This window comes from Nycticebus coucang, chromosome 22 (assembly GCF_027406575.1).
Source record: "Nycticebus coucang isolate mNycCou1 chromosome 22, mNycCou1.pri, whole genome shotgun sequence".
NCBI lineage: Eukaryota > Metazoa > Chordata > Mammalia > Primates > Lorisidae > Nycticebus > Nycticebus coucang.
This window is the reverse complement of record NC_069801.1, coordinates 60,216,565-60,360,743: the sequence shown is the minus strand read 5'-3', so window position 1 is coordinate 60,360,743 and position 144,179 is coordinate 60,216,565. Positions and strand designations below refer to the sequence as shown.

The following is a 144,179-nucleotide window of genomic DNA, read 5'->3' as shown; positions in this document are numbered from 1 at the left end:
CATGGTCAGTCAGACATTTTTCTATGTATCTTTGACAATACTCATGGCAGTTTTTGAGAAATCAACGTTCTTATGATATAATTTATACATAATGTACTGGACCCATTTGAAGTGTACAATTCAGGACTTTTAACAAGTGTTTACACCCTGCGATCCAGACGCGGATGGGTGCTATCTCCACAGAGGTTCGTAGCATCCTCTGCAGTCTGTTCTCCCTTTTCCACGGGCCTGTGGCCAATTCCGGCGTCGTTTTCTGTGACTGATGGTTAGTTTGCTTTTTCCTGAATGTCAGATATGTGGAATCATACTATTCGCGTTCTGTTATACCTGGCATAATACTCAGCAGAATGCCTTTGAGATTTATCAATGTCAGTGATATGTATATTTACCAGACTGTACTCAAATGCTAATAGCAGTTCTATTCATAACACTAAAAACTGAAATGATGCAAATTTCTACCAGACAGTAAATGGATAAACAAACTGTGGTATATCCATACAATGGAGTATTATTATTCTTATTTATAACATGGGATGAAAGATTAAACACAACGACTACTTTCTGGCAGAAATTTGCATCGTTTCAGTTTTTAGTGTTATGAATAGAATGGCTGTTAGCATTTGAGTACAGTCTTTGGTAAATATACATATTCATTTTTGGGGGGTCAATACCTAGCAGTGGAATTATAGGATCATGTGGTAACTGCCAGACTTCTCCAAAGTGGTCATACCATTTCATATTCTCACCAGCAGACTATGAGACTCCCAGTTTTTCCCCATGTCCACCAACACTAGGGATTGTCCGTCATTTTATTTTATTTTTTTAAAACATTTTTATTTATTTTTTTAATTTTATTTTTGGTTGTTGTTGCACTTTGGCTGGGGCCGGGTTTTGAACCCACCACCCACAGTATATGGGACTGGTGCCCTACTCACTGAGCCGTAGGTGCCGCCCTAGGATTGTCAGTCATTTTAATTTTAGATACTGTACCGGATGTACGGTGCTCAGTCGTGATGTTAGTTTACATTTTTCTGATGACCAATGATGTTGAGCTTATTGGCCATTAGTATATTTTTCTTTTGTAAAATATCTGTTCAAATATTTTGTCTAAATAAAAATTTGGACTTTGATAGTTTTAATAATTTTTTAAATATCTGTTTTACATACAAGACTGTGAATTCCGTAAGTGGCTGTATCCCCAGCCCCTGCCACAATTCCTGGTAAATAACAGAGATTCGCTTCCTGTGTGAGGAACAGTTACAAGTCCCACTTTGCCTTACAAATGCAAGCAAGGTGGCCTATATGCCCTCAAATTAATCAGAAATTCAAAAAATAAATTGTTAATCTCATCTCAAAAGTCTTCACAGGAAAGTCTAGGCTAATTCTGACCCCTTATGTGTGCTGTGAGGCGTTAGCCATGTCCGCACATAAAACTAATCCTCACGTTGACAAAGTAAACTGCCCAAGTTATGTAAGCTTGCAATCATCTACATCAACTTCATATCAGAATCCTAGAATATCTTAAAAATTTATCCTAAATCAATGACTTAAAATAGTCTTTGAATAAAAAAAATAGAGATTTGGTAAGTATTTGTTGACTGACTCAATTGACTGATGTGTGATTTTATCAGGAGTGGGGTAGTTCTGCTGAAATTAATTTCTCACTTATGAAAAGTGCACCAAGTTATGGTGGAGGAGGGAAGTCTCCGACATGGTGGCTGACACGGTGCTAACGTTCTGGCTCCCTTTACCGCACACGCACTGTGTACTGTCCCCCGGCGAGGTGCCTCACAGATGCTAGTTCATGTGTTTTCCTTTTTTCTTCTTAAATTATTTTTAAACAACTCTATCAAAGCATAATTTATAAATCAAAAAATTAACCCACTGTCGTGTACAATTCAATGAGTTTTACTAAGTGCATGGTTGTGCAAGCATCATGGGGACGCTGTTTTAGAAAATTTTCATCATCCTGAAGACATCCTTCCTGTCCGCTTGTGGTTAATTCCCATTCTCACTCTCAGCCCCCGGCAACCAGGAGTCTACTTTGTCTGTATAGATTTGTCTTTTTTGGACCTATGATCCAATGATATGGTCTGTTTGGCATCTTCCAGTGAGAATAATGTTTCTGAGGTCCACCTGTGCTGTGGCACGTGTTGGTAACTCTTTCCTTTTCATTGCCGTGTAAGGTCCCACTGTGTGGACATGTCACAGTCTGTTTATCCAACCACCAACCGACGGACGTTTGGATCCAGTGAAATATCTGTGAATTTCTACAACTGTTATAATAGTAAGCCACTCAACTGATTGGAATGTTTAATTGAATTTCTTGTTTTAAGTTTTGGATTTTATTCCAGAATTGTATTTTTGTAGTTTCTTTCTGTGATACTCAGAGGTATCATTGATAATGGCACATGCTCTATGCTGAACATGGTATTATGATCCTTCCCATATAAGATGATAGAACTGATGTCAAGAGAAACTGAATTATTTTCCTGTAGTTCACTGTAAGTGGCAGAGCTGGGATGTGAATTTAGATCTGGCAGTGAGAGTATGCCTTCTCCTGAGATTTCTGAAATTTCAAATTTCAAATTTCAACAGTCTTGGAAGTTAGATAGTATTCTAAGTTAGGGAGCATCTCCTGGGGTGCTAGTGCTGACTGGCTACATTGTCCAACCTAACCTCCTTGTTTGCGAATTCTGCATGACCTTTGAAATTCAAGAAGAAAAAAATTCAGTGGAAATTAATTAGGATTTCTCTTTTTGTGTTAATTGAAGGGAAAATTGATTTGGGAAGTAGTGTTGGGTATACCCCCTGCAGTCAATCTTTAGATGAAAGAGTTTAAATACTCAAGTAACTTCCACTCCACATTTTCAGCTGGCTTGGGGAGAAATTTTTCCATCTTTTCTAGGTATTTTGCAGATAATATCTGTGTGCCTCTGTGCACACATGTACTGGCATGTTTCCTTAAAGCAAATAGTTTTGGTAGCGTAGAAATATACTCAAAGGAAGCTGCTGCATTTGTCACACATCCTATAAGCCTTTCAGCAAAATTCCTGAAATTCACTTAGTGGGCATTCAGTTAGAATTTTCTGAAGAACAACTTCTCTGTAAATTATTAACTTTTTATTGCCACATTTCCCAGATTCAATTAGATTAACATTTAGTGTCATTTCTCAAACAGAGATAATCACCCAGATTGCGCTTTGAAGAAAGAGTTTATGTTGTTATATACCTGTTAGGCTTTTAATTCATCTTATTTATTTGGCAGGTATGTGTGTGTGCTGGGGCAGTGAGATGCTGGAAAGGATGACACTTGATGGTAATTGATAAGTTGAGAATCTTTCAATATTGAGTTTATGGCATTTGGTTTTCTCTGCCAAGGGCATATCAGGGAGCTGATAAAATATGCAGGCTCCGGAGGATGGATTCCCCGAGTGGCTTCTGAATACACCACTTATTTCTAGCCAGTAAAGTTTAGCAAACCACAGCCAGTGCTGTTGACAAGTAGCGCAAACCGAGGCCGACAGCAAGCTTTTGATGTGTTGGCTAAGGCAGGGTTTGGAACTTACAGCTTTACCGGCTGGCCACAGTAGGTGGTGAAGTCTGGTGGAGGACTGAGGGCTACACCAAACCCCTAGCTATGGAAGCAGCCACTTCAAACATAGTCTCATGAATAGGGGGCTCATTTGACCCTTGACCAGAACCAGGCTCTAAATTGGCAGACAGAGAATCAGAGTAATTTGTATCATTTCAATTAGTTACTCACTGCATAACGGGGAGGTCATGACTTTCTGCTATGATTACTGCCCATGGCAACCAAGGCTGAATGTACCATCAGTGTCCAAATACTTTCACTTAATAAATGTAAGTTCATAAACAAGGCTCGATTGTTGGGGGCACACAACAAAGTGAATTATCTTACTCTGCAACCGAACGAGCGGAAGATGACATAACTTTGTCGGCAAGATCCTTTCAATTTTTTTTTTTAGAGAGAGAAGCTGATAAATGGGGTTAATCGCATTGGCTGAATGAGCTGTATTGATCTGTGGCGATGTAAAACAGCCAGGGGGAAAGCGAGTTTGTGTAAGGGCACAGTTGTCGTAGTTCTGAAAGCCGGCAGTTTTCTCTCACTGTTTGCTCTGTAGAACCAAAATTCAAAAATCTTAAAATCAATGTTACTATTGTCGGGTCCACACAGCACACCCTTCCACAGACAATGCAAAGAATTTCAAAATACAGATAGCTCCCTGATACATACAGATCTGATTGTAAGAAACATTGGGTTGTTTTCTTTCTTGAAAGAAAGGCCAGCTTGTTCCCGGGTGCAGACAATGGTGTGTCTAGATGCCTGTGAAACTTCATGAACCCAGTGCAATAATTCAAGCCTTTGATTTGAAAAATGTTTTGAATGTCTTCCTCCACATCTGCAAATGCCTCCGTTTTCCCTTGATGACAGCCAAGAGTTGTTAGCAAGTCAATGTTTTCCACTTGAGGAAGAAAAAAAAGTTCAGCACGTACATAAGTTTTGCTATTTGGCTTTTGTTTTTTGAATTAAAATAAAGGTTTCCTTCTTTCATGTCACAATCCATTAGCGGCCGGGAGGCTGGTATCACCACTGTTCTCTCCCATTCACCCCTGCCTTTGTAGCAGACTTGACGGTGTGTGGAAACCCACACGGGCACTGCGCTGTGACTGTGTCACCTACAATCAGCGTGTGCTGTAGCCCAGATTAATCGTGACAGTAGGCAATATTTCCAACATTATTAGAAGAGAAACCTAATATTTTGGGACATCAGGGATCTCTGAGCTGTTGTCCATCAAACCGAAAACCTTCATTTTCTATTCCTTGGATGGATAACCTAAAGTTTTAACCGCTTCATGGACAAAACTCTTCTTTAACAAAAAATAAATAAATAAAAATGAATAGAAAGGAGGAAGGTGCAGTTATTCTCGTGTTTAAAGTTATATCTTGGGGTCATCCCCCAAAGGCTTGGTGGCCATGCTGCCATGAACGGGTGAACTCCCATTCTTTCTCAGTATGCCCAGCTTTTCCTACATTGTTATCCTTAGGACGCTTTGTTATTATATCTGTGCATGATGATAAGATAAAGGTCTCTGTACTACCATTGAAGTTTATCTCATACAGTGTCTATCATGTACACACAATGAAGATTTTCCAAGAATGTCTCGGGAGCAATTTGCAGGAAGAAGATTCAGGGAATATTTGAAGGATACTTGCTAAAAAGCCGCATTGTATTGATTGAGTAAAGGTATGTAGGCCAACGAACATAAATTTGACAGTGGATGGTTCTTAGGTCTGTAATTTACCTGCTCGAAGGTACTTTCCCCCTTTTGTCTGAATCATTTGAGTTTGTATGGACATGACTGAAGACTGGGTCCTCTGATCGGTCCTTTGCAGACGCTGTAAAGACTATGCCCTTGTTTATAGTTTTGAATATGCAACATATTCTAGGCACCAGGAATTTCTTTTTTCTTTTCTTTTTTTGTTTTTTGAGACAGAGTCTCACTATGTCACCCTCGGTAGAGTGCTGTGGCATCACAGCTCACAGCAACCTCCAACTCTTGGGCTTACGCGATTCTCTTGCCTCAGCCTCCCAAGTAGCTGGGACTACAGGTGCTGGCCACAATGCCCAGTTATTTTATTTTATTTATTTTTTTGTAGAGACAGAGTCTCACTTTATCGCTCTTGGTAGAGTGTCGTGTCGTCACGCAGCTCACAGCAACCTCCAACTCCTGGGCTTAGGTGATTCTCTTGCCTCAGCCTCCCGAGTAGCTGGGATTGCAGGAGCCCCCAAAAAGCCTGGCTATTTTTTGTGGCAGTTGTCGCTGCTGTTTTAGCTGGCCTGGGCTGGGTTTGAACTCACCACCCTTGGTATATGGGGCCAGCGCCCTACCCACTGAGCCACAGGCGCCACCCAATGTCCGGCTATTCTTTGGTTGTCATTGTTGTTTGGCAGGCCCAGGCCGGGTTCAAACCCGCCAGCCCTGGTGTATGTGACCAGTGCCCTACCCACTGAGCTCCAGGTGCTCAGCCAGCGCCAGGAATTTCAAAATTCCTTCAGTCGTCCACGTGGTCAGTGCACTGTGCCTTGATAATCTGGCTCCTGTGGCACGATGTACATTTCATCTCTTCAGCTCACAGGCACAGGAGCCAGAGATTGTTTCTGGACCTTTGGGCTCTGATTTTAGTCCTTTCTCTCTTAGCCCTTAGAACATTCAAAAATATGTGTGAGATGAATAATTCCCTGAGCTAATGCAGAGGCAGTGTTATCAGAAAGGGACCAAAATGGTGATACATTTCTGTGCATTTAGCAGGTTTGGGTGTTTGAACAGCTCACCGTTTTACAAATACTACCCAATTAACCGACCATTCTGTGCTTTCTCTTTCAACTTCAGGAAAGGAACCTGATAAAATTTGGAACTTTTTCCAGGACCTTCCTTTCCTTTTAGGCTTCAGCTGCTCCTGGGCCTATCCATCATCATTTTATCTTTGAAGGCTGCTTCATTTGTCTTGTTTCCTTAGCTCTGTCACTGCAAGCTCCGAGGACTGAGGCCTGACTTTTGCCTCTGGTCTTTCATCGGCCTTCTCCCTGCTGGTGCCCACTCCATCATTCCTGTGGTTATTTGATCTCAGGTTTCTGAGTCAGGCTCTGCCCGGCCACCTGATGGTTTTGGTCCCAGACTCGTCCCCATTCTCTTTTCTGACTTGTCATCCCATTCCTGAGCTGAGCTTCCCTCCTTTACTCTTTTAATTAGAAACAATTTATTACATTTTTTTTTATTACAAAGTACAACTTTGGGGCGGCGCCTGTGGCTCAAAGGAGTAGGGCTCTGGCCCCACATGCTGGAGGTGGCGGGTTCAAACCCAGCCCAGGCCAAAAGCTGCAAAACAACAAAACAAAACAAAAAACAACAACAAAAAGTACAACTGTGTTATAGAAAGTTTGGGAAATGAAGAAAAGCACGATTTAAACATCCAGGCACCTTCTATTATTTTCTACCATTTGGAGAGCGTCACTGTTGCCGTTTTGAGATACGAGGTTCCGGTTATCCTTCGTTTTGCTGTCCATCTTCCATCCTTTCTTTTTTCTTTCCTTTTTTGCTTGTTCTTCCTTTTCTCTTTTACTCATATAGTTTTGGGTAATTTCACATAGGCTAGAAAATTATTTGCTCCCTGGGCACTGTCTTCTTTTCATCAAAAGCTTTACTTGCAGCATTTTTCTTCAAAGATGATCTCCACATGCTATAAAATCCCGTTTTCTTCTATTGCCTCTGTAATTTTCCTTCTCATTTCCTCCTCACAGTCTTAGGCCTGCGTAAAATAACTCATGGTTTCATACGATGCATGTTCTCCATCTCTTTTTGGTTTGGCTTTCTTGGACGTGCTGTATTATGAAGTTTTAATCTTGTGATAAGATTGTAATCTTCTGGCTTCTGGCTCGGTACCTGTGGCTCAAGCAGCTAAGGCGCTAGCCACATACACCCGAGCTGGCGGGTTCGAATCCAGCCAGGGCCCGCCAAACAACAATGACGGCTGCAGCCAAAAAAAAAAAAAAAATAGCCGGGTGTTGTGGGAGGGGCCTGTAGTCCCAGCTACTTGGGAGGCAGAGGCAGGAGAATTGCTTGAGCCCAGGAGTTGGAGGTTGCTGTGAGCTGTGATGCTACAGCACTCTACCCAGGGGGACAGCTTGAGGCTCTGTCTCAAAAGAAAAATAAAAGATTGTAATCTTCTTTGCTTTTCCCCACTTGGCTGTCTTCCCCCACCCAGACGTTTTTGCTTTTGTTTGTTTGTTTTAGAGACAGAGTCTCACTTTGTCGACCTTGGTAGAGTGCTGTGGCGTCACAGCTCACAGCAACCTCCAGATCTTGGGCTTAGGCGATTCTCTTGCCTCAGCCTCCCAAGTAGCTGGCACTACAGGCATGCACCAATTCTTATTTTAATGCGTCTGTATTGCCTTGCTGTGTTAGAAATAACCTGAGCCTAGAGCCGTGGTTCTCAACCTTCCTAATGCTGCAAACCCTTGATACAGTCCAAAGGGGTCATGACCCACAGGTTGAGAACTGCTGGCCTAGGGACTCTGTCTTATTCACCTATTTCTGTCTTTTTAGCACCCTCGGCGTAAGACTTCCCTCCATAGTTTGGAAAAAATAAATGAACTGAAGAAGTGAATAAAGAATGATTAAAGTTTTCCACTTCGATCTCTTGTTAGAATTACAATTCATTTGGCATTTCCTGTTATCCTATATAATAAACTTCCTCTGGGATCCCTTTCCCGGTTTCCCTCCTGTCTTCTTTTCCATTGTTTCATAACAATTTAGTTAAGGCCTGTTTCTTATGTCCCAGGAATTGTCCAAAGCACTGTATAGGCAGAGATTAAAAAAAAAAAGACATAGTTCCTGTCCTCAAGGAGCTGAGACCCTTTTTAATGTTTTGCTGCAAATAAAAACAGCTGACACTTAGGAAGGGAGTAAACAGCTTTCTTTGCGCCAGGCCCCCTTGTACACTTTTATTATTTATCTTCCAGGGTCTTTGGTGTAGTATAGAGTACGCTGGGCATTATTTTATTCTTATGTTACAGATGAGGAAATTGGAAGCTTACAGAAGTTAAAGAATTTGCCCCAAATCCCACCATTAGTAGGTGTTGGCATTGGGATTCAAACCCATGCAGGAGCCTATTTTAAACTGCTGTGCTAAGAGACCTCCTCCTGGGGTGGTGCCTGTGGCTCAGTGAGTAGGGTGCCAGCCCCATATACCGAGGATGGCAGGTTCAAACCTGGCCCTGGCCAAATTGCAAAAAAATAGCTGGGCACTGTGGCAGCCCCTGTAGTCCCAGCTACTGGGAGGCTGAGGCAAGAGAATCACTTATGCCCAAGAGCTGGAGGTTGCTGTGAGCTGTGACACCATGGCACTCTGCCAAGGGCAATAAAGTAAGACTCTGTCTCTAAAAAAAAAAAGACCTCTTCCTGAATGTTTAGAGTCCCTGGGATAACCTATCTGCACATTACAGAAAATTAGATAAAGTATCATCCTTAAAATTAATAACTGGTTAGATATTAATATTTTAAAAATAATAAAAGGAAGTGAAATCTATCTCCTTACTGTATTCCCTAAAGAACTATTTCTTAGGCCACTTACTTTATGCCCGTTCCATCATGTACATAGACATGATATTTATATTTATACATAGGAAATCTAAAAAATATATAGATGCAGGTTTATATTAGATACTAAGTCCCACGACTATTTTAATGAGGCCGATAGATGGTCGACCATTTCTCATTGATCAGTTTCATTCTTTTCAAAGGCACGTTGCCCTTGAAGCTCCACTATTACCAGGAACGTTCCCCTCATTCAGTTATTTTGCTCTATCTTCCTGTCCTGAGGGTGTTTATCTTCCAATCATTCCCTCCCCCAGTCTGAGCGCTCCCTTTTCTTCCCCTGTGCTATTGTGTGTAAGGTTCCCCAGGAACGTGGGAGCGAGACTGCACCAATTTGCCTCGCTGTTTTCTTGAGGTGGTGATTTTGCAGTTTCTCTGCTCCTTAGTCCTCTTCCTCCTTCTCAAGATCTAAGTTTCCTGTCTACAATGCTGGATTCCTCTCCTCAGAGTCCATGTCTCTTTTCCACTCAAGAACATACTTGTCATTTAATTCTGCAGAACAATTTTGCCATAGGGTTTTTCTTTTTCTAAAATGATACAAAATGGACGCTCGGTGCCCATAGCTCAGTGAGAAGGGCGCCAGCCACGTACACCAAGGCTGGTGGGTTCAAGCCCAGCCCAGGCCAGCTAAACAACAATGACGGCTGCAACGGAAAGAACCAGAACAGTGCCATCTTAAGAGTTAAGTTTCTCTCCCCCCCACCATTTCACTCAGTAAGTTTACTTTCCAGACAAGCCCAGGCAATTCCCCGAAATCATGAGACAACCGCCCACCAATCAGGGACCCCCCCACCTAACCAATCCAGAAGTCCCCCCTTTGTTTCAAGCTGTGCACGCCCACCCACTGCGCGGGACCATAAGAACCCCCTGCTCCAGAGCTCCAGGCTCCTGGTTCAGATCCGTTGCAGCGGAGTCCCCGGGGAGCCCAAGTTCCAGCTTGCCATAAAAGGCCCTTTTGCTTTTGCATCAGAGTCGGCTCCCTGGTGGTCTTTGTTGGGGATTTCAAGATCTGGGCACAACACAACCAAAACAAATAGCTGGGCATTGGGGCAGGCCCCTGTAGTCCCAGCTACTCGGGAGGCTGAGGTGGGAGAATCGCTTAAGCCCAAGAATTTGAGGTTGCTGTGAGCTGTAAAGCCATGGCACTCTACCGAGGGTGACACAATGAGACTCTGTCTCAAAAGTAAAAATAAACAAATAAATGATGCAAAATAGAAACACAAAATAATGAAGTTCAAAATAATGGTCTCCTCCTCTAATATAAGTTTTTGAACAATATATTGTCTCAGACTAATTATTTATAAATCTGCAATAACTGGGTGGTGCCTGTGGCTCAGTGGGTAGGGCGCCGGCCCCATATGCCAAGGGTGGTGGGTTCAAACCCAGCCCCGGCCAAACTGCAACAACAAAAAAATAGCCAGGTGTATGGCAGGTACCTGTAGTCCCAGCTCCTCGGGAGGCTGAGGCAAGAGAATCGCCTAAGCCCGGGAGTTGGAGGTTGCTGTGAGCTGTGTGACGCCACGGCACTCTACCGAGGGTGATAAAGTGAGACTCTGTCTCAAAAAATAAATAAACAAATAAAAACTGCAATAACTTCTTTTCCAACCTGACTTGTGCTTCTGTCTTTCCTCTTTTGGTCAGTTGGTATTTTGTAGTGGGGAAGGACACAGGACTTGGTGTCCCGCAGACCCAGGTCCAAATTCAGTCCCTGCTTTTGCCTCTGAATCATTTGCTGCTCGTGTGAACCTTCCTGTGCCTCAGTGGCCTCATCTGTAAAATAAAGATAAATCTTCTACCATATGGCTAAAACTTACTGCTTATTTACTCTAAGTACTTTCATGCTAACATTTCATCTTTATAGAAAGCCTATGAAAAGGCTATTTATTAGTCACATTTTATAGATGAAGAAACTGAGGCACAGTTTTTTTTGTTGTTTTTTTTTTTTTGAGACAAAGTCTCTCTTTGTCGCCCTGGGTGGAGTGCTGTTGCATCAACATAACTCACAGCAACCTCAAACTCATGGGCTCAAGAGATCCTCCGGCCTCAGCCTCCCAAGTAGCTGGGACCACAGGCACCTGCCATAACACCCAGCTGGTTTTTCTATTTTTAGTAGAGGCGGGGTCTTGTTTTTGCTCAGGCTGTTCTCTAACTCCTGACCTCAAGCAATCCACCCAAAATAATCCAGTTTTTTACAACACAAGCATTTTTCATGTTCACATAATTTGTAATGGCTTTGTAAACATATGGTTTAATGGCTACACGATAATTCATTGTGTACTTGAGCCTTAATTTACTTGGCTATCAGTTTATCATTCGAAACTTGGATTGTCTAGGATTTTTCTTCTTTTTTTTATTATTTTTTTTATTTTTGGGGATTCATTGAGGGTACAATAAGCCAGGTGATTTTTCTTCTTTATAAATATGATCTGTGAACATATCTGGACATAGGTTTTTTTCATAATTCCAAAAATATCTTTGTCATAGAAAAATGCAATGTCTTTTTCAAGAGAAAGAATTAGGCCCAAGGTCAAAAACACCTTTTCAGGCTTTTGCTGCCTATTGCTAACAATTGTTTTCCAAATGTGAAATTTACACCTCCATTAGCCTGAGCGGGCCTGTTTTACAAGCAGTCTCCTCAGGTCAAAGTCATCAAGTAAAGAGCACAAAACAAAGGTTAAAACCCCGCAGCTTGCATGGTGTCTTCCCTGGTACCTCAAAGAATGGGCGGCCCGGTCCTGTTATCAGCCCACTCACATTGGTCTAATCATTCCTGCCAGCTTCTTTCGCCAGCTACCAGATAATGATCAGATGCAATTTAACCTCAAAGGAAGAGTTTTGTTTAAAACACTGATGTTAAAGATCATGCCTCTGCTATCGTGTGGACAATTATTTGACAATGGGCCTTTATTTGACAATGTCCAGCTAAATGGAGTAGATTTTTAAAAACCAGGGTGTAATTCATAAAATAGAATGACTGTAAGTGTTTTAATTGCATTCTTAACCTGAGATGTAATGAACATTTGCTGCTTTGGAACAGAGCACGGATTGTGGCAAAGTGTCTCCATGAGCTTCTTTCCTTTTTTTTTTCAGAAAGATGATGTTAATTCATTATGTTTACAAGCATGATTTTTGTAGACAGAGTTTATGTTTTATAGACTAGCTTTGTGGCCTTGGACAAGCTATTAAACCTGCCAAGTCTTATTTTCTCATATGCAAAATGAAACTAATAATACCTATCACTTAGGTCTTTTTGAAAAATGGAGATAATACTTGTGAATTCTTACTGTGCTTGCCTGACTGATGTTTTGTTACATGACTGAAATTCTTTTGTTTCTGTAAAGGAATGGTTAGCATTATTTTTTCAGTTGATCTTTGGCTTTCAAATCACACCTGTTAACTAGTCTATTTGAGTAAATATCAAGGCCAGCGTTTTTTTAGCATTTTATATCTCACAGCACATTTGAACCTGTAGTTGAACTTCTGAGGCACACTTAAATTATGTTGATAAAAAAAAAAAAGTTACCTACAGTGCATCTTACAAGGGTACATGTGAAATTTATTAATTTAGAATATAAATGTCTTAACACAATAACTAAGAAAATGCCGTGAAGGCTATGTTAACCAGTTTGATGAAAATATTTCAAATTATTTATAAAACCAGCACATTGTACTCCATGATTGCATTAATGTACACAGCTATGATTTAATAAAAAAAAATAAATTTGAAAAAAGAGTTAAAAAAAGAATATAATTACAGTGCTTTGAACTTCTTTAGAAAATAATTTAATTACTGATCTTTAAAACTTTTTGTGGCACCGGGGTTGAAAATCGCTGCTTTCAACACCCCTGGGGCTGCCACCCAGGCCTCCAACCAGAAAGCTCAGATTCAGACCAGGAAGACTATTCTCAGACTTGTGCTTACATGGCTTTAATAAAATGATTCTCATAATATAAATGCCTGTCAAAGAAAGAAAATTCATAGCTCCAGAAAGAGAACTTCATAGGACTCTGGTGTCTGAATCACGTGGAGGGGTGTAGCACCCTCATCTGACTTCTTGGCCCTGTATGTAAAGCAAACACAGGCTTTCAACAAAAAACAGCAATGACCGAGGTCCACCCGCAGCCACTTCTAAGTTTATTATTCTTTAGTTTTTGCCTCTTCTGTCAGAAAGGGCTGATCCAGGATGTGTAAGATTTGCTGTGACAACCACCACGGCAGAGCAGCAGCCACTTACGTCATTAAGTGCACACGGGTGCCAGGACCTGTGTTTAAGCCCTTTCCCTGTCTGTCCGTAACAACCAATAACAGTAACTATTCCTGTTTTACACAGGAGAAAACTGAGCCTTGACTTCTTAAGGGACTTGTCCAAAGGCAAGTGTGTATGAGACTTAGAATTTAAGCCCAGATCTTACTGACTCTGATTTCTTGGGTTTCTCCTTGTTCTCTGAATATAAAATTCATAGATCCAGTAACTATCCCAAAAACTGCAAATAAAGGAAGAAAGCATTGCGGAAATTAAGAGCAGGAAGGAACACTCTATTGATTATCTGGACTAACTAATAGACTTTTTGTACAGTTAAGGAAGTTTCCAAAGATCAGGCAACTTACTTTGGGGCCATGTGAGGAAGCCAAGGCCTTTCATTTGCTGTTTACTTAAAAAATTTTTTTTATGATGACAGATTTCAATGATACACAAAAGTAAAGATAATCCCATAACAAATGCCTTGTCACTCAACTTTATAATTACCTACACTTTGCCATTCTTGTTCCTCCTTTTTTCCTTTTGTTCTCTTTTAACTGGTAAAAATTGAATGGCGACTGGAAATACTCAAGAGTCCTCTTCTTAGTTTTAGTTTTAAACAAAGTACCAGCATGAGGACGAATTAGATTTATATTGCTACTGTTTTCTATGCCATATGCAATGATAATTTCCACTCCAAAGCCAACCATGGTAGAGGGAAGAAGTATTTGGAGAAGGAAAAAATAACTCGTCTTCTACTTTAAGTTTAACTTCGATGTTAACCGGCTTGCTTTTTAGGAGAATTTCTTTTTGAACCTGTTCCGCTGTTTGAACTATTATACTCCACTACCCAGTATAGGAGGCACACTTTAATAAATCTTTTCAAACTAGGACATTGGAAAGATCAAAGAAAAGATGCCAGAATATTTCTCTGAGCTGTTTATAGACAATGATTACCAAACATCTTTCTCCTTAAACTCCATTTTTTTGTTGTTAAGAGTGACGTTTTTATTATTTCACATTTTCTGAGCTCCCACAATTAGCCAGGCACTGGTTAAGAACAAAGAAAAATCTGTGTTAGCACTTAGGTTCTCCACGCCCAATTCTCACGCCCCTCTGCCCCTTGGTACCACTTCTGTACCCAGTATTTGTCTTTGAAGTTAAATAGAGCCCAAGTCATGGACCTTAGGGGAAGTGTGTAGAGTTGGTCAGAAGCTGCCAGATCCAGAGGGTCAGCCGTTCAGGACCGTCGGCCTTCCTGAATAGTCAAGGGCTAGAATCTCTGCCCACACTGCAGAGGGAGGAGTTAGACCAAGAAGGAAGAAGGTTTGGAAAACTAGTAAAGTTCTAGACCTAGAAACTCATCTCTGAAGAGTCAGATGGAAGGAAGGAAAGGGTTCGTGCTTAAAAATGCCAAACATAGCCGCAGATTGATTGCATGCAGCCAGTGTCAGTCATGAAGGTAGACTTTGCCACAGAATAGTACAATGTACTTTTTTCCTCCTCTGACTTAAGCGTCCAGATGGTACATGGACCGCGAAGCACGGGTGGGTATTTTAAGACATCTTAACTAAGCTGGGGAAGTCGAAACTAAATATGAATTTCCCAGTTCCTTTTCTCAGAAAAAAAAATTCCAGAATGCCTGTACTGAACTCCCAAGAAGTATCTGTCCCACTGGAACTTTCCCTTGGGTTATAAAATCAAAGTCTGATTATTCCTGCAAGAAAGAAAAGGTTTGAAACTAATTATTTTTCACTTGATAAGGCTGTTTTTTAAATAGGAGCGCATTTTAGGTGATTTTAATGTACTAAGGCTCTACTAAGGTTTTTGGATTGGTTTTTGTGTTTTAAAATTTTTAAATGGGTTTTAATGTTTTAATATCATAAAAGCAACGTGTGATCACTGAGGAAAATTTAGAAAATACATGACCACAGAGAAGAAGGTAACCACCTATATTTCTACCACATCAAAATAACCACTGATAGGATCTTGTTTTATTTCCTTCCAGTCTTTTTTCTGTAGGCAATCAGGCTATCATAATTAATTTATTTTCCTGTCACTGAGACTTTAATTCACCAGCATTTATAGAATTGATTTTATAAGTTTAAAACATTAATGGTGAAATTATAGGGTCTATTGTCCTAAGACACATGATAATTTCCTTTAATCAGCAACAATGACTAAAACATGTGATCTAAAATTGTAGCATTTGCTTACAAAAAGAAAACAGAGCACACAAAGAGAAATTATACGTGCTTGCGGGCAATAAGAAGCCTTGTGTTATTTAGCATTTAAAATTGTCAAAGATAGAAATTAAAAGTACAAAAGTTGAAGCCTGAGTGACCACACTGAGGCCTCCAGACTTGAGTCAGCCGCAAAAAATGCTCAAACTCGTTTAAAAAGCTCTTTGTCACGGTCCAAAAAAACAACATTTTAGTGTTTTCCTTTGACTTCATATCCCGCTTTTGCAAGTACATGGCTAATTATTATCTGAATGATTTCTATTATTCCTGTGTTCTCCGGGCTCTCACCGGATATGATCCAAATATGGCCACAAACACAGAACAGTGTGCAGCAAAATCAAAAGAATACGATAATTCCGTTGTTAAGGGTTGATGGTCTCTTCACTCCTTCTCCGTTTAAATCATGGACAATAGCGCAACTGTTGTCTATTCTAGGCAGCTGTGCAGTATAGTAAAGATTTTGAGATCATCGTAGGCAGGAGAGAAATGAAGCCATTGTATACTTTTTATTCAGTGTATTCTACCCAACACCCATGTGTCAGATTTGGACTTGGGGAGTTGCAACAGGGTAAGGAAAGTTTGCGCAGATAAACAGAGTTATTCTAAATTCCGTGCCTAGTAAGCTCTGAATCATAAAGTGCAATAGCAAACCCTCTAGAAATAAGACGTCAGAAATCCTTTTTCTAACTCTGCCCACTCTACTCTGTGGGTTTCGTTTATTATTCTTCAGTAAAGAACATAAGAAAAAGAAATAGTGGAAAAGTGAGCAATTACCTCATTATTTTCAGTTCTCAAAAAGTTACTGTTCTTGAGCCTCTGAGAAGCTGAGTGATCTTGTCAAAGAAAGTGTCCATATCGGGAGTGAAAAGCAAGAATACCAATATAGTTTTTTTTTTGTTTTTTTTTTTTTGAGACAGAGCCTCAAGCCATCACCCTGGGTAGAGTGCTGTGGCATCACAGCTCACAGCAGCCTCCAACTCCTGGGCTCAGGCAAGTCTCCTGCCTCCGCCTCCCACATAGCTGGGACTACAGGCACCCGCCACAATGCCCGGCTATTTTTTTGGTTGCAGCCATCATTGTTGTTTGGCGGGCCCGGGCTGGATTCAAACCTGCCAGCTCAGGTGTATGTAGCTGGTGCCTTAGCCGCTTGAGCCACAGGTACCGAGCCCCAATATTGTTTTAAGCAACTAAAACATGATTCCAAATAATTAGTTACTAGTGGCCAGAAAATGAAACGATTGCAAGTGTTGAGCTTACGTTTGGGCACCCAGGTGGACCATCAGGTACCTTTACGTCTGTTATGCTTTGTACGATAGCGATGATCCTAACATATTGTGACTGTGAAGAGTGCACCAGAGTGACAGGGAGTTGGAGGGGAAAGGAAATATTTGTATCTAGGATTTCCTTCCATTTGGGAATCATTTTATTTTATTTTATTTTTTTTGTAGAGACAGAGTCTCACTTTATGGCCCTCGGTAGAGTGCCGTGGGCTCACACAGCTCACAGCAACCTCCAACTCCTGGGCTTAAGCGATTCTCTTGCCTCAGCCTCCCAAGTAGCTGGGACTACAGGCACCCGCCACAACGCCCGGCTATTTTTTGGTTGCAGTTTGGCCCGGGCCGGGTTTGAACCCGCCACCCTCGGCATATGGGGCCGGCGCCCTACCGACTGAGCCACAGGCACCGCCCTTGGGAATCATTTTTAATAAAGATTTAAAAATTCTGATGCCCTTTCTCATCTCACACTTGTAGTTGTTGGGAAAGGAACAGTCATACATAATAGCTACCATGTTTTGAGCACTTATTATCACTTTTCTTTCTACATCTCAATCATCATAACTACACAAGATGGTCAACATGATGTTGGCCCCAGTTACCCCTCTGACCTCATCCCTTACTGGTCGTCCTGAGGCACGCTGACGTCTTATTTCTCCCACGTGACACGCACACTTCCACTTCAGGACTTTGAACTCTCCCTGGAAAGTTCTTCCTTCAAGCATCTGAATGGCTTGCTCCCTCACTTCATTTAGACCTCTGCTTGAACCTCAATACATCAGTAAAGCCCCCCTTGGCAATCACAAATCCCTTGTCCCTCTCTGTCCCTCTCTTTCTTCATGATACTTGTCACCACTCACTTCATGGACTCGTCATCGCCTCTGATCCCCCATTAGAATGCAGGCACAGGGCCTCATCTACTTCATCCCCCAACCCTGACTCTGGATTTATCCTCAATGCCCAGAACTGTGCCTAGGGCACATTAGACGTTGGTTAGATTTGTCCATGAAGGCAAAGAGAAAGAAATTGAACCTCAGGATGGCTGAGTAACTTGCCCAAGGATACCTGGTAAAGTCACAGAGCCACGATTAGCACCTGGGTCCTTCTGAGTCTAGCAGGTGGCAGTTCAAAAGCTCACATTTGAACTGAGCTTCCGAAGTTAGAAGCTTTCACATTACCAGTCTTTTTCAATATTTTTATTCCACTTGAGAATAAATCTTAGGGCAGGGCAGACTAATCATGCAGCACCCCAGGCCTGGTGGCCAGCTTACAGGCATCCCAGTGTTCTTCCCATCCATTCATTCAGTGGGCTAGTTCCTTCTAATCTGTGATCCCGGTGTGCTCTCACTTTTCACGTAGTTCTCAGTCACGTGTTCAAAGCAGCTGCTTTCTATGTGAAAACACTCAGCACGACAGACATTTCTGTCCCCTGCAGAAAGGTCATGGTCTTAGAGTTTCACAGCCATTCAGATGCTGTGTGACCTTGAATGAGTTGCTTCACCTCTCTGAGCCAAAGCTTCTTCATCTGCAACACAGGAATAATAATGTGTATCTTACAGAGGAGTACGTAGCACAGTACACATTGAACACTCACTGTGGTGCCCAGCATGTACACGGAGATGATGATGAAGAGGATGCTGCTGTCTTGGGTAATACCAGGAAGCCACAGCCCTGACACACTCCCTCTCTTGTTGGAATTCTGTCCTTTCCACTTTGAAGGGGCACAGTCCACTGCACCCTTGTAAGGTGAATCAGTCGCATGTGTGCTCCTTGAAGTCATGAGACCCTGAGAAGAGACATTTCCAGTACTTGGGCTAGGGGTGAGTTTGGGGGGATATTCTCCCCCAGCTCACTTAAGCGGCTTTGCTGAAAAATGCAGGCAGTCACGCCTTAAAGGAAAGACTATCCGGGAGGGCTCTCGCCAGGTCGTAGCTGGAGACAGAGCACCTGCCTCGGGCAATGGACCGTTGCACTTAATCCCCTCCCTCTATTTACACAAAAACTTTCAGTTAATCATATAGAGAAGTAGGCAAATAGAACAGACAACCCAGCACTTTGTGGTTCATCTCCATTGTTGTTTATCTCTAAACAAGGTATTCTTGGTTTAGAAAGGTGTGTACGTACTTTGCTGGATTAACTCTGATAAGGCATCTTTACCTTTTGTCTTCCTTGTTCTTGGATTATTTCTATCTGATAATTATGGGTATAAAAGAAAGTGAATAAGAACGGCCAATTGGTGCCTGAGTGAGCACCAGCCATCCCTTAATAAATCATTAATTTCATCTGCTGTGTCTGCCTCTGTGTCTCGGACTAGGCCAGAGGACAGCGACACCTCTTCTCTCTTATTCCAAAAGAAGCTGGGCAAGAAGTTCTTGCAGGTAATGCTGGGGGTCCGGGAGGGTTGGCAGTGCAATTCTCAGGCCTGAGATAGCAGCCCCTCTTCATCTGAGATCAGCCAGCTCGCACTCTCAGCTGTGGGGATTTTCTTTTTGCTTCAAGTAGCCCCACAAACAACCCCAGTACCCTTGCTCTCTGTTTCAGCACCATCGTAGTCCATTTGGGTTAGGCCTTAAGCTCAGTACCAGTCCCCATTTTGTTTCCTTCTAGAACATCTTGAGATCTGCAAGCAGGTGGTGAATCCCTACAGCAGGGAGCTGTGGGGCCAGAGGAGATGATTTGTGATGGTGCCCACGTTCTCACAGAAATGTCCCTTGTCCTTTTCTATTTTTATTGCTTGAGATTCATTGAGGGTACAAAGAATTAGGTTACACCAATTGCATTTGTTAGATAAAATCCCTCCTATACTTGTGCCCCACCCCCAAGAGGTGTGCCATACCCTGTGACCCCCGTCCGCCTCCGTCCTCCCCTATCCTTTCTGACCTCTTAGATAGGGAGCACAGTTTCTCTCTCTCTGAGCACTGCATTTTTAAAATCACATTTTAAATTTCTTCCTTAAAAAAAAAATGTGAATTTTTACCTCCTTCATATATTTCTGGCAAATTTCCCAGGCTTTGAGAAATTAATTTTGGCCATTACCATAGCAAGAATGGTAACTATCTTTCACTTTATGTTCATAATATCTGTTTTTTTCTTGTATCTAACTCCTATTAATTCTACTAGCCCACTTCTACTTTTGTTTTAATAATAATAACTAACATTTGTGTAATGCTTTACAGTTTAAAAATTATTTTCACATCTACTATTTCATTTGAGACTAACAACTCTAAGAGAACAGCAGACCAAGTACATCTCTAGTTTCACAAACAAGAAAAAAACCACACCCCAGAGAGTTTAAGTGAATTATCTTGGGTCACATAGCTTTTGGACGGGAACCCAGTTTTCTGATTTTAAATCCTGTTTGTCTTCTATTGTTCCACACTATATACAGTGGACCATCCATAGCTGACCACCTCCCTACGCTGACCACATCCCTATGCTGACCACCTTCCCACACTGACCATCTATCTACGCTGACCACCTCCCTACGCTGATCAACTCCCTACGCCGACCACCTCCCTGCGCTGACCACCTCCCCACGCTGACCACCTCCCTACGCTGACCACCTCCTTGGGTTGACCTCGTTTCTTAGGTCAGACGCAGACCCCATGTACGTATCAGGTCTAGTTCCTCATGGTGACCACCTCTCTATATTGACCAGTTTGTTACAGTCCCTTGGGTGGTCAACTTACAGAGGTCCTCCTGTATATAATATCTGGACAGGCTCTTACAGACAAATCCTAAATGATGGGTTTTTAGGGTCAGCTCACAAATTTTCAATCTTGTTTTCTTTTATTTAGGTCATTGTTGAAAGCCATCAAATCAATTCTGAGTTAGAGTTCTCCGGAAATACAGAAGTAAAAGGAAATAGCTGGATAGATAATAGACAGGTAGAGAGATAGATGATGGATAGGCAGACAGATGGATGACAGATAATTGATCAACAGATGATATATGGATGTAGATGGATGATAGAGACAGATGGATGACAGATAATTGATCGATAATATATAGATGTAGACGGATGATAGAGACAGATGATTGATAGATAAATGATAGATACATAGATAGATGATTGAGAGATGATTGATAGATACATAGAGAGATGAGAGAGAGATAAAAAGAGACTTCTTAGGAGTAGTGAGCTTATGTGATTATGGAGACTGCTGTCTGCAATCTGAAAACCCAGGAAGGCGGTAGTGTAGTCCAGTCCAAACCTGGAGACCTGGGAAGCAGGAGAGAAGGTGTGCGTCCCAGCCTGAGTCTACGGGCCTGAAAACCGGGAGGACTGATGACCAGGGCCAGGAGAAGATGAAAGATCAGAGCTGCCGCAGCCTTTCTGCCCCACTGAGGCCCTCCAGGGGCTGTGTGGTGCCACCCACACAGTGGGGCAGGCCTTTTTCACCTTTATTCTGTCTACTGATTCAAATGCTAATCTCTTCTGGGAACACCCTCACAGACACACCCAGAAATAATGTTTACCAGCTATTGGGGCATCCCATAGCTGGCCAGTCAAATTGACATATAAAATTAACCATTGTACCACCTCTTAAAGCCATGGGTTTTTGTTTTTGCCTTTTTTTTTTTTTTTTTTGGTAGAGACAGAGTCTCACTTTATGACCCTTGGTAGAGTGCCGTAGCCTCACATAGCTCACAGCAACCTCCAGCTCTTGGGCTTAAGCAATTCTCTTGCCTCAGCCTCCCGAGTAGCTGGGACTACAGGCGCCCGCTACAACGCCCGGCTATTTTTTGGTTGCAGTTTGGCCAGGGCCGGGTTTGAACCCGCCACCCTTGGTATATGGGGCCTGCGCCTTACCGACTGAGTCACAGGGTTTTTAATCTTTGCAGCCACATCTCCACTTCTGCCCCTAGAACTCAGCTAAGACAGGCCATCTCCGGAAAGTTCCTGACTCTTCAACCTGGATTACGAGGCCCTGCTTGGAGCGCTCAGTGCACCCTGAAGTCCTGCACCCTCTTGTCAGCTGCGTCCGTTTCCTTATCTGTATCTCCAAAGACCAGACCGTGCACGGTCGTGACACTGTGTCACCGCAGCGGCCAGTCCACCATTTTCACCTTCGTGAACCCAGAATTTATCACACTACCTGGCACATAGTAGGTGTTCAGCAAATATTTATAGCATGAATAAAAAATTAATAATAACCGGTGTGGAAAGTTTTCTTTTTAATTTCAAAGTATTAAAGGGATACAAATATTTTGGTTGCACGGATGACTTTCAAGTCAAGTATGCTGTCACCCAGATGGTGTCCATTGCACCCAGTAGGTAGGTCTTCCTCCCCTCCCCTCCTTGGTTTCCACTGAACTTTCCTTTTTTCTGTGCTCATTGGTTAGCTCCAACTTAACAGTGAGTGCACACGGTGCTTGTTTTTTCATTCTTTAGATGCTTTACTTAGGATAATGGTCTCCAGTTCCATGTGGAAAGTTTTTCTCTCTATAGCTGGTTGGGAGAGATTCCAAAGGGGGACTCAAGGAAGACTTGTTTCGCGAGTTTGCAGAGGGCGCATTCTGCGGGTACGAGTGGGGAACAGAGCTGCAGTTATGCAAAGGGCCACGTCACCACAACACCATCTCTCTCAAATGCAGAAAATAGCCCCGTGACATTTCTCATGAAGAAGAAAGAGTTTATTCACCAACAAAATGTTTCTTTAATTGGCAATGATTGTTCTTCTGGGGGCTCTGGCTTTTCATAGATCATGTTCTTATTGGTTTTCTTTTGAAAAGCAGAAATGGTTTTAAAAAACACAAGTAAACTGGCTAGTTTCATAAAACAAGAATCATGGTTGATGAAATGTATGCATCTCTCTGAAATAACCCTGGAAATAGTGACTTAGTCGGTGACTAGAAAACAGCACGTTCAGATTTACTTAAATCTGAACAGTTTAGTCTGACTTGACAGTGAGAACTTGGAGAACAGAAGTAACACTGCGTTGCACGTTTCAATTCATCTGGCTGATCAAAGTCTCGTGACCCTTAGCGCTATGCTCTGTCTCTGTAATTAAAGTTGCATTTGGGTTTTTTTTGGCCGGGGCTGGGTTTGAGCCCACCACCTCCGGCATATGGGACCAGCACCCCACTCCTTGAGCCACAGGTGCTGCCCTGCATTTGGGTTTTTTAAATAATAAAATCCCTTTTCCAGGAGTCTATAACTTCGTGACAATAGTCCCTATTGGCTCACGTGGTCCTACTGTGGACATGAACCAACCCCCCTCAGTCCAACCACCGCATGAACTGAGAATGGAAAGCCAACATTTGCATCTTGTTATCATGACCTCTTCCAAAGGCACTTTGAGCAAAACAGTAGCCACACGGGGCGGGTGACCTGAATATAAAATAGTACTATTGAGTTCTATTGTGTGTAGAATTATTGATTTCTTGATATTTCGAGTTTGGAAGCTCTTCCTTTTGTTAAAGCCAGGTTCGAATGACTCCATACTCAGAGTCAAAGCATTCTATAATAGACATACTCTTATTTGACAATGTGAAGGTTATTTTCTTTGCATTATTATTATTACTATTATTTCTTAATATTTCCATGTAGCAATTGTCTGATTCCTTTTCTGAATGTATTTATGTTCGTTTGTTCTTTACGAGGTTTTTGTTTCTAGTTCTTATCTTAAATGTTGTTATTGTTATTAAAGTTTAAGCCTTTTTAATTTTGTGAAGGCAAAAAAGGAAACCTAATAAACACATGTATATGTAAAAAAAAAAAACAAAGCCAGGTTCAAGCATCTGCTCCCAGTTTTACTTACCTTTATCTCCTATCCTCGTGTGAATGTGCTGGCTGTTTGGGAATAGAATTTCTCCGGCACCAGACTGAGGTGACATCAGAAAAAGGAAGCCACGCTCTCTTCTGTGTGAGGAGAAAGGCCGTGGCCTCTCACTGTGGATGAATTTTAGATTGAATGTGGTAATAAGACTGAAGAGTATAACTCCAGCTTTCCCAGCAACTCTCTGTCCTTCAAGGCCTGGATTTCCTAGGGGCCTTTGCTTTCCTCAAGGGTGAAGAGACAGGGCCTTCCGTCCTCCACTTAGGGAGTCACGGAGGCTCTGTCTAGGACTCTGAGCAGAGACCGCTGACACAGAGACCAGCCGGTGGACATCACTGGGCCTCTGAGTTGGCCTGGGCAGCTCCGAAACACATGTACACAGGAGCTTAAAGGACATCTTACAGGAGATGGCCATGAGGTTTGCTTCCTTCTGGATTCTCCGCTCCATGCTTCCCCAACCAGCTCTGATTCTCACAGCTCTTCTCGAGCTCTTTCCTTAAAAGCTTTTCTTGGTCCCCTTCACAGCTGAATCTGCAGCCTCCTGTATGGCAGGGTCCCTGTGCCCACCTCTCTTCCAGACTACGAGCAATCTGGCGTCTAGCACAGTGGCTGGCACACAGGATGCAGTAAAGGGCTATTGAGTGAATTATTGAAGAAATGAATTAAATTGCCTGAATTTAGGTTAATTTAATGAGACACCATATACCGGAATCTGTCAATTCTTTAGCAAAAAGAATCCACTAAAACTGAAGTCCTCAGTTGATTCAGCACAGATGGTCCCCTCTAGACGTGGACCTCAAACTGAGCTCTCAAAAGTCTCCATCTGGTGTTGTGAGGTTCCTTAGAAAATTCACCCTTACAATTCACTGCCTCTTACAGGAGAAGGCAATGTTAAGGAATGGTTAACTGCCTGGGCGCAGGGGCTCACTCCTATAATCCTAGCACTCTGGAAGGCCCAGGTGGGTGGATTGTTTGAGCTTAGGAGTTCGAGACTAGCCTGAGCAAAAGCAAGACCCCATCTCTACTAAAACTAAAAAAATTAGCTGGGTATTGTGGGAGGCTGAGGCAGGAGATTGCCTGAACCCAGGAGTTTGAGGTTGCTGTGAACTAGGACACCACAGAGCTCTAGCTTGGAACAACAGAGTGAGACTCTCAAAAAAAGAAAAGAAAGAAAGAAATGGTTAACTGGTCCTGAATACATTTAGCTGATGCATTGTTTTTAAAATAGCAGCTTTTAGAAAAAATTATAGCTGTATGAAAGCAATACTAGCTCTATTACTTTGGAGAAAATTCAGATTTAGGCAAATATACTGGGGGTCTAAGTGGTTGCAGTTTAAAGGGTTAGTTTTTGTGGCTGAAGATAGTCCTTTAAGTATGAGATATTTTTATCAGTCTGCATAGACAAGTCTAGATTCTTTTTCTTTTTTATTTTTTTGAGAAAGGATCTCACTCCATTGCCTGGGCTAGAATACAGTGGCATCATCATAGCTCACTGCATCCTCAAACTTCTGAGTTTAAAACCATCCTCCTCCCTCAGTCTGTTGCATAGCTGGGAGCACAGACAGGCACCATCACACTTGCCTAATTTTTCTGTTTTTCGTAGAGATGAGTTCATGCTCTTGCCCAGGCTGGTCTCAAACTACTAACCTCAAACAGTGGGCCCACCTTGGCTGCCCAGGGTGCTGGGATTATAGTTGTGAGCCCTTGCACGAGGCTAAGTCTAGACTTTTACAGCTCATTGAAAGCACTGGTGTATTTATTTGGATTTGATCACACAGGAGATAAGGGTTACCCTGAGTATTCCACAATTTCGGAAGAGTCTGTTCAGAATCCAACAGTTCTTTCTGAAACAGAATGCAGAGCTTTTGCTGGGATTTTGTGACTGGCATCTAGCAACCACAGATTTGTTCTTTCTTAGATGATTAGAAGATTCATGAATAGAATTGTTTATTCTGACAGCTAGGGAAAGGAAGGCCTGTATACTAAGAAAGAAAAGAGCCTCCCAGGTGCCACAGTGTCATGGGACAAATGCCATCTTTCTCTCTGCATGGCATCTTATGTTTTTTGTTTATACGTAGTTTCTACCTCTGAATGAAAGTGCTGATGGACAATTGTCATGTCTGGCCCATTGTAGGGACTCAGAAGTATCTTATTGACTAGAACTAACACTATAAATCATCAACATGGAGACAGGAATTCAAAAGGAATTCTACCACGGTAACTGTCAGTGTTAGCGCCTCTCTGATATCTTTTCATTTAGGCTAACTGGCATTCGTAGTTTAGGCCTATTAATGATCAATAATAATTATATTATATTTTTTGATACTTTCCAATTACAAAAATGTTTTCACAAACTAACTAAAGGAATACAATAAGGCTATAAAGTGGGCATATAGGTTGTATTATCTTTATTTCTAAGATGAGGGAATGGAGGCTTGGAAGGATCAGATGACGTACATAAGATCTATCCCATATAATAATGTCTTTAGTGCACGAAACAATTTTTTATTTTTATTTTTTTTAGCATCAAAGCAAAACACCCAGCTGTGTTTCGAGTCACACCTTTTATTGGACAAACTGTGCGATATCGACAGCAAGGCTGCTCTGCCTACAGAAATCCTTTCCTCGGAGTCAATCCCTTACTGACCTAGAGGGGAGTTTTCTGTATCCGAAGCTTATCTGTCAATATTCCACCATTAGTCCAATAAAAGGTATTACTTGAAACTTGACTCTACATTTTGTCTGACCAATAAAGGCAAGTAATTAAAAATATTGAGTTAGAAACCAAGACATATTGGGAATTGTGATGTTCTAGTAGTTACATTCTTGCAAAATAATTTACTGACTCACTGTTAAAATACCGTTTATTTGTGGAGGTTTTTTTTTTTTTCTAAGTTGGTAGTCTAGACTTTTCTAAAACCCAGTCTAGATTTTCAGAGCCAGGTACACATCAGAATGCCTTTCTGGCCCTCTGTGTTGTTGGGAGAGCAGAGATGAGTTACTCAGCAGAAGTCATGGTGAAATAGTACCTAAGGGTAACTGGTGAGACAGGTGTCTCCATGGGGGAGGGAAAGGCAGAAACATGGAAGGGTCTCCCTTTGTATTTCCCCTTATTCTCAACTTCGCTCAAAGTGGATGGCTTAATCTGCTTGCCCACTTCACAAAGTTATTGCCATTCAGAAACCAGAGGTCTGTGGATGGGACTCCCTGGAGAAGTGGGGCTCTCATAGGACACCTGCATTTCTTTTTTCTTTTGAGACAGAGTCGCCCTTGGTAGAGTGCCATGGGATCATAGCTCACAGCAACCTCAAACTCCTGAGCTTAAGCCATTCTCTTGCCTCAGCCTTCCAAGTAGCTGGGACTATAGGTGCCCACCACAACACCCGGCTATTTTTAGAGATGAGGTCTTGCTCTGGCTCAGGCTGGTCTTGAACCTGTAAACCCAGGCAATCCACCCACCTCGACCTCTCGAGTGCTGGGATTACAGGTGTGAGCCACCGTGGCCAACCAGGACACCTGCATTTCTAGAGCTCTGTTTGAAATCTTACAGCCATTCCCCATTTCCACCCTCAGGCTGTGCTCAGAATGCTTCGCTCTGAGTTCCAAGTGTAATGGATAGTTAATTATCTCACTGAAACATAAGCTCAGTGAGGCTAGGCTTTTTGGGGTCTGTTATTTTTTTCTGCCCAATCCTAAGCACCCAGAATAGTTCCCAGCAAACAGTAGGTAATACATATGTTGAATGAATGAATGGATAATAATGGGTACATGTGGAAAATTGAGCAGGAAGAGAAGGAATTTTAAGCAGAGTATACAATTAACAAATTCAGGGAGTGGGGCAGGACATGTGTTTGAGGAACAGTAAGGAATCCTCTCTAGCTAATAGAGAAGAGTTCGGCAAGAAGCATTTCTTGTTGTACATAAAAGGCCTCAGGCACTTTTACAACATGACCTTACTCTGTACCACACATTTTAAAAGATGCCAGGCCAAATAGAGAATCCTTAACTTTAGTTTGTAAACCGAGGCTCCCACCCACATCTAAAACGTAAGAAAAGCAGAAGCCCCGGGCTTCTATATCATCCTTGTTAGGATTGCGGATCACGGAGGCAGCCACCATGCCTCTTATGGACAACGCTGCATCCATCCTTAGCCCCAGTAGATGGTAAACTTTTCTGAATGAATGGAAGAGTATGTGTCAGGAAAGTCAATCCACAAAGGATCATTGTGAAAACTCAATGAAGCAATATCGTTAGTCTTTAAAAAATATTTAATTGGCAGAGATTACAGAAATGAGACAACATAGGTAAAGCTCTTGCAGAGGGTCTTGCTGGAGTTAGTGTTGGATAAATTTTTAGCTCTTATCCTAACAACAATCCTGGATTTTACGGATGAGAAAATAAAGCTCAGAGGGCCTTAAGAAACTTGCTCAAGTTACACAGCTGGTTTGACACAGCACCTTGTATGCTTCTCCCTATTCCTTCAAGGAAAGATGTCTTAAGATTTGAAAGTTGACGGGCACTGAGTCTCGCACCTGTAATCCCAGCACTTGGGGAGGCTGAGGCAGGAGGATTGCTTGAGTCCAGGAGTTTGAGACCATCCCAGGTAACATACTGAGACCCCCTTTCTACAAAAAAATTTAAAAACCAGGCAGCACCCGTAGCTCAGTGGGTAGGGCGCTGGCCACCTACACTGAGGCTGGCAGTTTCGAACCTGGCTCAAAGAATGACAATTGCAACAACAAAAAAAATAGCCGGGCATTGTGGCGGGCGCCTGTAGTCCCAGCTGCTTGGGAGGCTAAGGCAAGAGAATCTCTTTGAAAGACTTGGGGCAGAACCCCAGAACTCTGGTTCATTATTCAACTGTCTTAAGACAAGACTAACAGTCAAATATTTGCTTAATAGTAAACATTTGCTGCAGCTCCTGGGGCTATCTCCTGGAACAGTTACAAAAGGTCACATTCCTATGGTAGGGAGTGAGAGGTGGTCACATTCCTAGGGTAGGGAGTGAGAAGTGGTCACATTCTCATGGTAATATTTTCTTTCATCTTAAGCCCAAGAGTTTGAGGTTGCTGTGAGTTGTGATGCCAGAGCACTCTACCCCAGGGCTCTTATTCTGAGACAGAGCAGAAAGACTCTGTCTGACAAAACAAAACAAAACAACAAATTTAAAAACCAAACTTAGCAGGGTTTGGTGGTACACACATACGGTCCTAGCTACTTGGGAGGCTGAGGTTGGATGATTGCTTGAATCCAGGAGTTTGAGGCTGCCATGAGCTAAGATCACACCACTGCATTCCAGCCTGGGTGACAGAGAGAGACCCTGTCTATAAAAAAAAAATGAATAAATAGAAAAGATCTGAATATCACTTCCGCTAAGTACCAAAAATACTGGGCCAGAAAATATTGCTTGATTCAATTCCAATAACAGTCATTGTGGGGGCAAATTCTTGGACACTTTTAGAAAGGGTACAGACTATGCAGGAATTGCTTTTGCTAGATGAAATAATATTGTGGTTAAGAGGCTAAAACCTGAGATTGGACAGATCTGAGTTAGAGACCCTGCTGCTCCCCTTAATGGGCTGTGTGGCCTCATGTAGGTTACTTAACCTCTCTGAGTTTCAGTTTTCTTCTCTATAAAATGGAGAGTAGAGACAGTAACTATCCGTAGGATGAAATAAGGTATTGTGCTTATGTGTTTAGTACAGTGCCCAGCACAAGGTAAGCAGTTTACAGCACGTCCCCACATGTCCCATTTTGGTCATAAGGAATTGGCTTTAAAATTGGATTTGTTTCTTTTGGTCTGGCTTGATAACAATTAAATTGGCGTCATGGAGGCAGTAAGAAGTCAGTTTTGAAGTGGACACTCCATTAAGACAAATGGCTTGGAGGGGATGCTCCCACTTCCCCTGATGCTGTATTGTTTTGGTCTGTCTAGCTGGAGAGCAAACCAAACAGCGGTGTATTGATTTACAGTATAAAGACGCTATCTTTACAAGATGAAGGGCTAGAAACTTTATTTTCTTTTAATGAAAGTTCAGCTTCTGCAGACCATAGCTAAGTCGGCTAGGAGGAACAAAGAAGAATGTGAATTTTTTTTTTTTCCACCTACAGATTCTATTGCCTTTAATCCTTGGGAGAACAGCATCACAAGATATTAAAGCATTAGCCCAATAATTTCTTGAAAAGACAGTGACCAACCTAGGCTTATGACCTCAAACTGATTTTTAGAAAACAGTAAATCTGCCTTATACAAGGAACTGGCAATTCCTAATAGCTGAGAAAAATTCATTTCCATTGGTCAATTATCTTATAGAAGGTTATATACACTGAACTGTAATTACTTATTGTCATTGGTATTTTGAAGAGATACCAGTTTGTTAATAAAGTTAACAAATAGTGTTAGGTCCTTTGCTTGCCGTTCATTTCCCTGGGGAATGTTTTTGGGATTTGCCTATGTTATAGGAAAGAACACAAATATAATGACAGAAAAATAGAAATAATAACTATTTGGTTTTGAAGAATTATGTTATTTATCTTACTAATTTAAAATAGAATTCAGAAATACGGAACTCCATTCTTAAAAAATTCTAACACTCAGCAGTTAATGTTTGATATTTTATGGCCTCATACGCTCCCTCTGGAGAGTTCATATGCATAAATATTAAAACCCATTCATGGTATTTTTTAAACACAAGTTGCATTTGAAATTTGGAATCAGAATCGAAACTAACAGAGAAATATTAAGGTTCCACATGAAATATTGGGTTACACGTTCAATTATCTTTTGATATCTCCTTTTAAATGAACTGTTTTGAAATTAAATTTTAGAAGAGATTTTTTTTGAAAATATAGAAATAGAAAACCTACATGCTTAGTTCAAACAGATGATGGGGCTGAAGAATCGTGACCTGAGACAAAGTCGGAGATAGAAGAGCTTTTGTATCTTAACGGCTGGAGGTTTCAAACAAAACTAAGCTTCAAAATATTAGAACACACTAACAGAACCCCATTGTCACTAAAACTAATTAATGTTCTGCCGTTTAATGCAAAAGCCTACATGCTGTCTTGACCTTTTTACACATCGCATCTAAGGGTGTGCCGTCTGACAGAGGAAGCACAGAAAGCCTCCACATAGCCTCAGAGGTTTTCTTTTTTAAGTAGCTCAATTGATTGTAACAATGCAGGCTGTGTAGGACTTATTTAAAGGTGCTGTTTATTAGATCTTGATTACAAGGAGCCAGTGAATTAAAGTAATGTCCTGCCAGGGACTAGTTTCCAGGGCAGAATGACTGCCATTTCTCTTTAATGCGATGCTGCACGGTTTAAAATACACTTCCCACAGAATGCATGACTTTGAAAGTCAGCTCTCAGTAAACCCACATGACAGGCGGAATGGAGAGCTGTGGGTTCTTTGAAGAAGGCAAAGTAAAGCACAATTTTCCTGGTGCAGCAATGCAATGCTAAGAAACAGTTACAGAAGAAGGTAACTCAGCAGGACAGCGACTGGCAGACACAGGGGGGCCTTTCATCTGAGAATCCCCAGGCGATTGGGAGGCTGTGATTCATGAGCACCCCTGCAGGGCAGATGTGGTTGGGTGGTTTAGAAAGTGTCGTTTTCTTCTGTTTTGTGTATGGGTCTGACTCAAAGTGTTTTCAGAGGTTTGTCGAAGAGATGTCGAACCTTCTGAGCCTCCTCAGAATTTCATGATGGAGTCCAAACTCATAAAACAGCTCGCAAGGTTTAAGAAGCCCATGTCTAACGATGGTTAAACACACAGACCCAGGTCTGGAGTTCTATTTGGACTTTGCCACTTGGATAGCATAAGACCTTGGGTAAGTGACGTAGCCTCGCTAAGCCTCTGTTTTTGCATCTGTGAAATGGGGGTGATAACAGTACCTACTTATGGAAGTGTACAGAAGATTTTCTATAAGACACTTAGCGCAATGTTTAGCACATAGTGTGCATCCAACAGACCAGGGGTCCTCAAACATTTTAAACAAGGGGCCAGTTCACTGTCCCTCAGATCGTTGGAGGGCTGGACTATAGTTTAAAAAAAAAAAAACTATGAACAAATGAACTATGCACACTGCACATCTTATTTTGAAGTAAAAAAACAAAACGGGAACAAACACAATATTTAAAATGAAGAACAAGTAAAGTTAAATCAAGAAACTTACCACTATTTCAATGGGAACTGTGGGCCTGCTTTTGGCTAATGAGATGGTCAATGTTCGGTTCCATATTTGTCACTGCTAGTCATAACAAGTGATGCAAGTGTGCATCAGTTTGTCTAGATCTGGTTGGAGATTTCAGATGTTTCATTCTGGAAAAAGTCTGTTCACAGATGTAAGTGCTGCTAAAGATGGTTGCCATTTTGAATGCATGGTTCCTGAGATTAGGGTATATCTCAGAGGGGAGAGATGCATAGAAATTAGGAAGGCTGCTTGACTTGAATGCGTCTTTCAGAGAGTCACAATTCTGCAGTTCAGCCAGTTCCATTTGGTAAATCGTATCCACATTTTCAATGTCAATAGAAAATGGGTTGCGGAAAACTGTATGTCCTGTTCATGGAGATGAAGCTCTTTAAATCTAAATTGGAACTCCTTTTGCAACTTTTCCAGTGAATCCACACATGTTTTGTTTGGAAATGCAACCAATGGATTTTCTGCTAACAGATTTTGAGTTGTGGGGAGACGGCAGAAATTTTTCTCCTTCACTTGTTTGGTGAGGAGGCCTAATTTTACTTCAAGTGCTTTCACATGTGATTGCATATCACAGATGAGCTTCCCCTTTCCTTGAAGTTGCACATTGTAACTGTTGAGTAGCTCTCTTATATCTGTCAGAAAGGCAAGGTGCCATTTCCATTCTGCATCATTCAGCTCTGGTACTTCTTTGTTTTTTGAAAGCAGAAAAGCTGTAATCTGTGGAAGTAAGTCATAGAAATGTTTCAAAACCTCCCTCGACTCAGCCAATGGACCTCTGTGTGATACAGAACATCTTCTTAGGCAACATTTAGCTCAGACAGAAATTCCTGAAATTGTGGTTTAGTGCATTAGCTCTAATGAAGTTAACACAAGATACCACAGTTTTCATAACAGAGTCCCACTTCAGTGATTTACTACACAGTGCTTGTTGGTGGATGAGGCTGTGTATGGCTATTGGATGAGAATGGTTATGTTTGTCCATCTCTTGGTTAATGTGAGCAATTACTCCTTTCTTAGACCCCACCATGCTAGGAGCACCATCAGTTGTCACACTGGCTAGTTTTGTCCAGTACAGCTCCAAACTATTCACAGTTTGGCAAAACTTTTCATAAATATCCTCTCCTGTAGTTGTTCCTTTGATGCTTTGCAGTGCAGCAAGCTCTTCTGTGACTTCAAAATAGTCATTTGTCCCATGAATAAAAAGCAGAAGTTGTGCAGAATCATGAACATCATTACTTTTATCAAGTGCCAAGGAAAAATAGGAAAGGTTTTTTTGTGGAGTTTTGCAAGTGCTGATGCAAATTGTCTCCCATTTCTTCAATCCTTCATGTACTTGTAGGTCATAAAAGATTCACTGTACTAAATAAATTGGCCTTCTCTGGACACATCTCTTGGGCAACAGAAAGAAGGCATTCTTTAACAAATTCTCCCTCCACGAATGGTCTGCCAATGCACGCTATTATCTTGGCAACTTGAAAACTTGCTCACAGTGATGAAATATTTAGCTGCTTCTGCTTCACAAAAGTATTTTGCTGTGTTGTCAATGTATTTTTCAGTTTTAATATTTAATATTTTCTCACTTCTCCAACAAAACAATCGTATTTATCTTTATGTTGCGCTTGATACTGTTGATGCAAATTGTATTCTTTGAACACAGACACTATATTCTGGCACATCAAACACACAGCTCTTTCCTTGTACTGCATGAAAAAGTAATCATAAGTCCACTGTTCTTTGAATATCCTACACTCCGACTCAATTTTTCTCTTTCTTGATATCATTGTTTCCTAGGGATTCCAAATTGCTATTAGTAAAATACCAATATACATAAACAACTCTCCAAAAACAACATACCAGCAATAACTTTACCCACACAGAGATATATAGACTGCACTGCCCATCAATGCAGTCTGATCAGTGCCCATCAATGCAGTCTGATCAGTGCCCATCAGTGCAGTCTGATCGGTGTCCATCAGTGCAGTCTGATCGGTGCCCATCAGTGCAGTATGATCGGTGTCCATCAGTGCAGTCTGATCGGTGTCCATCAGTGCAGTCTGATCGGTGCCCATCAGTGCAGTCTGATCGGTGTCCATCAGTGCAGTCTGATCGGTGCCCATCAATGCAGTCTGATCGGTGCCCATCAGTGCAGTCTGATCGGTGTCCATCAGTGCAGTCTGATCAGTGTCCATCAGTGCAGTCTGATCGGTGCCCATCAGTGCAGTCTGATCGGTGTCCATCAGTGCAGTCTGATCGGTGCCCATCAGTGCAGTCTGATCGGTGCCCATCAATGCAGTCTGATCGATGCCCATCAATGCAGTCTGATCAGTGTCCATCAGTGCAGTCTGATCAGTGTCCATCAGTGCAGTCTGATCAGTGCCCATCAGTGCAGCCTGATCAGTGCCCATCAATGCAGTCTGATCAGTGTCCATCAATGCAGTCTGATCAGTGTCCATCAATGCAGTCTGATCGGTGTCCATCAATGCAGCCTGATCGGTGCCCATCAGTTCAGCCTGATCGGTGCCCATCAGTGCAGCCTGATCGGTGCCCATCAATGCAGTCTGATCAGTGTCCATCAATGCAGTCTGATCAGTGTACATCAGTGCAGCCTGATCAGTGCCCATCAGTGCAGTCTGATCAGTGCCCATCAGTGCAGCCTGATCAGTGCCCATCAGTGCAGTCTGATCAGTGTCCATCAATGCAGTCTGATCAGTGCCCATCAGTGCAGCCTGATCAGTGCCCATCAGTGCAGTCTGATCAGTGCCCATCAATGCAGTCTGATCAGTGTCCATCAGTGCAGTCTGATCAGTGCCCATCAGTGCAGCCTGATCAGTGCCCATCAATGCAGTCTGATCAGTGCCCATCAGTGTAGTCTGATCAGTGCCCATCAATGCAGTCTGATCAGTGTCCATCAATGCAGTCTGATCAGTGTCCATCAGTGCAGTCTGATCAGTGTCCATCAGTGCAGCCTGATCAGTGTCCATCAGTGCAGCCTGATCAGTGCCCATCAGTGCAGCCTGATCAGTGCCCATCAGTGCAGCCTGATCAGTGCCCATCAATGCAGCCTGATCAGTGCCCATCAGTGCAGCCTGATCAGTGCCCATCAGTGCAGTCTGATCAGTGCCCATCAATGCAGCCTGATCAGTGTCCATCAATGCAGCCTGATCAGTGCCCATCAATGCAGTCTGATCAGTGCCCATGAATACAGTCTGATCAGTGTCCATCAATGCAGTCTGATCAGTGCCCATCAATGCAGCCTGATCAGTGCCCATCAGTGCAGTCTGATCAGTGCCCATCAATGCAGTCTGATCAGTGTCCATCAGTGCAGTCTGATCAGTGCCCATCAATGCAGCCTGATCAGTGCCCATCAATGCAGTCTGATCAGTGCCCATCAATGCAGTCTGATCAGTGCCCATGAATACAGTCTGATCAGTGTCCATCAATACAGTCTGATCAGTGTGCATCAATGCAGTCTGATCAGTGTCCATCAATGCAGTCTGATCAGTGTCCATCAATGCAGCCTTGCCAGTCCACATCATTTCAGCCTTGCCAGTGCCCATATGGTGGAAGTCCACTTTTCCCTCAGGCTCACACTGGTGCGGTGTGGGAACAGGCACGATTACAGAGCCAGTTCCTCCACCACCTTTCCAGTTCATACTACCTTGTGCGAACCGCACTGCGATCTGTGAACTTGCACAGGAATCTGATATCATGGGTGAGAAGACCCATGTGATCAGATTCCACTGCAGGAAAAAAGAAGGCACGTATGCCTCTTTTCTTCCGAATCTAATGCAAGTTCAGCCGTACAAGCATATGGCTGAACTCACACTGCTCAGAGATCACAACAGTGTGAACCGGGGCTTACACAGCACACAACATACAACATCATACACAACTGAATAGCAATCAGAATATAAATGCACTTACTGTCAATTAAATTTGGTTTCCTACTCCTTGGCCGTCTGCAGGGCCGGATTAAGTTCCCATGGGGCCCTAGGCAGATTACCAATTTGGGGCCCCCATGTGATAACACTGAACACTGACCATTTGCATTAACACTGACCGCTGACCATTTGTGATAACACTGACCACTGACAATTTGCATTAATCCTGAGCACTTACAATGATCATTACCGCTGAGCACTGACTATTTGCATTACCTCTGAGCTCTGACCATTTGCATTAGCACTGAGGGCTGACTACTTGCGTATCACTGTGATGCAACCCCCCTAGAAACCACCCCTAACCAACTAACCAACTTTTTAAAAAAAGGCTCCCCTAACTTTGAAAAAAGGTGCCCCCCTATCTGCAAAAAAAGATGTCCTAACTTCAGAAAAAAAAGGCCCCCCTTAATGGCAAAAAAAAGGCCCTACTAACTGCAAAAAAAATAGACCTCCTAACTTCAAAAAATAAAAATATAAACCCTAACTTGTTCTTACCTCGGTCCTCAGGCAGCAGCAGGCTCTGCACAGGCAAGCTCGTGACTTGACCAATCGATCACACCCGAGACTGAGAGAAGGAGGGAAGTCAGAGAATGTGGTGTACATTCCACCCATGAACACTGCGGGCTTGGGACGAGTCGGCTGCTAAGCAGGACAGGCAGCTGCAGCAAAGACCCCCAGCAGGCCGGATAAATGTCCTCAGTGGGCTGCATGTGGCCCGCAGGCCGTAGTTTCAGAACCCCTGCAATAGACAGTGGCTAACAACAGCACTAATAATAATCGCTACCTGCACTTCCAGCCTCGTCATGTTTCCTGTCACTGTCCTTACACAGTTGGCATTCTTATTTGTAGTCACCTGAATCACTTGCTGTTCCCGAAATGCATCATCCTTTTTGCGAATTTGTGGACTTGAAATGTAGGTGGTGCGGGAGCCCCTCTCACTAGACTTTGCGTTCCCTGAGGGCGGAAGTCTTATGCCTGCCGACTGGTGTAACTCCCGTGAGTGACAATTGGAATGAATCTTACTTAGTTCAAGGATCCTTTCTTGGCTACCCCAGAGCAGCCTATCTCAAAATGGGTCCCAAGAACCATTAAGCCCATACAAATGTTCCTTAAAGATGGGTTCTGGCCAAATAAGTTGGGGACAATCTGCTTAATTCCATCTTTTGTATGAGAGTTCAGATGACAGCAGTGTAGTAAGAATCAGGTCTGGGTAAAGTCTGTTTAACTTTATTCAACTTCTAAACTTTTTGACCAGGAACCTCACTCCTCGCCCTATCTGGTACCAATTCACATCCATTATCACCCCAAACAATAAACTTAGGTACTGTTGTCCTAAATTGCTCAGAACTTTGTGAAGTCGTAAATAATGATCTCAGCTATCATTACTACATAATAGTAGAATTTAACAAGATTTCTTTGGAAATTGAAGAGTGGCACCAAAGAATCCACCAATGATTGCCAGAGTCTACAGCCTGTGAATCACCTTTCTGCTCCTTCCCTCATCCTCCCCACCCAGCCAGCTCACAGCCAACAAGCTGTTTTGTAAGGTCTTCAACACCTGTCCCTCTCTGCCTGTTCTCCCAGGGGCAGCTCCGTCCCACTGGACACTGTGTGGTCACTTCTGTCCTCTGTTACAATCTTGTGTTACTGCCAGGTGCATGCTGTTTCTACCACTTCCCTGAGCAGAAGATCCCACTAGCTCCCTATCAGCTATCAGGAAAAGACCTGGTTTCCTTAGGGATGCTGTGGATGGTGGGGAGTGCTAAGCAGGTGAGTTCTGCTTAGCACTTAGACCTGGGTTCCCCATACCAACTCCCACCACAGCAGTTCAACTTGTACCTTTTCAATATCTTGAGAATAATATTTGGTTTTCAAAAAAGTATTATTCTGAATTGCAAACAGAAATAAAAAAGTCACAGGGCAAAATTTGTTACCTTGGCACTCAGGGGTCTCTATAATCTAATCTGATTTTTTTCTAATATTTTCTCATTATTCTTTTCCACAAAAGTTTACTCAAGCTGGATTAACCTGATTAATTTTATTATTCTTTTTGGCAGTTCCTTTTTTTTTTTTAGAGTCTCACTCTGTCACCCTGGGTAGAGTGCTGTAGTGTCATAGCTCACAGCAACCTCAAACTCCTGGGCTCAAGGGATCCTCTTGCCTCAGCTTCCCGAGTAGCTGGGACTACTGGTGTCTGCCGCAACACCTTTTTCTTTTTTCTTTCTTTCTTTTTATTTTTTAAAGAGGGGGGTCTCAATCCTTACTCTTGCTCAGGCTGGTCTTGAACTCCTGAGCTTAAGCGATCTGTCCACTTTGGTGTCCCACGGCTGTCCCCCTTCCATCTCATGTCTATTTCTTTGTTCAAACTGTTCTAGTAATGACTGCTGATTCTGTACAAAGCTCTTTACCTAACTTGTCTTGTGTATTATTAACAACAGCTCTGTGTGGTAGATGTTCATAATTATTTCCATCTTACAGATAAGGAACTGAGGCTTAGTGAAATCAAGTAGCCTGGTCAGAGCCTTCCACACAGTAGATAAATGGCAGAGCCAGGATGTGAGCTGGGTCTACCTGACCTGAGAGGCCTGTGTTCTTATGTATGGCCTCTTGCTGGACCGTTTTCTCCATATAATTTTTGTCCAGTCTCCCTCTTCCAAGAAATCTCTGATTTGGATATCCTGTACTATCTCTAACATTCTTTTCTCCATGAACTTCTTAACACTATTCACTCCATTCCTTTGACAGTAACCACAGATACATTTGCTGTGTTTTTAAGGGACGATTCTCCATCTGAGAATGCCCCTCCCTCCACGCCTTCTCCATCCACACCTTATCCACACCTTCTCTGTCCACGCCTTCTCCATCCACACCTTATCCACACCTTCTCTGTCCATGCCTTCTCCATCCACACCTTATCCACACCTTCCCTGTCCACGCCTTCTCCATCCACACCTTATCCACACCTTCTCTGTCCACGCCTTCTCCATCCACACCTTATCCACACCTTCTCTGTCCACGCCTTCTCCATCCACAGCTTATCCACACCTTCTCTGTCCATGCCTTCTCCGTCCACACTTTCTCTATCCATGCCTTCTCTGTCCACGCCTTCTCTGTCTACGCCTTCTCTGTCCACACCTTCTCCATCCATGCCTTCTCTGTCCACACCTTCTCTGTCCACACCTTCTCCATCCATGCCTTCTCCATCCATGCCTTCTCTGTCCATGCCTTCTCTGTCCACACCTTCTCCATCCATGCCTTCTCTGTCCATGCCTTCTCTGTCCACACCTTCTCCATCCATGCCTTCTCTGTCCACGCCTTCTCTGTCCACACCTTCTCCATCCATGCCTTCTCTGCCCACACCTTCTCCATCCATGCCTTCTCTGTCCACACCTTCTCTGTCCACACCTTCTCCATCCATGCCTTCTCCATCCATGCCTTCTCTGCCCACACCTTCTCCATCCATGCCTTCTCTGTCCACACCTTCTCTGTCCACACCTTCTCCATCCATGCCTTCTCTGTCCACACCTTCTCTGTCCATACCTTCTCCATCCATGCCTTCTCCATCCATGCCTTCTCCATCCATGCCTTCTCTGTCCACACCTTCTCTGTCCATACCTTCTCCATCCATGCCTTCTCCATCCATGCCTTCTCTGTCCACGCCTTCTCTGTCCACACCTTCTCCATCCATGCCTTCTCTGTCCATGCCTTCTCTGTCCACACCTTCTCCATCCACGCCTTCTCTGTCCACGCCTTCTCTGTCCACACCTTCTCCATCCATGCCTTCTCTGTCCACACCTTCTCCATCCATGCCTTCTCTGTCCACGCCTTCTCTGTCCACACCTTCTCCATCCATGCCTTCTCTGTCCACACCTTCTCCATCCATGCCTTCTCTGTCCACGCCTTCTCTGTCCACACCTTCTCCATCCACGCCTTCTCTGTCCACACCTTCTCCATCCACGCCTTCTCTGTCCACACCTTCTCTGTCCACACCTTCTCCATCCATGCCTTCTCTGTCTATGCCTTCTCTGTCCACACCTTCTCCATCCACGCCTTCTCTGTCCACGCCTTCTCTGTCCACACCTTCTCCATCCACGCCTTCTCTGTCCACACCTTCTCCATCCACGCCTTCTCTGTCCACGCCTTCTCTGTCCACACCTTCTCCATCCATGCCTTCTCTGTCTACGCCTTCTCTGTCCACAACTTCTCCATCCACGCCTTCTCTGTCCACACCTTCTCCATCCATGCCTTCTCTGTCTACGCCTTCTCTGTCCACACCTTCTCCATCCACGCCTTCTCTGTCTACGCCTTCTCTGTCCACACCTTCTCCATCCATGCCTTCTCTGTCCACACCTTCTCCAGCCACGCCTTCTCTGTCTACGCCTTCTCTGTCCACACCTTCTCCATCCACGCCTTCTCTGTCCACACCTTCTCCATCCATGCCTTCTCTGTCTACGCCTTCTCTGTCCACAACTTCTCCATCCACGCCTTCTCTGTCTACGCCTTCTCTGTCCACACCTTCTCCATCCACGCCTTCTCTGTCTACGCCTTCTCTGTCCACACCTTCTCCATCCACGCCTTCTCTGTCTACGCCTTCTCTGTCCACACCTTCTCCATCCACGCCTTCTCTGTCCACACCTTCTCCATCCATGCCTTCTCCATCCATGCCTTCTCTGTCCACGCCTTCTCTGTCCACACCTTCTCCATCCATGCCTTCTCTGTCTACGCCTTCTCTGTCCACACCTTCTCCATCCATGCCTTCTCTGTCTACGCCTTCTCTGTCCACACCTTCTCCATCCATGTCTTCTCTGTCCACGCCTTCTCTGTCCACACCTTCTCCATCCATGCCTTCTCTGTCCACGCCTTCTCTGTCCACACCTTCTCCATCCATGCCTTCTCTGTCCACGCCTTCTCTGTCCACACCTTCTCCATCCATGCCTTCTCTGTCTACGCCTTCTCTGAGAGCACAGAGTCTTTGCACCAAACCTTCTCTCCAGCCCCCGACAGCTTTCAGGCAAGTGCTTTCCTGAAGGTGAGCAGCTGCAGGTCGACATGAATGGATACTGGCTCAAGAGTCAGAAGGCCTGAATTTTGGTTCTTACTTGCTGGAGATAAAGGAAGTAAAATGGGAGTGGACTTGAGCCCCACATTTAGTCTCTTTAAACCTCAGATTTCCTAATTGTTATAAAAGGGAAAATGATGTGCTCCATGCCTGCATCTGACGTTATTTTCAGGAACAAATAAGTGCACATGTGTGGAAGAATTTTTTAGTGTTCGAATGATACCCCCATATTAAGTGTTGTTTTAGCAGTGGATATCAATATATATGGGTTCATGAAGTGAGGCACAGAGCATCTGCAGAAAAAGATGAGCTGGACTAGACCAAAGGGAGCTTAGAAGAGGCTGACAATCATGGCCACGTCAGCAATGCAAAGGCTGTATTTCATCAGAGCAGCACTATTATTCATCAATTGATCCTTTAAGGCAGCCCTGTGTTTTTCATAATCAGAATTCGCCTCCAAGGTCAGCAAGCCAGAGACTAACCTAAACAAGAGATAATGTTTGCAATTTTTTTAATGTAGTAGCTGGAAATTAACCATTTATAAATTAAAGAAGGGATATTGCATACTATGCCAAGTCTCTCTGTTGTCTGGAGAGTTATAACAGTCCTCTCCTGGCAGTTAGTTTTAAGATCATTAAATGATCCTCATTTGCAATATATTTGCAGAAGATCACAGCCATCTAAATTGACCCTGAAGGAAGACTTATTTCATTAATGGGCTGTCCTGTGCTAATGCATAAAGCTAGAAAAATATATCTATTAAATTCTTAATGTGTAAATGATGTTTCTGGCTTTCTTCTTAATTACAAAGCAAAATGAGCCTGAAGTGCACTATGTCTAGAAAGAAATGATCAATTTAATCCATCTTTCAGGGGAAGAACTTTCTTAGTCGATCCCCAAATTCTAGCTGGAAAAGCCTTTGGTAGGCAGCATGCTCTGGATGTATGGCTTCCATGGGGGCTACACCAGCACATGCAGCCTGGGAAGCTGGTGTGCACTCTTCTCCAGACTCCAATGAACACAACAAAGAGGTGATTTGCATTCTTAGAGATGCCCCCTGCCTCCATGTAATAGGAGTGTGAATTGGAGGAGTTTTTGATGACCTTTTCCTTGAAGCCTCCTGGGCTTTCTGTGCTTTGGTGAGATGCATGAAACCCATAAGCGTGGATCTAAGAGTGAAGGATGCTGCGCTGTTGCTTATCACGCACCTGCTGAAAGTCAGTGCAGCCACGGAGGAGGCGCAATGTGCATGTATAGCTCCAGCCGTGTGCAGAATTGCCTAACTAAACTCATAACACATTGCAGTGACAACCAAGCGGACTGGAGAGCAGCTCCATTTATCTACAATGAGGTTGCTTGCAGTGCCAGACAACATTTGTATGGGAAGTTCAGGGGTTTCTGTCCATAGAGGTGACCGTGGAGGCACATCGATCTCCAAAACACACAAAAAAGTACCCTCTTCTCAGTTTGGTGCATTCTCCCTAGAAAAGCAGAGACTAGACAAGTTTAGCTGATACCTGCTATACTGCTAAGAGGCCAGCTATGGCTCTAGGTAGCAAATGGATAGTTAAACTGGCAGCACAGAAAAAGAACATGCGCTTGGTTTTAAGATGCCCTGACTTTGTTTTATGGTATATATATTTTTTAATTAAAAAAAAAGAAATACCTGTATTTACATCTTAATAAATTCTAGGGTTTCACACATCCTATCCCAGTCCTGAGCTTATTATACACTTTCAAAAAAGGCGCTTAAAACATATAAAAATGAAAAAACAGTCACAATGAATCATCATAAGCAGCATTTATGAATCTGAGGGTTTATTACAAGGAAAATATGAAAATCTGAATTTCACAGAAAACTCCAAGTTTCTGTCAAATTCATGATTTTTGTTCATTGAGAACATGACCTTTTCTGCTTTTGCAGTTTTCAGAATACCTGTATTACTTTTGGTTCGGGGTTGGTAGATGTTACTATGAAAACCAAGAGAAAGGGAAAGGTATCCCTTCTTAATGTTTATTTTATATTTTTGTATTTTTTTACGTGACTGTGTTGAACTCATCAAAGTTGGAAGGAAACACCTACTCAAATAAATGAGCTCATCTCTTTGATTTGCGGTAGAATAATGCCAAGATTGAATCTGGTCAGCAGACCTTTGTGGATTCTCTAATATGTTTTTTAGCACAGTGATTCAGAAAGAAAACCTTTTGAAAGAAGTAAAAAAAAGAAAGAATGAAAAAAATTTTATCTTCTGGACATTTTATAAGCCAAAAAATTTTGCATTATGAGTTTTTTTAGAATAATGAATAAAACGTTTAAGAGAAAGTGGTTATATACTGCTACTTGGCTTTCACCCCACCAAAACGATTTCTGAAAGCTATGCAGGGAGGATTTTTATGTTAAATCATCTACACTATGAGATCATTATATTCCTATACACTGAGGACAAGCAGCAGAACATAACTCTGATGAAAGACCAGACACTTCTCTTATAGGGCCATTGCTAAAAACAGGAATAAAACCACCTGAAGAAATAGTGTTGTCCTACTTGAGGGTCTCCATGCAGTCAGAAGGGCCAGGTGCTGCTGGCTCTGGAGAGCAGCAGCAGGTTTGGAAAATTACTTCATTTATGAATTTTAATCCAAAGAATTCAATTCAAAAAATTTGCTCATGAACACAGTTGTAAACATAGCATGCTAGGCTAAGATCCTTAGCTACTACTTTTGGGCAAAGTCATTCCTTCTACCTTAATCCTCTGGAGGGTTTTTGTTTGTTTGTTTAAGTGAATTAATTCCCAAGTATAGTTAAGGCAGAGGTTCTCAACCATGGGCAATTTTTCCCCTTAGGGGACATTTGACAAAGTCTGGAGACATTTTTGATTGCAACAGAGATTGGGGGATGCTACTGGCATCTGGTGGGAAGATGATAGGTTTCTACAATACATAGGACAACCCCCCTCATCAAAGAAAAATCTGACCCCAAATGCCAATAGTGCTGAAGTTGAGAAACCCCAAGTTAATGTAATGTTGGCTGTAACATTACATGTATGTTAGATGTATATATATATATATATATAGAGAGAGAGAGTGTATTACATTTTGTGTGTTTACATATGTCAAAATATATAAATGCCAAAACTCAGTCATTGACTGCAATAGATATTTATTTTTTGATCATGTCCTTGATCAGTACTCAATAGGGATGACAATAACTCATAAGTAATTGTTATTTAAGCTTGATACACAGAGTAGAATGCAGATATTAGATAAACCACAGTCCAAATCTTTGCTCCAATGCTTATTAGATGGGTGGTGCTGGGCAGTCATTCAATCTCTCCACATGTCAATTTCTTCATCTGTAAAATAAGGATAAAATGCTTATCTTTCAGAATGGCTGAGGATGAAATGAGATGTATGTATAAAGTAATTCACACACTGTGTACTTGATGTATCCAAGTGCTCAAAAGATGTTACTTGCTTTCTCCCCTGCTTCATTCACTGCAGTGGGCATTTGTGGGTTTTCAACCTTACGGTCTTTCCTTTTTGATAAAGGCACCACCTATCTACTTTCGGTGCTGCCCCTCCCACATCGCGCACAGTGTTGATGGGATGTAAATCAGGGTTCCTTTTTATCCTCTAGCTGAGGGGTAGGCACAGACCTGGATTAGGGCAATGGATCTCTTTCTCCTGGGACTCTTGAGTAGAGTGCTGTAAGGACAGACAAGCGGTCAGCATCCACTCACTTGAAAGGCGGACTGCTCTGGAAACTTGTGGAGCTGCCCTTCCTGGTCCAAACCTGCTCAGGCAGCTCCTGTAGGTTCTCTGGACAACACATCATTCCAGTGTATTCTTTTTCTGCTAAAGTTAATCACAATGAGTTTCTCTTGCTTACAACCAAAGAACCCAACAATCTAACTCATCTATATGGTGATTAATTTTTTTTTATTCTTTCACAACAATGTCAAAAGGCACTAATTGCAAGAGCTTGATAAAGACAAGATGTATTACAGTTGTAATTTTTCCTCAGTATAATAGTCCTGTTTAGGAGGACATTTAATTAGTGACATTGGATTGTTTTTGAACCATAATCTCCCAGAAATTGATAGACTTTTGATAATAATTCATTAATATTTATCTAATGGGCTAGTTGATTAATGCAAAGAAAACTCAGGCATATTCCTTGACCTTACAGAGTTTCTAGTCAAACTAGTCAGGTCTACCAGATGCCAGTTTTTCCATAGTTAGGAGGGGAAAAAATCTGTTTATTGAACCTGAATTTGCAGATCCTGGAATTATACAAATTGTCAGTCTCTCCTCCCAAAACTAATCTAATAATTGATCTGGGATAGCTATCTTAGCGATATGGAGTAATTTTGCCTGTGTAGAATGTTCAAGCCTGGGAACCACCTGACAGTTCTACTTTAATGCTTTGGCTTGCTTTGGAGAGCCCAGCAGGAGAGAGCTGGCATAGGGACCTAGGGAGGTATTTTCAGTAAAATTCCCCTAGGAGGCTGTTTTCAAACCTTATGGGCTCCAAAGCTATGTTAGGGAGCTCTGGAATTTCCCTTGGGGGAAGTGAAATGCCTTTTCCACACTTTGCTACTCTTAATTATTCAACTGTCAGTCTTCCTACCAGCACTCACTTTCTGGGTGAACAGGAAGGTTGGAAAAAATCATCTCTTAGTGCTGGGAAATAATACCTTCCTACCCAAGAATGCAGAGAGCAAATGAAACACATATATTCCTATTTGATGAGCTTATTCTAGTCCTGTTGAGAGTCTTTAGTGCATACCATAAAATTTGAGTCATCAAGGGCTATTTCTCCCTGCCCCAACTAAATCCTAGAACCAAATTGCAGAGGAATGAGTGCACCCCTTTAGGGTGGGTGTGGTCATATGCCTGTTCATTGGTAGAGTTAAATTAGTGAACAATCCATTGAGATGATGATGGAGAGCCACTTTCAAAGCTGAAATCTGATATAAAAGATAAAATAATGGGGCCTAACAGACTAGAATTATTTTCCCATGAGTCAAGTTTATTGAGGGCCTACCACATGCAAGACATGTACTACAACTATGATGCTTGTGATTACCGTTAAGCTGATTAAAATATGGTTGAGGTGGCATTATATTTATCTACACACACACACACACAGTACAGACAGACATATACATTTGAAAAACAATTAACATTAAATAAAATATTAAACCATGTCCTAACCACAATGGCCTTTCTGTTCCCAGAAGATAGCACATCCCTTTTCTGTGTGGGGCATTTATAAATGCTAATCTCAAGAATTAGAGATTAGCAATCAATAAAGCAACCAATAAAGTTTGATTACTTTATTCAATTTTTATTGAATGATTACTTTGTGTCATGCACACAAGATTCTGGTTCTCATGGAACTTCCTTTCTAGTTGGAGAAAATAGACACAAAAAGTAGGCAAATTATTGAGTGCTGATAAATGCTGTGAATGAACTGGTAGGTAGTGATCTGGTAGAAGGATGGATTGGCTTCCTGAAGCAGGTAATGTTGAGGTGGAATCTAGATGATGAAACCAGTTATGAAAAGAGCTAGGTTAAGAACATTCCAGGCCAAGGGAAAAGCAAGTGCAAAAGCCTCATGAAACAGAAACAAATTTGTTATGTTTTTTAAAAAGAGACTAAACCAGTGGAACAGAGCAGAGTGACCAAAGGGAGATGGGTAAGAGATGATGGCATGGGGAAGGTAGGACCAGATCATAGAGCCTCGCAGGCTGTGATAGAGTCTGCTGCTCTGCTGCCTGGAATGACATGGTCCTTAGTCTTTGATTAAATCTGTCTTCTCCACTTCATTTAAATATCATCTGCTCATGGAAGTCTTCCTTGAGGGTCTCTCATAACACACTGGTACTTCTTTTTGGAAAAAAATTGAAAGTAAGTATATATTAGTGTGATTATTTGCACAATGGTTATTATCCAAAGTAAACTGTAATTTCCTTGAGGGTAGAGATTGTTTCATATATTTCATTGCAATAGGAAGAATTAAATCCATTTGGCAAACATTTATTTATTAGCATTTACCATATGCCAGACATGTAGAAGAGGTGCTGTAATTATATTAATGGAATAAATGAATGAATTCATGTGCAGTTGTTTTAGCTATCCAGCAGTCCACTTTGCGATAAGGTTGTGGAAGGTCCCTTAAGATGGGCCATGAGAAGTAGGCAGAGCAAGATGGTGGAGCAGAAGGATCATTCAGCTGAGCTGTCTTAGAATGACTAGGAAGAAAGAGAGAACCCAGCCATACCTGGTACAGAGACCTTACTTAGACTCACAGCTCCAGAAGCACAGTGAGGAGGTGGTGAGCTGGATACAGCATATAACCCTGAACAGTGGAAATCTGATGAATTGGGCAAGTAATTGTCACTGGCTTGGATTGGCTGCCACGCTATAGAGGTCTGGGATGGGAGGAAGCCTTTCTGGAGTTTTCAGTTGTTGGAGGAAGCTGCAATTTGAGTAGAAAGCTTGGAAGAGTAGGTGGACTCGAATAGTATATAGCAACCAGATTTGAATGACAGTTGGAGTAGACTTACCAGAGGTTCGGTGGCTGGCAAGGCAGCCATACTGAGAAGGTCTCAGCGGCCAGGGGGCTGCCATTGTGGGAAGGTCGGGAGAGGGTCTTAGTGGGGCCTAAAGCACGGTGTCTTAATTCTGCCTGCCAGGACCAGAACTCCACTCTTGGGACAGGCTGAAGGACTCCCACACCCCATGGGAACTAGAGCCAGGGGCACTGTGAAATCTGACCCTGAAGGATTCTTGTGAACTTTAAGATCCCAATCTGGCAGGGTCTGAATGCTGAGGAAACAATTAGGCAATCACCAAAGGCAACTAAGTTTGGAATAAGGACCATGGAAGTTGCTGGCTGTGCTGTCTCCTAAAAAAATCCACAGCACCACTTGGTGTCCTGGCAACACATTGCAAAAATACTGTTGTCAAGAACAAGGACTTTTGTTTAAAACAAATGAGGCAGTGAGAAGGAAAAAGGAGAACAAGGAGGTCAACAAGAAGAAAGAACACATGAGGAGGAACCAACAAAAAAATCCAGACAACATGGAAAACCAAAACAGAGGAATTCCCCCAGGGGATCATGAGGTAGCTACTGCAGAAGACTCCACCAAGAAAGAATTAATGGACTTGACACAAAAGGAATTTAAAATATGGATGATAAAGACAATAAAAGACATGGATAAGAAAATGGAAAGAAAGAATCAAAAGTCAGACAAGAGATGTGTAGAATATAGAAAGAATATGGCAGAACTTAAGGGAATGAAGGAGACAATGAGGGAATGTAAAGATGCAGTAGGAAGTATCAAAAATAGATTAGACCATGGAGAAGAAAGAACTTCAGAGCTAGAGGATAAAGTGTTTTGAGTTAACCCAAGTAGTTAAAGAGGAAGAAAAGAGAAGGAAAGCAGAACAGGCACTTAGAGAACTATGAGACTCTATGAAGCATTCAAATATACATATAATAGGAATTCATGAAGGGGAAGAAGATTGTCCCAAAGGAATGGAAGCCCTACTGGAGACTGTTATAAGTTAAAACTTCCCAAGTTTTACTAAAGACCCCAACATACTTCTTTCAGACAAATATCAAACCCCGGGTCATCTCAACTCAAACAGAGCTTCTCTAAGACACATTGTAATGAAACTGTCCAAAGTCAAGATGAAAGAAAAAATTCTGCAAGCAGCCAGGAGTAAGTGCCAACTGACCTATAGAGGCAGAGCCTTTAGGATGACAGCAGACTTTTCAATTGAAACCTTCCCAAACTGAATGCCAAATGAAAATGTTCCATCCAACTGAATACCAGATTAAGCATTCAATATTCTTAAATTAAACAGTTTTCAGCCCAGAATTCCGTATCTTGCTAAACTAAGCTTCAAAATTGATAGAGAAATCAAAAATTTTGCAGATATACAATCACTGAGGAAATTCTCCATAACAAGACCAGCTCTACAGGAAATACTTAGAACTATTCTCAACACTGACCACCACAATGGACTACCAGCAAAGTAAGCACCCAGACGCTAAAGGTCAAAACTTAGCTTCCACAGTGGTGTAAAGGATAAAACTACACAATGAACTTTCACAAAATAAGACAAATAGAAATTCAGCACACTTATCAACTCTCTCAATAAATGTCAATGGACTGAATTCACTACTGAAGAGGCATAGGCTGACTGCAAAAAAGCACAAACCATCCATATGCTATCTCCAAGATAGCTACAAGATAGCTCCAAGATAGCTCAAAGATAGCTTAAAGACACCTAGCCTTAAAACATAAATCAAGACTCAGGGTTAAGGGATGGAAAACAGTATTTCAAGCAAATGGAAACCAGAAGAAAGCAGGGTTTGCAATATTATTTTCAGATACAAGCAGATTTGAAGCAACTAAAGTTAAGAAAGACAAAGATGGACACTTTATATTGGTCAAAAGAAAAATAAAACAAGAAGACATTTCAATTTTAAATATTTATGCACCCAACTGAAATGCTTCCAGATTTATGAAATAGACCTTGAGGGGTCGGTCTGAGCAATATGATATCCCACAACATCGAAATAGCCAGGGACTTTAACACCCTGCTGACAGAACTGGACAGATCCTCTAAATAAAAACTAAACAAAGGTAGAAAGGACTTAAATGTGACCCTAGAAAAACTGGGATTAACAGACATATACAGAACACACCATCCCAAAGCTAAAGGATACACATTTTTCTTGTCAGCTCATGGTAAATATTCTAAAATTGGCCAGATCCTAGGATATAAATCAAACCTCAGGAAAATTAAAAGAATAGAAATTAACCTTGTATCTTCTCAGACCACAAGGCAGTAAAGTTGAAACTCAACTCCAGCAAAAATGTTCATCCCCAAACAAAGGCATGGAAATTAAACAACCTTTAGGTTGAATGATAGTTGGGTTCAGGAAGAGATAAAAGAGGAAATTATTAAATTCCTCAAACATAACAACAACAAAGACACAAGTTACCAAAGCCTGTGCGATACTTCAAAAGAAGTCTTAAGAGGGAAATTTATCACATTAGATGCCTAAATACAAAAAATAGAAACAGAATGCATCAACAAACTCATGAATCATCTTGTAGAATTGGACAAAGAAGAATGATTTAATCCCAAACCAAGCAGAAGAAGGGAAATGACCCAAATTAAATCAGATTGAAGTATCACACAGGTTTTGGTCACTTGTGTTTTTGTTGTTGTTATGTTTGAGGAAATAACCAAAATTAAATCAGAGGTTAATGAAATTTAAAACAAAAAAATCATTGAGAAAATTAACAAAAGAAAAAGTTTTTCAAAAAAATAAAATCGATAAACTTTTGGCCAGATTAATTAGAAACAGAAAAGTAAAATCTCTAATCGCCTCAATCAGAAGTGATAAAGGGGAAATAACAGATGCCACAGAGATATAAGAGATCATCTCTGAGTACTATAAGAAACTCTATGCCCAGAAATTTGATGATGTGGAGAAAATGGATCAATACCTGAAATCACACCCTCTTCCCAGACTTAATCAAGAAGAAATAGACCCATTTCAAGAACTGAGATTGAAGAAACAATAAAAAAATCTCCTAACAAAAAAATGTCCTGGTCCAGATGGCTTCACACCAGAATTCTATCAAACCTTCAAATAAGAGCTTATATCCATACTGCAGAAATTATTCCCAAAAATTAAGAAGGAAGGAATCTTCCCCAACACATTCTATGAAGCAAACATCACCCTGATACCAAAACCAAGAAAAGACCCACCCAAAAAGGAGAATTTCAGACCAATTTCACTAATGAATATAGGTGCAAAAATTCTCAATAAAATTTTAACCAATATATTACAACTACACATTAAAAAAATTCTTCATCACAATCAAGTAGGATTCATCCCAGGGATGCAAGGGTGATTTCACATACACAAGTCCATAAATGTAATTCACCATATCAACAGAAGCAAAAACAAAGACCATATGATACTCTCAATAGATGCAGAGAAAGTATTTGATAAAATTCATCATCCTTTTCTAATTAGAACACTTAAGAATATAGGCGTAGGTGGCACATTTCTTAATCTGATCACAGCCCTCTCCAACAAACCCACAGCTAATATTTTACTGAATGGAATAAAAGTGAAAGCTTTTCCACTTAGAACTGGAACCAGACAAGGCTGTCCTCTAGCACCACTACTATTCAACATAGCGCTGGAAGTTTTAGCCAATACATTCAGGCAAGAGAAGGAAATAAAGGGCAACCACATGGGTACAGAGGAGATCAAACTCTCGCTCTTTGTCAACGCTATGATCTTATACTTAGAGAACCCCAAAGACTCAACCACAAGACTCTGGGACGTGATCAAAAATTACAGCTATGTCTCAGGACATAAAATCAATGTCCACAAAACAGTAGCCTTTGCATATACAAATATCAGCTAAGATGAGAAGCTAATCAAGGACACAATTCCCTTCACAGTAGCTTAAAAAAAATGAAATTCCTAGGAATATACATAACAAAAGAGGTGAAGGACCTCTACAAAGAAAATTATAAAACTGTACGAAAAAAATAGCAGAGGATATTAACAAATGGAAGAACATACCAGGCTCATTGCTGGTAAGAATCAACATTGTCAAAATGTCTATATTACTGACAGAAATCTACAGATTCAGTGCAATCCCCATTAAAATATCATCATCATACTTTGAAGATTTGGAAAAAAAATATTCTTCACTTTGTATGGAACCGGAAGAAACTCCATATAGCCAAGGCAATTCTTAGTAATAAAAACAAAGCCAGGGGTATCACCCTACCAGACTTTTGGCTATACTACAAGGTCATAGTGGTCAAAACAGCATGGTATTGGCACAAAAATAGAGACATTGACATTTGGAATCACATAGAAAACCACAAGATGAAACTGACATCTTATAGCCACCTGATCTTTGATAAACCAAACAAGAACATACACTGGGGAAAAGAATCCCTATTCAATAAATGGTGCTGGGAGAACTGGATAACCACATGTAAAAGACTGAAATTGGACCTGCACCTCTCACCACTTACAAAAATTGATTCAAGATGATAAAAGATTTAAATCTAAGGCATTAAACAGTAAAACTCTTTGAAGAAAGTGTGGAGAAAACACTTGAAGATATTGGCCTGGGGAAAGATTTTATGAAGAAGGCTTCCGTGGCAATTGCAACAACCACAAAAATAAACAAATGGGACTTAATTAAACTGAAAAGCTTCCGTACAGCTAAGCAAACAATAATGAAGGCAAACAGACAACCTTCAACATGGGAAAGGATATTTGCATATTATGAATTGAATAAAAGCTTGATAGCTAGGATCTATACAGAACTCTAATCAACAAAAAAGATCCAACAATCCCATATATCAATGGGCAAGAGAAATGAATAGAACTTTCTCTAAAGAAGACAGACGAATGGCTATCAAACATATGAAAAATGCTCATTGTCCCTAATCATCAGAGAAATGCAAATCAAAACCACCCTGAGATACCATCTAACTCCAGTGAGAATCGCCCACATCACAGACTCAAAGCTGAAGATGCTGGCATGGATGTGGAGAGAAGGGAACACTTTTACACTGCTGGTGGGACCACAGACTAATGCAACCTTTTCAGAAGGAAGTAGGAGAATCCTCAAAGAACTCAAATTAGACCTCCCATTTGATCCTGCAATCTCATTACGAGGCATCTACCCAGAAGAAAAAAAATTGTTTTTATCATAAGGACATTTGCAGTAGACTGTTTATCGTAGGTCCATTTATAATCGCCAAATTGTGGAAACAATCTAAATGCCCACCAACCCAGGAATGTATTAACAAGCTGTAGTATATGTGTACCATGGAATACTATTCAGCCATTAAAAAAGATGGAGACTTTGTATCTTTGTAGTAACTTGGATGGAGGTGGAACACATTGTTCGTAGTAAAGCATCACAAGAATGGAGAAGCAAGAATCCAACGTGCTCTATTTTAAAATGAAGGCAGGAGATGAGCTGGGGAGGGGGTGGGGGGGAAGGGGAATGAGGGAGTGGGGAGAGGGGAGGAAGGAGGGGGATGGGGGTCATGGTGTATGACACACCTCTTGGGGATGGGACACAATTATAAGAGGGACTTTAACAAATGGAATCAGTGTAACCTAATTCTTTGTACCCTCAATGAATCTCAAACAATAAAAAAAGGAAAAAAATAATAAGAAAGATGGGCCGTGAGACAAGGTGTCCTACCCAGAGCTGTTGATTCCATTCTTTTCTCAAAGGTTTTAATTACATGTTCACAGTTCTGAGTGGGTGGAAGATATTTTCTTTTCTAATCTTTCTTTTTTCTTGTCAAGTCCTCTTTCCTCTAAGTTATTAAGCCATGGGGAGTGGCTGGTATTAAAGGATGAGAATGAGAGGTGGGGATCACAGCAAGGCTCACGTCCCTTCTTTATGTTTTTTCTATTGCAAGCAGTGATTTGGGCTGTATTGTGGATAAAAGCTTATTAATTGTATTAACATTTGTATTATCAGAGATGACAGTGCCATGCTGAGATTCCTGCTGAATAGCCAAGTGGATTAGACTTAGAAAGAAATTGAGCCTCCTGGCTCGGCGCCTGTGGCTCAAGCAACTAAGGCGTCAGCCACATACACCTGAGCTGGCGGGTTCAAATCAAGCAGGGCCTGCCAAATAACAATGACATCTGCAACCAAAAAATAGCTTGGCATTGTGACAGGCGCCTGTAGTCCCAGCTACTTGGGAGGCCAAGGCAGGAGACTCACTTGAGCCCAGGAGTTGGAGGTTGCTGTGAGCTGTGATGCCACAGCACTCTACCCGGGGCGATAGCTTGAAGCTCTGTCTCAAAAACAAAAGAAAAGAAATAAATTGAGCCTACTTGTGTGCACGTGGGCAAGATTTGTCTGTCCCTCGATGGGTCAAGAGGCTGAAGTGTCAAGAATCCAAAGGCCTGGTTTCAACTTCATGCTTCATCACTTGGTAGCTGTGCGTCTCTATGCAAGTGAACTACATTGTTTGACTCATTAGTTTTGCAATGTGTGAAAGAGGACAACCCTCACCTCACGGCGTGGCTGGACCAGATGAGCTGGCCTGTGACTAGCTCCTGGTCCACGCTGGGTTCAGGCATAACGTCTGCAGAGTGAATATCATACTTCCCAGTGCGTCATTCTTTTCCTGAGGGATCCTTAGCTAGAGTTCTTTCCCTTCACTCATTTGTTCATTCAGTGGATGCTGTGTTTACTTAAGAAGGTTCAGAAACTGGTTTTCAAGGCACATTTTGAGAAATATATTTTTGGATTGGAAGAGACTGAGTTATTGAAATCATGGAAGAGGCCACATAGTACAGTTGATGTAACAAAAACAACTACCACTGCCTGTTAGACGAGCATCCCCAGTGCCAAGCACTGAGAAAATACCTTCCCAGATGGTCTCATTTGTTCCCAGGACGGCATCGGAGAGGATACTAAGGTCACAAGGTGATAGAATTAGTACTTTGAGGAACTAGGATTTTAAGCTAATTGGCGGGACTCCAAAGCCTGTGCTCTTTTTTTTTTTTTTTTTTTAGAGACAGAGTCTCACTGTACCGCCCTTGGGTAGAGTGCCGTGGCGTCACACGGCTCACAGCAACCTCTAACTCTTGGGCTTACGTGATTCTCTTGCCTCAGCCTCCCAAGCAGCTGGGACTACAGGCGCCCGCCACAACGCCCGGCTATTTTTTGTTGCAGTTTGGCCGGGGCTGGGTTTGAACCCGCCACCCTCGGCATATGGGGCTGGCGCCCTACTCACTGAGCCACAGGCACCGCCATGTGCTCTTAATATATAGTGTATGTAGACTTGTTCTGAGAACTAAATGATAGGACATCTGTAAATGCACTTTATAAACAGTAACAAAGCCCTGTGTATAAAAAGTCCCTTTGTTATCGTTATCAGGAGTGACTTAGCTGGTGGTGCCACAGGGTTCTCTGTGCTTCCGGAAGTAGCCGGATGCCTGCTCTCTGTGCATTATAATTTCTAATTGTTTAAAACAAATGTATTCAAGGGACGGATTTTTTTCACTACACCTGACCTTTCCAAATTAGATCTGTGGACAGGGTGGATGGATGGTGAGTGGATCTTCTGCATCCTTTTGGAGGGTGCCCACTCTGGGCTGGGTGGTTGTCTATAGCTGACCAGGTAACAGGGGGCTGGACGTGCTTGTTCTGAGCCTGGGAAGGAGCAGCTCTCTTATAATCACCCTGATTCAGAATCCTCCTGAACCAGAGCACAGCAGCATTAGGAAAATCAGGTGCTGGAAACTGCCATGTTTTCATTTTAGAGAGGAGGGAAAAACATCCCAAATGTAAATTCTGTTTCCCTGTGCCCACGCACTACCCCACCCCCGGCCAACATGTCATTGACATTCAACTTAAAATGCATTTTCATTTTACATAATGAACTAATCACGCCAGATTTTTTCCCCCTAATTTATGTCTTCAGGACATAGGGAATATCTGTCATCTTAGAAAATGTTTTGTTTTGTTCTATCATCCAGTAAGCTTATTACAACTTCAGATTGTGTGTGTGTGTGTGTGTGTTTATACAGACAATGTATCACATTAAACCAGAAAAATCATCTTCTAAATTATTCCTTTGCATGGAACAAATTGACTCGGTTCCTTATGCCTGCTGGTGCCTTATGCCTACGTTGGTGCTAGAATATCTTCAGAGTAGTTTATGCCCTTGATAGGTCAATCAGAGGGTAGCTGAAACTGGAGAAGTCATATGCCATGGTGCCAGCGGAAATGAAAATTATACCACTCATACTAACGAGTGCATTTCCAAAGGGACTATTTAGTGGTATTAGAAGTCTCTAAGCAGATGCCTCTGAACTTAAAATACACTTAATTCCTGAGGATTGTCTTGTAATTAATTTACCCAGATAGGCTTGGCGAGGAGAATGCAGGGCTAAACATCATGTTGCTCAGCAGTTTCCAAACTTCAGGGAACACTAAGGTAAATAATTTGATTTTTTAAACTTCTAAATTCATGTCCTGTATAACTGAGAATTGGGAAGAGCATACAGTAAGGAAAAGAACGGTCCAATTTTGTAATCTAATCTCCTAAAAAAGAAAACAACCCCAAACCCAGCTCCTATAACAGGGACACTCCACGTAGCCGACATCAGCAGAATATTAGTAATATTTTACATACAGCTTTTATTTGTACTAACGTGCCCATTTATAAACGTTCAGTTGGACTGAGGTGCTTACTTCGGTCACACCCACAGTATCACTAAACAGCCACACGCAGCCCTAACAGGCCTCCCATCAGCACAGCTTATAGATCATCAAGAATAGCCACATCTTAGGCAGTGCCTGTGGCTCAGAGGAGTAAGGCACCGGCCCCATATGCCGGAGGTGGTGGGTTCAAACCCAGCCCTGGACAAAAACCGCAAAAAAAAAAAAAAAAAAAAGAATAGCCACATCTCACCACTGCTGACAGCTGTATTTTCCTAGTATTAAGGAATGTCGTTTTAAAAGTGCTCGGATTTGGGCAGTGCCTGTGGCTCAATGGAGTGAGTGCCGGCCCCATATGCTGGAGGCGCAGGTTCAAACCCAGCCCTGGCCAAAAACTGCAAAAAAATAAAATAAAATAAAAGTGCTCAGATTTTGTAAGGCTTTGGTGCAAATGTGATAAAATAGTTCTGTCTCTGGAGGTAAAAAGTATCACGGTATGATATAAAGTTGCTGCATGCCATGAGAGAGCTATAGCCTTCCTTATTCGCCATACAATTTCATTGCAGGTCTTAATCTCTGTGACACCGCACCACGCAACTTTTGCACAACAGGTGACCATGAAAGGCTTAAGGAATGTGTCAAGGTCACACAGCTGACAAGGAATGAACCAGAGGGGACACTCGTGGGTATCTTTAATAAATCCATGTTCATGCTGAGATGTTACACCTCAGAATAGGCACTGGGGAGACTGAGATTCATGATGACTACCTCTGCTCTCCAAAACATCATGCTCTACTTGAGGACGAGGAGGGGCAGAGACCATCCTCAAATAAGCCAGGCCATGACAAATTCCATCATTGTGTATAAAAGAGACATTGGAGAGACGCAAAGACTGTGCAGTTAGTGACGGGGGACGGAGGTCATAGAGGAGGTGACTTTTAAACTGGGCCTGGAAGGACAAATGAGATTTCAACAGATAAAGAAGGATTTTCATGCAGCGGTTCTCAACTTGTGGGTTGTGACCCCTTTGGACTGTATTAAAGGTTCATGGCATTAGGAAGGTTGAGAACCACCGAGGGAGTTTACTATGCAAAGGTATGAAGGCTCCGGGTACTGGAATGACGCTGAGGAATCTTAGGCTCCCACATGCTCCCCACCCCACAGTTACTGCATGTGTAGCCTGGGCTAGCTGGCCACCCCCGACCCCACCGGCGAGGACATAGGATGACCATGGAGGTCAGATGAGTGCAGGTGGCCTGCACCTGGCTCCATCCACCTCAGCTCCTGCTTCAGAACAGTGTCTTTGCTCAGGTGGATCCATGCCCTGCTCCCTTCCCAGCCTCACCCATCTTCTCACCCACTTACTCCCCCTCTTTAGGGTGCAGCCTACCTTTCTTGTGCTTTCCAAGTTGAGGTAGAGGCCTACCTTTCCTTTAGGTAGAGGCCTGCCTTTCCCCAAATGGTGCCACTCAGCTTCCCTGTGTGGGCAAGTCCCCAGGGCACTCTGTTAGCATGAAGGTCTTGAGTTGGGTCTGGAGTGAGGCTGGGCTTCCAACAAGCTTCTATGATGCTGCTGGTCCCAGGACCACACTGGGGGTTGTATAGCAAGATCACAGTGACTCCCAGAGTGGCGCCTGGGTCTCTAACAGGCTTCCGGCAAAGCCACTTCTGCTGGCCCATGGACCAGACTCTGACAGGTGAGGGTCTGCTCTAAAGCAACACATAAATGTACACTTTTTAAAGGCCTTCAATGAGCACAGCCTTTCTTCTCATTTCTTCTCCATGCAGGGATCCAGGTGTTCCAGCCAAATTGGACTCATCTGCTTTTGCCTGGACAGACTCTCTGCCTGGCTGGGAACTTTCCCTGAACCCCCTTCCCTGCAGTCCACAGTCACAGGACCCTGTTCCTGCCTTCCTTATAGCACCCCCTGTGCTGCCCTGATGCATGGGTTCACGTGTCTCTCCAGACTATTTGTCTGAAGCCATAGTACCTACTTTAATGAGGACCGCATTGCATTGTTAATATCAGTGGGGTGCTGAGAAGGTGGGGCGAAGTGAACAGTCACTGTGTTCATTCCCTAGAGCTGCCTTAACCAAAGACAATGAACTGGGTGGTTTAAAATAATAGAATTCCATCATCTCATGGCTCTGGAGCCTAGAAGTTGGAAACCAAGGTGTCAGTAGGGCTTGGTCCGTAGGGAGGGACTGAGGGAGTCTGTTCACGCCTGTCCCTGCTGCAGGTGGTTGCTGGCCATCTTCAGCGTTCCTTGGCTTTTAAATACATCAGTTCAGTCTCTGGCCCTGCTCTGACATGGCGTGCTGTCCTCCACTGTGTCTGTCTCTGTTGCTTTCCTTCTTTGTTTGGAGAAATAAGACATCATTAAGAAAATAAAGACACCAGCTGTTAGATTGGGGCTGTTTAACTTCATGGAGTGGGTGTGTACAGACCTAGATGGTATAGCCTACTGCAGGCATGGGCTGTGTGGGGACAGCCTACTGCTCCCAGGCACACACCTGGGCTATGTCATAAGGTCTACTGCTCCCAGGCACACACCTGGGCTATGTCATAAGGCCTAGTGCTCCCAAGAACACACCTGGGCTACATCATAAGGCCTACTTCTCCCAGGAACACACCTGTGCTATGTGGGATGGCCTACTGCTCCCAGGCACACACCTGGGCTATGTCATAAGGCCTACTGCTCCCAGGCACACACCTGGGCTATGTTGGATGGCCTTCTGCTCCCAGGCACACACCTGGGCTATGTCATAAGGCCTACTGCTCCCAGGCACACACCTGGGCTATGTCATAAGGCCTACTGCTCCCAGGCACACACCTGGGCTATGTGGGATGGCCTACTGCTCCCAGGCACACACCTGGGCTATGTCATAAGGCCTACTGCTCCCAAGAACACACCTGGGCTATGTCATAAGGCCTACTTCTCCCAGGAACACACCTGGGCTATGTGGGATGGCCTACTGCTCCCAGGCACACACCTGGGCTATGTCATAAGGCCTACTTCTCCCAGGCACAGATCTGGGTTATGTTATAAGGACTAGTGCTCCAAGGCACACACCTGGGCTATGCCATAAGGCCTACTTCTCCCAGGCACACACCTGCGCTATGTGGGATGGTCTACTGCTCCCAGCACACATCTACAGCCTGGTACTGCACTAAATACTGTGGGCAATTTAAACCAATGGTGAGTATTTTCTGAACACATCTATACATAGAAAACGTAAATAAAATATGATATAGAAGATACAAAATGGTTGGGGTGGCGCTGTGGCTCAGTGGGTAGGGTGCTGGCCCCATATACTGAGGGTGGTGGGTTCAAACCCAGCCCCGGCCAAATTACAACAACAACAACAACAACAAAAATAGCCAGGTGTTGTGGCAGGTGCCTGTAGTCCCAACTACTCGGGAGGCTGAGGCAGGAGAATCGCCTAAGCCCAGGAGTAGGAGGTTGCTATGAGCTGTGTGACGCCCTGCACTCTACCGAGGGGGATAAAGTGAGACTTTGTCTCTATAAATAAAAGAAAAAGAAGAAGAAGAAGATGCAAAATGGTAGACCTGTGCGGGGCAGCTTCCGGGTCGTCTATGGGACTGCTGCTGTGCGCACACTCCAGTGTTACCAAAATGTTATTACCTGGAGCATGGCCGGTGCCTTAACAGTCAGTGTTTTAAGAGGGTGATCCTTATTTCATTGTATGAAAAGTTTAGGCTCTTCTAAACTGTGGAACTATTTCTAACACTGTTTTAAATTCTAGTTTGCTTCTTAAAAAGGTTTCATTAAATAGTAGAAGGAAAATGGTGTCCTACTGAAATAAAGTGTGACGGAACACCTTTATGTAATAATAACTATGTTGTTGTAACATAGCAGTGTTATATATATATATATATATTTTTTTTTTTTGTAGAGACAAGAGTCTCACTTTATGGCCCTTGGTAGAGTGCCGTGGCCTCACACAGCTCACAGCAACCTCCAACTCCTGGGCTTAAGCGATTCTCTTGCCTCAGCCTCCCAAGTAGCTGGGACTACAGGCGCCCGCCACAACGCCCGGCTATTTTTTTGGTTGCAGTTTGGCCAGGGCCGGGTTTGAACCTGCCACCCTCGGTATATGGGGCCGGCACCCTACCGACTGAGCCACAGGCGCCACCCAGCAGTGTTATATTTTGAAGTCACCTTTAGAAAGCACAAAATAGAAATAGACTTATTCTCCTCAGGAAAGCTGAAAGTTTACTGGTTCAAAATGATGTTGTAATTTCTTTATAAACACGGTTTGCCTGCCATCATTTGGAAAGTGAAAAAGAACTATTCATTTATTTGCTCGACCAACATTTTCCCAAATCTCTGACTGTGTATCAGTTTCCTTCCCACGTGCCTGGGGTTTCCGTGTTTCTGATTTACACACAGTCACGTGATGGTCCGCAGATGTGCCAAGTGAACAAAATCCTTGTCCTGAGAAATGTCCTGAGAAAGTCAGACCTCAAAGAAACTGTCACTTTCAAAAAATATCATAATATTTCCAGTCCTTATTTTTTCTTCTTTTGACCTTCCATGACAGCTCAGGTATGGCAGAATAATCAGAAAGTCTGAGGACATTTACAATTAGCAGCTCATCATGCCGATGACAAACTCTGGACATTCTACACTATGTGGGGTCAACAATTTATGTCTCAACTTTAAATGCCTCTAGGTTCGTGTGAATGGCTATTATGGCCGTGTGTCTCAGGAGATGGATATCATAAAAATATTTTTGTTAACATGTTCAAAGTAACTTTTAAATTATAAATTTGTAAGCTTGTGCAATAGATTTTATTCCATCTTGGCATAAACATATAGCCAAACAAGCGAGCCGAGTTCTACTCCTTTCCTGCCTCCAGAGTGCCCCATGTGTGGGAATCTGTCCACATGATTGGACGTTGTGGAAAAGCCCAGAGCCAGGTTGGGGCCTAGCCCAGGCTTTGTGACCTTAGACCAAACCCTTACATTCTCTAGATTTGCTCTAAGGGAAATTGCTCTGGTTGCATTCACATATATTAATATTCATAGAAAGAGAACTTCTCTTTCCGACTCATATAGATTTGTTAAATTATTTCATTTTCTGTTCTTTGAATTTCTTTTTACATACAAATATGATGGACTTGATGTGATTAGGAAAGGTCTACAGAATCTTGCTTAATTGCCTGTTTGGGGACAGAATCATAGAGCAGTTCATTATTTTCTTGGATAGACTGTGTTTTGGAATAGGCACTTTGGTCTGAGTAGTTTTTCTTCCATCCGCTCCTCCAAGAGGAAAAAAGGGTCAGACACAGTCACCTTTCACTTTATGGGGCTGAGTGTTGCCAAGCTCAGATCAGTACCTGTTTTAGTGTACGTATAAATTATTTCAGTTAACCTTGGGCTTTCTCGATGTCTTCAAGATTAAATTGTGAGTAAATGAGTTAAAATTCATAACCATTTTTATTATTTTTATTATCATGCGAAGCCCAGAACAAGAACACTTCGTCTCTGAACCCCATTGCCTGGCACAGGTGCCTGGGGTGTGAGAGGCCAGCATGGAATGAAACAGGTGCATTTCCTCTGATTTCCAGGACAGGCATTCCTTATTTTATTGTTTTTAGCTTTACTGCACTTTGCAGATACTGATTTTTCTACGAATTGAAGGTTTGTGGCTATCCACCTTGAGCAAGTCTACCATACTGTTTTTCCAACAGCACGTGCTCACTTCATGTCCCTGTGCCACATTTTGGTAATTCTCACAATATTCCACATTTTGATTATGTATGGTGGTCTGTGATCAGTGATCTTTGATGCTACTACTGTAATTGTTTCGGGGAGCCACAAATCTTGCCCGTATAAGATGAAGAACTTAGTTTACTGAGCTGGTCCATTGACTGGCTATTCTCCCATCTCTCTCCCTCTCCTCAGGCCTCCCTATTCCCTGGCACATGACAAAACTGAAGTTAGGTGAATTAATAGCCCTAGAAGTGTTTGAGTGAAAGCAAGAGTCACATGTCTTCTACTTTTAAATCTCTCCTACTTTTAAATCAAAAGCTAGAAAGGCTTAAGCTTAGTGAGAAAGGCATGTCGAATGCCAAGGCAGCCCAAAGCCAGGCCTGTTACACCCGTCAGCCAAGCTGTGAATGCGAACAGAAAGTTTTAAAGGGAAATTAAAAGTGCCACTCCAGGGAACACACAAATGGTAAGAAGGCAAAACAGCCTGAATGCTGACATGGAGAAAGTTTGAGAGGTCTACATAAAACATCAAAGCAGCCACAACATTCCCTTAAACCAAAGCCCAATCCAGAACAAGGATTCTATCCGATGAAAGCCGAGAGAGGCAAGGAAGCTATAGAAACCACCAGAAACTGGTTGATGAAGTTTAAGAAAAGAAGCCATCTCTGTTACACAAAAGTGCAAGGTGAAACCATAGGTCCTATTACAGGAGCTCCAGCAAGTTATCCAGAAGACCGAGCTAAAATATTCAGTGAAGGAGGCTGTACCGAACAGCAGAATTTCAATGGAGACAAAACAGCCTTCTACTGGAAAGAGATGGCACCCAGAACTTTCATAGCTAGAGAGAAGAAGTCAAGTCAATTCCTGGCTTAAAAGCCTGAAAGGACAGCCTGACTCTCTTAAGTTGTCCTTTAGCCAATGCAGCTGGTGACTCTAAGTTGGATCCAATTCTTTACCAGTCCCAAATCTTAGGGCCCTTAAGGATTATGCTAAATATATTCTGTCTGTGCTCTAGAGTGGACCAACCAAGTCTGGATGACAGCACATCTGATTATAGTGTAGTTTACTGAGTATTTTAAGCCTGATGTTGAGACCTACTGCTCAGAAACAAAGATGCCTTTTAAAAGATTACTGCTCACCGACCTGGTCACCCAATGTGACTCTGGATATTGTTTTCATGCCTCTCACACAACATTCATTCTGCAGCCCATGGGTCAAAGAGTGATTTTGACTTTTAAGTCTTCTGATGGAAGGAATACATTTCATAAGGTTATAGCTTCCACAGATGGATCTGGGCAAAGTAAACCAAAAACCTTCTGGAAAGGATGAATGCATCATTCCAGATGTCATTAAGAACATTTGTAATTCATAGAAGGAGGTCAAATGTTGACATTAACAGGAGTTTGGAAGAAATTAGTTCCAACTCTCAGTGATGACTTTGAGGGGTTCAAGACTTCAGTGGAGGAAGTGACTGCAGATGCGATGGACACGGCAAGAGAATGAAAATTAGAGGTGGGACCTGAGAGACGGCTGCACTGCTGCAACCTTATAATGAAACTTGAAGGGACGAGGAATTGCTTCTTAGTCGAGCAAAGAAAGTGGTTTCTCAAGATGGAATTTACTTCCGGTGAAGATGCTGTGAATATTGTTGGAAAGATAGCAAAAGATTTATAATATTACATAAACTTGGTTGATAAATCAGCAGTAGGGTTTGAGAGTATTGACTTCAATTTTGAAAGGAATTCTACTGTGGGTAAAAATGCTATCAAATAGCATCACATGCTACAAAGGAATCTTTTATGAAAAAAGGAGTCAAATTATGAGGCCAACTTCATCCTCTTATTGTAAGAAATTGCCACAGCCACCCCAACCTTCAGCAACCTCCAGCCTGATGAGCCAGCAGCCATCAACAGTGGGGCAGAAAGACTTGCTGAAGGCTCAGATACTTGTTAGCATTCTTCAGCAATCAAGAGTTTTTAAAGAAAGCTCTGTATATACATTTTTAGACATGATGCTATTGCACATTTAATAGACTATAGTGTAGTATAAACATAACTTTTATATGCACCAGAAAACCAAAACATTCTTGGGACACATTTTCTTGCAGTATTTGCTTTATTGAGATGGTCTGAAACCAAACCTGCAATATCTTCCAGATATGCTTGTATAGTCCTAGTTTACCTTGAAGCAGATATGTGTCCTTGACATGTTGGTATAGATGGAAATCCTGTGATGATAATTTAACTAGGCTAGCTAGTCGAGGCAAGTTTGCAGCCCCTCTGGGGGTTCAGTCACTCAGTTATGTGCCTGTTTAATAATCTTAGACCTACCTCTAGGACAAGCACCTGCTAAGTCAGCCCCATTTCTTCATCCGGACATGAAGGTTTAATTCTGATGGCTCCTGGGGTTCTTTCACTGTCAAAATTCTTTGATCAGAATTTAACTTTTCATGTAGTAGCCTGTGTTAAATTATACGCTTTCTGTAATTCTTATCACAGTTTGAAAGAAATTTGATTCCCAAGATTTTCAAGGTCACGTTTTTTGTTTGTTTTGGTTTGATTTTTTTTTTTTTTTTTTTTTTTGAGACAGAGTCTCACTAAGTTGCCCTCAGTAGTGCTGTGGCATCACAGCTCACAGCGACCTCCAACTCTTGGGCTTAAGTGATTCTCTTGCCTCAGCCTCCCAAGTAGCTGGGACAGGCGCCTGCCACAACACGCAGCTATTTTTCAGTTGCAGTTGTCATTGTTGTTTAGCAGGCCCGGGCCGGGCTCGAACCCATCAGCTTTGGTGTATGTGGCCGGCATCCTACGCAGTGAGCTATGGGTGCTGAGCCCAAGCTCATGTTTTGAGGAAATTATATAAAAGTGACGTGAGAACATATTTTGGAGCTGGACAGGTCTAAGTTCAAAGCCTGGTGCTGGCATTTATGGAAAGCAAGTTGCCATCTGTACTGCTCGCAAACTCACTTTTCTCATGGTAAGTGGCGATGCCCCATTCACCCATGTCCACTTTACAGAGCTGTTGTCGGGGTTAAATGAGGTATTGTGCATAAGCAGTCAGAGCAGTGACCGCAGAGGTGACCATTTTTCTTACTGTGAATGCACTGGGCTATCACTCAATCCCAGTATAGCATAACTAAAGAAAAATACTATACATCCATTTGTTTAATTTCAGAATGACAGTAATACCTTTAGGTAAAGACTAAATAACTTTACTTTTTAAAACTATACTTCAGATTCCTGAGAACTCTCTCATCTGGATAGCAAAATATCCCTGGAGTTGGGAACAGCAGCTACGTGTCACAGTGGCGCTGGTGCTGATAAATCACCCCTCGCTGTTGCACTCTTCAAATTAGCAAATGAAAGAGTGTCATTTGGCAATGGTGCGATATTTATAAATTAAATTTATTGACGGTCTTGCTTATTATTTTAATCTTCCTCTCTAGGTATTTTGTAAGAAAATATAAGTCTTGTGTTTACTTCTGTTTGTTAATGCTTTGATAAATCAGACATTTTTAGTATTCTATCAGTGGCTAAAGTCTAATTGCCTTATTGTATTCTGATTTATTCCTCTCCTTACTTTCTTTACACCTGTAGCCCAACAAATGAGTCTCTGAAGAGATATATGTTATGATACAGTGTCAGTGAAATTAATCCTGATCAATTTTAAAGTTCACATTTTTATTTGATGACTTTCAGGGGAATCACTAAAACTGGGATTGACTTGGTCTCTTTCTTTGTTGGTTAAATATTGTTGTTTGAAAGCAGCGGCGTTGGGGAGAAGACAAGGGCCCTTCTTGTGCTCTTGAGTCTGTTCCATTTCTGAAGAAAGCCGTAGCGATTCCTCTTGTCTACTTATAAAAATGAGAGTAATTGGTCAAAGAGACCACACTGGCTCTGACAGGCTGGCACCTTGGGCATCTCCAGAGGCAAGAGCCTAATTCTATCAGAAGTGAGAGACTATTGAGCTCTGTTGAAGACCTGCCCCTCATCCTTTGGGTTTCTCCAAGCATTTTTATTTTTCACAGTAATAAAATTGTCATCTCATGTCTGTGTGGTGTTTCACCGCCAACATCTCATCTGATCCTCGGATTACTTGGAGGGTAATTCCGACTGTTACATGTTCCTCATTTGGAAAATAAGAGTTTGCATCCAAATAAAGTAGAATATTGGAACTGCATAATGTTTAATAATAAAGGTAATTAAAAATGAAATTCTGGGTAATATTTAGTGCTCACTTTTTAATGCAAGGGCATTTAAAACTCCTTATATAATTTTTCAAGTTTTAATACGAAATGGCACAGACTATAGTTTATTGTGCACAATAAATTGTCTAGGAATGGAATTTATTTTTTCTTCCACAATTGAATCTTGCCAGGATTCCTACACTATTAATATAAAATATTTTTTGTGTAGTGTCTTTATACTCTTGATATGATTTTCATCCTTGCATGAATTACTCACGTACGTCTCATTTTGGCAATGACATTTTTATTTGTTCTGAATTCATTTGTGTAAAATAATTTCCCCCAAAAGGCAATGGAGTTTGAATGTTTCCAGAAAAATCTAGAACACTGTATAGGAAAGCATTACATCCAATATATATTTTTGCTTGACATTGCAAAAGTATACTTAAGTACATTTTAAAAAATTCATCATTTGCATTTTAAACTCTATCTCATATTCAGCATAAATACTGAAAATAAACACCATTATATAATGAAACAGAAATTTAAAAAGGATATTTCTAAAATCATATCAATTTGCTAATAACCAGCATTTAATACTTGTAAAACATTTTGTCATTTATAGGCAAAAAAAAAATTTTAAAGCACATCTATTTAAATTTCTGTACTTTCAAATTCAAGGAGCTAGATAAATAAATGTTTGAATTACCACTGTCAGAATATACTAATTATGTAGAACTCTCCTTTTTCTGCAAATATCCACTCCAGCACAACTACCAAAATCAAATCTGGAGGGAACTCTGGCTAACTTTAAAATCACACTGTCCATTGTTTAGCTCATTGTTCTTGGAACAAACCGATTTTTTTTTTTTTGCCTTTTTTTTTTATTGTTAATGTCAAACAAACATTTATTCCAGGTGCAGAGCCTCAGGATATGTCAGTGAAAACAGTGGCTGGGCTGTTCTCCCACTTACTGGCCACTAAGTGGGTGGGAAAAGGGTGTTGTGACCCTCTTACCCTTCCCACCAGTCTCCCTAACAGCTTTGGCCTTCGGGTCAGCTCAATTTCCCCTCCACTGAGTGGCCATTACTGTGCCTGCGCGGTGATAAATGCTTTTTGCAGAGACTGCACTGCCGGAGTAGAGCCAGGGAAGGCTGCCACCGGCGAGCCACCGTGCGGCCTGGTTACCTAGCAACGTGCCTGGCCTCACCAAAATGAATAGACCCACAAACAAAAATGAAAAGGAGATAAAACGAGTCAAAGTACCAGGGGCGAGGAGGTTAATATTCCTCTGTCGAATAACTTCGTTTTGGAGGATTGCATTTTAACCTTTTTTTCACAGCCGAAGGTGGAGGCATGGATTGGAAATTAAATCAGGCTACACTGGTATTTTTAAAAAATGTTTTCTTTTATGCAGAATTTGCTTTCTCTCTCTATCCACAATTTTCTAACTCTTTCTTAAAGTGGAAGAAGTAGCAACATTCAAGGGGACCCCAAGATGAATGTGTATTTGACTTCTTCTGTGTCAACTTGCTGTGTGACTTTGGACAAATGGCTTGGGTTCTCTGTCGCCCAGCTGCCCTGTCCATCAAGAGGATGGCGGAGGTAATGGATTCAACATGATGACAGAGTGGGGAGTCACGTTTTATGCCAGGGAGACATTTACTCTCATTTCCTTAAACTTGAGCATAACCAACTCTTTGTTTACAACTAAATTAAGACGCTACCTTAATTAGTAAAAATTGTGCTCAATTAAATAAAGGCTTTTAGTTTTGAGGTTCGGGGGGGTTTCAAATTATTAGGCCACTTTGATGTTGTGTGTTTATGTGCGTGTATGATTTTGAGCATCTTCTATGCATCAGTGTAGAAGGCCCTTAAAAAATACATACTACAGAGGGCAGCACCTATGGCTCAAAGGAGTGGGGTTGCTGGCCCCATGTACCAGAGGTGTGGGTTCAAGCCTGGCCCTCACCAAAAACTGCAAAAAAAAAATACATACTACTATTTGTTAGGTAAAAATAAACACAAGTCCAAATTCATTCGATAATGTAATTTGACAATTTTTTTAGTACCTACCAATTCAAGGTATCTTGTTACTTCCTATTGAGGAGGAAGAAATATAATTGCAAAAATATGAAGGCATTGTTCTTAAGTTTTTCAAATCCCCCTCTTGGTGTCTCCCATCACTCAGGCACCACCTCTCATCTGGGTACTCGTTCAGCCTCCTGACTTCCCACTTCAAAGCTTTTCCCCTGCCGTACGCTCTCTGCCAAAGTTAGCTGTGTACTTATCTTAAGTCCTTTATTTAAAATCATGGTTTGGGGCAGTGCCTGTGGCTCAAAAGAGTAAGGCACCAGCCCCATATGCTGAAGGTGACAGGTTCAAACCCAGCCCCGGCACCCCCCCCCCAAAAAAAAAAATCATGGTTTGGACACTTATTGGTCAAACTCCTTATCATAACTCATAAAGCCCCCCACCCAATCTGTCCCACCTCTGCCCACCCTGTGTCACAAGGCCTGTGCTCAGCACAATTAAAGGTCTCCAGGCCCCCAGGTCCATCATACTTGAGAGCTCCTTCCCGCTTTGGCACACACTGTTCTTTGCATCTAGAACTGCCTTCCTTGTTCCACTCTTCCATTCGGAAAATTCCTCCTCCTTTTTAAAGATTCGGGTCCCATGTATCATCTCTGTGTTAGAGCTCTCGGTCCTGCCAACGTGCCATAACGGCCCTTTCTACAGAGGTCACCGTCTCACCTTGAACAAGTACCTTACCTTGTCTGTTCTCACCTGTGACATGGTGTTAACAGAACTTATTTCATAGAGATTTTGGAGGGGTGATGGATTAATAACATAGAAAATGCTTAAAACCAAGTATGGCAGTGTTGTGAATGCCCAGTTAATATTAGCTATTATTGCTTTTACAGAATGTCACATACAGCATTTGTGCCATGACCACTATTCATACATCTGCCTCACCACCTGGATGATAAGATTCTTGAGGGCAAGGCACATGCTTTAATTAGCTTTGCATTCCTTGTGCTGGACATATGTAATAGACGGTACCCACTAAAGGTTTGCTATAATAATGAGTAAACGCAGGATGTTCCTAGGGCTGTTTGGGTTGATGAGGTATTTGGTTCCCCTACGGTTTTATATCCCTTCTCCTTAAACCAAACTTTTCACACTTAATAAACTTTCCCCACGAGGTCTTTGATTCCAGGACGCTCACTAATACTTTTCTATTGAAAAGCCATCATAAACTCCCTGTTAGGATATGAGCTGAACTTGAACACTCGAGTTCCGGAGTCTCCCAGAAAACCCCTGTAAAGCGACTGTGCTGTGCTTTCTTTCATGGCTGTTAGACTTAGCGTCACTGTAGATTGCCTGTAAACTTTACAGGGTTCAGTTTTGAAGCCAGCACTCTTGACTTCTTACTTCTCTCTTGTGTTATGAGAAATAGAATCAATATTATATTTTAAAATAGAAAGAATATGCTTATCGATCTGCTATAAAAACTCACGTTGAGCAGTCATTATTTTTAAAAGTAGTCACAGTTTCTAGGCTGACCACAGAGTAAAACTGGAGGAAGATGCGGACCCCACATTACACTGATAGGTGTGTGGCATTAAAAAGAGGTCAGGTGAGGAAAGAGCAGAGCGTGGGTCTGAATGTTGTTTCCAAACAAAGATAAATCACTTCCCAGGGGATACTCAATAGAAGATGAAACTTTTTGATAAACCTAAGAGCCTGACAAATCTGTTTTTATTTTCTTTTATCTTCAAGAGAGGCAGAAAAGAAAAAAAAAAAAGAGAGAGTTAGGCATAGTTGTGGAAAGAGTACAGGCTTTGGAGACAAACAACCCAGAAACCAGCTTTGTTTTGCCAAATAATATGATGGGTTAAACTGGCCAAGGCGCCTAAGCTTTCTGGCCCTTGGTTTTCTTATCTGTAAAATGGGAATCTTCCCTGCAGAACTTTTTAATTCCCCTGCAGGGGATTAAGTGAGACACCATATATAAAACACCAAGCATAAGGAGAACAGTTGCTCAGTAATTATTAGCTCCCCCTCAAATTTCTCCTTTTGTTCTTTCTGGTCCAGGCACACCATCCTCACTCCATCCCTGAGGATTTCCTTCACTGTTACCAGTATACTGGCCTTCAAGGATAAGACTGTTCTTTAAAGCTCTGACCCCTAAATAATCCTTTGCCGTCAGCTTCCTTGGGATGCTCTGGAATATCAAAAAGACTAGGGGACTATATTGCAGGGTACAGAGGGAGGAGAGTACCAGAAATTTATAATAGTTGGCCCACAAAGCAGGGGGGGGTAACTTGGGACTTGCACCCAGGCCATTTGACCCTCATGCCTGAGCTTTTAGCCACTGTTGTATATCGGCCCACAGAGAGGGGCCAGCCAAGTGGCACTGGAGAGGACACTGGCCTGTGCCCAGCCAGGTGAAGCTTGAATCCCACAAACACAGACTCTCGCTGAAGCTTTCCCTGGACCTCACTGCACGCGTGTGGTGGAGCAGTGCCAGTGTGGCCTGGTCCTCACCTTCCTGGAGCTCACAGTCCACTTAATGTCACCAACCGGTAGTGTCTTTATTCACAAAATGGGGATCATAGTCCCTTTTCACTGTTTATGGAGCAATATGGAATAATCTTAAGCATTACTGACTACTTCCTGTCTTATTTCAGGCTTCTGGTCACTTTGGTCTTACTTAGCAGTTGCACATGCCGCCAGAGGCCACTCGCAGCCTGTCTGGTGCCACGCATCTGTCCCTGGCACCCTGCCAGTGGATGAGAAGCAGCTGGCGGGCAGCTTCCGTGGATTGTGAGCCTCCCTGTCTCCGGGTCCGTTCCTTGATCCCTGCCTCACTCTCAGCTGCCCGAGTAACCAGCACACAGAAGCAGGAGAGTTGGGAAGCAGGACAAGGATGCCCGCAGTCAGTGCCTACGTTCACCAGGTCTCCCCGAAATCAGGTTTCCCAGCCTTCGATAGTTAAGAAGACTTTGTCCTTAGACTTGTGAGTTTTAAGTGGCTTTCGTTTCTCTCCCCTTGTCAGTTGATGCTCTTTAATTTGTTCCCTTGCCCCTCACGTTTTCCCCTCATAGGAGCACCCAGACCCAGGGTAACAAAGGGCCTCAGAGGCGTGTGAGGTTGTGGTTCCCTGGAAGGGCTTGGGTGCAGCTGCTCTCCCAACGGTGACTTGAGCGAAGCTCGGAGGGTTTATAGCTCACCAGGGCCTTGACGGAATCTGGTCTGGCACTCAGGGTCTCACCGTTCCAGATGCCCATATGTTCTCTGGAGAAAAACAACTTCAGAATCGCTTGTTCTCTGTTTCACTGCTGCTGTACGTCCTAGGCCCGGAGACACTGTCCACAGGTAAGTGTGAAAAATGTCTTTGCTGCTTAGAATAACTTGCATACGGGATGGTTTTGCGCCAAGAAATTATCCTTCATTGACCCTAATTGATTATTTCACAAGATTTCTGGGAACTAAATCAGTTCCTGCAAAAATAAAGTATGGACAAGGACAGCTCCAGACTTGGAAACTGTGCCCACTGTGCCACTATTTGTTGAAGGAGTTGATCATTCTTTCCTCACTCAGTATTTAGGATAGGGCTGGGTACTATTTAAGAGCTGGGCATTATTCGGAGAGCTCTACAAGGATTAGCTCATGTATTCCTCGTTACGACCTTATAAGACAGGAGCCATCATCCCCATTTTACAGATGAGGACTGGAGGCACAGGACACAGGCAGTCAGCACTCTGACCCTCTGCACTGCTCGGCTCCAAGGACAGTGGCAGAAACAAATACATTGCAACATTGGAATTACTGTGTCACCTTCCTGGAGTCCTATTTCTTGAAAGTGTAGGGTATGTTGAGTAATATTTTATTGGTGAGGTTGTTCATGTATACTTTTCCACAAAAAGCTCCAATATCATCACTGCCACTTTTAAACAGGAAGAGAACCAAAGGGACTTCTAAAAATATGAGAAAGGCTGGAGGAGACTGGTCGTGCTCACTCTGGAGAGTCAAAGGAAGAGGGCTCAGTGCTGTGTGTGAGGTGACACAGAAGCCACATGCATTGGCACCGAACGTCACTCACAGGCAGCATCTGCTATGGTCACAACCTTCAGAAAGCAACTACGGATTAGCAAGTTTGGTGGTTGAGCCCCCAACACCTGCAAGTGAGAAAACACAGATGGCATCACACCACCAAGGGGAGATTTCATTACACGTGAACTGGTCAAAGGAGAGACAGGGCTAAAGGGAAACAACACTTTGCACAGTAATTGTGACGATGACTAGTGCAGAAACAAGTGTGCCCTGCACACACGCTCTGCTGCTTCCACACCTTTTAGGTTTGCTAAATTGTGTTCCTTAACATGTGCAGTGCTCGGCCGTTTTGTCACTTGGATCCACCAGGGCCTACTGAGCTGCTGCGCAGACACTGGCCAACACCCACTCACCTCCACATTCTGAAGGTGACTTACAGGGAGCACCTGTGACCGTCCTTCAGGTCAAGGACTTTTCAGGTTACAGGAGCATGTGGGGAGGACAAGTCAGAAAGACTGGAGGGGTCATGTCCTCCAGTCTTTCTGACTTGTCCTCCCCACATGCTCCTTGATGTCAGCAGATGAGTGGTAGGTAGACAAATGCCACAACTTCCTCACCCAGTGGTGGGACAACGCTGGGACACATCCATGTCATTTCCCAGAGTTCTCCTGTAGGAACTTGGCAATGCTTGCTAACCCACTCCTCAGGAGCTGCGTTCCCACCTTGCTCCCCTCCCCACTCCACTCCTCGTGTTCCCCGGACCGTCTTCAACTTGCACTGGGACGCTTTTCTTAGGGCCTGCTTCTGGGGAGATCCACACTGAGAGGTCTCAGACTGGCGTACAGAGATGATTGAGACAGCCTCTGCTTTCAAGATGTTCACGTCTGGAAGCTTAGACAGTCAAAGCAAAGTAATGATTATCGAGGTGTGAAAATTGCTCTAATGAAGTCACACACAGTGTTAGAGTGGGAATTCATTGCGTGGGATGAGAAAGAATTCTTGACACAAAGATTAGGATAGAAAGAAGTAAAAAGGTTATTTTACTGGGCAGCGCCTGTGCCTCAAAGGAGTAGGGTGCTGGCCCCATATGCTGGAGGTGGCGGGTTCAAACCCAGCCCCAGCCAAAACCTGCAAAAAACCAAAAGTTTATTTTACTTTTCCTGAAAAAGAGGAAAGGGCTCAGCATGATAGTGAAAGAAGGAAGGAAAAGGAGGGCCAACCTGGAAAGTAAGGGGTTTGGAGTCTTTACTGGGATCAGGAGAAAGAGATAAACATGATTACTGTACGCTGATAACAGGAGTTGGCTGTGAAGCAGCTGTGTCTGTTTTTTCTTTTCCATTTTTTTCTCTTCTCCGTGAGAAGGGCTTATCAGGGTCCTTGGAATCTGATCTGGTAGATACGGGAGGGAGCTCCCACTTCTACTGTCTGCTTGGGAACTCTAAGGACTGTAAAAGCAAATTCTTTAAAAAGCAGTTAACAAGTGGTTGCTCTTAAAGACAATGAGTCAAACCCCAGCTGGTTAATAAACATTTAAGTGTATTTTTCTATTCAAAGAGACAATTGTGTACTGTAATTTTTCTCCTTTTAATTTCTGTTCTTTTATTTTTCTCTGTTAAATAGTTTATTAACAAGGCCATCCTTTTACACAGGAGAGTATAGAATATAGAAAAGAATCACAGAAGGCTACCTGGCAGGGTCAGGTGGGTGGTGTGGCAAGACATTGGGTGGCACCTGTCTTGGAGCCAAAGGGAGTAGGCTCAAAGGAGTAGGGCGCTGGCCCCATATACCGGCGGTGGTGGGTTCAAACCCGACCCCAGCCAAAAACTGCAAAAAAAAAAAAAAAAAAAAGAAAGAAAGAAAGGCAAGACACACTAATTGTTTGCTTCAGCAGTAAGTATCATGCTATAAGATAGTTTAATATTTGTAGAATGAAGTCCCCTTAAAAACAATTCACATATGTATACAGTTAGAGACACTAAAAAATAGAATTTTCCCTGAGTCATATCTTTAGCTCTCTAACGGTTTGTATTCTGAGGAAATAACTTTTACACGTATGTGTGTTGGTTCATATCATCCAGAGCACCAGGGACACCCACATGCAGGCGGACTGCAGTCAGGATGTGCAGGCGCACTGGTGCCCTGCCCTGTGAAGCTGCGTGCATGGCCCTCCCAGCCCTGCAAGTGTCTGTTTATCTGTTACCCCCCGGCCCATCACACGTCCTCTGCTATGCTCTCTATTGTTTCCATGGCTGACATAAATATAGTCCATTATTACAGCTTTATTTGTGTGTGTCGTTTCTAGCTCTGTTGCTGCCCTACAGCAGTCTGCACCCCAGTACCGTAGTCCATAAGGAAAGAGAGAGTTCTGTTTTGCTCACACTGTACAGCTAGTACAACAGCGCCTGGCACAGCATGTCGGTCAACATGTTAACAGAATAAATTGTAGGATGATTAAAAGACTACAAGCTCCTTGTAGGGAAAGGTAGGGCCTTAGTTAGGAATCTTTGTATCCACAGCATGTGATGGGCCCTTAGGATTTTATCAAATAGTTGTTTTTAAAGCCCACTGTTTGAGAATATTTTATGTTAGTGACAGAGGGAATCAGGACAGAATGTTTAGTATCTTTCTGTTTTACTTCTGTACTTGGTGGTTGATGCTTTCCCTTAAGTAGAAAATATTTCCATGATCACAGTGGTCATTGAGGGGCTTCCGTGTCAGTTTTTAGCTGTCTTGGACAGATCCCAGAAGCTCTTTCTGACACATCATCACAGCTGCAGAAGAGGGCTGGGACTGGAGGCCAAGTTGATGTGGGATGAAGCAGCCATTGCCAATGTCATCGCCCAAATGAGAGCCTGGCCAGCCGCCCTGGGTTATCCTCTCAACGCCTCTCACAAGCTGGTTTTGACAGGAGGTCAGGATACATTCAAAAAGGAGATAACCTTTCTCCCAAGAATGAGTTGCTAAATAAACCAATAGACAAGCCCCATCAGAAGGCTAGTTCCTAGGACGGGAAATAGCACTCCTTGAAGTCACACCCGCTCTCTCAGCCTCTGAGAGGTCTTGATCTCCCTCCAAAAGCTCCGTGCATCTGGAGGATCAGAAACCTGGGCACAAGCCACAAAACCATCCCTCCTAACCCCTGTCTCCCAGCTGATGCCTAAGTGAACTTTCTAAGAAAAGTTATGGCTTTTGTGATGGAGGCTTTTTAAAAAATTTCAGATTAATATGATACAAACAATTAGGTTGCATTTTTTGGTGTTTGTTAGGTAAAGTCCAAGTTGTAGTTGAGCCCCTCCTCACCCAGAAGGTGTGCTGTACACCCCCACATTGCCCCCCTTAGGTGAGAGCACCCCAGTCCTCTTCCCCACTTCCCTCTTCCTCCCCCCACTCCCTGATTAAATGTAATTGAGTTTTTTTTTTCTCTTATGTGGGCGTGTATTTGTTCATCTTCTAGTTACATACTAGTATTGAGTACATTGAATACTTGTTTTTCCATTTTTGTGATACTTTACTAAGGAGAATGTTCTTCAACTCCATCCAGGTAAATACAACAGATGTAAAGTCTCCATCTTTTCTTTTGTTTTTGTTTGTTTGAGACAGAATATCACTCCGTTGCACTGAGTAGAGTGCCATGGCATCATCATAGCTCACAGCAACCTCAAACTCTTGGGCTCAAGAGATCCTCTTGCCTCAGCCTCCTGAGTAGCTGGGACTACAGACATGTGCCACCATGCCTGGCTAGTTTTTCAATTTTTAGTAGAAATGAGGTCTCACTCTTATTCAAGCTGATCTCAAATTCCTGAGCTCAAGCAATCCACCTCTGCCTCCCAGAATGCTAGGATTACAGGGATGAGTCAGCACACCTGATGATCTCCATCTTTTTTTATGGCCAAATGGTATTCTGTAGTATACATGTACTAGAGTTCATTAATCCATTCATGGGTTGATGGGCACTTGGGTTGATTCCACATCTGGGTGATTACGCATTGAGCTGTGTTAAACATTCTAGCACAAATCTCCTTATGGTAAAATGACGTGTTTTTTCTTTTGAGTAGATACTTAGTAATGGGAGTGCAGGATCAAAAGGAAGGTTTACTTTTAGCTCTTTGAGGATTCCAAAGAGGCTATATTAGGTTTGCAATCCCACCAACTGTGTAAAAGTGTTCCCTTCTCTCCCCATCCATGCCAGCATGTAATAAGGACTTTTGGCATTTGGTTTGAAAATGATCTTGATGATGAAACAATACATTATCTCACTTAATTCATGAAACATCCCCCCGGGGTAGGGTCTATTATTATTTGCATTTCACAAATAAGAAAACATTAAGGCTTAAAGACAAATTAAGCAACGGATGAAAGGCTACGTGCGCAGTAAGCAGGGCACCCAGGATTTAAAGCTGGATGCTTGATTCCAGAGCCCTCTGTTCTTGGGCCTATGAAAAGGACATAAAAGGGAAAAATCCTGTGGAAGATTAGAAAGTCACATTCCCTTTTGTGATTTGAGTCTCTAAAGGACAAAGCTTTGCACAGGAGCCCCTTTGCTAGCAGATTTTATATGAAGGATGAAGGATATATACTGAAAAGGTAGACAAGGGAGTAAAATCCTAACTGCTTATTGCTTAAAAGGAAATTCATTAATGTATTTTATAACCTGATGGTGAATAAATGCAACAACCAGGCAGAGCAAATACTGGAAGTCCAGCTTCTGGGCCTCCTTATAATAGGTCACTCTTAGGGCTGCAAGTGGCAAAACTAATATTCCAGAACGTCTGCCAGGATCAGAACGTAACATCTTGTTCTTTACTTACGCTAGTCAGGTTAGCCATACCATGCTGCAATAACAAATAAACCTTAATCTCAGTTGCTTAAAACACTAAAACCATTTCTGTCTCATGCCGCCTGTTCTTAGGTCTTCTGCTCCTGATTTTCTTACTCAGAGATGCAGGCTGGTGGAGCCTCCCTCACCTGGAATGCTGATGGTTGCTATGTAGGGGACGGGAACTCAGCAAATCACTCGCTGGTTCATAAAGGTTTCTGTGTGCAAGTGACAACTGTCACTGTTGTTCACAATTCATTTTTAAAAAGCAAATCATATAGTCCTGTCTAACTTCAAGGACTTGAGGAATTTACCATGAACAAGAAGAAATTAAAGTATTGGTAAACGGTATTAATGTCTCCTGCATCAAATCCTTCAATCAAATTCAATATGCTTAACTAAGAACAGATAAAAGTTGTTCAACTAATAAAATAAATCATGATTATCTTAAGTAGGCAATCACCTAATATACCAGAATTTTTACTTTAGTCAGTGCTTGTCTGACTAAAGTCTCTCTCCAATGGCCGAAAGCTCTTGAGGGCAGTGAGTGGTCTTATTTATATTTGACTGCTCTGTGCCTGGTACAGTGGTAGGAGCAGGCATATTAGTTACCTAGGCTGCCATAACAAAACACCAGAGACCATGTAACTTCAGCCGCAGAAATGGTCCTAGCTTCAACCACCGTTCTAGAAGTTAGAAGTTCAAGATCAAGGCACCAGCACAGTTGGGTTTCGGTGAGGGCTCTCCTCCTAGCTTACAGACAGCCACCTTCTTTCCGTATCCTTACAGGGCCTTTCCTCTGAGCAATGTGCACAGACAGTGGGCTCTGGTGTCTCCTTTATTCAAGTGTCTTCTTGGAAACTGATTCTGTCAGACCAGGGCCCCATCCTTATGACCTCATTTAACTTCAATCATTTCCTTGTTCCAAATACAGCCATACTGAACGTTAGGGAGGGGACAACATTCCATCCATAAAAAATGAGAGCCTTCAGTATTATTATTATTTTTTTTTAGAGACAGAGTCTCACTTTGTCACCCTTGGTAGAGTGCTGTGGTGTCACAGCTCACAGCAACCGCCAGCTCTTGGGCTTAGGCGATTCTTTTGCCTCAGCCTCTGGAATAGCTGGGACTACAGGCGCCCGCCACAATGCCTGGCTATCTTTCTGTTGCAGTTTGGCCGGGGCCAGGTTCAAACCCACCACCCTGGGTATATGGGGCCGGCGCCCTACCCCCTGAGCCACAGGTGCCGCCCTGAGCCTTCAGTATTTTTGAATTAATGGATGGATGAATGAATGATTGCAGTCAGCTGATAGTCCTTCAGCATCTAGTTCCTGAGCACTCACCCTTTTACTCACCTTCATTTCTCCAGTGAGAAGCCCCTCATCCTTGGAGACTCAGCTAACACATGCTGCCTCGGGGAGGCCTTGACCATCTGTAGGCTGACTGTGCCCCCTCATGCCTGCAGGAATTACTTCTTCTCTTCCCTTGGAACACTTGATAACTCTCTCAGTTACTGTGCTGATAACATCATTACACTTTTTCACACACTAGACCATCTCCCACCCTGGCCTGTGAGCTCTTACAGGGCAGGTGTGAGGCAACTGGCACCAGCCCTGGGGCCTGACTCATGCAGGTGACCGACATATTTAGGGCAAACGAATCAATGGGCTGCATCCCTTCCTGACAAGTTCATCTTCTGTGGGTGTACATGTGTGTGCACTCCGACATTTGACATGCAATTTACCCACAAGACTGGGGCTGTCATTAATAGGAGGGTGATCACAACACTCGTGCTTGTCATGAAAGCATGTTCAAATTAAAAAAAAAAAAAAGAGGCAGTGGGTCTTGTTATTGTGTCTTTGCTTGATTCATCCTCAGTTAAGATGCCCTCCTGGCATCTGCAGGATGAATGCTGTCTGTTTAGAACAGGAGCAGGAAACACATCTGTTCAGCACTGTAGCCCCAGAGCTCAGCACGAGGCATGGTGCATAGTAAGTGCTTGTTAAATAACGATTTGTTGGATGACTGGATTAATCCACCAGCACCTTACACATACACGTCTCAGCATCATTTTTAGAGACATTAGGACGTGAAAGAGGAACAGATCATGGGCATGATAAAAACCCTGACTTAGAAGATATTCATGACACATAATATCGAGCCTGATTCCAAACTGTGCTACACCTCCACCTTGCAAAGATCTCTGGGGTGGAGAGCCCGCCTGAGCACGAGCATGGTGAGACAGACGTGGGTTCAAATCCTTCATTATCTATGTGATTGTGATTTGGACATTCCAAGTCTCTGTTAGTTTTCTCATCTTCAAATTTTCACCGTTGTAGGAATTAAATAAGCTAATGTAAACTCAGACTAGATACTTGGTTAAAAAAAAAACAAACTGTTCTGGGCGGCGCCTGTGTTCAGTGAGTAGGGCACTGGCCCCACATACTGAGGGTGGTGGGTTCGAACCTGACCCTGGCAAAACTGCAATAACAACAACCACACAACAAAAAGCCAGGTGTTGTGGTGGGTGCCTGTACTCCCAGCTACTTGGGAGGCTGAGGCAAGAGAATCACCTAAGCACAAGAGCCGGAGGTTGTTATGAGCTGTGATGCCACGGCACTCTACCGAGGGCAACATAGCGAGACTCTGTCTCAAAAAAGAAAAAGAAAAACCAAACTATTCTTATTATTTAGCTGCTTGACCTTTAGGTAAAGCTCATCTCAAATATTCCTTCCATTATTCACTTTCTAATTCAATAAATATTTATGCCTCAAATGCCAGGAAATATATTTTAGGGAAAATAGTTGTTTTTTAAAATAGCAGAGACTGAGAGCCTCTTTGGTCAATATAATGTCACTTAAAACCTTGAAGAATTTCCCAATATCTCCCCTAAGCGCCTTCTCCTACGATGACACGTCCTCCTTCCTGGCTCCCACAACCGTCTCTGCCCACTCTTGGCCTCAGCGTCCCCGTCTGTAATTCCTTCCCCTTCCCTTACTCTGCACATCTGTCTTCTCGCTCATTCATCTCATTTATTTAGACTTTTATTGAAAACCCACAATATGCCAGGAAGGGGTGAGGTTCTAGGAACACACATTCCAACAAGACTCTTGTGCCCTTGAGGAGTGCACAGACCAGTGAGGGTCAGAGGTGCAGGGACCCTTACAACATAGTGCAGTGAGTATAAAAAGTATTAAAAAGAGGGTGGGGAGGTGCTTGGTGACACAGAAGGGTGTCAGGGTGGGAAAGGCAGATGGCAGGCCTATCTAAGAGGGCTTCCCTAGAAGAGGTGTCCAAAAACACTGAGTCTTGAAGGATGATACGGGTTTGGCAGCAAAGGTGCTCTGGGTAGAGAGAAGGGAAGAGGAAGACCCAAAGCTAACAAGTGAGCCGTGTTCAGCTGACTCCTGAGAAATCACGGATATTCTACTGGTTATGACCTATGAAATCAGCAGTTTTTCATAGGATTCTCCGTAGTACGTCTGTCTGGAGAGAGTGGATGTGTGCAGAGGGTGTGATGTACAAACGCTGGTGAAGAGGGCTGTTGGGATGAGGGGGGAGCAGGGAATAAGAGGAGAGAGGCAGGCAGCTGTCACAAAGTCCTTGTGTTTATCACAGAGGCAGCAGACCACCGCAGGCTTCCGGGCAGGGGAGTGGGCCTGTGGTGCTGGAACCCTGGAGAGAAGTGTCCCGCTGTGTCACACCTAACGTGTGTCACACCTAACAGTGCATCAGAGGCACCCAGCACCATTCTCCACTGGGTGGGACCTCACAGGCTAGTGCAGCTCAGAGCCTCTCTGTCAGTGACCTCTGACCCTTCACCTCCCCAGCCCTTCACTACAAAGGACTCTGCCTTCAGCCATCCTGCTGTCTCTGAATTGTCCACATAAAGGGCTGGGTCTCCAACAGCTAGGAGCCTAAAGGAAGTTCTGCCCCTAGGCAGAGGAAATAAGGAGATCTTGGAGTTTGGTTGTACTGACAATGTCACCTCGCCTGATACTTCTTTGTGACAAGGCTGGTGAAATGTTGGCAGAATGTATGCTCCATTTTGGGGAGGGGACAGATGGGGGAGGAATTTTATTTCCTCCATCAGCTCCAATCCCAGTGTCGCCTCCTGGATACAGCTCTGCCCCAGCCCTGCATTAGCCACTTTCTGCTCTGTGCCGTGGGCACCCGCTGTCTGTCCACACCAACCTCTCCGCTATGTAACTTCCAGCTCTCCGAGGGGGAGGACCCTGCCTGTCCTTTCATCCCAGCAGAGCAAGTCTCACAGTTCTGTCAGTGGGGTGCACGTGTGTCTGCGGACACGGGGCCGCCTTACCTCTGCCCTGAAGGTGTCCAGAGGGGGCACAGGACTTCCCAGCAGAAACTCGGTCGTTACAGACCGGTGGGGTGGAATGGAACTGTGGGTTTTCGAGCAGACACAAAGCAACGGACCCGCGTCCTGAGTGGGGAGTGGGGGCCTGACGGAAGCCGGTTCTGTGTGGGGAGCAGGGGCCCGACGGATGCGCGTCCTGAGTGGGGACGGGGCCCCAACAGACGCGGGTCCTGAGTGGGGAGCGGGGGCTCGACAGACGCGGGCAGCGGTGGCCACGGGTCTTCCCGCCCCCACACACCGCCGAGCTCCTGGCTCCCCCGAAGAACCGGGCACAGGCCACAGGCCCCAGGCCCCATGGATGGAGAGCCCCGCGGCAGCCTCAGTCTGTTGAGCAGGCTTTGAGGTGTGTACAGACGTTACCTGCAAGGCTGGTAAAGAGTGCTTGGGGAGGATTTGTGCGTCTGTGGGAAGGACAAAGAAAAATGTTTTCTAATAAATTATTCAGCATCTCACAGTCCCATTTGGGCAGCCTGAAGCTCAGTGCGCCCGCGCAGCCGCGCGCCGTCCCGTCTCTCCTCCAGAGAGCAGCAGCGAGCCCGGGCAGGCTGCGGCGGCTAATGGTGGCAATTAATAACTTGTCATAATCCGGAGCACAAGGGGGAAGGCGCCCGTCAGCAGGCTGGTCATGGCGCCACTCGGCAGCAAATGAGGCGCAGGTGCGGCCGCCGCCCAGCGCCGCGCTCGCCACCGGGGCCACCGGGGCCAGGGCCCGACGGGGCGTCCCCAGGCGGCGGGAACCAGAGCGCGCAGCACAGAAGCTGCAAACGCTTAAACGCGCTCTGCGAACACGGCTCACTCGGACAGGGCCACTCGCTGGCTTTGGGTTTTGTTTTTGTCCCGACGTGGTGACAACGGCGCGCTCCAGGCCGCCCCTGCGTGGTCGTCCCGCTCTGCCCCGCGGCGCTTTGCGCAGTGAGCGCGGCGCACACTTCGGTCTCCTCTCAGCTCCCCAGGGCAGCCGGAGGATGCGAAATGCTCCTCAGGGTTCTGTGAACCAGCCAAACGAGAACCACTTATTTCCAGACAGCTCCAACCCAGTCGCCTTTTCTCTTGTTTCCATTCCTGTGGGTCAGTTCTGCTTGAAATGAACCAAGTTTACAAATCTCTTCTGCTTTGTACACTCCTATTATGCATACGAGGTGATGCATTTGTAACTGTCACCCCAGTCAGGGTGATACAGCACTCTCATCTGACCCTATTCATTTAAATGGGTGCGTCTGGGTGACATTGATTCATGTTATAAGTTATATCCATGCATTATAATCTTTACGTGTCACCTTACTGGTTATTTCTACTACCGTGCTGGGGGTGGGGGGTGGGGACGACACAGCAAATGATGGTGAGAAAGATTTGAGAGTGCTTTGAACGCTATGAAGTCCAGATAAACTCCAGAGCTCCCCAGATAGGTTTATTACGCGTCTCTATCTTGAGACTGGGAAATTTACATGCAGCACGGTCCTGGGCGAGGTGTTTTTTGCTGTAAATATTCTGCTGACTAACTTATGACTATTTGGAGAGTGTGTGCTCCAAATGCATATTGCACCAAGCTAAAGGGGTGAGTAAACATGATTATGCATGCACGTAAGTCTTTATCAAGGTGGGCTTAATAATGTTTTAAAGCAGAACTATTTCTCATGAAAATAGCTGCTCTTAATAGCCTCTGTCTCTTTATTGTGCTTCTTACTGAAACATAAATCACTAATATGTTTTCAGCAGCAAAGTACTCTCTTTTCCCATTGTATGCACAGATTTAGTGGCATTTCAAATAGATAAACACAAGCAACATCTATCAACACTACAAAAAGGGCGCCTTAATCAAAGCTCCGGGTCCCGGGTCTCAGCATCTCCATTTACCTTGAGATAAATCCATTGGTGTGACCACCACTGCACCGGGTGACAAATCACCCCGGCCCGCCGCACAGCACAAGGGTTTATTGGCCTTCCTTTAAGTGGTCTTACCCTTCAGTGAAAAGGATGGGGCTTGTCAAGCAGGACCAGATTAAAGTTAGACAAAAAGAAATGATCTGTTATTAGAAAACTCGGATTGAGAATCACAAAACAGGAAAGAAATATGAATAAAAATTTCCCAGAGAAAGACCATCTGATCCCAACAGAAATTAACTCCCATTATGGGTGTAAGGAAATAGATGGCCTGCAGTTGGAACTAATGAGGATTTCAGATTAAGGAGGTGTGGGGCTGGGCTGGGCGGTGGGTGACAGCAGCTGCTCCGGGCATTCGAGTGCAAAGCGGGTTCCTGGCCGTGGGGCTGAGTGCTGGTGTCCAGGTGGGGCCTGGATATTCTAGGCCCTTCAAGGTGAGGACTCACTCATGACCACCTGGGTGTTCACAGAGTGGACAGACAGGGGCAGAAACCTCGGGGTAGGTTGACGTCCCCCTGTTTGAGAGAAGAGGTCATTAAGAGCCAACTGTGGAGAGTGCCCCACAAGTCCCTTGCCCCAAGTCCCTGATGGTAGGGCTGAAGGGAGCACTGAGGCGTTCTGTCCTTTTCTGGTCCAGCGAGACTCCATTACTTGGCCTAATCCGAGGAGATGACCTTGTTCTGGCTCTGGTCTAAGGATCTCGACAGGAAGAAAGAAGGGAAGAATGGGGCCCTAGTTACTGAGCCTGCTTAGTGCAGTCTGAGTGAAAGTCTAATGCTCACACAAACAACTGGAGCTCATGCCTGTAGGGCCTTATCAGGTGCCGGGTGCTGCCTACCGTTCCCACTGAAGCCACAGATAGTTACTGTCATCCCCATTTTACTGACAAAGATACTGAGACTTAAGGAGTTTAAGCAACTTGCCTGTGACTGAATAATAGATAGGGAAGCTTGTGTTTGAACCTGTCAGTCTCCCTGGAGACTTACGCCTATCCCTACCATGCTATTCTGCAAGGCAGAGATTTGTGTCTCTTGTGAGAAATGTGCAAACAAATAAAATGTAATGACATGTGTGACACTATATACACATAAAAGGTGAAAACTTGGATGCTAAGGAAAAAGCAGAAAAGCCCAGTTCCCTGACATAAAGAGATATAATATTCTGATTCTCCCCCAAGAAAAGGATTAGAGAATCAAGCTACCGAGGAATAGATGACTAAGTCTATGTTTTCAGAAGTGTAGTCAGATTTACAGCATATTCATGAAGAAGGCCACAGAGGGCGTCTGGGAGCCTGTGGTCCTGGGTTCAAACCCACTTCTGTCATTTCTAGCCCAAGCCTCTCTTTCTCATATTAGTTGTCTTCTATATCTGAATCTTAGCAAGTTACATAACCAGTCTATGCCTCGGTTTCCTCGTTTGTTAAACAAGGAAATAATCTCCCTTTCATAGGTTGGTAATGAGAATGAATGAAATGATAGATGGTAAGAGCCCAGCTGAGTTTCTGAGGCAGAGGGAGTTCTCAGCAGCTGGCCATGTCCCCAGTCTATGGAGAGCTGGGGGTTGCCCCATGAATAGTGTCATCAGAAGGGCTGACCTCCGTGAGGGTCCTGATCTCAGAGATGCTGAGCCAGTGGCCTTGTCCATACTCTGCCCATGTCCAGTGAGCACATAAAGATGGAAGTAAACTTCTGGGTGTTGGAATCAGCACCAAGGTAAACATTCAGATATTTGGAGATGGCCAGAGTTGTTCACTGACTTATGTCAGGCCTCACATTGAGCAGCTCTGGACAGGGATTCTTAAATAAGAAAGAAGTCAAGATATTGAAGATCACTAGAAAGAAAGAAATGGTATAGAAGCACAGCAAAGGAACGGAAGGAAGGCAGGGAGGGAATAAGAAAGGAAAAAGGAACCCCAGTCTCACACTGAGAAAGCCAACTCAACATTTGCCCATCTGGTGAGCTAACAGGTTCACGGTTCTAGTGATACAATCAGATGCCACAGCAAGTTGAAAGTCAGAGCTGCTCACCGCTCTGTTTGATCTGTAAGTACTTCCTTTTATTATGATAGCGCGTAGGGAGGCCCTGGTGTCAAGAGATTGTTTTCTTTATAATTATTTATTCAAAGAATCAATCTGGCTAAGAGAAGGCTTTACATTCATCCTAATCTCAGAAATTTGCAGCTAATGATGGCAGTAGAGTCACTCTATGGCAATGACTCCTGCCTGTGTCATCAACACAACGCCGGGCACATTCTCCATGCTTAACTATATACCTCCATCAAGTTTAAAAGGAAAAATAAAATGAAATCTATCAAACATTTGTGAGGCCTACAATGGCTCAAGCATGTATTATGTTTCATTTTTATTTAAAGGCACCAGAATTACGAGGTAACAAAGAGAGACAATCACGGGCCCAATATCAATGTCTTCTGCACTTGTGTTTGTGTTTAAATGCCTACTGCCTTCTTGATAAACCTCAATTAATATGCCTTCAAGTACTCTGGATGTAATTGTCCGATTAAACACTACACAAGACTTGCCACCAACTCATTAATTTTACATAGATTGAATTTTAGTGTTTGTTATGCAGTTAAATGTGAGAAGCAGGACATGCAATAATCATTTTGCATTTCATATGAAAAGATACATTTTTTTGATTCAGTTCAAACTAAATTCCTAGGACATGAACGAGGTAGTGACTGAATTCTGTGACTTCAGAATTTGCACATTTAATGGGAAACAATTTCAAAGCCTCTGCTGGTCATTGGAAGGGCTGTTCCATTCTGCTTTTTCCACAGAGCAAAATCTTTCTGAGAACAATGCTTATTATTGATAGGTTTAAAGCCCCTCCGGTGCTCGCCCATTGTGTGTATTGCTGTCAGTCTGTCTCCTGAGCGGTGGGGAAGCAGTGATGGATCACACAGAAAATAATTCATGATTCCTGATTGAATGCAAAGCTATAATTCAGTCTTAGGGTTCTGCTAACGTCACAGTGCGTGAGAACACAGCTCAAAGAGATTTATTTAAAACCCGGTAACCCTCTTACTGAGCTTGGAGCCAGCGGATCAGGACACACCCCACAGCTCTCCATTAGTGGTTTTCAAAAGAGAAAAGCGCAAGAGAGTACGATCTCCCAGGTCAAGTCCCTGGTGCCCCTAGGTGGGTAACTACAGAGCTAGCACACAGCCTGTTGCGCTCTTAACTACTTCACTCCTCACCTTGCTTTGTGACAGGCAAGAGAGAACTCTGAGATGTGCAAAATAGAACCCTCTCCTCTCAGCCTTTCAAGATGCCCCCCAACCCAGGGCTTCTAAAATTGCTCTGATGAGAAGTATTGCCTGAAGCGCTGTTGAAAATAGAGGTTCCTGGGCAGCACCTGTGGCTCAAGGAGTAGGGCGTCGGCCCCATAGGCCGGAGGTGGCGGGTTCAAACCCGGCCCTGGCCAAAAAGAAAAAGAAAGAAAAAAAATACAGGTTCCTGGCTTGGCGCCTGTAGCTCAAGCAGCTAGTGCTCCAGCCACATACACCGGAGCTGGTGGTTTCGAATCCAGCTCGAGCCCACCAAACGACAATGAGAACTACAACAAAAAAATAGGTGGGTGTTGTGGCATGTGCCTGTGGTCCCGGCTACTGGGGAGGCTGAGGCAAGAGAATTACTTAAGCCCAAGAGTTGGAGGTTGCTGTGAGCTGTGATGCCACGGCACTTTACCCAGGGTGACAGCTTGAGACTCTGTCTCAAAAAAAAAAAAAAAAAGTAGGTTCCTGAGATTCTCATCTCTGGACATTCAGATTCAATGGATCTGGAGTGAAGGCTGAGAATATGAATATTTAATACATAGCCCTGTTCCCAAACACTGATGGGTTTCTCTTAGTGTTTAGACTCAATTTCTTCGGCACTGCCAGCTGCTTGGTAGGAATTAGGAACTGTGTAGTAATGGTTTATGTTGCCCCTCAGTTCAAGGAGAAGGTTTTTGCAAAGGATTTAATACAGAGTAAGGCTTAATAAATACAAATTTCCCTTCCTGTTTTTTTAGTTGTTACACCTGTCAGAAACTTCTTCCAACCTCAATGTTAGCAACTCAGGAATGGAGACCAGGCTGCATGCTCCTTCTGGGAGTGTTTGAAAATGATACGTTGATATCAGTGTTGAGATTGGGTTATAGCTTTTGTATGAAAGCTATAAATTAGTTTCATAGTAGGGCTGAGTACATTGGGTAATTTTTCTTCCATTCCTGAGATACTTTGCTAAGAAGAATATGTTCCAGCTCCATCCATGTAAACATGAAAGAGGGAAAGTCTCCATCTTTCTTTAAGGCTGCATAATATTCCATGGTATACATATACCACAATTTATTAATCTATTCATGAGTCCATGGGCACTGTCATTGAAAATATCTTCCAGGACAGAAGAAATAAAAAGTTTTTATAGTTTTCTTTCAAAATGTAGAATTTCTCAAGTATCAATTCCTTCTTAGCAAGTCGACTCTGTTGTATATGTATCATGAATAGGCATCTGACCTGTTGTTCTGAAAATTGGTTAGGTTAGAAAAAAATCTATCATTAATACCTATATAATGGTTTTGGGGTGATATAGTGAATCAGACAATCCTTGTTATGTAAGGAACAAAATTAAAAAAAATTGTAGTGGTTTTGTTAAAAAAAAAAAAAAAAAAAGATGCATTGAAACTGGCAGAGATAGGGAGTCCTGACACCTGCAGGCCCTTTTCTGTTCTTGCATCCTTTGAAGGTGGAAGCCATCTAGGGAGACAGGGGTAGAAAGGAATGATTCTCCCTCAGGTTCCATTCACAGGCCAGACTCCCCTAAGCACGGAGCCTCCGAAACTGAAGAAGGAAGGGGGAGAAGGGGAGAAGGGCAAACAGCAAGCCCTCATCTCGTCTTGTAAACACAGCGACTCATCTGATCCTCCCAATCTATTAATATTCCATTTTACAGATGAGGAAACCGAAACAAAGAAGTTTAAAAATCCACCTCAGGACCCAGTTAATGAGTAGCAGGGCTGGGATTTGAACCCAGATCACCTGGTTCCATTGGCTATGCCTTACACCACTATTCTAGAAACTTGGTACGTTGCTCATAGAGCCCCAGAACTGTTACAGCTCTTGCAACATCATGTGATCTAAACCAATTTTACAAATAAGGAGACTGAGGCCAGAGAGAGGAGGTGACTGGATTAAAGTAATCCAGCTGGATGGCTCTCCAGCCCCATGTCCTAAGTTCTCCCATTGGGCTGTGGGGACACCATAGGTGGGAGTGTCTCAGCTGAAGCCTGGGCCTGCCTGCCTCCTTCTGGTCTCCTTTTGTTCAAATCATAGAGCTGAGCTTGCGAGAAATGGATGTCCCAGTGCTAGGTACAGTGATGGTTGGAAACACAAGTGGGAAATTCCACTCAGCTCCCAAGAGGGTAGACACCAGGATGGCTGTAGTCAGATCTGAGGCCCAGGTGGGGCCGTGAGGACAGGGCTGCACTTGGTACTGATGCTTCTGTGTGACAGGTAGCACAGCTGTGAGATTCAAAAGGTACAAAAGCATTCCAGGAATCCGAAGACTCTCCTCTGCCCCTGAGTCCCAGAGGCAGCCAGGATTTTCTGCCTTCTTTGAGATACCATATATGCCAAGGCAACTATATACATTTCTTTTTTTTTTTTGTAGAGACAGAGTCTCACTTTATGGCCCTCGGTAGAGTGCCGTGGCCTCACACAGCTCACGGAAACCTCCAACTCCTGGGCTTAAGCAACTATATACATTTCTAAATTCTTTTGTTATTGTTTACACAAATGGCACCATCTGTACAGATTATTCTGTGTTTTTTTTTTTTTCACTGCACAATATATCTTGGAGGTAGTTTCTTAAGCACCTAGATTTCTCTCATTCCTTTTGTTGCAGGACGACAAGGCCCAACGGAGAGAAAGAGCACCCAAACACCACGTTTATAAGAGGAAGGGCTTTATTCACCAGCCGGGAACTTATGGCATAGAAGAATTCCAAATGGCCATGCTCCCCGGCTGCCTTGGTCTTTCCCTTTTTATTGACAGTCAAAAAGTTCCACCCCACAGGTACCCTTCTCATTGGCCAGTTTGAATCAAGCGGGAGATGCTATTCCCACCCCTACAGAACAACAGGATTTCACAGAACTTGGAAACTTCCAAGTTCCAGGAAGTTAAGTTTACAAATTCCCAAGAGCTGAGTCAGCGTGGAGAGGACCCCGCAGGTGTATCCTTGGGGTCTCCTTGAGAAGACCTGCTCTCCTGGACCTCACCCTTCTCGGGTATCCTCTCTCATTTTCGTGGTTATATAGGTGTATTTTATAGGCATATTGCCGTGTAACCGGCCCTGTCCGTGGAGGGCAGGGCGTCTGTGTGTTTCTGTGTAGATTGCTTCTCTTTTTGTGATCTGTGCCTGTGGGGGCAAATTTTCAGAAGCAGAGTTGCCGGATAATGCATTTAAAATTTTGATCAACAAATTCACTTCCCTCCAACGACATTTGAAAGGGATTATTTCTCCCACATTCTCAACAAGCCCGTGTTTTATCCAAATTTTTGTCTTTTGACAGTCTCATACAGTTTTCATTTGTACTTCTTTTATTATAGGAAGGTTGGGCACCTTTTTGTATATTTAAGTGCCATTAATTTTTTTCCTTCCTTAAACTAGCTACCTCATTTGCCCATTTTACTATGCGGTAATAGAGTATTATTGGAGCACTTGATATAGTAAGGAGATTGCCCTTTGATTGCACTATGTAGGGCTAGTATGCTTTCCCAATTTGCTTCCTTTTGGGCTTCAAGATTTTTTTCTGTAAAGAATTTTTTTAAGTTTTTCTGAGTTTAAATCTATCAAAGTTTTCTTTTCTGGCTTCTGAATTTTGTGCTGTACTGAGGGAGTCCCTCCCCTAGCAAGCTTGTACAAAAACCAATCCTGTCATGTTGCTTCTGCAGCCTTTGTGAATCCTTAAAAACAGCCTTTGATTTATCTGGAATTTATTTTACTGCAAGATGTTCAATGGACCAAACTCATTTTTGAAAACTAATTGTCCCAACGCCATTTGTTAAACTATGTGGAACCCATGTATATTACTCTGCTAATGATGCCCTCAAAAACTGGAAAAATAGTGACCGAAATTGGTTGCTTCTAATTTTAAATAAATCTTAAAAGAGAGTAAGAGGGAGGTGTGGCACAGAGAGAGATTGATTTAGCCCCAAATCCAAATTTAGACTGGAAGTGTGGAGTAAAGATGTAGCAAGCTTCCTGTGAACTGACTCTGAGTCTGTTTTAATAATTGATCCTATGTATTGGTGGTGATGATGCTTTTCTGAGGAAAAGATGGAAAAATAGTGGTAGGTCTGAGATGGGATAATATTTTCACACATTAACTGATTTTAAACATATTTATTGTGTTTTTCATTTTTAGCAATTTCATTATTTCTTGGAAGACCCATTCCTGATTCAACCTAGATTGTGAAGTAATGTTGGCTGTAGTAGAAAAGAAGAAACAGGTTTTTTAAAATCGTGGTAAAATATACATAACACAAAATTTACCTTTCTACCCATTTTCAAGTGTTCAGTTCTCTGGCATTACATCCACGCCCATGGTTGTGCAACCAGCTCCACCGTCCAGCTCCAGAACTGTTTATTATCTTCCCAAACTGAAACTGTAAATATTAAAGCTTCAGCCGGCATCACCATCCTCCCAGTTCTGGCCCGCATCCCTATCCTCCCAGCTTCAGCCCACATCTCCATCCTCCCAGCTTCAGCCCACGTCCCCGTCTTCCCAGCTTCAGCCCACGTCCCCGTCTTCCCAGCTCTGGCCCGCGTCCCTATCCTCCCAGCTTCAGCCCACGTCCCCGTCCTCCCAGCTTCAATCTGCATCTCCGTCCTCCCAGCTCTGGCCCACATCCCTATCCTCCCAGCTTCAGCCCACGTCTCCGTCCTCCCAGCTTCAGCCCACGTCTCCGTCCTCCCAGCTTCAGCCCACATCCCCGTCCTCCCAGCTCTGGCCCGCGTCCCTATCCTCCCAGCTTCAGCCCACGTCCCCGTCCTCCCAGCTTTGGCCCACATCCCTATCCTCCCAGCTTCAGCCCACGTCTCCGTCCTCCCAGCTTCAGCCCGCATCACCGTCCTCCCAGCTCTGGCCCACGTCCTTGTCCTCCCAGCTCTGGCCTGTGTCCCCGTCCTCCCAGCTTCAGCCCACATCCCCGTCCTCCCAGCTCTGGCCCACATCCCTATCCTCCCAGCTTCAGCCCACGTCTCTGTCCTCCCAGCTTCAGCCCGCATCACCAACCTCCCAGCTCTGGCCTGTGTCCCAGTCCTCCCAGCTTCAATCTGCGTCCCCGTCCTCCCAGCTCTGGCCCACATCCCTATCCTCCCAGCTTCAGCCCACGTCCCCGTCCTCCCAGCTTCAATCTGCATCCCCGTCCTCCCAGCTCTGGCCTGTGTCCCCATTCTCCCAGCTTCAGCCCACATCCCTATCCTCCCAGCTTCAGCCCACATCCCCGTCCTCCCAGCTCTGGCCCACGTCCCTATCCTCCCAGCTCTGGCCTGTGTCCCAGTCCTCCCAGCTTCAATCTGCGTCCCCGTCCTCCCAGCTCTGGCTCGCGTCCCCGTCCTCCCAGCTTCAGCCCATGTCCCCGTCCTCCTGGTGGCCGCCAGTCCACCGTGTCCTCTGTCCACTCTCTGACCCTCTCGGCACCTCAGGTAAGTGGAGTCCTCCCACGCTTGTCCTTTTGCGTCGGGTATGTTTCATTTTGCGTAATGCTATCTAGATTCTTCCATGTTATAGCACATGTCAGAATTCCTCCCTTTTTAAAGCTAAATAAATCTACTGTGTGTACAGACCACATTTTATTTATCTATTCATCACTCAGCGGACATTTGGGTTGCTTCTACCTTCGGGCTATTATGAATAATGCTGTTATGAGCATGGTGTACAAACAGGCTTTGATCAATAAAACCTATATTAATTCACTTCCCTCCAACAACTTTTGAAAGTGATCATTTCTCCGCATTCTCAACAAGCCAGTGTTTTACCTAAATTTTTGTCTTTTGCCAATCTCATATATAGTTTGTATTTGCACTTACTTTATTGTGAGAAGGTTGTGCACCTTTTGGTACATTTAAGAGCCATTACTTTTTCCTTTTCTTTAAACTCTTTTGCTCTTTTTACTGTTGGTGTACAAATAAGCTTTCACTTCTTTTGAATCTATTCCAAGAATTTCTGGACCATATACTAATATTGTTTTTAATTTTTTAAGGAACTGTCATGCCATTTTTCACAGTGGCTGTACCACGTATATTTCCACTAGCAATGCACAAATGTTCCAATTTCTGCACATTATTGCCAGCTTATTTTATGTTTTTGCTTTGTTTCATCTTTATTGTTGTTTTGATACTAGCCATCCTAATGTGTGCATCTCAGGAGATGGTTTTGATGTGTGTTTCTCTAATGACTAGTGATGTTTTAAGCATCTTTACATGTGCTTATTGGCCATTTTTATATCTTCTTTGATGGAAAAAGTTCTCTAAATCTCAAAAGTTTAATCTTTAGAGTAACAGAATCCTTGGTGGGGTGTCGGGTTGGGAGGGAATGTGTTAGGGTAGTTAGAACACAGTTAGGCAAACTGGGTGCCCTGGAGAAGAAGAGGGGTTCAACAGAGAAGCAAGAGCATTCAACAGGGACGTGTGCCCTGGGGAAGGGGCCTCTGCTCTGCTGCCGTCCTCCCCCAGGGAGAATTCTAGAGGAACGGAGGATAGAAATCCTAGAAAAGTTTGGGGGGTTCAAGAGCAGAGATAACCTGTGCCCAGTTTGACAGTGGTGTCAGTTGAGAGTTCAGACCTCAGATGGCACATGGTTGTGGGTTGGCACAGCTGAGGGTGCCCAGGGATGGCTGGGAGACCGCTGCCTGGGGCGCCTGCAGGAGAGCCACGGGGCCAGCACGTCGCTCTGTTCGTGCTCAAGAGGTGCGCTGCTCCTGACATGGAGGACTGTAGTGACCCAGACAGGTGGATGACCTGACAAGCAGTGATGTTTCAGGGAATGCTAGTGCAGACAGCTGACACCTGAGGACCTGACAGGCCTCTTCCAGCTCCAGGGCGGTGGCTTGCAGGGATGAGAATGCAACCTTAAGGAAACGTGAAGGGAAGTCCTACACTGGCCAAGGTTAAGAGTTTGACCCCTGCCAGGTTGGGTCCTATAATAGAAATGCACTTTAAAAAATAAAAAATAATGTGTTACTTAGTTTAGTGTAAGCATTTCACATTGTATATCAAGCAGTACCCTGAACCCCATAAACGCATCATTGTACAAAGTTATGATTTAATAAAAAACAATTTAAAAAATAAAAACTAAAGGCTATATCTTGTACATTTGCACTTGCAGGCTAAGATTCATAACTCTGAGAGGTCAAATACAGAAGTTATTACCATAGCTGGAGAAGCAAATTAGACCCCATGTCCAAGAGAGGATGAAGAGTAGATCCCTGGAGTGGGTTGATAACAAGACAATATTCATGCATTTTAAAGCACTTTGATCTGCTGCCTGAGTTTGTTGTCAACCCTGCAGCTGACAGGAAGAGGCAGGTTTTATTCTCATCCCTACTTTATGAATGAGGATCCTGAGAACAACAGCAACCTCAAGGCTACTGATGTGGCTACTACCATCCAACAACCCAGCAGGTTTTCTTCTCTCTTTTTTTTTTTGAGACAGAGTCTCAAGCTGTCACTCTGGGTAGAGTGCCGTGGCCTCACAGCTCACAACAACCTCCAACTCTTGGGCTCAAGCGATTCTTTTGCCAGCAATTTTTAGAAATGGGATCTTGCTCTTGCTCAGGCTGGTCTCAAATCCAGGAGCTCAAGCAATCTATCCCCTCGGCCTCCCAGAGTGCAGACATTACAGGTGTGAGCCACTGGGCCTAGCATTAGAGCAGGTTTGCTTAGCCTAGTCACTGCTGACATAGGGGACCTGATGATCCTTTGTCACCTGTCCTGTCCTGTGCATCACCGGCTGTGTGGAGGTGGCCTTGGCCTCTCCCCGCCAGGTGCAGTAGCATCTCCCAGTGGCCACAACCAAGAACATCTCCAGATGTTGCCAAATGTCCCCGGGGAGTAAATCCCACCCAGCCTTCCAGTTGGGCACCACTGGACAAAACAAGGCCAGGACGTGGCCCAGGGGTGCAGACCTCTAGTTCCGAGTGTAGATGTTCAGTGTCCTCCCACCCCCAGGCCCAGCCTGCCATTTCACGAGTATACCTCAAACTGCTCTAAAATGGTCTCTTCACATTAACTGGAAGAGACAGCATTGGGGGGTCTATTCTCATATTCCTCTATTGGACATGGATTCTAATTTGCCCTTCCAACTTACCTGTGAAGACACCGAGCTTCAGGAAGTTTCAATTTGTCCCAGAACCAAAGCAGGTGTGTGTGTGTGGGTGGGGGGGTACTGGCACTTGAACGTGGGTCCTGTCTGAGACTTGGGGTTTGATGTGTTACCTCGTCAATGCCTAAAGATGACATTGGTCCAGAGCAGCCCTAGGAAGAAAAGCAGGACGTTTCCTGGTTAGCTGTCCCTCTACAAGAGGGTATTTTTAGCAAAAATGGAGGGAAATCAGCCTTCAGTTCAATTGAAAATACGTCTGGCATTAATTCATTGTTAATTGACCAGGATGAGTTAAAAGATGGCTACTTCCAAGGCCTCTCTAATGGAACTATTAGCAAATTTTCAGGTCAACTAACTCCTGTCACTGCCTGACAAGGGAAATGGCAATCATTTGCCGGTGTTAGCTGGCTCGAGCTGCTCTTGAAAACTGGAATTAGTCATCCCGGCTGTCAGGCTCCGTGTCTGTACTCCCTGTGTAACTCCCGCCCCACCCTCCTTCCCTTCCCTTCAGTGACCTCAGGTTTATCTTAAATATGCATAATTTTTGCCATCTCTTAAGAGTTTTTACTGAAATTTTGTTTGTCCTTCACATAATGTATGTTGATAAATGTTACCGCTCCTATTCACCAGTGTGGAAACTGAGGCTCAGGAGGGGCTTTTCAAAGAAGTTAAATCTCAAGGCCAGATTCCTGCCCACGTGTCCAGCGTCCGTGGCTGTTACGTGCCATCTCTCTGCAGCTCAAGGCCTGGTTCTGCCCAGGTGTCCAGCATCCACAGCAGTCCTGCATCATCTCTCTGTGGCTCAGAACTTAAATCCCAAGGCCAGATTCCCCCCAGGTGTCCAGCATCCACAGCAGTCCTGCGCCATCTCTCTGCAGCTCAAGGCCTGGTTCTGCCCAGGTGTCCAGCATCCACAGCAGTCCTGCGCCATCTCTCTGCAGCTCAAGGCCTGGTTCTGCCCAGGTGTCCAGCATCCACAGCAGTCCTGCGCCATCTCTCTGCAGCTCAAGGCCTGGTTCTGCCCAGGTGTCCAGCATCCACAGCAGTCCTGCGCCATCTCTCTGCAGCTCAAGGCCTGGTTCTGCCCAGGTGTCCAGCATCCACAGCAGTCCTGCGCCATCTCTCTGCAGCTCAAGGCCTGGTTCTGCCCAGGTGTCCAGCATCCACAGCAGTCCTGCGCCATCTCTCTGCAGCTCAAGGCCTGGTTCTGCCCAGGTGTCCAGCATCCACAGCAGTCCTGCGCCATCTGCCCCTCTCCCGCCTTCGCTTGCTTTTCTGTCTTTCTCTCCTGATACCATTTCTTTTTTCCTGCATATTTTTCCTTTTTTAAGTCTAAAGCCTTAGCATGTTGAGATAGCTGGAAAAATGGGAAACCATTTCTACAACAGACCATAGTTTTCTCATTGGACAAGTATTTATTGAAGGCTTACTAAGTTCCAGGAACTCGGTGAGGTGCTGGGGCTGCATAACCCATAAGCTGGAGCCCCCAAATCCTCGGCTTGACTTAACGCCCACCAGAATTTGGTCCTAACTTACCTTTCCAGCTCATCTTGAGCCCCTTCTTGTCCTTCAACCATACGCCAACAATCTCTCTCCACACATGCTGTGAGCCCCCACTCTCTCTTCTGTCTGTCTGTCCTCTCTCCACTACCTGGTGAGCGTCTGTTCCCACATTAAGGTTTCAGGTGTCACCTTCTCTGCTCTTCTGGCAAAGCAGGTGAGTCACCCCACTTCCTGCTGTGATCATTTGTTGGCACTTCCACTGTGAAGTGCTGAGACAGTGCCGTAGTTGTTTACTTCCACTTAGGACACCCAGGCCTGGTGAGGGTTAATGTTAAGTGTCAACTCGGCTGGCCTAGGCGATTTCCACACAGCTGGTGAAATGTGATTTCTGGGGTTGTCTGTGAGGATGTTTCTGGAAGAGATCAGCATTTGACTTGCTGGACTCAGGACACTCCCCACAGCAAAGCAGGTGGGCACCATTCTGTCCCCTGGGAGCCTGGACAGGACCCAAGGTAGAAGAATGGTGGATCTCCTGTCCGTGTCTGTGCTGGGACGTGCATCTTCTCCTGGCCTTGGATCAGCGTCCTAGGCTCTCAGGTCTTCAGCGAGGACTTCCGCCAGGGCCCTCTGGTTCTCAGGTCTTCAGACTCGGGCTGAAGGACACCACTGCTTCCTGGGGCTCCTGCCTGCAGGTGGCAGGTGATGGGACTTCTTACATTCCAAAACGGAACGAGCCAATTCACAAAATCAATCTTCTCTTAAAATCCCATGAGTTCTACTTCCCTGGAGAATCCTAATACCTGCCCGACCCTTGCAGGGAGGGACTATGGCTTACTCAAGTGAGTGCACTCTTGTCTAGCACACAAAGGTCAACTGGTGGGGCGGCACCTGTGGCTCAAGGAGTAGGGCGCAGGCCCCATATACCAGGGGTGGTGGGTTCAAGCCCGGCCCTGGCCAAAACTGCAAAAAAAAAAAAAAAAAGAGTGCAATAACTTCTGCTATCCCATATTAAAAGAAAAAAGGCCAACTGGTGACTATTAGTTGACTTAACTCCAATTCACAAAAGGGAAAAGACAGAAATGCTGTAGCCCAATGTTATTGAAAACAAATAACCAACTTACAACTTATTCATTACCATTAGATGCAACGACTCAAACTTGTCCCTGGGCCTTTGTGTTTGATTAGTGAACACATTCTCCTCTCCTTTTACTTAAAAACACTTTAGAGCAGTGATTTTCAACCAATGCCTCAAAAATGTTTAAAGGTCATTAATTAAATTATTTTCAAAAGACGTTCAAAGCACAGTAAATATATTCTTTTTTTACTCCTTTTTTTGGTCAACATAATTTAAGTGTGTATGAGATAAAGAAAGGTCGAAAAACGTTGTTCTAGGTACTCCCAGTAAACTTGGATTTGATATCACTAATACCAAATGTTCAAGGGTTATTTGCATAATAATAACAGCATTATATAGAAAATTGCAAAGCACTTTTACAAATATGTGTTCTATTCTTCTCAATAATCACGGAAGTCTGTATTTACACAGACAGGAAAACAGGCTCCGAGGTTTGTTCTGAGTTACTAAGCTAGTGAGGAGCAGACTCAACACTGAGGAACAGATCTTCCAACTCCATTCCCAGCTTCTTACGGACACATCTTGCTGTTCTTTTAGGGCAGAAAGTGTTTTTTTCTTTGTTTTTTCTTGTCTGCGCAATGCCCAGAATAGCACACAGAGCAGAGACTCAATATGTTGTTGAATGGAGGAATTTTGTATGCAAGGCTAACGATTCCCTTTTCTCATCTATGTTTAATTTGTTACTTATCTGTCCACTCTCACGCATCCCGTTTAGACCGAGTTTGTGGGGTTCCTGCAATTGCCTGCCACTGTGCTCAGCTAAACTGTTCAAGGATGAATAAGACACAGTTACCTTTGCACCTCCAGGAGCTTGCAAAGTACCTGGTACATAATGTGTGCTTAATTAACAAATTCTTTTGCACAAATAATTGCAGAAAGCTTGGGAGCTGGCATTTATGATTAAAGTAATATTGAACTGTTTTCTCCTTTCTTTCATCTAATCTTTACACTAATCTACTATTTTCCATGTTTTTACATATGGGAAAACTGAGGGTCTGTGGTATTTAATGCTTCTGCCACAATTGTGCTTGGATTTAAAACCCAGGTCGCCTTTGAGAAGCAGCCATATCATAACAGGAAGAGTTAGCTGTGGCATCAGAGAACTGGCCATGAGTCCCAGCCCTGCTGTGTGGTAGTTGTGTGTCCTTGGAGAAGGTGATCATCTCTTTAGGAGTCAGGGTTCCCCACACACAACAAGAATACTAATGCCTCGCTACTGACCACGCAGCTCACCTAGCTCGCCTACTCCACCCACCCTAGCCCCCAACCCGTGGATAAGAACAGGGCCTGCTACCTGACACCTGTGGCCATCCAGCTTAGATAGCAACTGACTCTTGAAATTTAAGACATTATAAGGAACAACTATCTATAGGTAGTTGTTGACAACTCGTATTAGAACATGTAAATTAACTTATGCAGCTTTGGCAAGTGTGTGTTCCTGTGAGTGTGGTAGAAAGAGCCTGTGTTTGGCGGGCAGGTGGGTGTCTTTAAGTCCCACCTCAGCCCACGCTCACCTAGCTATGTGACCTGAGGCCCATCATCACGTCACACTGAAACCACTTTCCTCCTGGGTAAGATGCAGACAGTCGGTTGGTAGGAGAGTGAGCTAAGACAAGCTTCTAACATGAGCCCAGCTCACAGCAGCTTTCGCTGCCCTCAAATGTCATTGTCTGCACAGTGACGTGCACCCCGGTTGGTCTTCTCCTCTACAACTGTGGTCGTGTGCTCTTTTTTAATTGTCTTCTGTCCCATAGAGATAAGATTCAAAAATGTTGTCTACTATTTGCTGGATTTGTTCTGAGTTCAGACTTTAATTATCAATTGTGTTCTGTGATTCTAATTCTTGCTGTTCCCACTTTACTCATCTCTGATTTTTGTCAGTAAGGGAAAATGTCCAGAGTCAAACATGACTCCAAAGGAAAGACATTATAAGGAAAACAATAATGGTGGGAAAACAAACCCACCATCCCAAAGGTGCATGGAAGGAATGTGACCCACCATCCCAAAGGTGTGCCAAAGGAAAGTGACCCACCACCCCAAAAGAAAGTGACCCACCATCCCAAAGGTGCAAAGGAACATGACCCACCACCCCAAAGGTGCTCCAAAGGAACATGACCCACCATCCCAAAGGTGCTCCAAAGGAATGTGACCCACCATCCCAAAGGTGTGCCAAAGGAAAGTGACCCACCACCCCAAAAGAAAGTGACCCACCATCCCAAAGGTGCAAAGGAACATGACCCACCACCCCAAAGGTGCTCCAAAGGAAGGTGATCCACCATCCCAAAGGTGGTCCAAAGGAAAGTGACCCACCATCCCAAAAGTGTCACCCCTGAATTATTTTCTGTGATTCTCTTAGACAACTCCCCGTGGGAAGAGAATCCTGGGATTTTTGTTCTTTTATGACCACTGTATATCGGCTGCTCAGTATCACATTAACTGTAAAAAGCTATACAAATGTTAGCTATAGAAGTATTTAATGTTTTACTAAGTTATGAACAAAAACTGGAAAAGTGAATTATTTTTCCTATCATTGTTAAGGCCCTAAACTCTACTCACAACCGTGACCCTCTTCCTTTAGTCCTGACTTCTCACCTAGAACGCTCCGTTGTACTCACTGCCTTGAGATGATCCAAGCTCCATATTTTAAAGGGCATTCATGAGTTTTCCCAGGATTCCCTCCTGGCCCGATTTCCTATTCATTCCTCTGCTCCCTGCCCTTCATGTGAAACTCTTGATCCAACAAGAAGCTACGCTCGCTGTTCATAAATGGTTCCATGCCCTTCCTGGCTTCCTTGCCCTCGACTGAGCCATTTCCTGTGTTCTTGTCCTCTTCACCCCCAGCTGTCCAGTCCTGGGCCACATCATCACTCTTGCCCCTCAGGCTTGAACTGACTGGTCGTCGGACCACTCGCTGGCAGCTGATTGCACAGAGTGGAGTGTATCGGTGGCTTCCTGAGGCTTTCTCGCTTAATGGTGACAACAGGGGCAGCTTGTGTCTCGCCTGCTATGGGCTGCGTGCTTCGTGAACGTGACCCAGCCTCACAGTGACCCTGTGTGGGAGGTCCCCCGTCTGTAGATGAATAATCAGAGGTACAGAGCCGTTTTATAAGTTGCTGGTAAATGGGAGCACCGAGACTCACACCCTTGCCTAACTCCTCCACCACCCCAGGACTGTCTGTGTTTTTATAGTATTTATAAAGGTCAAATGATGTGACCAAAGCTGGTGACAGCCAGCTCAGCCCAAGTTCAGACAGCTGTCCAATATACTAAACATGTGACCACCATTCCTGTATTTAACATTGGTTTTGTTGCTTAACCGAACACACAGAAACCTCGCTTAGGTACCAGAGTGGTTGGGCACATGAGTGACTAGCAGTTAAGGCACCAACAACGGAGTTCATGATGTGTGTGGTGGCTCAGGGCAGGACCATGGGCTGCTGTGGGAGATACAACTAACAGACCCTTAGGAAACCTGGGGGACTTGGTGGCTTCTTTTTGAAAAGTGATTACCCAGGTATTGGTATTGATTTTGTTTTTGATTGATTGTTTAAAGCAAAGGCTGTCTTTGCCGTGACTTCTTTTTTGTTCAGCTAATACCAAAGTTACTCTGTCCGGACTCTGGGACTGGCCAGGGAGGAAAGCCAAGGGCAGCCAGGGACTATTGAAGCCCCAACCCGGAGTTCCGGAGAAAACATCAATGTGCTCCTGTTCTCTCCAACGCAGGCCAGCTGCTCAGCGGCAGGTATGTGTGAAGCAAAAGCGGTGGCAATAGAACAGTAATAAACCTTTTGCGTGCCTGCAGCCACTGTAACGAGAAAACCCAATGTAAATGGCCTGCAAGGCCCCGGTGGGGTGTGCTGGGGCTGTGCCATTCACACATGTCTGGCATATGGCGCCCATAAGTACAGTATAAATGATGGAAATACAATTAAACTTCTTTTCTTTCATTTTTCTGGGGGAATGGTGTGGGGAAATGTTGCAAATAGTGCATACATGTAAATTGAGAGAGATTTGTAAATGGGTCTGCACGCAGCTGGTTGTAGTGTGGTTGCCTTAATAATAATCAAGCATGGTGCCTGCACGGAATAGTAATAACCTGCACCCAAACCCTCCTGTAAGAACTGCAGCCCCTGGCTGGCTCTCTTCTAGATTCACGTGGCTCTGTCCCCTGGTAAACTGATACTCAGCATCTAAATCTGGGTGTCGCACACAGAAGTTCATGGATGCCTCACGCCTACCCTGTATTCTCCAATAATTTCCTCTGTAATGAAACTAACATTCTGACCTCCACTGGCCTGACTCCCTTTGCCTATCTCAGCCGACTCAGAGCTCAAGGAGAAGAGGGTCCTATTGGTTGGATCACCCTCAACACCCGGGCAAAGACTAATAGCAACGCATGGTTAGCCCTTGGCCGAGCTGCCAGCCCAATAAAGGAGAGCTGTTGTTAACTAGGAGTGATAAGGGCGCAACACACTTGCTTCCACTTTTTTCTGGTGCTAAGGGGACCCAGTAGTTCTGAAAAGTCAGAGGCTCCAGGACCCCCTAGAAACGTTTGGAAGGGAGCCAGCACTGCCATCAGGAGGGGGAGAATGTCAGTGAAAGCCACAGGAAATGCGTCATCGGCAGAGAGGAGAATTTTGGCTTTGGGTAGAAAGTTAAAAACAGAGAAGGGGTTTGAGCAGATTCCCTAAAGAAAGTTCGAAACAGAGAAGGAGTTTGACCAATTCCCTAAATCAAAAGTTTTTGAGCTCTCTCTCTGCATCAGAAATATAAAAGTACCTTTTAAAAAATGTCAATAACCAAAACACATAAACTCTCAGTTAGGGGGATTTGGTTCAAGAAATCTGCTGCAGGGCTAGGTGCAGTGGCTCACGCCTGTGATCCCAGCACTCTGGGAGGCTGAGGCAGGAGGATCGCTTGAGCCCGAAACTTTGAGGCTGCTGTGATCTGTGACACCACAGTACTTTACCCAGGGTGACAGAGTGAGACTCTGACTCAAAGAAAAGAGCAATCTGCTGTACATCAAGTTACTACATTTCAAATATATATAATAATATATATGTGAAAATTGTTAAGAATAGAAAATTGTTAAGTGTTTTCACCAAAAAACGGATGTGACATAATTCATATGTTGATAGCTTGATTTAGCCATTCCGCAATGTAAACATATATCAAAACATCGTGACGTACACTATAAATATATGGGATTTTTACTTAAATAAACAAACAGTAATAAAGATAGCAGCACTGAAGCTTCATTCCCAGAGGCCCTCACTGAAGTAGGGTGGGGCCCAGCCATCGGCCCTTTTCAACGGTCCACAACACAGCCAGGTTGAGAACCACTGCCCGCAGAACAACAGACGCAGGATTCTGCCCAGTTTGGGGACTGCACTATCTGGTTCAGATCCTGGCTCTGCCACTTATTAACTCTAGGACATTAGGAAAGGTGAGTAAGCTTGCTGTTCCTCAGTCATCTTACCTACAAACGTAAGATGAAAATAGTACTTGCTTCCTATGGCGGACACAAAGATTAAGTGAGTTAAAATACATAACACAGTTAACACCTGGCATGTGGTGAGGCCCACTAAATATAAGCTATTTTCATCTCATCCACGTGTCTAATTTTTCTTCAAGTAAGATTTAGAAAGAGTTCCACAGCCAGAATTTCTTATAATTTACTTACAAACAAGTAACTACCAAAAACCAGTTTTATGATGTGTTGTTTTCCTGTGAAATATCCGAAATGAAGAATCGTGCGCATACTCATCCGTTAACTCACTCAGAATCACTCATTTGCTTCCAGGGTCTTTGGACAGGAGTTTGGGCTCTGAATCCAGACTGCCTGGCTTTGAATCCTGGCTCTGCTACTTACAGCTGTGTGACTTTGGGCAACCTACTTAACGTCTCTGTGCTTTAATTTCCTTACCTGTCAAACAGGAGACAGGAGAGCTCCTCCCTCATAAGTTATCGAGAGGCGTACAGAAGTTTATTTATGGACATTGCTTAGAACAGTATCTGGTACATAGTGAATGTTCATCAAATACTAGGTATTACAAGTATTTCTCTACTCCATCATGCACATCCCATCACCCTACTATACCCATACACGTACACACACCGACTCCAGGATGTGAGCCCTATGACAGCAGAGACCTTTTCTGTCTTAGCACTATTTCCAGAGCCTGAAACTATGCCTAGAAGACACAGTTGTTGCACTCAATCCTTCTATATGCGTTTCTTAAGAGCCTGTTACATGCTGGGCGCTGCAGTAGGCGGCCACGTGTTCTGTGCAAAGAGGCCAGGGTTCAACACTACCCCTGCTTTATTACTACCAGCAACAGGCGTCCCCCCCCGGGCCTAGGTCCCCTCTCCTACAGGGCAAGGGAGTGGCCTGCATGAGTTCCTCCGTGTCCTCCCTGGCCACCACTTTCCTGGGGATAGAGCCCTGCACTTCCACGGCTACAGGAAAACCGCCCAGTTCTTCAGTGAACTCTTGCCCTGTGAGTTGGTGGCAAGGAGGCTGTTTGTTTAGCCAAACTGTTTGTTGAGCTCACACCAGAGAGGGATGTTTTTCTAGACCATGCCTATTAAAGCTGTGCTTTATGCTTCAGGGATTTGTTTAACCTTTCAGAACTTCCCCCCGCTCTGGAGTTGAGAAACTTGATTTTCCTTCAGCATGTACTACGTTGGAGGCTCCAAGGCCCACCAGGCATTTGTCTTTATTTAATTATTTATCCGGAAGGTTCCATCTTGGGATTGCCTTGGGAGTAGGTGTTGCCAACAGACAGGATACTTCATGGGAGCCTGTGGAATGAGTTCCTTACTGAGGCTCCATGGATAAGGTAAGAAAACTTTCCAGGGACTTCTAGGCCTCCCAAAGCCTCTGGCACAGTTAGTTTGAGCTGAGGGGTGTTGACCCCCATACGTGTGATGAAACGCAAAAGGCAAAAAGGAGTTTAAGAAGTTTTTCCCTCTTCTCTTCCCTAGATGTTGACTTTTTCCTACAAAAGAGAAATACATTTGTTCCTGAACCCTGATACATGAGGTGATCCCAGGAATTCCATCCCTGCTACAGTCAGGGAACAGGCCCTCCCAAGGCCTCTGAGCAGCCCCTGGCTCTGGTCCATGCCTGGGGTCCCGCCTGGTCTCTGCTAACCCTGCTGCAGCTTCTGCCAACTGACGTGGCTCCCTGAGCAGCTGTTTTTCCTCTCTGGGCCACAGTCCTTCCTTCTAGAGCTGGGGAAGTTGTCACAGTGAATTGTGAGGCTGCTTCTAATCTAAAATTCCATCGGGCTGACATGCCTCTGCCTCTGGAGACCACCATCTTGAACTCCATTCTCCCGACCTAGGATAGGAGTGGGCAGTCTTTGGGGGTGAAGGTTCAGAGAGTAAATATTTAAGGCTTGTGGTTATGTGGTCTCCGATGTACCCACTTAACTCTGCCATCGAAGCAGAAAGCAGACACACACACACCCCACTTAAGCAAATGAGTGTGGCTGTGTTCCAACACAACCACATTTACAAAAACAGGTGGCTGGCCTGCTGCCTGTGCTTTGCCCCCTCCTGACCTTCTTGCCCCCCACCCCCAGCCCACATACATACAGGTCCTATGCATTCTGACTGGTCTTGCTGATGACACCCCAGTACACACCCCAAACAATTCCAAGATGGCGGCAATCTATCCCCAAAGTACAGCAGCCGGAATGTGTTGGTCTGGCTTTCTTTGGTTGCCCATTTATCCATCCATTCTTTCTCTATTCATTTTACTCAACATATGTTTACTAATCATCTACCATACAACAGACATCTGTGAGTTCTGGGAATACACAGAAAATGTGCCCACATCTTGTGGGCAGCTCAGCTCGGTGCTGGGAAACAGGACACTTCTGGAGAGAGCTGTCCACGGCCTGGGGAAGCTCGCTGTCCTTTCTCCTGTCCTCCATGACCAGCATTGGCCCAGGATCCTGAGAAACACCTGCATTCTAATTGTGTCTCTTTATTTGGTTTGTAAGTATGATCACCCCTCTACCCATCCCCTAGTCCTTTGAATTTGAGGAGGTGTTTTCTCTTTAGCTAAATGAGATTTGGTCATATTTTCTATCTGTCCTAGAGGACATAGCAGAAAACTGCAGGAAAGAACCTTCTCTTAGACTCTGAACACAAATAGATAACCTTTGGGATAACTTTGTCAAGAGAACATTTCATTCTTAGAATTTCTTATATACTCATGTCCAATCCTAGCTAAACCATGGGGGAAAAGATGCCAAAATGTAGTCAAGTCAACTGAGTCACTCCTTTTGCAAGAAGATTTCAGTAGCAAGGAAAAAAAAAAAAGAGGCAAATCAATATTCCTTTGTCTGGGCCAGGAAAAGAGCTAACGCTGTTTAGGTCATTAAAGAGCCATGACCACAAGTAAAAACCAATACCTCCCATCGTTAGTAGTAAAGTTGCTGTTGAGTTTTATATCTCTCATAAGGAGATACACATAAATTTTAGATATGGCAAGCTTGGGAAGTAAAGGGACTCCCAAATATTGGATACGGAGATTGGAGAACTTTCTCATTTGAAATTATAATAAAATTTTCTGGTAACAGATACATTTTGTTATTTTTTTTAGGAGAAAATTATCTTTGACTAATAACAGATCATGGAAGTGATGATCAGAATAATGGTTTCATCCAGAAAATGCATTAATTGACCTGGTTTATTACCAATTTCAGATGACTAGATTCCATTGATTGCATAATACATAACTGGGTTGAGTGAATGAGGGCCCACCTCTTTCTCATTTTTTTTTCTACCGTCTTTCCTTTCTCAAATGTTTATTGAGTCCCTTACAATGTTTGAAGCACTGAAGTAGGTTCTGGAACAAAAATGAGAGAGGACATATTGCCATTTTGTTTCAAACCCTTCAGTGTCTGTCCGGCCAGCCTCTTCCGCTGCAGCCTCCCACTTCTGTCTTTGGTGCCAGTGTCATCTGGGCCTTCCGGTCTCTCCTGTGCTCCACATCTGTCCCCCCAGGGCCTTCGTACACATTGCTTCCTTTGCCCAGACCCACAGCCTGCAGACGCACCTGCCCTGCCTAACCCCGTTCAGCCTGAAAGCTGCGGGTTGAATCCCTTCTTCAGGGAAGCCTTGACCAGGCCTGGACATGGTTTGATCTCTTTGTTGCCTGCTTGCTTTGAGGATGCTCGTCCTGATTCAATCAATTATCTGCATAGTTGCTGTGATTACTAGTTTAACACCTCCCTTCTGCTTTAAATCAAAAACCTGGGAAGGACTGGTTCCCCACTATCCCACAGATCTCAGGCCCTGCTCAGCATGGGGAGAAGGCCCAGCACAGGGAATGGAGACTCACCGTGGACCCTGGGAAACCCCAAGGGTCACCTTGATCCAGTTTCACCATTTTGCCTCTGATCAATCTTGTAAAAGAAGTAGTAATGATTACACTCATAAACTTGTCAAGATTTTTAGATAGAGTTTATTTTTTTTAAATAGTTCTACGTTCAGATCATGCCAAAATCTTATAGACAATAGAAAAAGAAAAATACTTCAGGCAGAGCCTGTGGCTCAAAGGAGTAGGGTGCCGGCCCCCTATGCCGGAGGTGACAGGTTCAAACCCAGCCCCCAGCCAAAAAAAAAAAAAAAAGAAGAAATAATTCATAATCATTCTACTTAATCTGGATACACCTGATATTAAAATTAGAGAAAATATATTATTATAAAGGGGAAATTACAAACATATTTCACTTATAAATGAGGATATCCTAAACAACATATTAACAAGTTGAATTAAAAATTCATGTTTAAGTAATGTACTTTGGTCAAAATTAATCTGTTTTTTTGAAATTATCCTTTACTTTTACTTATAAATATTAGTTGTCTATTTTTTGAGACTTTGGAAAAAAATAATAGGAAGTTAACTGATGACTCCATACTGAGCTTCAGAGTCAAAGCGTTCTATAATAGACATACTCTTATCTGACAATGTGCATGTTACTTTCTTTGCATTATTATTATTATTATTGCTTAATATTTCAATGCAGCAATTGTCTGATTTCTTTTCTGAATGTATTTATCTTCATTTGTTCTTTAGGAGGTTTTTGTTTCTAGTCCTTATCTTAAACATTGTTGTTGTTATTAAGTTTTAAGCCTTTTTAATTTTGTGAAGGCAAAAAGTGGAAACCTAAAAAAAAAAAAAATAGTTCTAGGGTCACAGCAACCGTGAGTGGAAACTGCCACACACACAGAACCTGCTCCCCTCTCAACACGGGGCACCTGATGAACCCGCACGGATATATCATTATCTTCCCAAGTCCACACTTTATATTAGGATCCAGTCTTGGCGTTCCCTGCTCTGTGAGTTTTAACGAATGCACCACCTCCCGTATTCACCATGCAGCGCCATGTAGTTTCACTGCCCTGAAATCCTCTGTGATCAACGTACTCTTCCCTCCTCCCCTCACCCCTGGCACCCTGGTTCTTTGCTATCTCCATGGCTTTGTGTTTCTAGAATGTTATATTATTGGAACCATGCCCTGTGCAGACTTTGCAGACTGGATCCCTTGGCTTAGTAACACACATGTCAGGTTTCTGTGTGTCTTTCTATGGCTTGAGAGCTCCTTTTTTTTTTTTTTAAGCTCTGAATAATATTGCATTGACTAAATGTACCACAATTTATCTAGATGTACCTGTTGAAGGAGGTCTAGGTTAATTTTAAATGTTGGCAATTGTGAATAAAGCTGCTGTAAACATCAACTGCAAGTCTTTGTGCAGATATAAGTTTTTAACTGCTTTGAGTAAATAGCAAGAAGCACCAGGGTTGGGTCAAGTACAAAGAGTAGGATTTTTTTGAGCCTAAATCTGCATTTTTTTTTTTTTGGCCGGGGCTGGGTTTGAACCCACCACCTCCGGCATATGGGACCGGCGCCCTACTCCTGAGCCACAGGCGCCGCCCAAGAGTAGGTTTTTTTTGTTGTTGTTGTTGTTGTTTTGTAGAGACAGAGTCTCACTTTATCGCCCTCGGTAGAGTGCTATGGCGTCACCGCTCACAACAACCTCCAACTCTTGGGCTTAGGCAATTTCTTGCCTCAGCTTCCCGAGCAGCTGGGACTACAGGCGCCCGCCACAATGCCCGGCTATTTTTTTTGTTGCAATTTGGCCAGAACTGGGTTTGAAACCTCCACCCTTGGTATATGGGGCCGGGGCCCTACTCACCGAGCCACAGGCGCTGCCCTAAGAGTATGTTTTGTAAGAAACTGCCAACCTGCCTTCCAAAGCAGGTGCAACATTTCGCATTTCTGACAGCGATGAGTGAAAGTTCCTGCTGCTACACATTATTCTAGCATTTGGTATTGGCAGTGTTTGGGCCATTATTTTGGCCAAAATGGTATCTCCCTATTGTTTTAATCTGTAACTCCCTACTGGCATATGATGTGCAAGGCATTTTCACATCCTTATTTGCCATCTGTGTGCCTTCTTTGGTAAAATGTTTAAGTAGGTGTTTGGCCCATTTTTGCAGTTTTCTTTTTTTTTTTTTTTTTTGACCGGGGCTGGGTTTGAACCCACCACCTGCGGTATATGAGTGAATTTTTTCAAGCCTCTACTCCTTTGAGCCATAGCCAGTTCGGCCCGTTTTTAAATGGATTGGTCATTTTCTTGTTGTTGAGCATTAAGAATTCATCATATATTTCAGTAACAGCCCTTTATCAGGCACGTCTTTTACAATATTTTCTCCTAGTCTGTAGCTTGTTGCTTTCTTTTAAATTAGAAATCTTGAGCTCTTCTTGATGGTAGTTTTCTGCTCTTTGGATTCTTACAGCTTCTTAGGTTTTCCTGTTCCAGAGTTAGGAAATGATTTCAGAGCCTTTCCCCCCACATGTTTTGTTGCAGAGTTAACTTTTATAAGTTGTCAAGCCACAGGAAGCTTTATTTGTCTTTTACACCCAGAAGACCAAACTCTAGGCTGTTATTTTGTGCCAATAACACCTAAAGACAAGTTTCCAAAAATTTCTGAGACCATATATTGTAAGACGCTTGCCTGTAACATATAGCATTTAAATTGAATTACGGGTTCATGCTAGCCTTAGCAATGAAATAAAACTACGCAACAACAAAAATAAAGTCTATTAAAGGGACTCAAGAGATCTCACAGGTCCTATTCCTTTAGAACATAATAATTGGATTATGAGAAGAATATTGAATAATTAAGACAACATGCAAATTCAAAGTCTTTACCACCCTGCCAAGGATCACTCTCAATTCAGTGTGTGCAGACACAGTCCCAAGTTCCAAACAAGTTACCTATTTTGGAAATACTGACCTCTGAGTATAGACATTTTCCCCTGTGGTCTTTCTGTTCCCTGTCTGTCTGACTGAGCCCTAGTTTCAGCGCTGCAGATGTGCATAAATATTTTGACTTTTTTTGACCGACTTCAGCTTGGCAGCCCTCCTCCTCTTTAACCTCAGTGTTATTTTAGCGCTCTATTAATTTCAGAGTTTGTTTGCACAGATTAGATTCTTAACCCAGTTGTCTACGTCTTTCTCACATGAACTGTTTTACAATAGAATATGGTGCAGTGTATGTTTGTTTCTGATGATAACCTTTCGAAGTTTCTGTTTCTTTTTCTGCTAAATAGAAAACATATCTGGGGCGGCGCCTGTGGCTCAGTGTGTAGGGCACCGGCCCCATATACCAAGGGTGGCGGGTTCAAACCCAGCTCCGGCCAAACTGCAACAAAAAAAAAATAGCCAGGCGTTGTGGCGGGCGCCTGTAGTCCCAGCTGCTTGGGAGGCTGAGGCAAGAGAATTTCCTAAGCCCAAGAGCTGGAGGTTGCTGTGAGCTGTGTGATGCCACGGCACTCTACCAAGGGCAGCAAAGTGAGACTCTGACTCTACAAAAAAAAAAAAAAAAAAAAGAAAGAAAACATATCTGTTTCTACCTTAGAGTTGTTGTAGCATCGTCAGATAGCAAGAGTTCCGTAAATTTAGTGGTGATAGTAGTGATGATAATGAAGAGTCCTGTTTATTTCGATTGGACATCAAACACCTGACCACAGTAGGGCATCACTGCAATGTACCCAGCACAGGGGGAGCTGCGGTGGGCACAGAGCCACGTGTGGGAGAACCTGTGGATACTTTCCTAGGTGAATCCCATTTACAAAGGCATCTCGTTCAGACAACACAGGGAACGAGAGTGCGCAGCCTCTTGGGGTGAGTAGAATCAAGTGTTTGAAATTAGAGCTGCCTTCAAGAATCTGGGCTTACGGCATCTACCTAAGTAGGCTTTATTTTCCCTGATGGGGCTCCTTCTTGTCACCTTTTTTTCTAATTACAATGGCAATACATACTCATTGTAGCGACCTTGGAGATCCCAGAAAAAAAAACAAACAAACAGAGAAAATTAACATCATCCAAATTCTCACTACCCAGATAAATGCTATTAAGATGTGGATCCCTTCACTTATAAATGTAGGTGTTTATGTGTAAATGTTTGGAAAGAGAGACGGAGTGAGTAGGGGATTTCCCCCCCTTTCCAGTTCTTTGACCCCACTAGCAGGATCTCTGTGGGTTTTTGTTTTGTTTTGAGACAGAGTCTCACTTTGTCACCCTGGGTGGAGTGCCATGGCATCATAGCTCACAGCCTCAAACTCTTGGTCTCAAAGGATCCTCCTGCCTCAGCCTCCTGAGTAGCTGGGACTAAAGGCGCCGGCCACAACACCTGGCTAGTTTTTCTATTTTTTAGTAGAGACCCCATCTCTTGCTCAAGTGATCCACCTGCCTCAGCCTCCCAGAGTGCTAGGATGACAGGCGTGAGCCACTGTGCTGGGCCAGACGCCCGGCCAGACCCAGGCATTTTCCCTGTGTCAGATGGAGTTTCCTTGACCTCAGGGAACTACGGGGTCAGCTCCTATTGGAGCAATGCCCATGTGATCCAGCTTGGGCCAATTGAATGAAAAGGGAATTACAGGGAGGTTTTGACTTCTTTCATGGAGTTAGAAAAACAGAGAATCCATTTTGTTGTCAAGTGAATTTTTTCAAGCCTCTGAGCCGCTTGTTAGAAGGAAGTGGTTTGAAGACTCTCAGTACCTGAGGGTATCTGGAAAAGGTTCATTATTTCTAATCGGTTGGGCTCACTTGACCTACATATTTGTTCATTATCATTTATTCATCTATTATTTATTTATTCACTCCACAAACATGCCTGTCCTCAGAAAGGTAAAACCCAATAGCAGAGACGGAATTCCAGGCAGAATGAAGGAAGCTCCATTTTAAAGGCTCAGCCTGAGGGTCTGGCAGGACAGGGCAGAGATCAGAGTACGGGACGGGGCAAGTGCTGGTGGACGAGTTGGGGTGTTAGAACTGAAAATCTTTGAGAGGAATTAGGATTCTGGGAGGCAGGGTGGGTGGGGGCCACCTGCATCCCAGCTGAGGGAACAGCTAGCAGAGAGATGGCGGTGGAAGCGGGGCACACTCTGGGGACTGTCAGCGCTGTGGGGGTGGCGGTCCCCCATTTACTGAGGACTTACGTCGTGCCGTGCCCTGTGTTAAGGGCGTCATGTGTCACCTCGCTTGATCCTCCCAATCCGTGAGGTCAGACCTGTGTGTAAAACAATCTGTCCGAGGTCCTGTGGTGAGGACATGAAATCCCTGGTCAGGTCTCCAAGACCTATGCTCTCAAGAGTGACCAGTCCACAGTGGGAGCTTGGCAGCAGGGGGTCCACACTGGGAAGTTTTGGAGTCCTCCTGGGGTGCTGAGATTTGACCAGTAAGTAACCTGGACAAAGGGATAGGGCCTTGAAGAGCAAAGCTGGGAGAAACCCTCCAAATGTCCAGCTGAAAAGGCCCAACTGAGTGAGAGGTTTGCTTTCTCTTTTGGGTTTTCCTCCTAAAAGCTGCCAGTTACAGAATGCATGGGGGAAAGGGAGGGCCATGTGTAGAGACATGAGGGAGATCAGGAGAAAATCCCAGAACGATGAGAAAAATAAAATGACCACGGGGAGAGTCAGCAGCACTGACGCCCCGGGAGCCCCAGAAGTGCACAGACCCCACTCCCTCGGCCTTGCTGAGGCCCACATCCCCCAAACTCGGAGGGAATCCAGGGGAACGATTGAGCCATCCACTTAGCATAACTTATTTTAAGTCCTGGCTGGAAGCCAGGCTAGTACCTGAACTCACCGCGTGTACTCACAGCAAAACTGCTCTGCTTCCGGGCTAACAAAGCAACTGTTAATGGGAGTAATTAAGAGCCTTGGGGGTGATTTATACCTTTTGTTACTGTTCAAGTCGAAGTTACCAAAGACAACAATTATTAGTAACACAGGTGATCCTTAACCCAAGAGAGGATGGCTGGGGCACGGAGCCCCAGCTCCTACTACCCCAGGCCTGGAATTCACAGAAAAGGAAGCGAGTGGGACCCAGAGGCGGGAGAATTAGGAAGCAGTGCTTGGGGGTGGGGGGGCCTCAGACTGGGAAATGGGAAAGTCTTCAGCCTCTTTAACAAAGATAAAATATTGAAAAACTCCGGAATAGGAGAGATGACAGCCCTCCAGAGCCAATCTTCTTGTGAAACACTTAACTTCATTGGCTAAATATTAAAAATATGATCATGGAGAGAAGCATTGTGTAAGTTGATATCAATGCCAGTTGGGGCTGAATGTAAAGAGGGTGCAAGTCCTAAGATTTATCTTGAGGAAGTCACATACCACCAAAGAGGGAAAGGACAGTCCTGTGAGAGCCCCTGCTCTTGGGGGACTCGGAGCACAAATCATTGAACCACCCTCCCTCCGTGCGGGTCTGGACTGCGGCTTCCCGGAATGCCTTGTTCTGGGCCCTCCTGGGCCTTCCCTCTAGTCTCTGGGTAACTAACTACCCACCACAGTGAGCCTATTAAGTTCTGGGATTCTCACATTGCCCCTGACTCATTCCTTTTTTTTTTTGAGCTATAATTTACATACTGTCTGTTTTGTGCTGCTATAAAGAAATTCCTGAGACTGGGTAATTTATAAAGAAAAGAGGTTTGTTTGGCTCATGATTCTACAGACTGTGGGAGAAGCATCATGCCAGCCTCCGCTTCTGGTGAAGCTTCAGGGAGCTCCCTTCCAAGCGGAAGAGCCCCTTTCCCTATCAGACCATTAGCAGGGGTATGATTTGCAAATACTTTCTCCCATTCTGTGAGCTGTATTTTTATTTACTTGGTGGTGTCCTTTGACGTACAAAGGTTTTAATTTGATGAAGTGACATTATTTATTTTTTCTTTGGTTGTTGTGCTTTGGGTGTCATATTTAAGAAAACTGTCTCCTAACTCAAGGTCATGAAGATTTATATTTATGTTTCCTTCTGAGAGTTTTATAGTTTGGGCTCTTTCTTTTTGGTCTTTGATTTATTTTGATTTAGTTTTTGTATATGGTGTGAGGTATGAGTCCAAATTCATTCTTTTTCATTCATTCTCTTTCTTTCTGGGAAGCTGGAACATCCAGTTTCTCCACATTATTTATTCCAAATACCATTCTTTCTCTACTGAATTGATTATAGATTTATTTCTGAACTATCAATTCCACTCCACCAGCCCATCTTGATGCCAGTTCCATATTTCTTTATGTTCCTCCTTCTTGTGTTATGGTTATTTCATCTTTCATGATTTTTACACGTCATATTAAAAATGCTGAACTTGGAATCAAGAAGTCCTCTCGTGGCTAGCAACGTTTAAACTGCTCTTTTAAGGTTCATTTCCACCCAGTTAGTAGAGATTAGGAAATACAGAAAAATACAAAGAAAAAATTAAAATGTCACCCCAACAACCTGACTAATATGAGGCCACTAGCGCCTCTAAAGTTGAGACCTGTATCAAGAAGTATAAGGCCAGGCTCAGTGGCTCACACCTGGAATCCTAGCACTCTGGGAGGCCGAGGCAGGAGGATCGCAGGAGCTCAAGAGTTTGAGACCAGCCTGAGCAAGAGCAAGACTCTCATTTCTTGGAGAGAAAAAAAAGAAGTTTAAGACTTTTGATACATAATGCCAAATTACCTTCAGAAATATTGTGCCATCGTATAGACCACCAGCAGTTTAAAGAATGCAGAAAGAAATGGTGGTATAATTGGCGGGAGCCCAGTTTTAGAGATGTAAGCTTTGGGTTCACTTTTAGTGCACACACTTCATTAGGGGCGATGTAAGAGAGCTGGCAAGCAAGGTGGCTCCAAGCCCCGAGGTCCCAGACATCCCCCCTTTTGAAAATGCCTCCCACATCATGTAAACACATTAGAATACATCCACATCCAACTTCACACACACTTTTTTTTGCTTTTAAAATAGTAAACTTGCAAGAATTATTTAATTTTCTTTGTGATTATATATGTAATCATATACATATATAATTATATTATAATTATATATGTATATAATATAATAATTATATTATAATTATAATAATTATATTATATATAATATATAATTATATAATTATATATATCATTGTATGTTATATGTAATCATATACATATATAATCACAAAGAAAATTAAATAATCACATATATATAATCATAAGACAATACAATCATCGACTTATTACACTGAACCAATTGACATAATAAAACATTTTGTAAACATTTTAATTAAACACGTTCGGTTGTCTCCTGGTATGCGTAGGGGACCCCTCTTCAGAGCCTCCAGAAGATACCAAAGTCCATAGATGTTCAAGTCCCTGATACAAAAGGTTACAGCGTCTGCACCTAGCCTGTGAACATTCCCTGGTGTATTTCAATCATCTCTGCATTATTTATAATACTTCATACAATGCAAATGCTGTGTAATGGTCCTTGTTATATTGTTTGTATGATTTTTCATTGTTATACTATTTATTTATTCTTTTAAATATTTGATCAGCAGTTTGTTGCGCCCACAGTTGCAGAACCCATGACGTAGATGGCCAGTTGTACTAATTTTTATTTTGCATTGTTCCTTTTATTCCTTCATTTAAAAAAAATTATAGATTCACATGAAGTTTTTGGAAAGAATACTTTGCCCCGTTTTCCCCAATGTTAACGTTTTATAAAACTGTTGTACAATCTTACAACCAGGATAATGCCCCTGTACCCCCAACCACCTATTCAGGTTATTCATTTTACTTGTACTCTAAGTGTAAGTGCTATACAATTTTATCACCTGTACTGGTTTGGACACAGCCAAGGCACTAAACAGTTACAGCATCACAAGAACCCCTCGTGTTGCCCTTTTGCAATATTCTTTTAATATTTCAAGGAGAATAATTCTAGGTATCAAATACTACCCATAGAAAGCCACGGTCCCTACACACTGTGACGTTGGTGCCTAGAGAATGAAACTGCCCTGCTGTCAGGACAGGGTTGGATGTCTTTGCATGTGGGTGGAAGTGATGTGACCAGATTCCAAGGGAATTGATTTCATAAACTGACAGTAAAGTACTGCTGTAAAGGTGCTAGCCCTGGAATTGAATTGCTTGGCTTCAAAGATACCAACACCAATATTTCTTTCTTTCTTTTTTTTTTTTGTTTTGAGATAGAGTTTCACTTTGTGTCCCCGAGTACTGGTGTCATAGCTCACTGCAACCTCAGACTCCTGAGCTCAAAAGATCCTCTTGCTTCAGCCTCCCACGTAGCAGGGACAACAGGCGCCCATCACAATGCCCAGCTGGGATTTTTTTATTTTAGACAGAGACAGGATCTTACTCTGGTTCAGATTGGTCTCAAAATCCTGAGTTCTAGCAATCCACCAGCATCAGTCTCCAGGAGTGTTGGGATTACAGGCGTGAGCCACCACGGCCGGCCCACCAGTGTGACTTTGTGCCAGTTACTTAAGCTTCCCAAAGTCCCAATTTCCCTGGCTGAGAAGGACCGATCATGACCCTTACCGTACCATGGCCGTGAGTCAACCTGAGCACAACATAAGGTGGCTGTGCCAGCGTCAGGCACGGTCTGCAGAAGATCTGCTCAGGAAGGGAGGTGGGGATAAGGGAGGATTCAATGGGTCTGATAAAGATCAAGAAGGAGAATTCCCTACAACGTTGCAAGGAAAAAAATTGAGCAGGGTGTGACAGCCCTAGAGAGGAGTCTTGTGAGCTCCAAGTAGCCTCTGTTCTGTGAAAGGAAGTACTGGGCTGTCACCGGGCAAAGAGCACATTACACACTCCCGTGATGTCCTTAAATCTCCAGGACTGGAGCACACTGTTCTGTGCCCAAGAGAGTAGCTTGGGGCAAGGCAGGGTCCCTGCTGAGGTCCGTATTAATGCTGCGGCAGGAACTGTCTGAAGGGATCCCTCAATAAAATGGAAAACGGATGGGGCCGTAGCCAGAGCTCATTTTGCAGAGATGACAGGACCGGTGAAGTTTAGGATTGCCAACAGGTTCTGAGTGAAACACTCGAGTCTATTGAAACCTGATTAACAGCCACTCCGGGGCTGAAATGAGCCACCTGCCTGACTGGTGGAGACAAATCCTTCCTACATCAGCCTCGTGTTCTCCATCACACAGGGCCACAGACAGGCTGAAGAATGAGTTAGTGACTTTGAACCTGCTGTGAAACTCTTACCAAACTATTTACAGAGCACCTTACAAGCTGAATTTTCACAATGCTTTATAGGTAATTCTACCAGTATGACTTTAACTAATTTAATGAGTATTTATCAGGCAACTAGCAGACCTGGATGGGTTCAGGGTCTGGCTCTACCAACAACAGGCACGGCCTAGACAAGTTCCTCTGATGTGAGGGCCTCAGCTCCCTCCTTAAAAAGTGAAAAGATTGCACTGGATGACAGCTGGACTCCTTCAAGCTCTGAGGATACAATGAACCGGTGACTGCTGTCCCCAGCACTGGGCGTGGCCCTGAGCATGTCTCAGAGGAATCTTCAATTACCACAGATTCCTGGATATCCAAAAAAAATTAAATTGTATGGTTCGGCGCCTGTAGCTCAGTGGCTAGGGCGCCAGCCACATACACCAGAGCTGGCGGGTTTGAATCTAGCCTGGGCCCGCCAAACAACAATGACGGCTGCAACCAAAAAATAGCCGAGTGTTGTGGCAGGCGTCTGTAGTCCCAGCTACTTGGGAGGCGGAGGCAAGAGAACCACTTGAGCCCAGGAGTTGGAGGTTGCCGTGAGCTGTGATGCCATAGCACTCTATCCAGGGCGACAGCTTGAGGCTTTGTCTCAAAAAAAAAAAAAAAAAAAAAAATTAAATTGTATCCAGTAGTTTTACTGTTAGTTTTACTAAACACTTTTACTGACAAATTAATAAGTCTAATATACAAGGTACGACTCTTTGTTCAACTGCTTTGGGGGACAATGACAAAGTCTAAATTGAAGCTTTTCGTAAATGTGAGACCTAAGAAAGATCACTCTGTGGGCTGATCAAACTGTACTGGGGGGTTTACGGGGATGATGAGACGTGACCCCTCCTCTGATGCAGCTTTCTGACTCCCTGAAGATCATGTAGATACCCCAGGCACAGAGTAATATGAGGCATGAGTTAATTTAGAGTCAGGTGGGCACCAGGCAACAAGGACCAGACCTGACAGGAAAGTCACCTTGGCCAGCAGAATTGGGGACCATGGTGGAGGTCCCTGTGGAAGGAATGGTATCTTTCTATACATATTTTTATTGTTAACTTCTGATTATGAAAATAATACAAGTGTTTCAAAAGTCTTCATGTTGCAAGTAACAGGCAACTCAATAAGGATAATTTATTTACCCATGTAATTGGGAAGTCCGGAGATAGGATGTGTCTTGATCCAGAGAATCAATGATGTCCACAGGGCAAGAATTCCTTCTTTGCTTTCCAGGGTATCCGCTTCCTCAGAAGGTAGGCTCAGAAGACCGAACAGCTCCTGAGATAAGAATGTCCTCATTCACGGCAGGAGAGAGGGTATCCTCTTTTCCCCCAGCATGCCAAGCAAATGTTCAGAGATTCTTTGATTGAAAAGACTCAGGTCACAGGCCTAACCCTGAAACAGTCTCCGGGGCCACCAGGAGTGAAACGAGCTGGCTGGATGGGTCTCAGTTATAAACTCCATCCTGGTAGTGACAGGAGGGGGAGGGAACACGGAACCAGGGTCTCTGGACCCCATGGACTCCCAAAAGGAAATCTAGCACAGCTGAGATGCTGCAAATGCTATTTATAATACGTTCATGATCAACATTTTTGGAAATACAGCGACTTTAAGAAAAAAATTAAAATCTCTCTTAACCCCAGTTCTCAGGGACACCAAGCATTAACATTGCAGATTTCCTTTCAGTCTTCTCTCTGAAAGAGTTTATACCATGCTAGACATTTTATATGTACCATGTCATTTGCTCTTAACATAACAACTCAAGAAGTAGGCATTATTTTCCCCATGTGGTTGCATTTTATAAAACTTTAGTACAGAGCAGTGCCTGTGGCTCAAAGGAGTAGGGTGCTGGCCCCATATGCCGGAGGTGGCAGGTTCAAACCCAGCCCTGGCAAAAAAACCCCAAAAAACTTTAGTATAATATCATAACCATGATATTGACACTGGTACCATCTACCTTCTCATTCGGATTTCCTATTTTACTTGTGTGTGTGTGTTCAATACAATTTTATCATCTGCGTAGGTTCCTACACTGTCAAGATACCAGCCAGGCCCAACTTCACAAAGATCCCTTTTACAATGTTCTTTTAAAATATTTTAAAGACAGTAAATTTTTATGTCTTGAATACTTTTTCTAGAAAGTCATCCGTTTATTTTACACATGAACAAACTGAGGTTTGAGGAAGCTACGTAATTTGTTCAAGGTAGGGCAGCTGGTAATTGTTGAGATGGTTTTTGGACTCAGGTCTGTTTCTGGGACTCAAGCTCCTCATCACTGTGGCATTTTTCTTTCACAGTATTGATATAGTTGGCACAGTGGCTCATGCCTATAACTCTAACACTTTGGGGAGCCAAGGTGGGAGAATTGTTTGAGGTCTGGAGTTCAAGACCAGCTGAGCAAGAACACTCTCCCTGCCCCACTCCCAGTCTCTACAAAAAATAGAAAAGTTATCCAGGTGTGGTGATGGGTGCCTGTCGTCCCAGCTCCTTGGGAGGCTGAGGCAGGAGGACCACTTGAAACCAGGAGTTTGAGGCTGCAGTGAGCTTACTGTACTGTAGGTGACAGAGTGAGACTTTCTCTAAAGTAAAAAAAAGGAAAGAAATGGCATCCTAGCATACATTTGGCTTTGTTACGCTTTCTTGACCACTTACTGTTAGACAATCATCTTTATTTAATGACTTAGATCGGGTTTCCTAGGATGCAGAGCCTGAGGTGGATCTGTCCATGCAGGCAGCTTACTGGAGAGTGAGGCAAGCAGCTCTGTCGTGTGCTGGCAGGAGAGAGGGACAGGGACCTCTTGCCAACTGGCACCAGGAGGGAAAGTTGACCTGAGTGGAAAGGTGGGAAATGAAGAAAAGGGACGAGATGAGAGAAGAAATAGGATGGCGTCGGGAGAACTGACGCATCGGATGGCTGCAGCCAGCCCCTGAACCGTGGAACCAGCTTTATTTATACAATATCTTAACAAGGCTGCGTAAATCTTAGAGATCAACCTTAAACAGGAAAAACTATGCGCTGGCTGATAACAAGGAACGTATGCGTGGGCTGCGTGACTTCTGGCAGGTGGAAAGAATGTTGTTGAGGTTGGGGGTCGCTCCCTGAGCATTTGCTGGGGGGACCCTGCCAGTCACAGCCCATTCCTCACACAAGTCTGCCGGAGGGAGAAGTTAAACCACAACAGAGGCTCCAGCCAACAAATCCCACAGAGCTCTCCCACTGGATGAAGAGCTGTCTCACCTTGAGGCAAAAGGGAGACCTAGGGCGGAAGACTCTCCCCTGGGCTCAACTTCTGGAGAGAGACTCAGCAGCCGGTAGCATGCTTGCCGGTGAAAGGGGGGGTTAAGACAGTGCGCCCCAATATCCACCACAGCCAGGCCTTTTTGGAGAAGGGCGACTATTTCTAGGAAGACAGACAAATCATTTGAATTCTGTTTCTCCTTACTATCTGCCATCTCTATGGAGGCTAGAAATATTTTTCCCAGCCACCACCTTAAACATTTCTTCTTCCCTATCACAGAGGGAGCAGTGCAGCAGAGTAAGACACATGCTAGGCCTCGCCAAGAAGATCCCAGCAGGAGCCCTGGCTCCATCATTCACTGGCAGCGTGGCCTTAACCAGTGTCTTAACGTCCTCATCTAGAGTGGGAGCCATGGGTGGTGCCTGTGGCTCAAAGGAGCAGAGCGCCGGCCCCATATACTAGAGGCGGCGGGTTCAAACCTGGCCCCAGCCAAAAACTGCACACACACACACACAAAACATAAGTAGAGTGGGAGCCACTCGCCCTGGACACCATTGACATTTGGGGTGTAAGGCTCTGTGGGGGCACTGCCCTGGGCAACCAGGGTCCTCAGCAGCTTTGCCGGCCTCTGCTGGCTGGATACCGGCCGCACTCCCTGGACCCCACTCCCAGTTGTGACAATCGGAAATGCCTCCAGATACTGCAGGCATCTGGGGTCGGGGTATAAAAGCACCCCAGCTGAGACCAGGGTTCTGGGGTCTAAGCACTGCCTTCCTCCTGGAATTGTTGGGAGGGTTAAACAAGATGCTTATGTGAATACTCAAATCCCAAACCATCAACGCACATGCCCACATATGTACAATTCCATCCGTTGTCCTGTCACTGCCCTCATGTCAGGACTGGCCAGAGCTGGTCTGAGCTCTCCACAGTCAGATGTGGCTGTTGTTCCTCATTTGCCCCCGTCTTGCTTGGGGACTGTTTTGTGCAGATGTCCAGGGTACTGGGGGATGGAAAGACCAAAGGCCTTAAAGTCAAACAGACCTAGGTAGGGTTTCTTAGGCCCATCAGTTGGCTTTGACAGTCAATGTCACTTTCTGGGCCTCAGTCTCCTCTTACGAATGGTCTGAGGCTCAGCCGGCGCACCCGGGTGAAGCTCCGGATGTGGTTGGCTCACAGTACCATCTTGCTCCACTTTCCTTGTCTTCCCAATTGCACTGTGAACTCTTGGAGGAAAAAGGATGTATTTCTTACCAAGTTTGGCTCAAAAATAGAAAAGAGGATGAAAGTTTAAGCAACTCACACAAGGTCTCCTGGCAGGAGAGGCAGTGGTGAGTTGAGTAGACTCAGGGAGCTGGGTTTCTAGTCTGGCCTCAACATGACCAGCTCTGTGATCTCGGTAAAGAGATTCCTTTCCTTTGGGGCTCTATTTTCCTCCATTATAAAATGGGAATAATGATCCTATCCATGTGTTCTAGAACTGCTGTCACAAAATATCACAAACTGAGTGGCTGAAACAACAGACACGAATTGTCTCACAGTTCTGGAGGCTAAAGTCCAAAGTCCAGAAGTCAACAGTGTTGGTTCCTTCGGAAAGTTGGGGGGAAATCTGCCCCGCGCCTCTCTCTGAGCTGTCAGTGGTTTCCCCGCCCTCCTCGGCATTCCTCGGGGTCTGCCACACCACCCAGATCTCTGCCTTCATCTTTCCATGGTATTTTCCCTGTCTGGGTGTCTGTGTCCAGGGTCGCCCCTTGTGTAAGGACTTTAGGGTCCCCAGCCCCGGGATGAACTCATCTGAACAAACTCCATCTGCAACAATCTATTTCCAAATAAGGTCACTTTGTGAGGTGCTGTGGGGTCAGGACTTCAATGTATGAATTTGGGGAGGACACAGTTCCACCCATCACACCACCATAGGGTTATTATGTGGAATGTAAAACAATGAAAAGGCATCTCCCTGCAGTAAACACTCAATGCACATCAACTACGGCCATCAGCATTCTCAGGCCCAGGCGGGGGCCTGATGTCAGGGGCTCTGCGCTGAACCAGGTGTGGTCCCTGACTCAAAGGATGCCCAGTCTCAATGGAATCACAGGCATAAATGAGAAATGACAGTAAGGGGGGTATTTACAACTCTGTCAGTTTTCCCAGCTCACTAAGCCAAGTGGTACATCTAAGGGTAGTGGAGGTCAAAGCACCTATCTCAGATGCCACCAGTGAATGAGGAAAGTTCATTGTCCAGAGGACAGAAGTTTTCCTTTTCTCCTCATTTTTTTATGTCTCAAGGGAAAAAAAAATTCAAGTGTCATGGTCAAACACTATTCTGATTTCTTGTGCAAAGTTTAAGGTGACCTTTACCCTTCCTAATATATCATTTTGATGAAGCCAAAATTTTCTGAGATCCTCAAGACGGGCAGAAAAATAACTTCAGAAACTGGTCCCAAATTGGTAACTGGAGATAAGTTGGAGGGCAGTTCCTTCCCAACATGTTGCCGTATATCTTATTTCATTGCATGTTGATAGTGTCTTAAAATTGAAATAAAAATAAAATACTATCTGTGCCATTAAACCTGACCAATTCTCACTTCACTAATCTCTAAACCCTGATTCCTGCTGAAAGATGAACTGCCTTAACCCACTCTTGGCAGAGATGTACAGCAAAGGAGTCCTGAGAGCTGGAAGCTTCATCTTGTTGAAAAAAATATCCTGTCATCATTTAATACTTAGGGCGCACGCCCAGTGGGAAGCATTGTTCACAGGCTGTCCTGTGCTGCCAGGAAGACATTGGCGACCGGGGGCATTAAACAGACTGGGGGCTTCATGAGGACAGAGTCTGGGGGGGTGTCCAGGCAGGACCCCGGTGGCGGGTGCAGCTCACACATCCAGCAGGTCACCCCTGGGAAGCACAACCCCCAGTCACAGATGTCCTTTCTGGCACCGTCCAGCCCGGCAGCCCCAGGCACCAGAGTGCCCTGTGGGAGGTGTCCAAAGTGGGGAGCAAGAGGGACAGGACCTGTGCGGGGTGTTCCATGGGGGGGAGTGGTGAGTGTACAGTGTCCAGCTAGTGCTCAGCTCCCTGCTCAGCCGGGTCCCTCCTGCTCCTCTGGGAGGGAGAGGCTGCCATATCCATATTGGTGCAAGCCGCCTTCTGGGCTGGTGGCACCCTAGGATGGAGGAGTGTCTTAGTTCCTGCTGTTCTAAGAAAATAACTTAGGGGCCACCTGTGGCTCAAGGAGTGGGGTGCTGGCCCCATATACTGGAGGTGGTGAGTTCAAACCCAGCCCTGGCCAAAAAAACTGCAAAAAAAAAGAAAGAAAAGAACTTAGACTGGGTACTTCAGAAAGAACAGAAATTTATTTCTGGTAGTTCTGGAGGCTGTGACGTCCCGGGTGGGCACCGTGAGGGCTGGTCTCTGCCGAGGTGGAGCCTCCTTGTGTGCTGGCTGGCTGGAGGGACAGAGAGGATGGACGCTCTTGGAAGGCTCATCTATAAGGACATTCACCCCTTTCGTGAGGGCAGTACCTCTAAGATCTAACCACCTCCCCAAGGCTCCACCTTCTAAGACCACCACCTTGGGGGTCAGGTGTCAGCATATGAATTGGGGAGACACATGTTCAGGCCAAAATCCTACACTTCCGGCTTCATTCCTCCACTTGCTTACACGGTTCCCAGTTATGTAACTTCTCTGAGCCTCAGTTTCCCCCCTTAGAGTCTGCCCTGCCTTCCCCACAGGGTTGGCCTGAAGGTCTGTATGGAAAAGCCTCTCTGTTGTCTCTGAGGAACACGGTTCTTCTGTCTCTTCCCCACACAGCGGCTGGGTAAGCCACCCTGCACGCGCGTCCTTCACCTTCCTGCCCACCTAGGCCCCAGCTCGCCGCACCCTGGATGTTGGCAGTGACTCCCCCAGATGTCCCCCTCGCATTACACCGTTCCACGAGGCAGCTGTGCTCTCTCGGTTGATTAGTCTAGTTAGTAGTTTGTGCTAGAGACCCAGAAATCCTGAAAGCTGGTCCCTGCTACGCCCCATGGCTGCTCCAAGCTCTGCTCCATGCTCCACTCTGGTGGCTGCGTGGGGGGTGCGGGGTGGGGCAGGAGGAGGGTGTAGAGTCCGTACACAGGGACACCAGGGGGGCTGCCCCAACAGCTCAGTTACGAGATGCTGCGAGCTGGGTCGGCTGCAGCAGGTGCAGCGAGGAGGGCAGTGCAGGGCTGCCTGGGTCTGAGTCTGGCTGCCTTGCTCACTGGTGTGTGACTTTGGGCAAATTACTCACCTGCTCTGTGCCTCAGTTTCTCCACCCATGTGCAGGAGGATCATCCTCCACCTCACATGGCTGATGAAAGACTTGAGAACAGTTCCCGGCACAGACTGCAGTTCTTCTTGAATGTCAGCGCTCTTCAGAGGATGAACTCAAGAGAAGGTGGTGCCTGGTTCCAAGTGGGGAGAAAGCAGCTCCCTGCTTGGGGTCCTGCTGCTGCTGGACCCTCCCCCCTCCCTCTTCTCCTGCGGGGATGTGCAGGTTGCCACACTGTCCAGGAGCTGAATTCTGGAGTCAGATTCACTCACTCTTCCTCTGTCTTTGGGCTAGTTTCTTAATCTCCTGTTTCAGCGTCCACATCTGTAAAATGGGGGCAAGGCTAACACAGACCTGATGAAATCGTATGAGGATTAAATGAGCTGATACGTGGAATAACCAGCATGTTCTCAATAGGAGAATTAATGCTCATTTGCATTACTACTCATGAAAGTTGGCAGGGAGGGAGAAGCAGGAGGGCTGGGTGACAGAGGAGAGAAATGCTGTTGGGCAGAGATTGTGCAGGGGCCAGGACAGGGAAGGGACCTGGGAGAGGTGGGGGAGGAAGACCAAAGATATCAGGCCTCCAGGGAGGGTGGAGGTCATCCCTCCACCCCCCACTCCTCCCACCCCCGACCCCCTCACTCCTCCCACTCCCCCCACCCCACTCCCCCACTCCCTGCTTGAGCAACACATTTAGGAGAAAGAAAGAAAGATTAGCAGGGAAGGACAGTGCAGTGAAGTTGCTTTATTCTGGCAAAGTTGGATCAAAGTACAAACCAAAATATTGATATTTATATTATATATATCATAGCTGGATAAAAACAACCCTTAAACATTTTTGGCCAAAATATTTCTAAAATGTGTTAAACTCCTCCCTGCTACTTAATATCTGGCACATTCATTCATTTAGAGGTTAATATTTAGCCCTGTGCTAGCTCTGTGAGTAACAGAGAGAAAGCAGGCAAAGCCCCTGCCTTATTAGAAGCTTCCTTACAATTTCTCAGTTTCATAAACTTTGGATAAGACGCATGCCTGTCTTTAAACTTTTGGGTACTTATTGGCCTATTGATCCAAATTAAAATTCTAGAGTGGGGTTCCTTCCTGAAAGAGGATATAGTACTTTATAATACTTTGAAAGTCTTCCTTGCAGCCTGCCAACTAGCAAAGGAGACTTTGATTTTTTTAGCTTATGTAAAACCCACGGAAAACACCCAGGCTCCCGCCACTCAGACTGAGCAAACCCTAACATTTAGCCAACTTTTTAAGCCACTTTTTTTAAAGTTAAAAAAAAAAAATTTTTTTTATATGATTGAAAATTTTGTTGTTGTTGTGAATAAGGCCCAGGCAAGGTTCAAACCTGCTGCCATGGTGTGTGGGCTGAGCAATGGCACCAGCTTCTGAAGCTAACTCTGTACTGCTGTCCTTCTCCTAAGACAAGGAGTTGGCAGACTTTAGCAAATCAATGGCCTGCTCCCCTCTTAAAAGTATTTTTGTTATGTTGTGATTTTATTTCATTTTTTACGTGAGGTTGGCTTCTGAAAAGTAAGTTAATTAAATTTGCAGCCCCTCCTCTTTGGATTCACTTTTTGGTGGGCCTGGGGATGGTAAACCCTCTTAGAATTGTAAGACTATGATGTCTTTATTTCACACTCATTTTTGAGTGACCATTTAGCTGGGTATAAGATCCTAGGTACGTGCTTTTTTCTCTCCCTTTAGCACTTTTAAGTCACTGTTTCACTGTGTGGCCCCAGAAAAATCTGCTGTCTTGCTGATGGTCATTGTTTAGAAGGTGATAAATGTCTTCTCTCCTAAGTGTTAACAACTTTTTTGGCTCTGTAGTTTCTTTACAACATGTCTGGATGTGGTATTTACAAGCAGAGTGCACTTTTTTTTTTTTTTTTTTGGTAGAGACTGAGTCCCACTTTATGGCCCTCGGTAGAGTGCCGTGGCCTCACACAGCTCACAGCAACCTCCAACTCCTGGGCTTAAGCGATTCTCTTGCCTCAGCCTCCCAAGTAGCTGGAACTACAGGCGCCCGCCACAACGCCCAGCTATTTTTTGGTTGCAGTTTGGCCGGGGCGGGCCTGAACCCGCCACCCGTGCCTGTGGCTCAGTCGGTAGGGCGCAGAGTGCACTTTTAATCCCAGAGCTCAAGGCTCAAGTTGCAAAGTTCCATTTCATGATTTGGAAACATGATAACTGGGGCAGAATGGAGTTGCTATGAGAATTAAATGAGACAATGCATCTGAAATAATTTGGAAACTTAGTAACAAGGTGTGAATGGCAGCTAACTTGGAATTTAGGGTTTTTTGGGAGAAACATTAATGACCTTGGAGGAGTGTTTCAGAGAGGACAACCAGGTATCTCTCACCAAGGAATAACTTGTTAGTTAAATGAATAATTAACTAGGTTTGGGGGCATATGAAATGTACCAATCACTATGAGTTGAATCCCAAATATGGCATTTTGGGGTCCTACCTATCTACCCAGCTGCCATCCTGTGCTCCAGGTGCCTGTTCAGACCCTCCCTTCAGCTCTGATGCTGTCTTCTCAGGGACACCCTGGTCCCCACCTCAGCCACGACTCAGAGGCTCCTCCGGTAAACATCCCTCCATTCAACCCAGCCCCAAGGCTCCCGTCTCAGCCCTGCCCAGCTCTTCTGAGGAACGAAGCATTAATAGAGAAAATACATCCGTAATTTAGGGAGGAAGAATAAAAACACATTAATGAACTCCTAAAAGGTATAGGCTGATTCAAAAGATAAAAATTCAGGATGAGAAAGAAACGCGTACTCCCCTCACTCCTTCCCACACGCCCATGAACATGTTTATAAATCAAGCTTTCACCCAAGGCAGCCAAAGCTGACTTCCTAAAGGGACATATCAAATTACATTAAAGGTCAGTGAATGTAAAATACTGTACTGACTGTTATGGAATCATTTTTAATCTTCTTTATCACCTAAAACATTGAAGAAAAAATATATATTTAAATAAAGTGAAGTAACTAATGAGAGTTTTTGGGTTATACTGCTGAAGTCAGGAGATTTTATTTTAATCCTAAATACTTGACACTTGCTAGAAATTTCATCCAATTATCCAAGACATTTAGGGAATGAACATCCATCCTGAATTTTTTATGGACAGCCAGCTTTAGAAGGGAGAAAAAAATGAAACAAAATGTGAAAGTATTTGTAAAGGTGGGCCGATCAATAAGAACCGGGAAGGGAGAAAGAGAGAGAGAGGAAGGAAAGGGCCAGGACGGCTTTCTCCCTTTACCATGCCCGTTTGGCTTCTGTGTCTCACTGTTGTTTTATACGTTGTCACACCAGGTCGAGGATCCGAGTTGTCTAATCTGAGGCTACAGAAGAGACAGAAGAAGATGTGACCCTCACAGCCATGTGCCAAGTCCAGGAAATGTGACAAGATGCAAGAGGTAAGTTTTTATTATTTATTATTTATTCATTTAATTTTTTTTTGAGACAGAGTTTTACTCCGTCGCCCTCTGTAGAGTGCTGTGGTATCACAGCTCACAGCAACCTCCAGCTCTTGAGCTTAGGCGATTCTCTTGCCTCAGCCTCCCAAGTAGCTGGGACAACAGGTGCCTGCCACAATGCCCAGCTATTTTTTGTTGCAGTTTGGCCAGGGCCAGGTTTGAACCCACCACCCTTGGTATATGGGGCTGGCGCCCTACTCACTGAGCCACAGGTGCCGCCCTTTATTATTTATTTTTTGAAAAGCAGTGAGGGAGAAACATTTGGGGGAGGATCAGGTGTACTTTTAAGTAATAAAAAGTCCAGTCTGGTTAGGCCACAGAACCAAGCGTGACATGAGTGTGGGCCGGTGGGACAGTCCTCAGGAACATCGCAGAGGGTTCTGGATGTCAGCTCAGCCACCTGCTGCACACATAATGATTTGAGCAGGGAGAGGGTCTGTTCTGCCTTCTGAGGATGGCCCTCTTTCCTCCCTGTCTAACCTCACTGGAGCGGGGTGGAAAATGAGAAACAGTCTGGCCAGAGAGTGTTAGGAGCCCCACAGTCTGCTCCCCCAGATGCCACCCTCTTCCCCCCCGTTATTCCTCCCCTCTCCCAATTTCCCCTTCCTTTCTCTGCCTTCTCCCTCTCTACCTGAGCTCCTCTCTCACTTATGTTTCTCTTCTCCCGTTCTGGGCTACCCCTGGTTTTTCCCTTGTGTCTGCCAGCTTCATAGTTGTTCATGGAGGCTCTATCCTGGGTGTTTAGGAGACTGAACTTGACCAGGGCAACAAAAGTGCCTCTTCTTTCAAAGCTTTAAGCCCAGGGGCTCCAGAGGCAGCGGCTCAGCCTGACTCCCACGTTAGAAGGAGATGTGACCTGGGAAGGCTCTGGTGGCCTTCATCACCGTGTCCCCAGCTCCTAGAACAGTGTTGGACACACCGCCAGAACGCTTTGATGGGATGAAGGATTAGAAAGGAGAGAATCCACCGAGTCCTTTCCTAAGCCATGATGGACTCATCTATGAACCTTTGCTACGGGCAACTACCCAGTCCTTCCTCCCCTCCAGGTGTGACTTCCAGGCTGTCTCCTCCAGGAGGCCTTCCTGGTACAGACCCTCCATAACTTCCTGCACATGCCTCACACCTTCTGCTGAGGTCCGGGCAGGCTTCTCCTCCCTCAGCCCATTTTGAAACTCTCTGGGGCAGAGGGACATTTCCAGGTTGTTGTTTGGGTTGTTGGGTTGTTCAGGTTGTTTACGGGTGCCATGGCTCACGCCTGTAATCCCAGCACTCTGGGAGGCCGAGGCGGATGGATTGCCTGAGCTCACGGGTTCAAGACCAATCTGAGCAAGAGTGAGACCCCGTCTCTAAAAGTAGACGGGCACTGTGGCAGGTGCCTGTAGTCCCAGCTACTTGGGAGGCTGAGGCAAGAGAATCACTTGAGCCTGAGAGTTTGAGGTTGCTGTGAACTGTGATGCCAGAGCACTCTACCCAGGGTGACAAAGTGAGACTCTGTCTCAAAAAGAAAAAAAAATGATTGAAGTCTCACGGACACTTGGGTGATACTTGACATCTTATGTCCCAGCTCTAGCCTCACTTTCTGCCTACTCAGATCACATCCGTCTTTTCTTTCTTTTTTTGAACCCACCACCTGCAGCCTATGGGGCTGGCACCCTACTCCTTGAGCCACAAGCGCGGCCCCACACCCATCTTTTGAACCCAAATGATGAAGATTTCTCTGATATGGTACAGTACCATTTTCATCTATCTACGCCGCAAAGATGAAAAAGAGTGAGAATTTTAAAAGCCTATTTTTGGTGTAGATACCAATGGGAGCAAATCTTGGTAAAACCTTTCTGGAAGCCAATTTGGAAAAGTATATCAAAAGTCTTCAAATGTATACAACTTTTGACCCAGCAACTCCACTTCTAAGAGTTTATTCTATGAAAGTAATTTCAAATGTGTTCAAAGATTTATTCAATAAGGTGTTCACCATGGTTGATGTTTACAATGTTAAAAAACTGGAAATCTACAATAAGTAATTAGTTGCATCGAATACAAGCAAAACCTATATTTATTTTAAAAATTGAGTTGAGCGATGCCTGTGGCTCAAAGGAGTAGGGAGCCAGCCCCATATGCTGGAGGTGGTGGGTTCAAACCCAGCCCTGGCCAAAAACTGCAAAAAAAAAAAAAAAAAAAAAAAAAAAAAATTGAGTTAATAACTGATGACTCCATCCTGAATCTCAGAGTCAAAGCATTCTATAATAGACATACTTTTATTTGACAATATGAATGTTACTTTCTTTGCATTATTATTATTATTGCTTAATATTTCGATGCAGCAATTCTCCAATTTCTTTTCTGAATGTATTTACATTCTTTCATTCTTTATGAGGTTTCTAGTCCTTATCTTCAACATTGTTATTGTTATTAAATTTTAAGCCTCTTTAATTTTGTGAAGGCAAAAAATGGAAACCTAATAAACACATGTATATGTAAAAATAAAAATAAAAAATTGAGTTAATGTAATTATTGTCCCGATGAGATATAAATGTTGTTAAATGAATCAGCGTGTATAATCTTATCTAAAAATTATAAAATTGTGTTTGCACAGAGAAAAATCTGAAAAGATGTAGTGTAACCAATACTCAAGGTAAGTTCTTTAAAGTGATGGAAACATAATTTTTATGCTTTTTTTACCCATATTTACCCACTTGATTTTTTTGATGAATTACTCATGTAATGACTTTTTTTTACGTTGTAAGAAGTTGTCTGAATGCCTTGCTCTTGTTTGACTCTATTTTTTTGTTTGTTTGTTTGTTTTACTAAATCATAGCTGTGTACATTAATGTGATCATGGGGCACCATACACTGGTTTTATAGACTGTTTGACACATTTTCATCACACTGGTTAACATAGCCTTCCTGGAATTTTCTTAGTTATTATGTTAAGACATTTACATTCTACATTTACTAAGTTTCACATATACCCTTGTAAGAGGCACTGCAGGTATAATCCCACCAGTCACCCTCCCTCCGCCCCCCTCCCCCCTCCCTCTCCTCCCTTTCCCCCTTCCCCCATTCTTAGGTTATAAGTGGGTTATCCAAAACTAAACTATTTAAAGTCAAATAGACTTGAAAAAATAAAAATTCCCACATGGAGTAAAGACAATTTTAGATCTGAGATGCTCAAGGAAGAGCCTTTATCTGCCTGAGCCTCTGTAGCCGTATGTGAGTCTAATTTCCCACTAGTCGAGAACTATGACAGAGAATCATTACCCTTGAAATGGGTTTGTGTAATATAAAAAATCAGGGTCTCCTCTCCACTCAGTGCATGTGCTAACATTTGTGGGAGTTCCCGTGCTCACTCCGAGGGGGAGTGCTGTGACATCCTGTCTGCGTTGTATTGAACTCAATCACTTGTACAAAATGTGGAATGTAATAGGGATATTATACAGGGTGATATTATGGAAAATCCTAATTGGTACCAAAGTAATTCTTACTAGAGTGGACTATAAAAGCTTCAGTGCCATTCTAACTAATCACCCCTGTGGCATTCTGAGCAAATGCAGGTTAATGGTGATGATCTTAATTTTTTTATTAATTAAATTAAGTGTATAATCTGACAGTAGAAGCCCGTTGTCGGCATTCATCCTGCTGATAATAAATGGCTTGAGGACTCAGCACCTTTGGCTTCACCAGAGCCTTGAACTCTCCTCCTCCACTAATGATCTGGGAGAGGCCTCAAAGTGTCTCTTCAGGGCCACAAACAACAAATAATGAAGCTTTGTGCTAGAGACCGTGGGGAGCAGAACATAGGTGAGTTCATGGGACAACAGAAGCCTCCAGAACGAGGCTGCCATCACTCACCCCCTCTGTTCTCTGCGTCCATGTCTTGGGATCCTCTTTAGCAAATGATTTCTCATAATACTGAAAGGTGGAAAGGAGAAAGTTCAGAAAAGTGAATGAGAGAATGTGAGATGCAAATATTAAAATGTAGGAACATGTCTTATGTAAACACATCTTACACGAAAGTATGAGATGTGACAATATAAATGAATGTGGAAATAGAAAATAAAAAGTGTTCAAATATAAGAAAACATTTCATAGATGAAGATGCCAGATTCCGGCTCCTCAAGTCTAGGGCGGGAAGTGGACCTTAGTGGTCTCTGTTTCCGCCACCTTGCACCAGGCCTGTCATATGATCATCTCTGAAATCTTTATTTTACCTAAGCTATCACGTTAGACATGTCTTTCTCAGTCTGTGCTCTCTGGAAGACTAAACCTACCAGATGCATTTAAACTTGGAAAGTGTGGACCAGTGAGTCTGGGAAGCCCTGTCTTTTACCCCTTTCTCTAGGAGATTTATAACACGTGCATTATTCAGCATTCTGAAGTCAATGAATGTTGTTTTGTTTTGTTTTTTTTGAGGCAGAATCTCACTCTGTTATCCAGCCTAGAAAGGAGTGTTGTCATCACAGCTCACAGCAGCCTCAAAGTCTTGGGCTCAAATGATCCTCCTCCCTCAGCCTCCTAAGTAGGCACACTACCACACCCAACTAATTTTTCTATTTTTTTGTAGAGAGGGAGTCTCACTCTTGCTCCAGCTGGACTTAAACCTCAATTGATCCTTCCAAAGTGCTAGGACTACAGGCATGAGCCATAGTGTCTGACCAGAAATATTTTTAAACTGTCTAACCCAACATGGTCTTACTGAATTGTCTAACCAAATTTACCCGATCATAGAACGCAGTTCAAATCCCACAGAGCACAGTTTAGCAGTAGACAGCCTTAGATATGTGCTGTTTATTGCCCCAGGGATCAGATAAAAATTTAAGATGGAAATAACAATTTCCTGATTCTCCTAACCTCTAGGCATAATAGAGACGAAAATTTCCCTTGATTGTGACTAAATCCTTAATACAAATATAGAATTATAGGACTTCATGCTTGGAAGAGCCTTGGACATGGTATCCCTTCATCCCCATGTCTCCGCAGGAGTCTGGCTCACCGTATGGTGACAGATGCTCTGCCGGCTCGGCTGGGACACCTCCAGAACAGGGAGATCTCGACTGAGTTGCGATCAAACTTCTTCATCTGCTGAGGCAAACTCTGCTTCTCTGAGGTTCTGGATCTCTAAAGTCTTAGAACAGCAGAACAATCCAGTTCTTATGTCCTCAGGAGTTTCCACTCTGTACACTAGAAAGGATGATCAGAATAAAGAAGGAAGTGGCTCTGGAGTGGCTAGTAGAGGGGGAAAGAGGACAATCTTACTAGTCGAGTTACAGAAATGAATTCATATAAGGCGGCGCCTGTGGCTCAGTGGGGAGGGCGCCGGCTCCATATACTGAGGGTGGTGGGTTTGAACCCAGCCCCAAACTACAATAAAAAAAAAAAAATAGCCAGGCGTTGTGGCAGGTGCCTGTAGTCCCAGCTACTCAGGAGACTGAGGCAAGAGAATCACCTAAGCCCAGGAGTTGGAGGTTGCTGTGAGCTATGATGCCACAGTACTCTACAGAGGGTGATGTCTCTTAAAAAAAAAATCCATTAAGTTCTGAAACAGGTGTTTTCATAACTTTGGCGTAAACTGATTTGGTGACAAGACGTACGTTGGTGTGAAGCTACGTACAGGCTGTGTTTGTTGGACTCAGTGTGAGGATGTGTGCTTTAATCAGAGAAGTATTAATGTGTTTGATCAAAAAAACAGCAGCGTGCTTTCTCAGACTCCACCAGGAATATTACGCAACATGCAGTCCATGCACGGTATTACTTTTCCAAAATCAGACGAAATCTGAATTCTGAAACATATTGGCCCCAAGGATTTTGGACAAGACGCTGTGACAGTGTCCTTTGCTCGGTGCCTTCTGTGTCCTCAATACTTGACCTATAATAGTTTCTTTACTCTTACAACTCTGTAAGGCAAGGTACACTTATCCCCCATTTTACAGATGAAGAAAGTCATCTAGTTTCGCAGACGTATTTCTTTTCTTATTGCCTATTTGATATTTGCAAAGGAAGGTGGTTCCCTTTGAATTAGTAGTCATGTGCAGACTGACTACTAGGTCACAGGTTCTGATTTGGGACAGTGGTTGACACCAGGAGAGTCCTTGCTGGAAGATGAGACTGCAAGGCCCAGGGTGAGGAGAAGCCCTCGGTGAACCTTCTGGGCTCCAACAGGGAGGTGCTGTGTGGATTCACAATGTGCTAGATACCAAGTGCTCCTCTCCCTCCTAAGCCTTCAGAAACGTTGAGGGAAGGGCCATATATACCTTTTGCAGAGGAAAGTATTATTCCACATTGGATTAAATTACATCAAGGCCCGAGACTAGCTTCTGGGGTAGAAATTGCCACTGCCAGCTCTCTCCCCCCAGCAAGGCCACTTACAGTGAGATGTGAGGATTATCACCCATCCAAACATCTACCCCAGGTTCTTTCACTGAAGAAAGAATGCTTGAAATTTCTATACGAGTGTTTGTCTTTTATAAGAGTCAAACTTCTAAGCTGTTATTAACTTAATTTAAATAATCAAATGAGCTAGTTAGTCATTCAGCCAGGCCCAGAGGGAACTGGACACAGAACATACCTGGTTTGATGAGGAATGAAAGGAAAGAAGCTGGGAAGATCTGAAGTGTGCACACTTCCCGAGACCTGGTGTATTACCGTGGGGTGGCCGGGTCCAGCCAGCGGGAAGGTCTGAAGTGTGGACGCTTCCTGAGACCTGGTGCATTACAGTGGGGTGGCTGGGTCCAGCCAGTGGGAAGGTCTGAAGTGTGGACACTTCCCGAGACCTAGTGCATTACAGTGGGGTGGCTGGGTCCAGCCAGTGGGAAGGTCTGAAGTGTGGACACTTCCCGAGACCTGGTGCATTACAGTGGGGTGACTGGTCCAGCCAGTGGGAAGGTCTGAAGTGTGGACACTTCCCGAGACCTGGTGCATTACAGTGGGGTGACTGGTCCAGCCAGTGGGAAGGTCTGAAGTGTGGACACTTCCCGAAACCTGGTGCATTACAGTGGGGTGACTGGTCCAGCCAGTGGAGAGATCTGAAGTGTGGACACTTCCCGAGACCTGGTGTATTACAGTGGGGTGGCCGGGTCCAGCCCAGTGGGGAGATCTGAAGTGTGGACACTTCCCGAGGCCTGCTGTATTACAGTGGGGTGACTGGTCCAGCCAGTGGGGAGATCTGAAGTGTGGACACTTCCCGAGGCCTGCTGTATTACAGTGGGGTGGCCGGGTCCGGCCAGTGGGGAGATCTGAAGTGTGGATGCTTCCTGAGACCTGGTGCATTACAGTGGGGTGACTGGTCCAGCCAGTGGGGAGATCTGAAGTGTGGACACTTCCCGAGGCCTGCTGTATTACAGTGGGGTGGCCGGGTCCGGCCAGTGGCATTGAGTTCTGACAGAAGGAGGCACTGTTGAGAGCGGGAGGAGGGGAGGGCCAGAGTGTCTCCGAAGAATGTTTCCATGAGGACCGTGCCTATGCTGTGGACCCTCTGAAAACAGTTGAATCACAACATTTTCGACTACTCTCCAGATGACATCCACCAGCTGGAATTCAGGGGCTGGGACAGACATGCAAGTGACCGGATCAGGGAATGGGCAGGGGAGGAGGTGACAGCAAGTCTCAGGAGCCGCCAGCGGCAGCTCACACCAATATCCCTTTGCTGTGTTCCAGCTGTGCTCGGACACATGCTGTCCCCTCAGCTTACCGCTCGGGGCAGTGGCTCCTGTCCCTGGTTGCTCAGTAAGACCATTTACGGTGATTTTTAAAAACACACCCAAGCTACTAAATTAACTTGGGCGTACCCTACACTGCTGAGTACATACTCAACGGAAATGTAAAAATTTGGCCTGGTGCAGTGGCTCACATGTGTGACCCTAGCACTCTGGGAAGGATCACTTGAGCTCAGTTCAAGACCAGCCTGAGCAAAAGCAAGACCTTATCTCTACTAAAAATAGAAAAATCAGCCAGGCGTGGTGGCAGGCACCTGTCATCCCAGCTACTCGGGAGGCTGAGTGAGACAGGAGGCTCGCTTGAGCCCAGGCCCTGGAGGTTGCTGTGAGATGAGAGAGAGAGAGAGAAAAAAAAAAAAATGTGAAAATCCACCAAAAGGCTTGCAAGAATTTCATGGCAACACTGTAGTAGTAGCTCCACAAGGAACCACGCAAATGCCCAGTAACAGCCAAATAAGTAAATAATCTGTGGCATTTTCCTACAGCAGAATAGTAAATAGCCGGAGAAAGGAACGGAGTGACATTAGATTTGACATCATGGGTGAATCTTAGAGACACAACAGGGATGGGAATAAGCCCGGTGCAGGGGCACGCATGCTGCACGATTCCATTTTAGTTTTATACTAAAAATCAGCGAAAATCCCTCCGTGTGTTAGAAGTTAGGGTAGTGGCTGAACCTGGGAAGAGCTGTAACTAGTTGAGACCCCGGGTGCTGATGACTTGCATGTGTTCACTTTGTAAAAAGTCATCAGTGATCAATAATTTGGACACTTCTCTGTATAAGGTTATCTTTCCGTAAAACATTTCTAAAAGCTATGTCAGCCTAAATTTTAAACCCATATATTCTGATTCAGTGGATGTGGGCTGAGGTCCAGTTACCTGGTTACCTGTACTTTAAAAGATTCTCACATGCTTCCGATGGCCATCCAGGTTCAGGAACCACGGACTAGGATCATTGCTGGCTTAGATTTCCCAAATTTAATCTCCTTGTTTGCATATCAAAGAGCTGATGCCTCCTGTTTCTTTTCTTTTTATTTATTTATTTTATTAAATCGTAGCTGTATACATTGATATGATCATGGGGCATCATACACATGATTCATAGACCATTTGACACATTTTCATCACAATGGTTAACATAGCCTTCCTGGCATTATCTCAGTTACTGTGGTGCATCTTACAGGGGTATTTGCACGACACTTGGTAAATGTAGAATGTAAATGTCCTGTTTCTTTTCTTGTCTTTTTTTTCTTCTCCAAGTGGGAGGAAGGTGGCCACCACAGCCATTAGTACCCAAGCATCTCCACGCCTCTGCAGCAGATGGGGGCAGACAGGCACTCATGGGCTGCTCAGCGTCAGCACTTGGTTAGCAGCGGTGTTTGTGCTCTGGGAACTGCAAGATTTCCTACCACAATTAATTTATTCAGCTATCAACAGCATTTATTGAACTCCCTTGATAATAAAAGCTAACAATTGGGTTGCTTGTGTTGGCTCACACCTGTAATCCTAGCCTTTGGGGAGGCTGAGGCAAAAGAATTGCTTGAGCTCAGGAGTTTGAGACCAGCCTGAGCAAAAGCGACCTCATCTCTATTAAAAACAGGACATTTTTCCAGGCATTGTGGTGAGCACCTGTAGTCCCAGCTCCTGGGGAGGCTGAGGCAGGAAGATCCCTTGAAATTAGGAGTTTGAGTTTGCTGTGAGCGAGGCTGATGCCATAGCAGTCTAGCCTGGGCAGCAGAGTGAGACTGTCTCAAAAAAAGTTAACAATTGCTAACTTTTATTAAACACTTCCCTGGGCCTGCATAGCTTATGTCCTTTCCATATGTTCTGTCATTTAAACACAGTAAAAAGTTATGCACAAAGGGTGGTGCCTGTGGCTCAAAGGGGTAGGGCACTGGCCCCATACGCCGGAGGTGGCAGGTTCAAACCCAGCCCCAGCCAAAAAACTGCAAAAAAAAAAAAAGTTATGCACAAAAGTCTTAGGACGCAGGCTACCAGCATTAAAATACTAGCTTTGCAACTTAGTTGAGGGGTTTTGGGAAAGTTACTTTGCCTGTTTGTGACTCATGTTCCTCATCTGTAAATTGGTGATAATAATATTACCGATTCTTGAAGTTGGGCTGAGGAGTAAACAACGTTTGGCACCTGTAAGTGCCGCTCACTGTAGCAAGTGTGGCCTATGCGTTAGCAATTAATTCTCATGAAAGTCCTGTGAGATGGCTACTACAATAATGCTACAATAATATTGTAACAGTGTGATAATAACTCAGTTTTGTGGTTGAGGTAACCACACCTATGGAGGTCACATAACTGGCCCAAGGCCATAAAACTAATAGCAAAATCAAGATTCCAAGCCAAGTTGCCTGACCCCTGGGCTGGGACACTGCTGTCATGTTCTCTTTCCTGTGCTGACACAGTCTTCTCTGTGTTTTAGTAGACACAGGGGTTAAATATCTGAAGTGAAGATTCTGCTGAAGGGATCTTTCAAGAGCCTGGAGAGCAGGAATATTTCATGAGCCCACTTATAGTGACGAGCCCCCCCCACCCCCGCGCAAAAGTGAGAAGGGGCGCACTTCCCAAACAAGCTTCACCTCTCAAGGTAGAATAAAATGGGTAACCTTTTTTGCTCTCTGAAGTTAAAAATACTTTTTAAAAATGAGTTTGTCATATCATGTTGCATACCATTGGGCAGTATTTATAGAACGTAGAAATGAATATGAAAACTTATATTTTGATTCATGGTATCCTAGAAAAGGTGCTTTCATGAATAACTCTGACTTGAATTTTTCCTCCCCAATTATTGGAATTTTTACTAAACTTTACAAATGTTTTTCTGTCGAGGGGTGCGGAGTGGAGAGTAGCCAGGTAGGAACAGCAAGGAAACACATTCCTAAAGACACTAATATTGTTGATTTGGGAAAAAGCAATTCCGTGTATTCTGCACACTGCGGTCAGGGGACAGACAGCCTGAGATGTGTCGTCCCCTGATATGGAACACTGTTAATTAAAGAGATGAAGATTGCATTTTCATGAGCTAATTTTAAATAAAAGCTTTCATCAACACAATATCTCTCAGTAAAAATTTAGATACTAGCAATTAATAGGCAAAACTGTATCCTATGATTTTTATTATATTGATTCCAAAATAATTAGGTTGGCAAACACGGGCCGAATATCTCTCCCCACATTAATTCAAACTGCTGCTATCATTCTGTTGGTTTTTAAAGGATGGCTGCATCTTACCATGAAATGTATTTCCAGGTTTTGCCAAGTATTAGGTGATTGATTTTATTTCTTTTATTAGATACTTAGGTTTCCCGTACATTTTTATGTATTGCTTAAACACAAACCTGCTTTTACAAGCCTCTTGCCGCCCAAAAGCTTCCTTGTTCAGCACAGAACAGATTTCTTGCTGATCAGATTTTCCCCATTCTTTTCTTTAAGCAAACACTGAAAACTTCCAGCAGCTGCCTAAGATATCACTTTAACCCCCTTCAGGCAGTTTGAAAGGCCTCCCAAAAAGCATGACATTCAATCAAAGTTCAGTAAGGAAAGTTTTAATGAATAAACTTCGTAAATGAGAAAGCACCGCGGCAGAGTGATTAACTCTCATTTGGGCATTAGTGTTGAAATTAATTAAAATGTTTAAGCCATAGGAGGCAGGCTACCTCGTCAGGACCCGGCTCTGCCCTCAGAGTCAGTCTGGATGCAGGCGTGATTCATCTTGCACAGATGAGGGGGGATAAAAGGAAAAGAATAGTCAGGACAAATGTGTTTTCAATGGTGCTTAGCAGCAGGAGGCCACTGGGACTTGAGAGCTGTGTTACTGGAGTGTGACATCATAATACGGTGTACACACTGTGGAGTGCAGGGAAGGGCCTCGCTCTTGCTCTCCGCCCTCTCCCCGTTGGCCTGGAAGCCATGTGCCAGCCAGAATGCTGCAGGCTGCTGCCTTCAAGACCACTCACGAATTAGCTCTGTTTCCCTGACTCTTTTTAAACACACTTGCCACTGTTAACGTCCACGCAGTGACATGAAAGTGTGGCTTTGGTACCCAGTGTGTTTCTCTCAGATCAACTCCATAGAACTGAAAATATAATCAACTGAAAATATAGATCAACTCCATAGTATGAAAATATAATTGCCTCAGACTGACTCTCAGACACACAGCAATGGATTTATTGTTACACTCCCTTAACAACATGCAGAGCAGCAACCATTTCTTCAGGAAACCCCCCAATGCTCCCTTCCCATTAGGTTTTAAAACATCTCGTAAGTGCGATTTCTTTCCAGAACTATGGGTCTGTGGATCTTCTTATAGAAACCCATGACCATGTGGCTGTTTAACAAATCCGTGCTGCTTAAAATTATAAATGACAGCCCATTTCATAAAGAGAAAAGTCCTCTTTGACAGGAAAACAATCTCAGTTGGTTCTCCTTGGATAACAAATGGACTTGTGCCAGCCCTGGCACCATAGTAGTTTCCCAAATAGTAAAGTGATGGACTGCCATTCCTATCTCAGGGGGGCTCAGTTTAGGGGTTTGCACCTGCAAGCCTGGATTATTTCCACCAGGAGAAAATTATCATGATTTGCTACGGATCTACATTCATAACTTTAAAACTGTCTGTCTTCCTTATTTTTCGCTCTATAGATTTCTTGTCAGCCACAATGTCAGAGGTCACCAGCAGAGTGTCCCTTTGGTACCCATTAACTATAACCAGCAAACTTGTTCACTATTGATCCACTGTGTCTAAGTATCTATTATGGTGGATATAAAAGGTGGCTTCACATCTTTCTAAACAGATAATTCATAAAGGCCAAGGGGTCATGGCTGGTGATATATTATTCTTCACTGTATCTGCTGCTGAATGGACACCAGAGGACAAGGGTGGGAAGGAGATGCCAGGGGGTCACGCGTGTTAGGCTGGAGGGGTAGAAAGTTGTGTGTCAATTGGACACGTCGACATCCATATAAATGATAAAAGACATTCATAATATTTGTTCATGACCTCATTATCGATTCATTCTACTCAGAAGCAGGGGTTCCCAGAGTGAAGGAAGACGGAGGAGATTTTTTACCACCCAAGTTCAGTGGAGGTTGAACTCAGAAATGAAAGTCCACAAAAGCCGGTAAAATATCTTCCGGTCGGCAGATATTGGGTTTCACAGGTAATGCATCATCGGGGGCAAAGCATCTAGGGAACAGAGGCCTCAAAGGTGACGTGCTAAGAATCTGCTGGGCTGGTGGGCTCGGACAGCACCACACTCCCTTGAGATTGTTTGATTCATCTGGTTATTTAACCTCCTCCGGTTTGCACTGAACATTCGGCGCTACAGGGCAGAGGCTGCTCCTGATGGTCCACACCTTCCCAAGCCCAAAGTGAAGCATCTCACTAGGGAAACCATGAGGGTCTAATGAGAGAGACCTGCTCACGAGTGAGCGGGTGTGGGGCTTGTCTTCTTTCCCACGGCAGAGCCAGGGATGGTGCACTTTCTCAGGGCTCCCGTTGGAGGACAGTGAATTGTGGTGGATCTTGGTGAGCTGAGATAGTTAAAATGTCACGCTCCCTATGTTTGGATGCATTCTCCAAGTTCTGAACAGTGCAATGCAACAGAGGACCGAAACGAGAGCCACGAAGAGAAAACAGAAAACTAACAACACAGGTTCCCCGTCCTGGATGGGAACTTCATGGGGGCGATAAAAGAGCCCCTGTTCAGAGCCATCCTTGAACGCTCACCTTTGCCTACACGCTCCCTCATGATTTTACTTTCTTTTACCAGCAGTCTTTTTTATTTATTTATTTATTTTTTTATCATTACAGCCTTTTCTATTTCTTTTCTGAAACCTAATATTGCTGAGGGGATGACACATCAAAATTGCAAGATTTCAGAGACAAATTCTGTTTACAAATGTTAGCCAGACCTGAGCCTGGAGCTAGAGATGATGTGTTTGGAAAGTCAGGAAAGGTCTTTTTAGCTAAAGGATGGGATTGAAGAAAGGCTGGGGGTGGGCACAGCAGATGTGGGAGCTGTGGGCTTACTGCGCCAATTTCTCCTTACAGAAAGCCCCATTCATTTGGAGTATCTGCGAACCTTGTAACTCCAGGTTAAAACACCTAATAGAAACTCCAGATCGACTATTTCCTGGAAGTGACCAATCTAAGTAGTCAGACCCCCAAATCGCTTTCCTTTGTTGTGTGAAAACTCAGTTGTTGGGACAACCACGGTCTAGGGGGAATTTCCCTTCCATGTCTGTGGCTGTTAACCTTTTTGTGGATCAACAATCCTTTGAAAATAGTAACAAACGCTGCAATCCCTCTTGAGAAAAATGCTGATGCCCCAAAACTTTGCACATATTTTAGAGATTTGTATTATTTCTGAAGTTGCCACAGGTTAAGAATCCCTATTCTAAATAGGACTTTTAAAAAATGAGTATCGATAGAATCTACCCTTTCTTCCTCAATTCTATAAAGAAAAAAATGAAGCTTAGAAATGAGCCAGCACTATAACCTTCAGACTCCCCAGTAACACTGTGCTTAATAATAATAATATTCAAGTGTCACGTTAGTGGTCTCTGTGGGTGTCTCTGTTCTTCACAATAATTTTTATTTTTATTTAATGTTTGGAGATGTTGTAAAAAGTGACTACTGTTTCAAAATGTGACCTCTGTGAGGTTTAAAACTTACTGAATCAGATGAGATATGAAAGCGCTCAATATAATGTATGACTTAAAGCCATGTTTTTTAAACTTTAATAGGAAATGTCTGGCTCTCAGATCTCTGTTTCTAAAGCCTGGCAGACAGAAGCGTGTCTTTTAAAAAGGTCTAATTTATATACCAAACAGAGGTCCAGCAGATAGAAAGGAAGCCTGTCTTCTTTATCTCGGGCAAACCTGAGCCTTTGATTTGCCTTGAATAAACCTCAGCTCCAGGAATATTTTCACGATAATTAATCATCTTTGATTGTCCCACAGCTGAAGCCCAGTCTAAAGGTAAATGGCCTTTATATGAGATAGATCTATTTGGGGATGGTTGTTTAGCCTTATTTGAGCAGGGATTTCTCTCCCCTTCAGCCCCAAAACTTCCCTGTCATCCCTACCATTACAGAGTGATAGTACCCCTGGCATGCTGCTGCAGGGGGCACAGAGGATGGACACCGGGAGCCGGGTTCTGAAGGTAAAATAGGAGTTAGCTGGGCAGACACAGAAGGGCCTTATAAAGAGGAACAAGCGAGCAGGGATGTGCTGTGCCTTCAAGGCTGTGGGGAGAGTCACCAAGCTGCAGTGAAGAGCTCTTTGGGGGAATGTTTTGGAAGATGAGAGAGGAGAGATAGGGCCAGATCAGGAAGGGTCTTGCACTCTTTTCTCAGGGAGGTACTTGGTAGCTGTTGAAGGGTCTTAAGCTCTTAATAGCATGATTGGTTTAGCATTGCACACATACTGCCATGGCCAGCGTGGAAGCCAACTGGATGGGAAAGTTCTGGAGATGGAAAGATCAGTTCAAAAGCCTCCCTTTTGCTGAAACTGCTGGGGGTCCTCTCCCAACAAGAGGCAGGCAGCTTGGGTCCCTTCTGGACGGCATAGGGCAGGTGTCTGTGGAGACAGGTGCAGAGCGTCGCAAGATCAAGGTCAGTCGGTATTGCTCAGTGTCCCTGACTCAGAGCCCGGGACGGCCACTGGCGGCTGCTTGCCTTTCCTGAGGTCCCATTTCTCATCTGTAAAATGAGCACTGTTTTGCTTTGCCTTGTTTTAAGAGTAAAATAGAACTTACAAGTGGATGAGGCTAGCAGATCATAGAGGCCAGATTAATCGCCTGCTGGATAACTGAATGAATAGTTTACTTACACTGTGTGGTCATAGAGTTGGAAACAGCAGGCCCAGTACTTTGGGAGATGTTGCCACTAGATGAGAAGTTATCCCCACTGCCTTCGGAGACAAGTTTCAGTCTTGTGGAATTTTTTTAAATGAGGGCCGATGCCCTCACAGAGATTGCAGAAGCTTCTGCTTAGTCATTGATTAAAACAACGTGCTTGCAGCCCTGTGGATGTACAGCTCTCCACTGGGGGAGGGGTGCTCAAGAGGAAGCATTATTGTAAATTGATTTGGAATGAATCGCTTTGGAGTTTTTCCATATGACACCCACAAAGGACTTGAGAGATTAGGTTTGGGAATGAGTGCAAAGGATGCTGCCCGGCTGGTTTACAACCTACGGGAAGAGGAGCAAAGAAAGGTGCTGGGCTGTGCTCCTTTCCATAGGCTGGATCGCTGGGGCTCCCAAGTTGACTCCTTCAGGGTGGTAAGGCAAATGGCAGGATTGGGGTGGGGCTGTGGGGAGCCAGTGGCAACCCCGTAATGCCCAGTGAATTGGAGCTTTGCCATCAGAGCTATCTGACTTGGAATTCTAGCTTGCTCCCTCCCCAGCTGTGCAACCTCAGCCAAGTGACCTAACCTCTCTGAGCTTTAACTTTTTTCATTTGTAAAAATGGGATAGAATTACTCTAATTCTACAAAGTGGGAGTCTATCTACTCCTAGGGTTATTATATGGATCAAATAAAATACCCACGTAAAGCATGTACTCACCAGAATA

General features: G+C 44.0%; 1 long non-coding RNA gene across 1 annotated transcript in view; it reads left to right on the top strand.

The window, feature by feature from the left end:
* The first annotated feature begins 139,258 nt into the window (after positions 1-139,258).
* LOC128575613 (uncharacterized) overlaps positions 139,259-144,179 on the top strand; it is a 10,140-nt gene continuing 5,219 nt past the window's right edge. The window contains exon 1 of the long non-coding RNA XR_008377044.1: positions 139,259-139,440. This is a non-coding gene — a long non-coding RNA (uncharacterized LOC128575613). The remainder of the gene's footprint in view (positions 139,441-144,179) is intronic.